Source organism: Pongo pygmaeus, chromosome 1 (assembly GCF_028885625.2).
Source record: "Pongo pygmaeus isolate AG05252 chromosome 1, NHGRI_mPonPyg2-v2.0_pri, whole genome shotgun sequence".
Taxonomy (NCBI): Eukaryota; Metazoa; Chordata; class Mammalia; order Primates; family Hominidae; genus Pongo; species Pongo pygmaeus.
In genome coordinates, this window is record NC_072373.2 from 129,715,026 (window position 1) to 129,826,324 (window position 111,299).

The following is a 111,299-nucleotide window of genomic DNA, read 5'->3' on the forward strand; positions in this document are numbered from 1 at the left end:
GCACATTCCATTTGAAAGACACTCAGTTATTTGTTAATACCACAAGCCAAACAAAAACATATCTGGGGATGAATCTGCAAAACCCACTAGGGTTAAAATTTTACTTCTCTTAATTGTTTGGCTTCCAAAACATATTCAACAGATTCAAATTCAAAAAATATTTATGGCCGGGTGTGGTGGCTCATGCCTGTAATCCCAGCACTTTGGGAGGCCAAGGTGGGCAGATCACGAGGTCAGGAGATGGAGACCATCCTAGCCAACATGGTGAAACCCTGTCTCTACTAAAAATGCAAAAATTATCTGGGCATGGTGGTACGTGCCTGGAGTCCCAGCTACTCAGGAGGCTGAGGCTGGAGAATCACTTGAACCTGGAAGGCGGAGGTTGCAGTGAGCTGAGATTGTGCCACTGCACTCCAGCTTGGTGACAGAGTGAGACTGTCTCAAAAAAAAAGAATAAATAAAATAAAAAATAAATATGTACAAAGTGCCCGCTAGGTAGAAGGTATATATCATTAGAATGAGACAATGCCTATTAAATGTTATTGTTGCCGGGTGCGCCGGCTCATGCCTGTAATCCCACCACTTTGGGAGGCCGAGGCGGGCAGATCACGAGGTCAGGAGTTCGAAACCAGCCTGACCAATATGGTGAAACCTTGTCTCTACTAAAAATACAAAAATTAGCCGGGCATGGTGGTGTGCGCCTGTAATACCAACTACTCAGGAGGCTGAGGCAGTAGAATTGCTTGAACCCAGGAGGCAGAGGTTGCAGTGAGCCAAGATCACGCCACAGAACCCCAGCCTGGGTGACAGAGCGAGACTCTGTCTCAAAAAAAAGAAAAAAAAGGAAAATGTTATTGTTGTCACAGCAAGTACATTTGCATAAAGTTGCCTCATTATACTTTAGATGTGATTTCAGCAAAGAGATTAGTATTATACCCAAATTACAGATTAAATCTATATCCCTGATTTAATTAATTACATAAAAAAGAAAAATGTATTTACTTCAGGTGTAAAGAGTATTTTATTTCAATACTTCAATATTGAAATCAGCTATGACACATATCCACCAACTGATATTTCATTGTCCATCTCTCAGGAGATATTCAAAGTGAGATTAATTTGATGAAGCATTCTCAGCAAACCTAGAACACTGTACTTCATCTTCAAATTTAAGTCATAGGCTTTAGTAAGTTACTTCCTAGTCATTATTTTATAGTATTTATGAAATAGTGCAATATATCAATGAGGTATCATTTAAGAGGCAAATACTCTATAGATTTGGATTTGTCATCCCAATTCCTTGGCATTCAATAATATAAGTATCTTTAGCAGCGTCTTCTTCATCTTCTGATTTCTTCACAATAAATTTAGCCTGAAATCAGAAGAGGAGTATATAAGTAATACGAAGAGAGATGGAGGAAAGAGCCCACAACTCCAGCTTATGTAGGCAGAGAGTTAATGTCAAGCCTGTTTTATTGAAAAACCTACAGAGACACAAAGATCAAATGATTGATGAGAAAGAAACTTAATAGCCTAAAGATAACACATTTCATTGTACAACTATGATTCTTGTTCAGAGGTATACATACCTGTGAGTTTTGTCCAAATATATATGCCTGGGTCCCTTCCATGCACACTGAATCAGAAAGCTCAGATGTACAGCTTAGGCAAATAACAATTTTGAAACCTCAACTGGTAATTTTAACGCAACTGTATTCCCTACGCCCTAAAATTTTTCTAAAACATTTCTACTTTTATCTTGTCAAGTAACAAATTACCCTTTAATTTCTTTACATTTTTTCTTGCTAATTTAGCTCCCTAAATATATCGTTCAAAAAATCCAGTTCAGAAAAGGTATGTGGGGAGGAGGGGTGGTGGTGGTGATTAACATCTTCCTTCATCTTTAATGTACTGGGCTTAATATCACATTTTTCACTTAGTAACTAAAGTTGGCTTTGAAATATTTTATCTGTATCACTGTATTTTGCTTTTGTTTTTGTTCTGATTTGAGACAGAGTCTTGCTCTGTCACCCAGGCTGCAGTGCAGTGGCATGAACACGGCTCACCGCAGCCTCAACTTCCTGGGTTCAAGGGATCCTCCTGCCTCAGCCTCCAGTGTAGCTGGGACCACAGGCACATGCCACCATGCCTGGCTAATTTTTAATTCTGTTGTAGAGACAGGGTCTCACTTTGTTGCCCAGGCTCAAACTCCTAGGCTGAAGTGATCCTCCTGCGTCAGCTTCCTAAAGCGCTGGGATTACAGGCATGAGTCATTGTGCCTGGCCTATATCACTGTATTTTGAAAACATCATTATTTTTAAAGCAAATGTGATTCATTTTAACAAAACTAAATTTAGAATCAAAACAACTAGCCAGGTGCAGTGGTGCACACCTATAATCCCAGCTATTCTGAGGTGGAAGGATCATTTGAGTTCAGTTCAGGAGGCTGGCCTGGGCAACACAGGAAGACTCCTCACAATTCCCATCAACGTCTTAAAAAAAAAATCAAAACAATTAAATAGGTTAAGTCTGTGGCAAAAGGATTTCAAATATGCCTAAAATCTTAGGATTCTTGGAAGTACAATTTGAAAACCATCACTCTGGGGCCTTACTGAATGAATAGTAATGTTCAAAAATTCTTTCACTTTCAGCATTACATGGTAATGTACTGACACAGAGTGGACACTTGAAATTACTGTTGAATGAATAAATGCTGAATTCTGAGCTAGATAACCATATTAATTAATTAGTAATATATGTATGTGTTTATATATTTTTCAAATTACAAGCATTATGTAAATATGAAACACAAGTAGCAGCTATGAAAATCATTTCTAGCCTATACATAAACCTACTTAAAACTACAAATATGTAGACCTGAAAGGAGCATAGCAGGCCTATCTAGCTTAAGTCTGATTTTACAGATAACTATTTGCATTGAGACAAAGAAAGATAAGAAACTTGCCCCAAGTCACCCAGTTTATACACAACAAAGCTGAGCAAGATACGAGCTATACACAGGTTCATAGCACTTTCCATTATGTATACATTTCAAATAACAAGTAAGCGTCTACTATATGTAAAGTACTGTAAAAAGTAAAGAATATAATGAATAAAACCTGATCTCTGCTATTAAGGAGATCAATCTATAAGGAGAGACAGACAAATAATAGTTATAAATACAGCATAAGTAGAATAACAAAAAAAATAGAGTTAACACTCTTGACATCAAATACAACTTGCCTTTAATTCCCATCAGTCTTTCCTACAATTTAACAAAAATTTATCTATGTTTCTTAATAACAATTAAAAGTATACATAATCAAGAATCAAACTGGGCACAGTAGCTCACAGCTGTAATCACGGCATTTGGGAAGCTGAGGTGGGAGGATCACTTGAACCCAGGAGTTCAGGACCAGCCTGGGCAACACAGGGAGATCCCATCTCTCAAAAACAAAAAAACAAACAAACAAACAAAAAAATTAGCAGGGCGTGGTGGTGCACAGCTGCAGTCCTAGCTACTTGATAGGCTGAGGTGAAAGGATCACTTGAGCCCAGGAGTTCAGGGCTGCTGTGAGCTATGATACTGCCATTGCAATCCAGCCTGGGCAACAGAGCAAGCCCCTGTCTCTTAAAAGAAAAAAAAAAAAGGCCAGGCGCAGTGGCTCACGCCTGTAATCCCTGCACTTTGGGAGGCCAAGGCAGGCAGACCGCGTGAGGCCACGAGTTTGAGACCAGCCTAGCCAACACAGTGAAACTCTGTCTCTGCTAAAAAGTACAAAAATTAGCTGGACATGGTGGCACACGCCTGTAATCCCAGCTACTCTGGAGGCTGAGGCATGAGAATCGCTTGAACCTGGGAGGCAGAGGTTGCTGTCAGCCAAGATCGTGCCACTGCACTCCAACCTGGGCTAACAGAGCAAGACTCTATCTTAAGAAAAAAAAAGGAAAAGAAAAAGGATCATCATACAAATAGGAGTAGGGCAGCAACAGTGGTTTTGTGTTTGGGACACTTCTGTAATGATTAATTTTTTAAATTAATATATGTTACTTTTGTCACTTTAAAAAATGCTTAAGACTAGGGCTGGGCATGCTGGCTCACACCTGTAATCCTAGCACTTTGGGAGATTGAGGTCAGAGGACTGCTTGAGCCCAGGAGTTCAAGACCAGCCTGGGAATGTGGCAAGACTCCATCTCTACAAAACATCAAAAAATTAGCCAGGTGTGGTGGCACACTCCCGTAGCCCCAGCTACTTGGGAGGCTGCAGTGGGAGGATCATTTGAGAGCCCAGGAGGTTTGTGCCACTGCAATCCAGCCTGGGCAACAGTGTGAGACCCTGTCTCAAAAATAATAATAATAAAAATGCTTAAGATTAGCAACTTCCCTTATAAAATTGTTATAAATTTTATACTTCTTTATAAAAGTACTTTATAAAGAATAAGCAAAATGGGAAATATGCTACATGTTACTGAAAGAAGCAAGAAATGAAACTGTATGCATTAACTGCAAAAAATGCAAAGAGAAACAATTGAGGAGAAGAGGAAAACACCTAAATGTCAACTGTGGTTTTACCGGCAAGGGGAAATTATGAGAAGGCTTTTCCCCTCTATTTCCTATAAAGAAATTACATTAGTTTCATGATGAAATATACCTATTGTTTCTTTAAATTAACAATCCAGACCAGGCACGGTGGCTCACACCTATAATCACAACACTTTGGGAGGCCAAGGTGGACAGATCACCTGAGCTACGAAGTTTGAGATCAGCATAAGCAACATGGCAAAACCCCATCTCTACAAAAAATAGAAAAATTAGCCGGGTGTGGTGGCATGTGCCTGTAATCCCAGCTACTTGGGAGGCTGAGGCAGGAGAATCACTTGAGCCTGGGAGGCAGAAGTTGCAGTGAGCCAAGATCATGCCATTGCACTCCAGCCTGGGCAACAGTGCGAGACCCTGTCTCAAAAAAAGAAAAAAAAAAAAAGAATCCTGTAGGAAAGGTATGAATACGAGTTCATACAATGATAAATCCTTCTTCATTAAAAACTCTATGTCAACTCTACTAAATTTCAGAGGACGGTGAATATTAGTTTCAACAAATATTCTATTTTACAAATAGAATCAACAAAATAAAATGTCTAAAATTTTATATAAATTTTTTTTATAGCCAACTATGAATCCCTTGTGATTTGATATCACAGTTCACAACAAAACATCTTTACTTACTCTGTAAGGCAGTACCACACAGTGATTATAACATGGGTTTTGAAGTATGCTTTCCCAGGTTTGCTCAAAGCTCAGCTCTGCCACTAAAAATCCATGTGGCCTTGAACAATTTAATGAATCTCTCTGCCTCACTTTACTCATATTTATAATGGGAATAATAATAAATAGCCACCTACAATAGTTATGCTGAGTAGACAGTTTAGATAAATTGCTAAATTAGCTCAGTGCCTGTCACACAGGAAACAGTGACAGCAATTATGATTACTATTAAGTTTCCTATTAAAATTTAACCCAAAATTGGCTAAAATAAAAATCAAAATATCAATTTCCCTTTCTGATAGAATACTCACCTTTGCTATTTGTTCAGCAAAATGTATCGCGGTTTGCGTATGGAGTGTAACTGGTCCTGTTTTTATTCTGGAAACTCCATTGGCTAATGCCATGAAAACAATCAGCTATTTAAAAAAGAACAAAGAAAAATCTCACACATTTATTAATATTTGGTGTTATAATTCCACTGCTGCCCATAATAAAAATACTACTAGAAATAAAAATTGCTAAAAAAGAATTTCTATTTCTTTAGGTTTCCAGAAGTACTCAGAAGATGACAGAAAACCTATGTTACCCTAAGTCTGTGAGTAGTACAAAAAGCCTTGGTAGCAGCTCTCAACATAGAATTTTTTAAATTAATATTTACAAGTAAAATACAGAACAGTAATATATTTAGACCAACTATCTCTACAAGTTGGTATATATAATATGATGTTTATTCTACTCTCTTAAATCACATTTTAACAGCTGAATAGACAGACTAATACTGAGACTTTACTGGGAGTTTAAAGTAGACCTGGGCAAGAAGGAAGAGACTAGAAATAACAGAAACTCTCTTAAGAAACAGGTCAAGAAATCTCGAGGACTATATTTCTAAATGTGGACACTACTGATTTGGGATTAAGGAGACAAAAGTATGGTAGAAAGGAAAATCTATAAAGATAATAGACCATAAAAACGATATTTGGAAATATTCAGTATCACTTCTCACTGTGAGTGAACATGCTAAGTTTTTTTTGTTTGTTTGTTTGTTTGTTTGGTTTTTTGAAACGGAGTCTTGCTCTGCCGCCCAGGCTGGAGTGCAGTGGTGCATTCTCAGCTCACTGCAAGCTCCGCCTCCCAGGTTCACACCATTCTCCTGCCTCAGCCTCCCGAGTAGCTAGGACTACAGGCAACCGCTACCACGCCTGGCTAATTTTTTGTATTTTTTCAGTAGAGACGGGGTTTCACCGTGTTAGCCAGGATGGTCTCGATCTCTTGACCTCGTGATCCACCCACCTCGGCCTCCCAAAGTGCTGGGATTACAGGCTTCAGACACCGCGCCCTGCAACGTGCTAAGTTTGAGAGGTCTGTGACACGTCCAAGTGGAGGTGTTGACAGGCATAGGGGATATTATGAGTAAGGAGTTAAAGACAAAGGCCTGGGCTTCGGATATAAATTTGGGAGTTGTTAGCATAAAGACGGTACTTAAGCCATGAGACTGGACAAACTAAGAGAGGGAGCAACTACAGAAAAAGAAAACAAGTATAAGCCTAAGTCCAGGGGCTCATCAAAATTTAGAAGTTGGCCAGGCACAGTGGCTCCTGGCCCTTAATCTCAAAACTCTGGGAGGCCAAAGTGGGAGGATCACTTGGGTGCCAGAGTTTAGGATTATCCTGGTCAACATACTGAGACCTCGTCTCTATAAAAATTAAAACCAAAAAAAGTTTTAATTTAGCTAGGCATGACAGCATGCGCCTGTAGGCCTAGCTACTCAGGAAGCTGAAGCAGGAGGATCACTTGAGACCAGGAGTTCGAGATCAGCCTGGGCAACATAGCAAGACTCTGTCTCCACCAAAAAAAAAAAAAAAAAAAAGTTGTTGAGAAGATGAAAACCACAATAAACTAGCAAAGGAGACTAGAATGTATGGCCAGTGAGATAGGAAGATAACAGTATTTCAGAAACCAAGGAAAGAAAATACTTCAAGAAGGAAGGAGTGATCAACTGCGCCAAACACTGTAGACAGGTAAAGTAAAATGAGGGGTGAAATTTGAGGAATGCAAATCCCAGAATATTTTTTTAAATTATTGAAGTAGGACTTGCTAATTAGTGTCTGAAAGTCAATTATTTAAATTGATATTCAATCTAATTACCACATATTCAAATCTAACAGGTTAGAGGGTTTTTAACCTAAATGTGTCATTACCTGGTCTTGCAGATACTCATCCACAGTACCACCATGTCTAAGATTTGCTAATAGCATTTCGGCAGCTTCAATTCCAACTTTGTCTGCATTTACACCTTAAGATAAGCACAACATTTAAACAAAACAAAACTAATTACTAAGAGACAAAAAGTTTGGTATATCCCAATTAGCACTGTTATACAATTTTTAGGCCTCAAAAACCCACTCAATGTACCTTTTAGAACAAGATCTTTAGTTATTTAATATTCTGAGTGTTTGGGATACACAAAAGTCTTATACCTTTAAATGTACTAGTAGTGGAGGAAAATATAGGCTTCATTAGTCCTATTTAAAATGTACTAATTTATAAAGCCAGTTTATAAGTTAAGTTATGACCCTATAATGCTATGCCTCTATTTCAAAAATTAAAACTTGCAGCCAGGCATGGTGGCTCATGCCTGTAATCCCAGGACTTTGAGAAGCTAAGGTGGAAGAATTGCTTGAGGCCAGGAATTCAAGGCTGGCCTGGGCAACATAGCAAGATGTCATCTACCAAACAAACTCCCCTCCCAAATCCCAGAAAAGCATGCGTGTTATAATTAGTCTGCAGGTAATTCCATCAGAATTAAAGAATTTGGCCCAGCGCCGTGGCTCACGCCTGTAATCCCAGTGCTTTGGGAGTCTGAGGCGGATGGATCACTTGAGGTCAGGAGTTTGAGGCCAGCCTGGCCAAAATGGCAAAACCCCATCTCTACTAAAAATACAAAATTTATCTGGGCATGGTGGTGCATGCCTGTAATCCCAGCTGCTCAGGAGGCTGAAGCAAGAGAATCACTTGAACCTGGGAGGTGGAGGTTGCAGTGAGCTGAGATTGTGCCACTGTACTCCATCCTGGCTGACAGAGCAAGACTCTGCCTAAAAAAAAAAAAAAAAAAAAAAAAAAAAAAAAAATTAAAGAATTTTTTTAAAGTCAGGAAATTACATTTTATGTAAAAAAAGGGCATATAACATTATCAGATAAAATATTTCAGTTTTATTTCCTCTAAGATTTGAACAGGTATTAGCTTATTTTAAATATGTCAGAATATTTACCCTCTTGCCCTACTCCCTATCTCTCCATACATATCCCAAATCTTTGGTACAACACTGAATACAAAGTAAGTCTGTCACAAGTAGTAGAATGCCACATTATTATTTTAAGGTATTTACTCTCAACTAAAAAATTCTTGGCTGCAAACGAAAATGTCTTATGAAAAATGAAAATGTGGTTAGTTTTGTTTCTATTTTATATTTGCAAATTTACTTTATTATATATGATAAAATTTTCCCCAAAGTGGAAATTGTAGAATTTTAACTCTATTTTTCTTTGTTTTTCTTGTTTTTTCTTTTTTTTTTTTTTTTTTTTTAGCGACTAGGTCTCACTATGTTGCCTGGACTGGTCTCGAACTCCTGAACTCAAGTGATCCTCCCGCTTCAGCCTCCCAAAGTGTTAGAATTCCAGGCATGAGCCATCATGCCCAGCAACTCTATTTTTCTTTATAGTAGTCATAATAATATAATAAATTACCCTCTTTATATTATCAATTGGCCAAGTATTTACGTGACTGAATGAAATGGTTTGAAACATGTTTTGTGAATCTTGACTTCTTGTTAGCCACTGCCATTTCCTCTTCTAGAAGATGGAGATGATAATAGCTATGCTGCAAAGTTGTTATAGAAATTAGAGATAATATTTATAAAGCATCTATTACCCAGACTAGTACATAAAAAGCTATTAATAATAACACAGGTTGAGTACCCCTTATCCGAAATGCTTGGGACTAAAAGGTTTCAGATTTTGGATTTTTAAAAAATTTTGGAATATTTGAGCCAGTCATGGTGGCTCATGCCTATAATCCCAGCACTTTGGGAGGCCGAGGTGGGCAGATCACTTGAGATGAGGAATTCGAGACCAGACTGGCCAACACGGTGAAATACTAAAAATATAAAAATTAGCCAGGCATGGTTGTGTGTGATTGTAGTTTTAGCTACTCAGGAGGCTGAGGGACAACAATCTCTTGAACCCAGGAGGCGGAGGTTATGGTGAGCTGAGATCGTGCCACTGCACTCCAGCCTGGGTGACACATGAGATTCTGTCTCAAAATTTAAAAAAAAAAAAAAAGGAATATTTGGATATACATAATGCGATAGCTTGGGGATGGGACCCAAGTCTACACATGAAATTCAGCTAAGCACGGTGGCTCATGCCTGTAATCCCAGCACTTTGGGAGGTGGAGGCAGGCAGATAGTTTGAGTACAGGAGTTCAAGACTAGCCTGGCCAACATGGTGAGACTCTGTCTCTACTAAAATAGCCAGGCATGGTGGCGCACACTAATAATTCCAGCTACTCGGGAGTCTGTGGTGGGAAGCTCTCTAGAGCTCAGGAGGCAGAGGGTGCAGTGAGCCAAGATCATAACATTCCACTCTAGACTGGGCAAGAGAGTAAGACTCCCATCTCAATAAATAAACAAACCTGAAATTCATTAATGTTCATACATACCTTACACACATAGCTTGAAGGCAACCTTATACAATGTTTTAAATGATTTTTGTGCATAAAACAAAGTTTTGTGGCATATTGCCACTTGAAAAGCTTCTGATTTTGGAATATTTCAGATTTTAGATTTTTGGATTAGGAATGCTCAACCTGTAGGAGTATTGCATACCCACTATTTATCTACCATGCTAAGTAATAGAAACCAGACCCTTTGCTAAGGAGGCATTTAAAATACACATATATGAGAAAATTAGAGGATAATTAAGTGCTAACTCTGTGATATAAACTATATACCCGACAGGAGTTCAGAAAAGTAAGAGATTATATAGGTTCTAGAATAATTTGAGGTTTCATAAAGCATGAAGGACTTAAGTGAGTCCTTGAAAAACGCTAAAATAGGGATGGAGGATGTAAAGGAAAAGGAAAGAACTTCTGGCTTTGTAGTACTAGAAAACAGCAGGTACACTAAAGTTTTCTGCCATGTAGCAAAGAATTCCTCAGAGCCATTCACATTCCTTTCCACCCAGCCACCTTGATAGTAACAGTATGAATGGTTCTACATTACTAACTGCCATTACTAGCAGTCTGTAGCAACTGAACATAATAAGCAAAATATGAGAATCTTGCTTATTAGTATTATACACCCCAAAAGCAAAATCTCAATTTCTTCTGAAATCTTAATGCTTTTCTAACTAATTGCCAATCTTCTCACATTTTGGGTGTTTTTAAACAAAGGTCTCAAGGACTTGTTTTAGGACATCAGAGAGATGCCATGAGGCCGGCACGGTGGCTCACGCCTGTAATCCCAGCACTCTGGGAGGCAGATCACTTGAGGTCAGGAGTTCAAGACCAGCCTGGCCAACACTGTGAAACCCCGTCTCTACCAAAAATACAAAAATTAGCCGGGTGTGGTGGCACACACTTGTAATCCCAGCTACCTGGGAGGCTGCGGTGGGAGGATTGCTTGAACTCAGGAGGCGGAGGTTGCAGTGAGCCGAGATTGCTCCACTGCACTCCAGCCTGGGCGACAAAGCAAGATTCCGTCTCAAAAAAAAAAAACAAAAACAAAAACAGAGAGATGCCCTGAATTACCACATACACTGAGGGAAGGAAGTAAGGTGCTTGCTATAAGTGAGGCAATTTCTATACAAAGGAAATAAAGATTGATTAACCAGAGGCACAATTCATTTCAGCAGATTATTTTGCTCCCATAGTAAAGAATATAACTAACTGTAAGATAAGAGTAATGAAAGATCACACAGATACGCAACAATGGAAAGACAAAACACATTCTGTCTATAATGCAATCACTTAAAGTTGGAAGGGATCCTTAAACATAGATCACGATCACGGTCCAATATCATTTTTCAGATAAGGAAAGCCCAGAGTCACTATGCATGATAATGACAGGACATGGGACTAAAATTTAGGTCTTCTCACTCTCTGTTTAGTGCTCTCTATCATAACACACTGCCTCAGTCTAAAACAGAGAGATTTTCTCAGACAAAACAAAATCTCACCCTTTTAAAATAAAATTGAAGAATGTTATAGTTAAAAGGATTTTGGAGATTCTCCAGGCTAATCTTCTTGCTCAACATATAAGGAAACTAAGATCAAAATGGTTTTAGTAACTGAGACAATGATAAAGACATCCCTAGTTACAACTTCCTGCCTCTACCACCTATGGTGGTATTGACAAGCAGCCAATGTTCCTTCTGGTGATAACCCTAAGAAATTAGGATTCAAGGTCTGGTAGTTTTGTTTTATTTTTTTGAGACAGGGTCTTGCTCTATCACCTAGGCTGGGGTGCAGTGGTGTGATCTCAGCTCACTGCAACCTACACCTCCTGGGCTCAAGTGATCCTCCCGCCTCCTGCCTCAGCCTTTGGAGTAGCTGGGACTACAAGCACACGCCACCATGCTCAAGCAATTTTTGTATTTTTTGTAGAGACAGGGTTTCGCCATGTTACCCAGATTGGTCTTGAACGCTAGGGCTCAAGTGATCTGCTCATCTTGGCCTCCCAAAGTGCTGGGATTACAGGCATGAGCCACCACACCCTGCCCCTAAATCCAGTTAATTTAAATCAGAAATGAAAGGGGATCTGGATAATAGAGGTCATGACATTCTCTCTGAGATCCTTAATATATAGACAAGCTAGATTGAGAAGACCACAAGTTACTTTTGCATTCGCTAACATCTCATTCGACTGACGTGCATGATAGGAAACAAGGAAGGATACCAGGAGGAGTCAGTCAATCTCAGCAGGCATGTTGCTCTCTCCTCTATTCTCTCCTAACACCCTAAGTCTAAAAATAAGTACTGTGTACTCTACAAGTGTTTTATCCAAAAACAACTTCAAAGTACAAGTTGTTTCATGTGACAAAGTGAGAAAAAAATGCTGACAGAACATTAGAAAATTTTTTTCAGTCCTGGTAAAAAAATTCCATGTATTACTGATAAAGTAATGATCCCTTTACAATCAATCTCAACGCAGCATATTGAAAATTATCATCTACCCTGGCAAACTAACTCTACCCCCTATATTCACAAGAGGTAAATATATCCAGTTACCCAAGCCAGACATCTAGAAGGTCATACTTTACACTGCCTTCCTCACTTCCCATACCCAACTGGCCACCAAGTATTGTCCACTCACCTTTGCAAATACCCTTTTATCAGTATTCACCTCTCTAGCCCAGCATTCCTTGGCATAGGCCCTTACCATTCTGACCTGAATTGTAATAAACTCTTATCTTCCTGCCTCCAATATGGCTTTCTTCTACTTCTCTGAATTATCTTTCAAAAACTCTCATATCACATCCCTCATTAAATGCTCTATATTTCAGGATGAAATGTAAATTCCTAGATATAACCTATAGCCTTTCAGAATCTGGCCTGTCGATCTTTCTGTTGTCATCCCTCTCCATTCCCTTACCCAGATCTATTATCCACTTGCAGTTGCTTGCTCAAACACAGAACACTATTTTTTTGGTGACAGGGTCTCACTGTGTCACCCAGGCTGGAATGCAGTGGTGCAATCATAGCTCATTGCAGCCTTGAACATCTTAGGATCAAGCAATCCTCCCGCTTCAGCCTCCTGAGCAGCTGGGACTATAGGTGTGAGCCACCATGTGGGGCTAATTAAAAAAAAAATTTTTAAGAGATGGGATCTTGCCATGTTGGCCAGGCTGTTGTCAAACTCCTGGCTCAAGCAATCATCCTGCTTCAGCCTCCCGAGTAGCTTGGACTAAAGCTGCATGCCACCTCACCCAGAATACTTTTGTATGTCAAATTTCTTTGTCCTTCCTCCTTAGCTCTCACTTTTCTATCCAGCTAACTATTTACCCACAGAACCCACTGGAGGACCATTAAATGGCAGAAGGCAGATTTGGCATCAGTCAGTCCCCAGAAGGATTCACTTTGCTTCCCCTGTATCCCTATGGTACCCTGGGGATACCACTGTCATAGAACTGGTCTATTTCCTCTGCCAGAATAACCCAGGAGGCAGGAATCATAGCTGTCACTTCTGAATCCCTAGTACACAGTACCTGGCACATTTGGTAACCAGTAATACAAACAAACTCACACTTCTCCCTAAGTACTTATTACTTGTAATATGTCTGCTCCTAGTCTCCGTTTTATATTTGTATTCTCTTTGCTTCTAAAGACTCTTGTAGATAGTGCATGGAGTGGCTCAATATCCCCACTGATTCCTCACTGCACCTAATATGTAATTAGTATATGCCAAATACATATTTTAGATCACTATTTCTCAAACTTCAGTATACATTAAAAGTACCTGGGAAGTTTGTTAAAATGGATTCCTGGGCCCCACTCCCACGGATTCTAATTCAATACGTCCGAGGTAGGTCCCAAAATCTGTATTTCTAACAAACTCCCAGTTGATGCTGACAAGTTTGCCTGTCTGCCAACCACATTTTGAATAGCACAGTTTTAGACAGAATTCATTTATGTGAGTTCAACTGGAAATGGTGATTTTATTTATTCTCTTGATCAGATTTGATGCCCAACTAGTTCTAGATTTACCAACTGAGCAAACTGAAGAATTCCTAATTTTTTTTTGTATTCAGTAGTAATAGTGTGGCTTAACGGCATAGCTAGGGTAAACATTTTTATATGTTTATTTATTTTGCAAAGACAAAGTCTCACTACATTGCCCAGGATAGTCTTGAACCACTGGTCTCAGTGATCCTCCCACCTCAGCCTCCCAAAGTGCTAGTATTACAGTCGTGTACCACTGTGCCCAGCTTGGTAAGCATTTTTAAAGATGCTACAAAGTAGGAATAAAGCAATCAATGACCATGCAAACAACTAGAAGTTCACCTAAAAGTTGCCTGGTTGGTAAAAGTAACTTTAAATATTAACAAACACATGCATGTATGTATCTTCTCTCTCTAATATACCAAACCTTAAACAAATTTCCCTTCACAAAAACATTCAGAATTTTGAAATCACCAGTGTAATAACTGATGCAGAGAAAAATCATCAATAGATGTTAAAACCACTGGATGAAAGCTGTTATGGGAGCAGGATAATCAGATGGCCTCAAAATATTTTCTTGGATCACTAGTTAATTATAAAGGTAAAAGGAACTTTCATAGCAGACAGATCTGCAGGACACACCTCCTTAACCAAGTGATCACACTCAACCTCACCAATAAAGGAGAAACTAACATCATGTGCCCCCTGCCGTGATACAGTGGAATGTACACAAAATCATCTATGTCATATTCTTAATAAAAATATTTAATCTGAATATATCATGAGACAATCAGACAAATTTAAATTGTGGGAAACCGTGAGAAAATGGCCTGGACTCTTAAAAATGTATCAGGAAAAGAACAACAACAAAAAAAAGGTAATGGGAGGATTCTGTATTAAAAGAGGGACTAAAGAGACTTGAGAAACAAATGCTATGTGCCCCCCCCCCAAAAAAAAAATCCCACATCGCTCTAAATAATATTTTGGAAACAATTCATTATGTATGAAGCTATCTGGTGTGTCAGAATAAAACAGACAAATTCTTCAGGTGTAAAAATGGTATTATAATTATGTAGTTATTGCTCTTTGGACATACATGCTGCAGTATTCAGGGGTGAGACATGGCACCTGCAACTTATATTGAAATGGCTCAGAAATATACACAACAAACTAAATGTTCATAACTAGTGAATCTAAGAGAAGGTTGTATGGATGACTAGTTGAACTAGTCATTCAACTTTTCCATAGGTTTGAAATTTTCCGAAGTATAAAGGTGGGAGAAAGACTGAAAGTCTGAAAGTGTAATTGACTCTAAAAGAGAATCAATTAACTACATCCTTTTAAACTTTCATCCATCATTCTATAACATTCCAATCCTGATGGATTAAAGAATTCTGCAGTAGCACTGGGAACTATGGACCCCCTTCATTTATCTTACCTCGTTTACCAAGCGATGATCCAGCAAACAAACAGCCAGTGGAGGTCTCAGCAATAATTCTATGCAAGAAAAAAAGTTATTACTACCTTTGCTATAAATGTTCTAAATGTATGCAAATACAACACAAGAGAACAATGACTATTAAATAGGCAGAACTAAATCTGGGCAACAAATTGCAAAAGTAAAAATTCTTCATCCAGAGTGGCATGATTAACATTGTCTATCTTAATCAGACCAGTAGTATCCTTTACCACTTGACCAGGAGAAGTCACACCAGATTCTAATTCACAGGTTAAGAAATGTCTACCATGCCCCGCAACAAGTTACCATGTCATTAGCACTAAGTGGTACCATTTCACAGGCATACAGTATTATAAAGTGTTTCAGAATTATCTTAAATAAAAAGGTCATTATGCAGAGACTTTGGTATTGTTCTATGGTTTTTAGATAGTATTATCATAAGTAGAGCAAGCATTTACTTTAAACCTTTTAACGGAAATTCTGAATGAGAGGATTTGGAACTTAAATATTCACAAATGGTACTTTTATACTTCAAAAACATCAGTTAAAGAATTTGTACTGATACTTAAATCTATAACTCCTAACTGAATTAACATAATAGTTCTAGTCTGGATTTTTTTGGTTTTTTTTTTTGAGATGGAGTCTCGCTTTATCGCCAGGCTAGAGTGCAGTGGTGCGATCTCAGCTCACTGCAACCTCCGCCTCCCAGGTTCAAGTGATTCTCCTGCCTCAGCCTCCCAAGTAGCTGGGACTACAGGTGCGCACCACCGCGCCCAGCTAATTTTTGTATTTTTAGTAGAGACGGGGTTTCACCATGTTGGCCAGGATGATCTTGATCTCTTGACCTTGTGATCTGCCCGCCTCAGCCTCCCAAAGTGCTGGGATTACAGGCGTAAGCCACCGCGCCTGGCCTCTAGTCTGGTTTTAAAAAGCTCTTTGCTATATTTATTTGTGAATTGATTTCACATTTGAAGTATTTTATGCACTGGAAATATTCTCATAGGACTAGCTTTAAAGCCTAACTTCTGATTAAACATTTAAGTTCACTATATAAGGGAAAGGGATCTTACAAGGTAACAAAAGGCAAGCCATCCTCAGAAACAATTCAGAATAATTGTCTTAATTTATTGTACTGGTGTTTTAGGTAGGAATGTCCTTAAAAATATAAATTGAGGCTGGGCGTGGTGGCTCATGCCTGTAATCCCAGCACTTTGGGAGGCCGAGGCAGGCGGATCATGAGGTCAGGAGATCAAGACCATCCTGGCTAACACGGTGAAACCCCGTCTCTACTAAAAATACAAAAAATTAGCCGGGCATGGTGGTGGGCGCCTGTAGTCTCAGCAACTCGGGAGGCTCAGGCAGAAGAATGGCATGAACCCAGGAGGCGGAGCTTGCAGTGAGCCAAGACCACGCCACGGCACTCCAGCCTGGATGACAGAGCGGGACTCCGCCTCAGTAAATAAATAAATAAATAAATAAATACTTCTTAAAACTATAAACTTAACCAAGAAACCCTACAAATCTTTAATTTAATTACATAACTATTTTAGGGCTCTCAACTAATGTGTAGGAAAAAGTATTGTCTCACATTATTCCATTTCCATTGCCAAATGCTTGGTCTTTAGGTTCTTGAACAGGCTGGATGTTAACATACAAATCCCGGATCTCCTTTCTGATGCATCTAACTGCTGCCGCTGCCATATCTTTTGCTACCTATTTTAGCAAAACAGAAAAATAGAATAAAACAATTACTGATTATTTGGAAAATTGTTTTCAAGACTTCAAAGACACATAAAATAATTGATAGCTTTTACATGCATCATTTAATAACTTGATTTTCAAGACAGCACTGAATTTTTAAAAATGCTTACACAAATTAACTTTATTTTTGTTAATTAATGTATCCATTAATATATATATTTCATCTTTTATTTTAGGTTCAGGAGGTACATGTGCAGGTTTGTTACATGGGTAAATTACATGTCGCTGAGATATGGTATATGAATGATCCCATCACCTAGGTAGTGAACACAGTACCTAATAGTGTTTCAACCCTCAGCCCCCTTCCACCCTCCTCCCATTAGCAGTCCCCAGTGTTCCCATCTTTATGTCCATGTGTATTCAATGTGTAGCTTCCACTTATGAGAACATGTGGTATTTGGTTTTCTGTTCCTACATTAATTTGCTTAGGATAATGGCCTCCAGCTGCAGCCATATTGCCACAAAGGACATTATTTCTTTCCTTAAAAAAATGTTAAGTTCTCTCAATTATTTCAAAATTTAGTTGACATAATACTTATCAAGACACACATATATTTTATTTCTAAGAACATCTAGACAACTTACTTTAAATGGCAAAACACCAGCAACGAAAGCTCTTCCATAAATCTTAGTCACACAGCCACGGTCAGTTAAATTTACAGGGTTCAATTGTTTAACTGGTGACATTCGAACAATCACTTCACCACCCCCTTTTGGGTAATATCCCCTATGAAAAGTATAACAAATGCCCACATAAACTGATTGCATGACAAAAACAAAGCTCTATATTACAATAAAATGACATGTCAATGATATTCAAACGTAATCCATGGAAAGGTCTAAATATTTTGGGTCTGTATTTTGTAAAATTTTACACATTAAAAAACAAAATTTTGTCTGTACTATACAATGTGGTAGCCTTGAGATATGTGAAACTATTAAAATTAAATAAAATTTTAAAATCAGCTCCCTAGCTGCACTAGCCACATTTTAAGTGCTCAATAGTCACATTTGGCTAGTGACTACCATATTAGACAGCATAGATATGGAACATTTACCCCAATGCAGAAAGTTCTATTTGACAGTGCTGTTGTAGAATATAAGCTCCTTGAGGGCTAGACTTACCTATATTGTTCCTGCTATTTTCCTGTGCCTAAAACAATGTCTGGCACATGGTAGGTCCTCAAATAAATATAAGATGAATATTTAAGTAGCAAAACACTTAAAAAGTTTTAATTCAATTAATTGGTGTCATTTATTCTACAGCAGACGGTGAGAAGACAGTACTCCTCCCCTCAAAGAGCTCACTATCTGGTAGGGAGATGGCTCCACACACTATCTACTAGAATACAGGTCAGGCTATAAGAAAGGCTACAACATAGGTGCAAATATGAATTCTGATTGAGGCACAATCACAGTTCATAAAGAATTATAAGTTTCATGTTGAAAAAAACATAGGATTTCTAACTTTTGGGAGAGCAGGGGAAGAACAACATGAACAAAGACACAAAAGTCCAAAGGCACGAAGCATATTTAAGGAATAACAAGCTAACATATTGTTAGAATACATAACACGTTGAAAGGAGGAAAGGGACGAAGAAGTTAGAAAAGTTAGGGCAAGACTTCAAAGCACTTAAATGCCATACCAAGAAATATGGCCTAGTGATTGTGTGGCAGAAGGGAAACCTTAAAGAGAAATAACTTGAATGCCCAAAGTGTTTCTTAGGAAAACAATTCTGATCACATTGTGGAAGATAATTCCTTTTATGACCCCTTAGTGTCTAGTCCAGTTGTCTACACACAGTGAGCACTTAAGCTGTGCTGGGGCATGAAATAACACTAGATATGAGGGTACCTCAGTGTGAAAATTCCCTTGAAAGTATTTTCCCTAGAAATAAATAACCATGATGTGTAGCTGCTCTCAAGTCCCCATGCCCCTGCTGTTCATTATTTTTAAGCCACAAAGTACAATTACTTCTTACAAGAGATGCAGTGTATTAAGTGGGTACCAGAAAGACAGTTCTTTAAGGGTCTAACTTTTCCACTACTTCTAGCATAAGTAGTAGATCCTAACATTTAAGAAATAAGCAACTTACCTTGTTTTAATGTCACAATTAAATACGAAACCAAATTTTTCAACAATTGGCTTGAAGACCTGAAAAAAATCAGTTTTTATCATTAGGTTAATCAGCAATATTCACTAATTTAATAAGTGTATTTATTAAACAAAAGTGCTTTGCTGGCTAGTAACTGGGTGCTATAGGTAAACGGTGTTATAAGAATATGCAGGCTGGTTCCATTTTTTCAAATAAAAAAAACTGATATGTAGCTAAATTTAAAAGTTTGACATTTATTTAATCAGAGCTATGCAAGTCTATCTAACGAAAAAAATTGGAACTTAGGATACTTGATATCAGTGGTTATTCTACTCCAAAGGCCAATACTTCCTCATGCATCTCAATATAGTACATTTAAGAAATGAGGGGGTATTGGTGAAGAGCATTCCATTCTGTCATCTCAATTTTTTATACAGTTGAAATCTCATTCCACAGACAATGCTTTAACATTATAAACATAAGCATTTTCCTGACATAATAAAATTATTCCTAAACAAAATCTGAATGACTCCATGGCATCCTAGACTAATTGACTTAACGGTTCTCCAAGTTTTCATTATTAGATAATGATATATCTTATATAATGATAATTACAGTATACAATGCTCTGTTCAAATACCTTTAACATTTATCTTTAGCTGCATTTTGCAATATTGAATTAGAGTAGTTTCCTTGAAGTCAAATTACTAGGTGAGGGGAGATTAATTTTTATTATACATCCCATCGAACTGACTTTAAAAAGATTATACCATCTATTAGAATTGGCAGTATTTCAGAGAAAGATGGTGTTTAAGCCTGATGTCTAAGGCAACTCTTTGAGATCTACTCTAGAGATTTACTTATTTCTCTGGGTTGTTTCCTATGTATCCAGGAGGTATCCACGTTATTAACCTTGTTTTGTGTTTTTTTTTAAAGGCAGAAAAAGCTTAACAAATAAAAACCTGAAAATATCAAGTGCTAGGATGGATACAGAACAGCTGGAACCCTCTATTTGATATTTATTTTTATTTTAGAGATGGGGTCTCGCTTATTACCCAGGCTAGACTCCAGCTTAAGCTCAAGAGATCCTCCCACCTCAGCCTACCAAGTATGAAGCAGCTGGGACTACAGGCACACACCACGGTGCCCACTTCAGCTGGAACTCTCATATAGTACTGGTAATAATGCAAAATGTAGCCACTTTGGAAGCTAAAATAACCTGGCTATGTATTATAAAGTTAGACATTTGCTTATTATAACAACCCAGCAAGTATTTTCCCAAGAGAAATGAAAATGTACAATCACACAAAAACTTGTATATGAATGTTAACAGTAACTTAATTTATAATTGCCAAAATCTGGAAACACCCAAATGCCCTTCAATAGATGAATGGATATACAAACTGGTACATCCATATATGAGAACACAACTCAAGTTTTCATTGCAGATACAAGCAACATGGATGAATCTCAAATGTATTATGGAGAGCAAAAAACCCAGACTCAAAGCCTACGTACAGTATTATTCCTTATATGACATTCTGAACAAAAGGCAAAACTATGACGGAAAACAGATCAGCAGTTGCCAGGGGCTGAGGCTCAGAACTGATGACAAAAACGTATAAGGGAATTTTTTAGAGTAATGGAACTATTCTATGTCTTGATTGTGGTAGATGGTTCATAACTGTGAATCACATCACTATCAAAAAATCACAGAACTGCATGTTAAAAAGGGTGGATTCAATTGAAAATTACACTTTAATAAATCTGGAAAAAAAAGATTATACCACTTTTCTCTCCCACTAGTTATATGAGCATGCCAGTATTTTTTAAATCATTTTTTAAATGTTTGATCCTAGAATGGAAGGGGCTTAATGGAAAAAAAAAGTTTGAGTTTTCCTCCAAATCATAATCCTTGTATTTATAAAATAACACATCACAATTGATATAATTTATATCACATTCGAGGTGTTTTTTGTTTTTTTAAAGACAGCATCTTGCTTTACCACCCAGGATGGAGTGCCAACATAGCTCACTGCAAACTCAACCTCCCAGGCTCAAGTGATCCTCCCACCTCAGCCTCCTGAGTAGCTTGGACAGGTGTGCACCACCATGCCTGGCTAATTTTTCTGTGTGTGTAGTGTTTTTTGTTTTTTATTTATATTTTTTTTTGTAGAGATGGGATTTCACCATGTTGCCCAGGCTGGTCTTGAACTTCTGAGCTCAAGTGATCTGCCTACCTCAGCCTCCCAGAGTGCTAGGATTACAGGTGTGAGCCACCACACCGGGCCCTACACTTGAGTTTTTTTTTTTAATTCACTATAAACACTGTTATAAGATATAACAACAAACTTAAAGTAAACATAATTCCCCACCCCCTACTGCAATAGACACATTTGGGAGGCTGAGGTGGGAGGATCCTTAGAGCTCAGGAGTTCAAGACCAGCCTAGGCAACATAGTGAGGCATCGACTCTACAAAAAAAAAAAAATTGGCTGGGTGTGTGCCTGTAGTCCCAGCTGCTCAGGAGGCCAAGACAGGAGGATTGCTTGAGCTCAGGAGGTTGAGTATGCAGTAAGCTGTGATCATGCAACTGTACTCCAGTCTTGGCAACAGCACTGTCTCAAAAAAAAAAAAAAAGAAAGAAAGAAAGAAAAGACACCATGAAGAGATAAACAAGAAAGTCACAAAAAAACACTCAGGATATATTCAGAGAATGGAGGCTCAGAAGCATGTATGAGATCATCTTAGTTTGTCAACAACAAAAGCCCTTACCATCACTGTATAATCGATCTGTGGTGCCATTTCGGCATTAGTTCCACCTTTCAAATGAAGTTCTGATGGAGAAGCAGCAAAGAGAACACATGGCATTGAGACCTGCATCAAGAGGCACACACTCCTAAGAAGAAGGCAGAAGGGGCTTATTTTCATTTTCTTTTCTGCATTTTCTTTTCAAACTCTTAAATAAGCTATATTCTTGTTCATCACTACCAACTAAAGCACAGACAACTGTGAAGGCAGGTATACGCCATTGAGTTTCTAGTTAAAAAACATTTTAGTGTCTGAATAGTAAAATCCTGAATTTTAAAGAAAAACAGTATTTCACCATAGAAAAAAATAGCTTTAAATGATAACCAAACCTGGGTCTGAATCTTCAACTAAACACATTAGCTGTGTGACCTTGGCTAAGTTCTGATACTTTTCTTTATATTACAAAAAAGTAAAAAAGAAAAAAATTAAAAATAAAACCTTCTTCAAAAGTTTTACAAAAGAATTCTTGAAACTAGCAGTTTATGAAAATGCTTTCAAAACAGTCAAGGTCTGGATATGAGTAGTTACTATATAACAAGGTACTGTTCCAGATATAAAGTTAAGATATAGTTCCTGTCATTGTGGAGTTCATGATATGACAGAATAATATTTTATGCAGCCATAAAAGAGAATGAGTTCATGTCCTTTGCAGGGACATGGATGAAGCTGGAAACCATCATTCTCAGTAAACTAACACAGGAACAGAAAAGCAAACGCTGCATGTTCTCACTCATAAGTGGCAGCTGAACAAGGAGAACACATGGGCACAGGGAGGGGAACATCACACACCGGGGCTTGTTGGGGGGTGGGTGGTAAGGGGAGGGAGAGCACTAGGACAAATACCTAATGCATGCAGGGCTTAAAACCTAGATGACCAGTTGATGGGTGAAGCAAACCACTATGGCACATGTGTACATATGTGACAAACCTGCACATTCTGCACATGTATCCGGAACTTAAAGTATAATAAATAAAATATTTTAATAATTTTAATAATTATTAATTTTAATAATAACAAACACTCACAGCTTGGCCGGGCGTGGTGGCTCATGCCTGTATCCCAGCACTTTGGGAGACAGAGGTGGGATGATCACTTGAGCCCAGGAGTTCAAAACCAATCTGGGCAACATAGTGAGACTCCATCTCTACAAAAAATTTAAAAATTAACCAGGCATTGTGGTGCACACCTGTAATCTCAGCACTTTAGGAGGACTGCCTGAGCCCAAGAGGTCAAGGCTACAGTGAGCCATGATCATGCCACTGTACTCCAGCCTAGCAGACAAAAAAAAAAAAAAAAAGACTGATAGCTAAATATTTCACATGGGAAGTTTTAGTGAAGTAATCCTTGCTTTATTTGCCTGTTTGGTCCTTATAGTCAAATAATGTGAGAAATCACAAGAAATAGTTATGTAACATGATGAATTTCATAAAGTGAAACGTTTGGTCATTATCTTTTCTTTTTTTGAGACAGGGGCTCCTTCCATCACCCAGGCTGGAGTGCAGTGGCACAATCTCGGTTCACTGCACCTTCCACCTCCGAGGCTCAAGCCTCAGCTTCTCGAGCAGATGGTACTACCGGCATGGACCATCACTCCCAGCTAATTTTTATTTATATATATAAATATACATAAATATATAAATATATATATATGACGGGGTTTTGCCATGTTGCCCAGGCTGGTCTCAAATTTGTGAGCTCAAGCGATCCACCCACCTCGGCCTCCCAAAGTGCTGGGACTACAGGCGTGAGCCACCGCACCTGGCCTGGTTGTTTTCTAAATGAGCCATTATCTCCCTTCTCCAAAGTTAAGTGAAAGCAATCATATTCATAAGTAGTTTGAAAGGGAATTCAACATAGCCTCCTAGCTACTAAAAAACAGATCTTTATTTAACTCACTTACACAAGGATGCTTAAGTATTGAACTGGGAAGCCTCTATCAGTAATAATGAATTTCATTAATTCAATAAATATTTATTGGACAGGTGTGGTGGCTCACACTTATAATCCCAAAACTTTGGGAGGCCAACATGGATGGATTGCTTGAGCTCAGGAATTCGAGACCAGCTGAAAAACATGGCGAAACCTTCTCTCTTCAAAAAATACAAAAATTAGCTGGGCATGGTGGTGTGTGCCTATGGTTCCAGCTACTCAGGAGGCTGAGGTGGGAGGACCTGTTGGGCCCAGGAGTTACAGCTTACAGTGAGCAGTGATTGCACCACTGCACCCCCGCCTGGGCAAGAGGGATACCTTGTCTCAAAAAAATAAAACATAAAAGTAAGGAAACAAGCTCATAGACGTTAAGCAACTTGCCCAGAAAGTGGCAAAACCTGGACTTAAATCCAGGTTACTTAAATGGAATGTTAAGTGATACATACCCTGCTGTCTTGGTATCTGCTGTGTGGATTCCACCTTTGATCTTCTCTGGTGTAAAGGTTATTTCTGTTGAGCCAATTTCTGCCCCCTCCAGTTGCCCATCACACAAATCTCGAATCATTTCCAGTCCAGATAAATGTTGAGGCCTTCAGGTCATAATACTGCATCAAAACGTGTGCATTCAGACTGCCTACATCCCCACATTTTATGACAAATTTATAAAACTGCAATGGCAAGAAAACAGCAAGGTCTAACCACAGTAAGTGCCACATCTTCAGTGTCAGCTTCCTTTTGGATTTTTATGCACCTAGACTACCTGCTAGTATGTATCATTTTAACGCTTCCTTGCAGACCAGTTATTTCTGACTATAAATACATACCCTGATATACTGCTGCAAATTAGAAGTGTGCAAAAGAAGAAAACTAATAGTTATTTCAGTGCCACCAGTCTCGCCTGCACTTGACTGAACAATCTATGGTGCCTGTATGGGCTGAACTATGTTCCCCCTAAATTCATATGCTGAGACTATAACCCTCCGTATCTCAGAATGTGACTATATTTGGAGATAGAGCCTTTAAAGAGATAATTAAGTTAAAACGGGGCCACCATACAATCTTACTGGTGTCCTTATTAAAAAAAAAACAAAAAACTAGAACATACAGAGACGCTAGGGGCAAGGTGCACAGAGGAACCTCCATGTGAAGAGGCAAAAAGAGAGGCCTGGAGCAGATCCTTTTCTCATGGCTCTCAGAGGAAACCAACCTTGTCAGGACCTTGATCTTGGACTTCCAGCCTCCAGAACTGTGAGGAAATAAATTTCTGTTGTTTAAGCTCCACTCCGTGTGTGGCATTTTGTTATGGCAGCCCTAGCAAACTAATACAATACCTACAGCCTAATGAATTGGATTCCCCTGTTGGTGAACTGGAGGGCTGCAAACAACTATGACAAAGGCAATTAACATTAACATATATCAGTAATTGCCTTTTGGTAATTTCAAAACTGTAGGCAAAAGACTGAGACCGCTGATTTATTAAAATGTAATAAATACAGAATACATACAAAGCAATCAGTGTGGCTTCAAACCTGGGTCCTCTTCTAACAGGTGCATGTACCTGAAACTCAACTATTGGCATGCCCAGCTACCCAGACAGAAGAAATAAGGTCAAATGTCAAGGTGTTTCCCTCTCCACAACAGATAATTCGGGTCATAACAGATCTCTGGAGGTATGAATGAAAGCTGGGATAACACATCTCAGGATCCTTTCCTGTTTTATGATTCTAAAACTGACAGCAGCACCAGAATGCACTGGTTAAAAAACAGGGTTTCCTCTGGCCTCACAAGCATTTCTGCCCTATCTATCTTGCCAGCTCATACGTGCTATTTGGATATTTGGAATGCCCGGTGAGGTGGGAAAACATTTTAAAAGCTAGCTCTTTAGCAAATGAGACCATTTCTAAATTCACCCCTCCACGCTTTCAAGACTTTACAACACAGGCCACCGCCCAGGCAGAGTGTCCCCGCCCTGGATCGCCCATATCTGCGTCTGGGACCTTCTGGGTTCCACCACTCGGACTCCCGATGCCCCAGCCCGGCAGCCCGACCCCCCGATCCCCCAGCTTCACGGCCCAACTCCCCCTCCAGCCAGATTTACCTCAGGCCTGGCGTGCTCCGGCCGGCTCGGATCTTCTGCACCCGCAAGGGAAGGCCTAGGAGACAGCTCAAGGCCGTAGAGACTCTCAGGATCTGGCCGCCCTGCAAAGGGTGGGGTACAGGGAGAAGAGACGTAAGCACACCGATGGTGAGAGCTCCCCTCCCTGGTTTGGCTGCAGCCCCGGCCGCTTCGCTCTGTACTCACCCCTTCCATGATGCTGCCATCGACCTCCACCCGCGGCCCCGCCATGGGGGGCACACTGGGGCCCAACCCGCAGCGACAAAGCCTCCGCCGGAGCGGGAGAAAGAAGAGACGTTGGCTCCCGCCCAGTAGTTCAGAAACCTCGGTTCACGCCTGGGGCTGCAGGAGCCTGGCGAGAAAGCGGGAGAAGCGTCGCCTTTCGGGACACTGGAGTCAGCAGAAACGAACCTCCGGGTTCGCCCAGGTCCGCAGCCAGCGCGCATGCGCATAGCTCGGCTTAGAGGAGCCGCGCTGGGAACATTGCTGTCCCGGCGAGGAAGCTGCCGGAGAAATGAGATGACGGTCGCGGGGGTGTCCAGGAGCCCTGAAAGATTTGTGCCCTGGACACGGTAAAATCTGCAGGTTGCAGAAAGTCTCAACTGTAAGATAACTCTTCCAGTTATCCTGCAGGCTTGTGCTTTATCTCTGTTTTGTGGGTAAATATGTGTTTATATCTGTTTTCTCGAGGATCCTGGCATACCCCGAGGTGCCGACTTTTAGAGCTGAAGATGCAAGAAAGATCGGGACCCTGCGATGCACCGAAGCTGTGTCTCGAAGTGTATGCGCCCTGGTGCATTGATACCCTTGGCCTTTCGTTCCTCGCGGTGTGCGTGTTTGTGTATGTGGAGTGTGTTATCTTTGTTTCTAGGGTGACACACCATTTATTTGAGGGGCGGGCAAGGCTGAATCGCTCGTTTAATATTCTGAAAAGCCAAAGTTATGCCATTTTGCTTGAGAGTGAGTGCAAGCTCTTGACTGCAAGGAACAGTGCAGCTAACAATTCACCTCAGGCGAGGGCAGAAGCAATAGCCAGCTTCTTGGTTCTGCCTGTGGCTCAGTTCCTACATAATTGAGTACCAAATAATATGTAAACCTCTAGGGAAGCAAAAAAGAGTAATTCAGCTTCTACCCCCGAAGTTATTGGAGGTATAATGGAGAGACTGAGACGTAATCAATTACAATGTCATCCTCAATAATAATTAACATGTACTATATTTACAGTTTATTATGGGGACAATTACAATATATTAATAATATACTGTAACAATAACAGGCAACACTTATTGAGCACTTAGGTGTTGTGCACTGCATGCATTCATAACATGATAAAGTACTTACTGTTTTTACTGTTTTACAGCTTCCTGTGTTAAACAATTTGCTACAAAGTCACACAATTTTAACTAGAAGCCTGAGATGTGAACCTGGGTGGTCTGATGTGAACACCACTGTCTGGTAATCCCAACGCTCTGCTGCTTTGTGACAGAGAATGTTTTAGGGAACACACAGACTATGTACTTAACCAAATCTGGAATTTGCCATAAGATATTAATCAGAGAAGTAATCATACTTGCATTTTAAAATGAAGGCTTTGGCAGTAGGAGGAGGGTGAATAAGAGGCTTAAGAGCCTGAAGGGAGAAATGCCAATGATACAATTATCCAGCAAGAAATAATGAGAAGTTGAAGTAAGGCAATGATGGTAGGGATGGAATATAAAAAGGCTGTACCCCTATCTGACATCTTTATTGGGGGAACCTGCCCCCAATATTTCAACGTAGGTTCTTTCTATTTTCCATAAGTGTTGGCCAGCTGAGAAATAAAGAGAGACACTATAAAGAGAGGAATTTTACAGCTGAGCTGCCGGGCGTGACATCACATATCGGTAGGACCATGATGCCCGCCTGAGTCTCAGACCAGCAAGTTTTTATTAAGGGTTTCAAAAGGAGAGGGGGTGTAAGAACAGGGAGTAGGTACAAAGGTACAAAGATCACATGCTTCAAAAGGCAAAAAGCAGAACTACTAGTAAGGGTCTAACAAAGATCACATGCTTCTGAGGGAACAGGACAAAGGGCAAAAGCAGAACTACTTATAAGAGTCCAACAAAGATCACAAGGCAAAGGGCAAAAACAGAACTACTGATAAGGGTCTATGTTCAGCTGTGCACATATTGTCTTAATAAACATCTTAAATAACATAAAACAGGGTTCAAGAGCCGAGAACTGGTCTGACCACAAATTTACCAGGGCGGAGTTTTTCCCCACCCTAGTAAGCCTGAGGGTACTGCAGGAGACCAGGGTGTATCTCAGTCCTTATCTCAACCGTGTAAGACAGACATTCCCAGAGCAGCTGTTTATAGACCTCCCCACAGGAATGCATTCCTTTCCCAGGGTATTAATATTAATATTCCTTGCTAGGAAAAGAATTTAGCGATATCTCTCCTACTTGCACATCCATTTATAGGCTCTCTGCAAGAAGAAAAATATGGCTGTTTTTGCCCAACCCCGCAGGCAGTCAGACCTTATGGTTGTCTTCCCTTGTTCCCTAAAAATTGCTGTTATTCTGTTCTTTTTCAAGGTGCACTGATTTCATATTGTTCAAACACAGATGTTTTACAATCAACTCGTACAGTTAACACAGTTATCACAGTGGTCCTGAGGTGATGTACATCCTCAGCTTACGAAGATAACAGGATTAAGAGATTAAAGTAAAGACAGGCATAAGAAATTATCAAAGTATTATTTGGGAGCTGATAAATGTCCATGAAATCTTCACAATTTATGTTCCTCTGCCGTGGCTCCAGCCGGTCCCTCCGTTCAGGGTCCCTGACTTCCCCCAACACATCTTAGATTCTTATTACAGAAACTTAACATTCCCAGAAGAAGCCTCGCCTTTTTATTTCTAATTTTGGCTATAAATTCCTTGCTATGACCCATTTGCCCCATTCTAACTACTTCCAGTGGTAGGGGGAAAAGAACAAGACAGTAATATAATGTAGGGATGAGCTAATTGTGGTAATAAAAGCACTTGTGTAGTGCTTTCATATATATGATCTGTCTTAATGTTCATAACAAAGCTGTGAGGTTGGTGCTCTTATCTCTCTTTGGTCAAGAGGACTGAGGCCTAGGGAATTGGAAGTGACCTGCCAAGATGACAGAACAATAAAGTGGCAGAGTTGGGTTAAATCCTGGGTTATTTTAATGACAAATGACAGACCAATAATCGATTCCTCAATAAAACAATGGAAGTTAGAAAGAGTAGAATTGTACATTCAGAATGCTGAAAGAAAATAACCATCAACCTAGAATTGGGCACTCAGCAAAATTATCTTTCAAGAATTAAAGTATAGAAATAAAATAATTTCCAGATACATGGAAACTGAATTTAACATCTACCTACACTTTCTAAAGGAAGCTCTAAAAGATGTACTTCAGAAAGAAAAATTACTTCAGAAGGAGAGTCTGAGATAGAAGTGATGGGCAAAGAAATTGTAAACACATAGTTGAATCTGAGCAAACATTACATGAAATAACACCAGACAACAAAAGTATGTAAGACGAGAGGTGGATGACAAAGTTAAAGAATTCTAAGGTCTCTCTTTGTAGTTAAGATATCAATTAATAGAGTTGACATAATTCAAGACTTTAAGTACGCAAGGTAAAGTTTCAAGGATAACCATGAAAGTGTATAACCTCTAATCCAGCCAAAGGAAAAAAAGGACTAACAGGAAAATACAGATTAAATGAACAAAAACCTAATATCATAATGAGCATTAAAAAAAAAAAACCAGGATGAAAAGAAAGCACTAAAGTAACAAAATAGAAATAAATTCATATATATCAATAGTAACAATGAAAGTAAATAAACTTTCTGATGAAAAGCCAGAGATTGTTGGATGACACATACCCAGAAATTTAAAAAATAAAAAAGCCAGAGACTGGTTGAAAAAAAAAAAGTGCCATTTACAAGAGATGCACCAAAAACATTAAGGATCGTAAGGAGTTGAAAATAAAAAGATGGAAAAGATACACCGTATAAATGCCAACAAAAAGAAAGGTGGTATACCTATATTCGTGGTATACTTATATTTTGTATTAAATTAGACTTTAATACAAAAAGCATTATCATTGACCAAAAAGAGTCACTACAAAATAATAAAAATTGTGTTCCCCAGGAAAATAGTTATTCAAACCTTTGTGTGTAATAAATAGCTTCAAAGTATGTAAGTCAGAAATTGAAGAAACCAGTGAATCCACTACCACATTGTGAAATTTTAGCTCAATTAATTATAGATCAAGCAAATTAAAATTTAGGAAAGACAAGACAACAGATAAAACAACTAATAAACTTGATTTAAGGGCAATTATATACATACATAATTGGCCATGTATATATATATACATATATATATATATACAGATATACATACATATATATACAGATATATATATACAGATATATATATACAGATATAGAGAGATTTTATATATATATATATAACCTTCAGTTATTACACATTACGTATTTTCCTCCAGAACTCATGAAACTTTTATAAAGAATGACAAGGCTAAGTGGGCCTGTAATCCTAATACTTTGGGAGGCCAAGGCAGGAGGATCACTTGAGCCCAGGAATTCAACACCAGCCTGAGCAACATAGTGAGACCCCATCTCTACAAAAATCACAAAAAAATTAGCGAGATGTGGTGGCATGCACCTGTGGTTGCAGCTACTTGGGAGGCTGAGGTGGGAGGATCACAAGCCCAGGAGGTTGAGGTTGAGGCTGCAGTGAACCATGATCATGCCACTGCAGTACAGCCTGGGTGACAGAGTGACACCCTGTCTCAAAAAAAAAAAAAAAAAAAAGGACAAAGGTATAAAGCAAGTTTAAAAAAATAAACCCAAAGATTTTGTATCATACAGTTGATATTCCCTGACCAAAATGGCAATTATGTTAGAAATTAATTCTAAAAAAGACAACTAAAACAACTAAAAAAACAAAATGTATAACACTTCTATATAATATGTGGATAAAAGAATAAATAATAGAAAATTATAAAAATATTTAAACAAGAGTGAAAGTTCTATGAATCAAAATCTATGAATGTAATGAAACTAGTACATAATTAACAGAAGTTTATGTCACTAAATATTACTATTAGAAAAAGAGAGAGGGCCAAGTGCCGTGGCTCATGCCTGTAATCCTAGCACTTTGGGAGGCCGAGGTGGGCAGATCACTTGAGGTCAGGAGTTTGAGACCAGCCTGGCCAATGTGGGAAAACCCCGTGTCTACTAAAAATACAAAAATTAGCTGGGTGTGGTGGTGCACACCTGTAGTCCCAGCTACTCAGGAGGCTGAGGCAGGAGGATCGCTTGAACCTGGGAGGTGGAGGTTGCAGTGAGCCAAGGTTGTACTAGTGCACTCCAGCCTGGGTAAAAAAGCAAGACTCCATCTCAAAAACAAAAATGAAAAAAAAGAAAAGAGAAAGGCTGAAAATTAATGAGCAAAATGTATAACTTTAAGAAGTTAAAAGAACTGGAGCCGGGCGCAGTGGCTCATGTTTATAATCCCAGCACTTTGGGAGGCCAAGGCAGGCAGATCACGAGGTCATGAGTTCAAGACCAGCCTGGCCAATATGGTGAAACCCCATCTCTACTAAAAATACAAAAATTATCCAGGTGTGGTGCCAGGTGCCTGTAATCCCAGCTACTCAGGAGGCTGAGGCAGGAGAATCACTTGAAGCTGGGAGGCAGAGGTTGTGATGAGGCGAGACCATGCCACTGTACTCCAGCCTGGGCAACAGAGCGAGACTCCGTCTCAAAAAAAAAAAAAAAGAAGTTAAAAAAACTGGAAAATAAATCCAAAGAAAGATTAAATATTAAATATTAAAGCAGAAATTTAAAAATTATAAAACAGAGTTGGCTCCTTATTTTAAAAACTGATAAAATGACAAGACTGATCAAGAAAAAAAGGTGCAAATAAACAATATTAGAAAACAGAGAACATAAGTATAGACACAACAGGGATTTGTTTTAAAGCAGGGGAATACCCTGAACAACTTTCTGCCTATTAACTAGAAAACTTAGATGACATATATGAATTTATTGAAAAATACCGCTTAGCAAAACTGACTCTAGAAGAAATAAACCCATTATCTTCAACAAATAGAGTGCATGAAAAAAAAAAAAACGATGGTAGTTATCTGGATCTTGGTTGAAACAAACTGTAAAAACTAAAGACTTTATGACATAAATGAGACAATTAAAAATGTATGATTAAAAGAGCTGGGAGGAGAAGTATAATATTAATAGAAAGCCCTATTTGTACTATCACCATTAAATTTAACTGAACTAATAGTTAAGAGGACAGTGAGGCAGGAAGGTGGTCCAGAGGGTGTTACTGGATGAATATACCAAATTTTCTAGGAGCAGACCATTCTGAATTCATATAAACTCTCCCAGGTAATATGAAAAAGACATAGACCTCCCCAGTTCATTTTATAAGGCTAGTATGATCTTGATGCCAAAACCAAAGACAACTTGGGGAAGAAAAATTATAGGTCAACTTTATTTATAATTTAGATGCACCAGTCTCAGTCAAAATATTTACAACCAAATTCAACAATGTTTGTAAAATACAACACATTATAACCAAGTTGGGATTGAAGATCAATTTAAAATTGGAAAAATATGCTGATGTGTCAAAAACCTAAGATCACACCAATAGATGCAGAAAAAGGATTGGAAAAAAAAAAGATCCGTTTATGATGAAACAAAATCAAGCAAACCTAGGGATAAAACCCCCTTAGTGTTATTAATGGTGTATTAGTCCATTTCACATGGCTATAAAGAACTACCTGAAACTGGGTAATTTATAAAGAAAAGAGATTTAATTCACTCACAGTTCTGCATGGCTGGGGAGGCCTCAGAAAACTTATAATCATAGAAGAAGGCAAAGGGGAAGCAAGGCATGTACTTACATGGTGGCAGGAGAGAAAGAGAGAGGAGATGGGGGCGAGGTACACACTTTTAAGTGCCACACACTTTTCAACAACCAGATCTTGTGAGAACACACTATCACAAGAACAGCAAGGGATTTCCCCATGATCCAATCACCTCCTACCAGGTCCCTCCCCTGACACTTGGGGATTACAACTTGACATGAGATTTGGGTGGGGACACACAGCCAAACCATAACAAATGGCATCTAAAAAATTCAACATCAAACTTCATTTTCTTTCTCGGCCCTACTGGGAGTCAAGCAAACATCATGTTTAGTAGTAAAATATTAGGCTCCTTCCTTTTAAGATTATTAACAAGATAAGAATGCCCACTATTATGGCTTTTTTTAAACAGATGGTAGAAGTCCTAGACAGATTTTATAAGAAAGAAAAAAGACATAAGATAGGACAGGCAAAAACAACACCTTAATTTTGATATCATCTTAATGATGTGACTGTCTACATAGAAAACCCAAAAGGAATCTAGAAGAAATGGATAAATTCCTCGACACATACACTCTCCCAAGACTAAACCAGGAAGAAGTTGAATCTCTGAATAGACCAATAACAGGCTCTGAAATTGAGGCAATGATTAATAGCTTACCAACCAAAAAAAGTCCAGGACCAGATGGATTCACAGCCGAATTCTACCAGAGGTACAAGGAGGAGCTGGTACCATTCCTTCTGAAACTATTCCAATCAATAGAAAAAGAGGGAATCCTCCCTAACTCATTTTATGAGGCCAGCATCATCCTGATACCAAAGCCTGGCAGAGACACAGCAAAAAAAGAGAACTTTACACCAATATCCTTGATGAACATCGACGCAAAAATCCTCAATAAAATACTGGCAAACTGAATCCAGCAGCACATCCAAAAGCTTATCCACCATGATCAAGTGGGCTTCATCCCTGGGATACAAGGCTGGTTCAACATACAAAAATCAATAGACGTAATCCAGCATATAAACAGAACCAAAGACAAAAACCACATGATTATCTCAATAGATGCAGAAAAGGCCTTTGACAAAATTCAACAACGCTTCATGCTAAAAACTCTCAATAAATTAGGTATTGATGGGACGTATCTCAAAATAATAAGAGCTATCTGCGACAAACCCACAGCCTATATCATACTGAATAGGCAAAAACTGGAAGCATTCCATTTGAAAACTGGCACAAGACAGGGATGCCCTCTCTCACCACTCCTATTCAACATAGTGTTGGCAGTTGTGGCCAGGGCGATCAGGCAGGAGAAGGAAATAAAGGGTATTCAATTAGGAAAAGAGGAAGTCAAATTGTCCCTGTTTGCAGATGACATGATTGTATATCTAGAAAACCCCATTGTCTCAGCCCAAAATCTCCTTAAGCTGATAAGCAACTTCAACAAAGTCTCAGGATACAAAATCAGTGTGCAAACACCACAAGCATTCTTATACACCAATAACAGACAGCCAAATCATGAGTGAACTCCCATTCACAATTGCTTCAAAGAGAATAAAATACCTAGGAATCCAACTTACAAGGGATGTGAAGGACCTCTTCAAAAAGAACTACAAACCACTGCTCAATGAAATAAAAGGATACAAACAAATGGAAGAACATTCCATGCTTATGGGTAGGAAGAATCAATATCGTGAAAATGGCCATACTGCCCAAGGTAATTTATAGATTCAATGCCATCCCCATCAAGCTACCAATGACTTTCTTCACAGAATTGGAAAAAAATACTTTAAAGTTCATATGGAACCAAAAAAGAGCCCACATTGCCAAGTCAACCCTAAACCAAAAGAACAAAGATGGAGGCATCACGCTACCTGACTTCAAACTATACTACAAGGCTACAGTAACCAAAACAGCATGGTACTGGTACCAAAACAGAGATATAGACCAATGGAACAGAACAGAGCCCTCAGAAATAAAGCTGCATATCTACAACTATCTGACAAAAACAAGCAATGGGGAAAGGATTCCCTATTTAATAAATGGTGCTGGGAAAAGTGGCTAGCCATATGTAGAAAGATGAAACTGGATCCCTTCCTTATACCTTATACAAAAATTAATTCAAATGGATTAAAGGCTTACATGTTAGACCTAAAACCATAAAAAGCTAGAAGAAAACCTAGGCGATACCATTCAGGACATAGGCATGGGCAAGGACTTCATGTCTAAAACACCAAAAGCAATGGCAACAAAAGCCAAAATTGACAAATGGGATCTAATTAAACTAAAGAGCTTCTGCACAGCAAAAGAACTACCATCAGAGTGAACAGGCAACCTAGAGAATGGGAGAAAATTTTTGCAACCTACTCATCTGACAAAGGGCTAATATCCAGAATCTACAATGAACTCCAACAAATTCAGAAGAAAGAAACAAACAACCCCATCAAAAAGTGGGCGAAGGATATGAACAGACACTTCTCAAAAGAAGACATTTATGCAGCCAAAAAACACATGAAAAAATGCTCATCATCACTGGCCATCAGAGAAATGCAAATCAAAACCACAATGAGATACCATCTCACACCAGTTAGAATGGCGATCATTAAAAAGTCAGGAAACAACAGGTGCTGGAGAGGATGTGGAGAAATAGGAACACTTTTACACTGCTGGTGGGACTGTAAACTAGTTCAACCATTGTGGAAGTCAGTGTGGCGATTCCTCAGGGATCTAGAACTAGAAATACCATTTGACCCAGACATCCCATTACTGGGTATATACCCAAAGGACTATAAATCATGCTGCTATAAAGACACATGCACACGTATGTTTATTGCAGCACTATTCACAAAAGCAAAGACTTGGAACCAACCCAAATGTCCAACAATGATAGACTGGATTAAGAAAATGTGGCACATATACACCATGGAATACTATGCAGTCATAAAAAATGATGAGTTCATGTCCTTTGCAGGGACATGGATGAAGCTGGAAACCATCATTCTCAGCAAACTATCGCAAGGACAAAAAACCAAACACTGCATGTTCTCACTCATAGGTGGGAATTGAACAATGAGAACACATGGACACAGGAAGGGGAACATCACACACCGGGGACTGTTGTGGGGTGGGGGGAGTGGGGAGGGACAGCATTAGGTGATATACCTAATGCTAAATGACGAGTTAATGGGTGCAGCACACCAACATGACACATGTATACATATGTAACAAACCTGCATGGTGTGCACATGTATCCTAAAGCTTAAAGTATAACAATAATAAAAAAATTCAAAAAACTCTTAGAATAAAACTTAGATGTATTTTGTCATGACTTTGGATTAGCCCTTTTTTTTCTGTGTTATGATACCAAAAGCCCAAGAAGCTAAAGAAAAAGTTAGATAAATTGAAGTCCAATTTAATTAAAATTAAAAACTTTTGTGCTTCGGAGACTATTTTATTTTATTTTTGTTTACACCCAATTTATTTTATTTTTGTTTACACCAAATTCATACACCACTATGAAGAAAGTGGGCGGACAAACCACAGAATGGGAGAAAATATTTAAAAATCATGTATGTGGGTCAGGTGTGGTAGCTCATCCCTGTATTCCCGGCACTTTGGGAGGCCAGGGCAGGAGAATCTCTTGGGGTCAAGAGTTTGAGACCAGCCTGAGCACCATAGAGAGACCCCGTCTCTACAAAAAATTTTAAACAATCAATCAATCAATCAATAAATAAATCATTTATTTGGTAAGAGTCTAGGATCCAGAATATATAAAGAACTCTTCCAAGTTAAGCAAAAGCCTGGGCACGCGGGTCATTTGAGCCCAGAAGTTCAAGACCAGCCTGAGCAACATAGTGAGACCCTGCCTCTACAAAAAATAATAAATTAGCCAGGCATGTTAGCATGTGCCTATCATCCCAGCTACTTGAGAGGCTGAGGCAGGAGGATTGCTTGAGCATGCGCCCACAAGCTGGAAGCTGCAGTGAGCTATGATTCCAACACTGCACTCCAGCCTGGATGACAGAGCAAGACCACCCTGTCTCAAAAAAAAAAAAAAGTTATAAACAAAAAGACATAAGCAAAGGATTTGAATAGGCATTTCTGCAAAGAAGATATACAAATGGCCAATAAGCACATGAAAAGTTGCTCAGTGTCATTAATTATTAAGGGAATGCAAATCAAAACCACCATGAAATACTACTTCTCACCCACTAGGATGGCTGTAATCAAAAAGACAGGCAGTAACCACTGTTGGTAAGGATGTGAAGAAACCAGAAACTTCATACGCTGTGCTAGTACAAATGTAACGTTGTTGGAGCCCCTTTTGAAAATATTCTGGCAGTTCCTCAAAAAGTTAAACATAATATTACCATGTAACCTATAAATAGCAATTCTACTCCTAGATATTCACAGAAGAGAAATGAAAACATGTCCACACACAAGCTTGTACATGAATGTTCATGGCAGCATGATTCATGATCCAAAAAGTGGAAACAACACAAATGTCAAAATTAAATCAGGTTATAACTTTAAGAGTTCATTGTTCATACAAAACAGTTTGCAAACTGGAAAGACCTCAAATTGGAAAACAGCATGAAGTCTCAATTTAAAACAATTATGTTTTTTAATTTATGTGAATAGAAACAGGGTCTTGCTATGTGGCCCAGGCTGGTCTTGAACTCCTGGACTCAAGTAATATTCTTGTTTTGGCCTCCAAAATTGCTGAGATTACAGGCGTGAACCACCTAGCCCAGCCAGGTCTCATTTTATAGCAATTACAGCAGAGTTTATAGAGCATACAGGAAGCAACATTGTAACTTTTTTCATGACTGGCTGTCATTTAAAGACATATTGAGCTATTTAAGCTGATTTATCAATAGCTGATTAGTTTAATTTCATGAAATCATATTGATAAAGACAAAAAGCTTACTTTTATGTTTTGTTTATCTTTAGGGTTAGGGGAAATCAGGATGGATTAAGTCTTAGTTACATTGCTATGGGCAGTTTGGCCTTGAGAGATCTAAACTGTGGCTCTATTTTTATTTGTTTATTGAGACAGGGTCTCACTGTGTTACCCAGGCTGGAGTGCAGTGATGTGATCACGGCTCACTGCAACCTTGACCTCCTGGGGCTCACGCAATCCTCCCACCTCTGCCTCCCGAGTAGCTGGGACTACAGGCACATGCCACCATGCCTTGCTAATTTTTAAATTTTTGGTAGAGACAGGGTTTCGCCATGTTGCTCAGGCTGGTCTCCAACTCCTGGGATCAAGTGATTCTCCCGCCTCAGCCTCCCAAACTGCTGAGATTACAGGTGTGAGCCACCACACCTCGCCCATTTTTATTTTTATTTTAACAATGTCTATCAACTGATGTGTATATAAACAAAAAGTAAAGTATATCCATACAATGAAGTATTGTTCAGCCATGAAAAAGAATGAAGTACTGATACCATACATGCTGTAATATAGATGAACCTTGAGAACATAAGTGAAAGAAGCTAACTGAAGAAGCCAGTCACAAGAGACCACATATTGTATAATTCCAGGTATATGAATGTCTAGAATAGACAGATTTATGGAGATAGTTTAGATTAGTGGTTGTCAAGGGCTGTGGGGGTACATTTAGAATGCGGAGTGATTGCTAACGGGTGTGAGGGTTATTCTGGTGAGGGGTGATGTAAATGTTCTGGAATTAGATAGTGGTAATAGTTGCAGAACTTTGAATATACCAAAAATCACTAAATTTTACACTTTAAAAGGGTGAATTTAAGGTATGTGATTGCTATCTCAATTTTTTAAATTGCAAAAGACAAGACATATGTAGGAAATATAGCAGACTACCTTTAGGACCTTTGGATTGTAAAGTATTTCTTTTTTCTTTTTTTCTTTTTGGAGACAGGGTCTTGCTCTGTCACATAGGCTGGAGTGCAGTAGCGCAATCATGGCTCAGTGTAGCTTCAACCACCCAAGCTCAAGCGATCCTCCCACCTCAGCCTCCAGAGCAGCTGAGACTACAGTCATGTGCCACCACACCTAGCTAATTTTTGTACTTTTTGTAGAGATGGGGTCTTGCCATGCTGCCCAGGCTGGTCTTGAACTCCTGGGCTCAAGCAATCCCCCTGCTTCAGCCTCCCAGAGTGTTGGGATTACAGGCATCAGCTACTGTGCCAGGTGGGATGTATTTCTCAAGACACAAAAATCACTAATTATAAACAAAAGATAAATACTGTTGGCCTGTGAACGGTGGCTCAAGCCTGAAATTCCAGCATTTTGGGAAGCCAAGGTGAAAGGATCGCTTGAGCCCTCAAGTTTGAGACCAGCCTGGGCAGCATGGTGAGACCCCGTCTCTACAAAAGGATTAAAAAAAAACTTAGCTGCATGTGGTGGTGTGCACCTGTAGTCTCAGATACTAGGAAGGCAGAGGTGAGAGGACTGTTGGAGCCCACGAGTTCAAGGCTGCAGTGAGCTATAATTGCGACTCTGCATTCCAGTCTAGGTGACAAAGTGAAGCCTTGCCTCAAAAAAAGAAAAGATTAATATATTTTAACTACACTAAAATTAAGATCTCTGCACATCAAAGGACTCCTTCAAAAAAGCAAGCAAAGACATGTCACAAACTGGAAGAAAGTATTAGCAACACATGTAAATTAAAGGGATTAGAAGAATCCAGAATATATAAGGAACTCCTAAAATAATCAACTAGAAAAAGATACACTATAGAGGGAAAATGGGCAAAAAGCATGGACAGGCATTTTATTTTATTTTAAATTTTTTTTGTTTTTACATAAACAACACTTTTTTTGTTGATGCATTCATCAATAGACACAGGTTGTTTGCATATCTTAGCTGTTGTGAATAATGCTACAGATATCTTTACAAGATATTGATTTCATTTCCCTTGGGTTTATGCTCACAGAGAAATTGCTGAATCATATGGTAGTTCTACTTTTAATTTCTTGAGGAACTTCTATTTTCACAAAAATAAAGTATATCCATACAACGAAGTATTGTTCGGCCATAAAACTGTACCAATTTACAAATATTGCCACCAACAGTTTACAAGGGTTTCATTTTCCCTACACCCTTGCCAACATTTGTTATTCGTCTTCTTGATGAGTCATCCAATATATTAATACTACATTTATATAGACTCTTTCATCATATAAAGTAGTATCAAGATACTAGAATTCCTTTGATCTTCAAAATATCCCTGAAGGTATATTGAAGATGGTAGGGAAGGTATCATCAATGTCAATCTCATCTTGTACACAAGAAAACTGAAACTTGGCCATGATAGGCAAAAAAGAGGCAGGTCTATATATAAATCAAACTCTTAATGAATCACTACAAATACAAACTATCCATATTAAACAAAATATATATCTGTATTATATACAATACATACAACTCTATATTAACATAGTTGACTAAGCATATATTGAAACAGTTTCTAAATAAGTAATGATATTTAAATACTTAAGCTATTAAAAGTCCTCAAAATTCATAAATAGTTAAACTACAGTAGCTCAGGCAAGCACGTGTTGGTATATTTTGGGGTAATGGTCAATGCAGGGGCTGACTCTAGGCTACATTTATCTCCTGACCACTTAGAATTCAGAGCAGAATTCAGAAGGTCATCCTCAGATTTTTCTACACCAGTCAGGTCACATCAAGGAGCCAAACAAGTAATTTAAGACCTTCATTAATTAGCATCTTGCATTTTGGTAAACTTCACTCTTTCTGAGAAATCCATTGAATAGAGCAGAGTGTCAATTTAATGAAGCCACAGTTATGTTCCTTTTTTTTTTTTTTTTTAGACAGGGTCTTGCCCTGTTGTCTAGGCTGGAGTGTAGTGATGCAATCACAACTCACTGCAGCCTCAAGCTCCAGAGCTCAAGTGATCCTCTCGCCTCAGTCTCTAGGACTACAGGCACACGCCACTACCCCCAGCTAATTTTTTGTAGAGATGGGGTTTTGCCATGTTGCCCAAGCTGGTCACAAACTCCTGAGCTCACGCAATCCTCCCGCCTTGGCCTTCCAAAGTGCTGGGATTACAGAGCCACCGTACCTGTCCCACAGTCATTTTCTTAAGGATAAATTGTTTCATCTTATTCCGTCCCACATTTATAGAAAGTAACATAGACAACCATCTTAGAAATATCAACCATTGAGCAGGCACTCTAAGAATGGCTAATAAACATGTAGAAACATGCTCAACTTTATTAATAATCAGGGAAATTCAAATTAAGATTATAACACCATTTCATAATTACTAAATTGGGGGAAAATTTTAAATCTGACAATATCAAACGAGGAACAATAAACATACAGCAGCTAGGCATGTAGTTTGTACAATCACATTGGAAAACAATCTCATATTATCTAGAGTAAACTTGAAGATAAACATAACCCCTGTTTCAACAATTCAATTTTTAGGTATTTATCCTGAGCCTACTAATCAAAGTGTAGTTGGCTAACCAATAGCATTTGTATCACCCGGAGCTTGTTAGAAATGCAGAATGGCAGGTCTACCCACATTTACTGAATTAGAATCTGCTTGTTAACAAGATCCCCAGTTGCTATGAATGCTCATTAATGTCTGAGAAGCACTGTGCTAAAGAAACCCTAGAACATGCACCAGGAGAAATGATCAAGAATGTTCATAACAGCACTGATGGTAATAGCAAAGAACTAGAAATAGCACAAATAACCACTCAGTAGAGAATGGATAAATAAATCATGTCAGAAAAACTAGTTGCAGAAAGATACATACAGTTTAATACCATTTTATGAGACTCAAAAACAAGCAAAAGTAAATAATATGTTACTAGGCATCCATCCATATACGTATATGTGGTCAGTTCTAAAATAAACAAAGGAATGATAAACACAATTCAAGATAACGTTTATGAAGGGGAGAGGTAAAGGAAGGAGCAGACAGTGATCTTCACTAACGGGAAAGATTCTATTTCTTTTTTTTTAGTTTAAAATGTATTTTATTTTTAGACAACCTACATAATGTGTTTTTCCATAGGTTCTATTTCTTAAAGTTGAGTGGTAGGTTCAAGGGTTTTTGTTATATTATTATGTGACGTATGTATTTGTTTTGTTTTGAGATGGAGTCTTGCTCTGTTGCCCAGGCTGGAGTGCAATGGCACAATCTTGGCTCACCACAACCTCCGCCTCCCAGATTCAAGCAATTCTCCTGCCTCAGCCTCCCGAGTATCTGGGACTACAGGCGCATGCCACCATGCCCGGCTAATTTTTGTATTTTTAGTAGAGATGGAGTTTCACTATGTTGGCCAGGCTGGTCTCGAACTCCTGACCTCGTGATCTACCCGCCTTCGCCTCCCAATGTGCTGGGATTACAGGCATGAGCCACCACGTCCAGCCTTATGTATTTGTTTTTATTCATATGTTCATTATTCTCTCATATAACACAGTTTTAACAGCTTTATTATGGTATACTTTACATACCATAAAATTCACCTGTCTTAAAAGTGTATAATTCAAAGATTTTTAGTAAATGTACAGAATTATGCAATCATTGCCACAAAGTGGCAAAAGAAAATTTTCATCACCACGAAAAACATCTCTCTTGCCTCTGCAATCACCGCCCCTTCCACCTCTAGCCCTAGGCTAATTTGTTTTCTAATGCTAACCTTATTAATTAATAATATGAATATAATCTTATTATATAACTAATATAACTAAAACTAAACTGTTTTTCATCTCTATAAATCAACATTTTCTGGACATTTAATTTAAATGGAATCATGTAATATGTGATCTTTTGTGCTTGTATTCTTTTACTTAGCATAATATTTTTTTGACATTCATCCATGTCATAGCAATTATCGCTAATTCAGTCATTTTTAAGGATGAATAATATTTCAGAATATGGATGTACCACATTTTGTTTATTCACCTGTTAATGGACATCTGGGCTGTTTCTAGATTTTGGCTGTTATGCTGTTACGATTATTCCTATACAAGTCTTTGTGTGAACACTGTTGTCATTTCTCTTACGTAGCTATCCAGGAGTGGAATTGGTGGGTCATAACTGGCCATTTTTAAATCTAAAAAAAGAGAAGAAATGGGGTCTTTGTTTCTTTCAAACTCGAATAAAAGAATTAACTAGGGAATAGATGGTGTATTTCTTTCCAGATGCTGGAATGAAAGATAAGGACACATATTATACTGAATATAGAAGCAAGAATCCATTGACATAAAAAGACGGTAAAGGAAAATAAACTAGTTATCTTCTGAGGAGCAGGTACAGTTAAAAACGAAATTAGGACAAAGAAAGTTGTATAGCAGCAGCTTGGAAGGAAGATGATCCACTTCAAAGGTACAATTGCCACTGCTTTTTATACAAACACATGCTTGTGGGATTATCAAATATATTAATAATGTCTATAAACATTTTTAAGGAAATGTAAAAACTTGAAATTCTTTTGACTAGTCTAGATTTTCTGAGAAAGATAGCTATTTAGGCCCGACCCAGTGGCTCATGCTTGTAATCCTAGGACTTTGGGAGGCTGAGATGGGAAGATCGCGGCTTGAGACCAGGACTTTGAGACCAGCCTGGGCAATATAGAGAGATCCCATCTTGAACTTCTGAGCTCAAGCCATTTGCCTGCCTCAGCCTCCCAAAGTGCTAGAATTATGGGCAGGAGCCACCACGCCTGGCCCAAGAGACCCTATCTCTACCAAACAAACAAACAAACAAAAAAGATAATAAGATTTATTGTTTGCATTAATTTTTTTTTGTGTATGTGTGTAGGTGTGTAATACATAAAATGGCAAATGAGGGGAAAAAGTGTTTGGGTCATATTAAACAATGAAGTTGTGAAATACCTGAGATTTTGTTTCGTAACCACTAATCTTCAATGTTGAGCATTTAAAATGTATTTGTTCCAGTTTTTTTTCTCTGTAATTCCTTAGACATCTGTGCAGATTTTCATTCCCACGTAAGAAGCAATAACAGACTAATGTCATCCTGGACATTTCCAGGAATTGGTTTCCTAGTTGCTCTGAGGAAGATTGCCTTTTAAAAGAAAGCTGTAATCTGTTCTTTACCAGTTCCGCTTGACCTGAATTTGACATTTCTTTAAGAGACAACTAAATCAAGATCATGTGTCTGTGACATGTATTGCATATGCTAGTTAGCTGCATCTGATAGCAGTCTGCAAAAAGAAAGATGATGACATGTTTATTTTAGACATTAGGTAATGTTCATCTTTCATGAAAAAAATTGGCCAATTTTGGTAATCAAAAACATAAATGGGAGAAAAAAAGGCAGTCATTGGGAAGTAATGCTGTATGGACTTGTGAAACAACTAGTTGTCCAGAGCCTTGCTACAACGTATAGAAATATTCTATTTTCTGTATTTGGGGCGGTTACACTACAAGATGAAGAAGGGGAAACGTTTTCCAACTCATCCCTCAGGTCCTACTGCAACATAACTTTCTTGAGGTAAGTACCCTTCTTTGTGTTTCCTTAACACTCTCTATTTTCCCCATCACATACACTAAAAAGATTATCTTTGGTGCATCTGTATTTACACAGCAGTGTTAAATTTGGGCTGCCCTCTGCCCCGCCTCCGTTCCCCAGGTTCTTTTCACTCGCCGCTGGGACCCAGATCCTAGGGTTTAGCTCAGGCTCCGCCCTACTCCCTGGTTGGCTGTTGGGTGGGAGGCTCTTTTCTTCCCTCCCTATTGGTCGCCCAGGGGGAGGCGCGTTTCCCATCTCCTGATAGGCCGCGCCGCGCAGAGTCTCTCCAGTCGGCGGCACTGTTGTCATTTCCGGGGTAAGATGGCTGCAGTCCGTATGCTGAGAACCTGGAGCAGGAATGCGGGGAAGCTGGTAAGCACGTTTGGGCAGATCTGAGGCCGGGAAGGAGTGATTTGTCCGGAGTCATCCAGGAGTGATGTGTTACTTTCTCCCCCGGTGCCAGGCGTCCAGGGCACGCGTGATGGAGAGGTGAAGGGATGCATGCAAAATAAAGGGCAGAGAACGGAGCAAGTCGACCAGTCTGGAGTGGAAACCCACTCCCTCCCCTTACCTGGAAGCGCTTCTGCAGCGACTCAGCCGTCCTCCTGCTCCATCTGTACCCCGAGGCCCAGCTAGCGTTTCATTCAGCGCCTTCCAGGTGCCAGGCATTGTGATAGGCGCTGTGGATCCAGAGATATATTCGTTTAGCATTTATTGCGTACCCACAGTATGCCAAACACTGGTAACACGACCCCTACCCTCAAGGAATCTACAGGTTGTAGAGGAAGAGGCCGTTCAAGTTATAGAATATCACCAGGGGTCCCTGCTTCCGAAGAACTGAGCAGCTCGGCGTCACTCTTTTGGCTTGTACTTCTATGTCCGCACCACATATCATTCCTACCCTTTTGTCACCAAGGCTGTGACCCACCACCATCTCGCCTGCATTTCCTTCTCTTTCTCCCAGTCTTAGCACCAAGCACTGACACATACCGGTAATGACACTGTTACACCCTATTTGCTTAGTGTTTCTTCTTCCTGCCTCCTCTCTCTTTCCCTAGTTGCTCCTATCTTGGTGACCCCGATCTTACAAAAACTTTCAAGAGCCTGCTATGTTCTAGGTACTGTGTTAGGCATTGGAGATACAAATATGAAATAGACATCATATCTTCCTTCTCAAGAGATTACAACCTTGTGGTGGAGGACAAAAGAGAGGGAGACAGGTAGAAATTACAACCCAGCATAAGAGGTAGGTACTGTGATGGGACAAGTGCCTAGAACTACAGGAACACACAGGAGTGGACACCTATGGTGGACTTGGGGGTCAGAGGAGTTCCCAGAGGATACTGTATGACTTGAGATTTAAGAAGGTTAAGTAAGAGATAACCAGGAGAAGAGAGCTCTTCTCAGCAACACTTACACATATTGGTCTCTCTTCTTTCTAGAGCTTTCCATTCTTGTTTTCTGTGACACCAGTTTCCCAATATTATTCTTTCTTCATCTTTGGCCACTTCATCCCAATATCCTCTTTCCCTTCCCACCTTTTAAATATTGCTTTTTCTAAAGGGCTCTGACTTTGGCCCTCTGCACTTTTCCCAATTTCTTCGTTATCCCATCCACTCTTTGGATTTAGTTACCATCTATGCTGATGAGTCCTAAAGTTCCCCAGTCTTCCAACCAGGTCTACTCCAAACCCATATATCCTACTGTCCTGGAAATCTCCAGTTTCATATGTATGTGGTGTTTTCCAGCTGCAATTAAAAACCCAACCAATAAATAGGAAATTAAGTATCCATGCATACAGAGCATCCCCAATTAGATGTCAGCTCGCATGAAGTGGCTTATGATTATCAATGTCGTCATTTCCCTAGTAGTTCATTTGTCCTTTTCCTACTGTTTACAAGAGGGCTGCTACAACTTCTTATTTTATGTTGAAGGCAGGAAGGAGGAAGAGGAGGAGGTTCCAATCTCACTGGCCAGAACTGTGTTACATGGCCCCTGCTAGCACAAGGGAGCTTAGAAAAACTTCTTCTTTTTTTTTTTTTTTAAATGGAGTCTCTCTCTGTCACCCAGGCTGGAGTACAGTGGTGCCATCTTGGCTCACTGCAACCTCTGCCTCCCAGGTTCAAGTGATTCTTCTGCCTCAGCCTCCCAAATATCTGGGACTACAGGCACACGCCACCATGCCCAGCTAATTTTTGTATTTTTAGTAGAGACGGGGTTTCACCATGATGACCAGGCTGGTCTTGAACTCCTGACCTCAAGTGATCCGCCCGCCTTGGCCTCCCAAAGTGCTGGGATTACAGGGTGAGCCACCATGCCCAGCAGAAAAGCTTGTCTTTGGTCTTCTCACAGTGTCTGCCATAAAGCTTCAAAGCAGGTCAGACTCTCCAGCCTCTAGAACTGAACCCTCAAACCAGTTTCTCTTAATTTTTTTTTTTTTTTTTTTTTTTTTTTAAGAGGAGTCTTGATCTGTTGCCCAGGCTGGAGTGCAGTGGTGCAATCTCGGCTTACTGCAACCTCCACCTCCTGGGTTCAAGTGATTTTCCTGCCTCAGCCTCCCAAGTAGCTGGCACTACAGGTGCACACCACCATGCCCGGCTAATTTTTGTATTTTTAGTAGAGACGGGGTTTTGCCATGTTGGCCAGGCTGGTCTTGAATTCCTGACCTCAGGTGATCCTCCTGCCTTGGCCTCCCAAAGTGCTGGGATTACAGGCATGAGCCACTGCCCCTGGCCCAGTTTCTCTTGATTTGAGCCTGTAATTCTCTCCGAAGAAATCTAGTCATGATTTTTCTACCCTGCCCTCAACTGGAGGTATCTTGTCCCTTCTTAACTGGATTATATGCCTCCAGTGGTCTTATAGTTTTTCCAACCCATTCTCCATAGTGTAGCCAGAGTGATCTTATAAAGTAAGAGACATTTGATAATGTCATTTTCTTGCTTAAAACTGCCTTCAGCAAAATATCCAAAATTCAAATGACTATGAGACAATTTATGATCTGGACCTTTCCAGTCTCTTAGACCTCATTCTTTACCAAAACCTACTCATCCCAACCCCAACTCTGACACTTCCCCACCCTTGTTCCACACTAAACTACACTAGAAGTTTGTTGAACAACTTGAGTTAATTGCACACACACTGTGCTTTCTCTCTCAACTCCAGACCTTTGCACATGTATTTCCTCTGCTTTAAAGACTCTTGCCTTACTCCCCTGTGGCCTTATATGCAACATACCTCATCCCCTGGGTTACACCTACTCATCCGTCAGGTCTTACTTCAACATAACTTTCTCCAGCTAGGTTCCCTTAACACACTCTATTTCCTTCATTATAGCACGTGTTATAATCACTGGTTTACTTGTCTTTACCTTTCACTGTACTGTGCATTCTATAAGGGAAGAAATTGCATCTGTTTTGTTCTCTGTATAATCCCAAGTGCCTGGCACATTGTAGGTGTGCATAAATATTTTTTAAATGACTCAGTAAAAAAAAAAGTCAGGTTTGTAAACTTTTGTAAAAAGTTGTAAGCAAAAACAGCTCTTACCCCCACAGTAAATTATTAAAATAGCCTTATAATGTTGTGTTTTACATTTCCCTAGGACATAATGCATTTGACTCTTGATTAATCATGCCATTTGGAATTTTTCTGTTGTGTCTGTCTTCCTGTAGTAAAGTGTAAGTAATTTGAATTCAGGAACTATATACTGCATCTTATTTAGCTTTGCATTTCCAAGTCCAGTACAATGTCTGACTTTAGGAGTGCTCAACAGCTGCCTATTGAATTATTATTAAATATTTCCTTAATATGCTACTTTGGTGAACAGTTTCATTTCCCTTTATGTTCTTCTGTCCTGGTTGTGATATTGAATTATTAATTTATTTTTATTTTTATTTTTTTGAGACAGAGTCTCACTCTGTCGCCAGGCTGGAGTGCAGTGGTGCAATCTCAGCTCACTGCAACCTCCACCTCCCGGGTTCAAGCGATTCTCCTGCCTCAGCCTCCCAAGTAGCTGGGCAGGCACACGTCACCATGCCCAGCTAATTTTTGTATTTTTAATAGAGACGGGGTTTCACTGTGTTGGCCAGGATGGTCTTGATCTCTTGACCTCGTGATCCGCCTGCCTCAGTCTCCCAAAGTGCTGGGATTACAGGTGTGAGCCACTGCACCTGGCCTAATTTTTTATTTTATTTATTATTATTTTTGAGACAGGTTCTTGCTCTGTTGCCCAGGCTGGAGTGTGGTGGCATGATCTTGGCTCACTGCAGCCTTGACCTCCTGGGCTCAAGTGGTCCTCCTTCCTCAGCCTCCCAAGTAGCTGGGACTACAGGCATTCACCACCACAGCCAGCTAATTATTTTGATTTTTAGTAGACAAAGTCTCACTACGTTGCCCGATATGGTCTTGAACTCCTGGGCTCCAGTGATCCTTCTGCTTTGGACTCCCAAAATGTTGGGATTACGGGCATGAGTCACTGCACCTGGCTGAATTATTTTTTAAAATAAAGGAAAGACCTATTTTAGTCAAATAATTACATTAAGAGTTAGACTACATGTATAGTTGTTCAACCAGGATGTATTTGAGAATGAAAATGGTATTATTAATAATTGCCTTGAATCACTAGGGGTGAACTGAGTGTCACCTCAGGCAAATTGGTACAGATGGTCCCCATAGAATTAGGTGTCTTTAGTATTGTTCATAGATGAATTTAGAATTGCTTCAAATATAAAATATATAAAACTGATAATTCCATAAGCATGCCTTTTTAAAATTGGAGGTTTAAAGCCTTATGCTTAATTTACTAGTCTAGCTGGGTGTGGTGGCTCACACCTGTAATCCTAGCATTCTGGGAGACTGAGACAGGAGGATCACTTCAGCCCAGGAGTTTAAGACCATCCTGGGCAAAAAAGTGAGACCCTGTCTTTATTTTATTATTATTATTATTTTTTGAGATGGGATTACAAGCGTGAGCCACTGCACCCAGCCGACCCTGTCTTTGAAGAAAATTAAAAAATTAATTTACTAGTCTAATAGTCTGTTTCTAGAAAAAAAAAATTTAGAATTCTAGCTTGAAAAATTATTTCTTCTCCTCTTTCCTGTTGCCTGTTAATCCATCAGCAGCTTCACAGTGTTTTTAGCCTTCTCCTCATAGCCATTCAATTACTATTATATTAATCATATACTGCCTATGGTACTTTTGTTGCTTTTTTTCTTTTTCTACTGTTAATTACCTCAGTCAGGAGCCTGTTGCTTTGCGTCTCAAATACTATACAGTACTCTCCCCTTCTTATCTGAGGTCTTAGTTACCCATGATCTACTGTAGTCTGAAAATAGATGAGCACAGTACAGTAAGATATCTTGAGAGAGAGACCACATTCACAAAACCTTTATTACAGTATATTATTATAATTTTTCTATTTTATCAGTTATTATTACTGTCTTACTGTGTCTGATTTATAAATTAAACTTTATCATAGGTATGTATGTATAGGAAAAACATGGTATATGTAGAATATGTAGGATTCAGTACTGTCCATGGTTTTAGGCACCCACCGGGGGGTCTTGAACGTGTCCACTGCACATAAGGAGATAAGAGATGAATACGGTAATAGTTTCTTTTTTTAAAAAAATCCTTTTTTGATAATTTTGGTATGTAATAGTTTCTTCTCCCTTTCTCTCCAGATTTTATCTGTTGTAATCTATTCAATAAACCACTACTAATTTCCTAATCCTTTTTCTTCAATAACCCATAATGTATGAGTTCAGACTCCTTATACTGACATTATAGTCATCAACCGTTTCCTCCTTGAGCTGTCTCCATTGCTCTCTTTTATACCTTTGGTCAAGCCAATCAAGCTGCTCAGTGTCCCAGCAGATATGCTAAGTCAATTTCTGCTGTAGTTTATTTATGCTGTTTCCTCTGCCTTAAAAGTGCCCTTCTGCTCTTTTATTATGTATGCTTATTATGCACAGTGCAGCTTAAATCTTCCTCCAAGAAGCCTTCCTGGGTCACACTAACGTGAAAAAAACCCACCAGACACCTCTACTTAAACTCCTTTTTTTTTTTTTTTTGAGATGGAGTTTTGCTCTTGTTGCCTAGGCTAGAGTGCAATGAGATTACAGGCATGAACCACTGTGCCTGGCCTGCTTAAACTCCTTTATCACTTACTGCCTGTGCCTCTTTTTTTTTTTCTTGAACCTATGGATTATATTGAAGAAGCCTATGCCTCTTATTACAAAAAGTTAGAGCATGCATGTCCATGCTTTAGTGTGTTTGTGTGTGTGTTTATTTTCTCACATACGTTGTAAACTCTTTGAAATTAGGGATTATTTCTCCTATTTCTAGGGTCTTTGACATCAAATTTACTTGGCTTCAGAGCTCGATTGTTCCACTTATTTGCTGTGTGACCTTGGACAAATTACTTCACCTTTCCCATCAGTTTCCTGTGTGTTGAAGAGGGCTAACGTGTATGTTCCACAGGGAAATTGTAAGATATAAAGATGATGTCTGGGCTGGGCACCATGGCTCATGCCTGTAATCCTAGTACTTTGAGAGGCCAAGGTGGGCGGATTGCCTGAGCTGAGGAGTTTGAGACCACCCTGGGCAACATAATGAAACCCCATTTCTACTAAAATACAAAAAAAAAAGTTTAGCTGGACGTGATGGCACATGCCTGTAATCCCAGCTACTTGGGAGGCTGAGGCACGAGAACCGCTTGAACCTGGGAGGCGGAGGTTGCAGTAAGCTGAGATCGTGCCACTGCACTCCAGCCTGGATGACAGAGTGAAACTCCATCCCAAAAAAAAACAACAAAAAAAGATGATGTCTGAAAAGACTATTTTTCTTTTTTTCTTTCTTTCTTTTTTTTTTTTCTTTTGGAGACAAGGTCTCTCTGTCACCTAGGCTGAAGTGCAGTGGTGTGATCTTGGCTCATTGCAGCCTCCACCTCCCAGGTTCAAGTGATTCTTGTGCCTCAGCCTCCCAAGTAGCTGGGACTACGTGTACCACCATGTCCAGCTAATTTTTTGTATTTTTAGTAGAGAGGGGGTCTCGTCATGTTGGCCAGGCTGGTCTCAGTCTCTTGACCTCAAGCGATCCACTCACCTCAGCCTCCCAAAGTGCTGGGATTACAGGCCAGAGCCATCATGCCTGGCCTATCTGAAAAGAAAGTACTCAGCACATGGGAGGCAATAAATGTTAAGCTTGGTGGTTTATGCTGCCCCGACCCATGAATAGTTCAATAGGAGTTGTGTTGTTGTTGAAGGTAAGACCTTCTAGTAGTTTAATTTTCTTTCAAATATTTTAAAAATATGAACAATTTTATTTAAATTAAGGTGAATCTATATACTTCAAAACTTTCCTTTATTGTCCCTAAGTTTTATGTCTGATGAAACAGAGGTTGATTCACTCCTTTGATTTTATTGTTGACCAAGAGTCAGGATTATGGGAGCTGAAGGAGAAAGCAAGGACAAACAAAATGGAAATGTTTGGGAAAGAGAATTATTTTATTATCTTCTGGTTTTAAGTTATCAATTTTAATTATTTTAGTTAGGCTTTATATTTCCTGAATATTAATGTTAATAAGAATAAAATGTTGATATTATAAAGACTAGTTGATTTAGGGTGATCTCTAAAGTTAAGATGAATGATTTAAGATTATTTATGTTTTAGGAAAGGGATCTTCAGTTTTTCTTTGCCTTCAGAAATCAGTAATAGCTTGAAATTTAAAGTAAAAAAATAAGAATTTAAATGTATTGTTCTTGTCAGCAAACCAAACTTTTACTTTTATATTTGCTATCAGAAAAAAACAAAAATTCTAGTTTATAAATATGTATTAAAACATGACTGTACTATATGATGTTTATTATAACATAGCCTTTAAAAGTTAAGAGTTAATCACCACTAATGTACATGATTTTTTTCTTTTAAAGTAAAAGTGACTGTGTTACATACATGAAAAAGTTTCACTTATCAGTGTTCTTATACTAAGAAGGTTAGAAATTTCTGCAGAGAAGTAAGCTCAGGGCTTTAAAATTAAGTAAATAAATTTCTGTAGTTTATGTTTACAGTATGATGTAGTTAAGTATTAATAGCATTGAATTTTTTTTTTTTTTTTTTTTGAGATGGAGTCTTGCTGTGTCGCCAGGCTGGAGTGCAGTGGCTCGATCTCTGCTCACTGCAACCTCTGCCTCCCGCATTCAAGCGATTCTCCTGCCTCAGCCTCCCAAGTAGCTGGGACTACAGGTGCATGCCACCATGCCCAGCTAATTTTTTTGTATTGTTAGTAGAGACAGGGTTTCACCATATCAGCCAGGCTGGTCTCTTTAACTCCTGACCTCATGATCTGCCTGCCTTGGCCTCCCAAAGTGTTGGGATTACAGGCGTGAGCCACTGCGCCTGGCCTAATAGCATTGAAATATTAACTTTCCAAATAAGATATTATGGCCTGGCATGGTGGCTTGCACCTGTAATTCTAGCACTTTGGGAGGCTGAGGCGGGAGGATTGCTTGAGCTCAGGACTTCAAGTCCAGCCTGGGCAACATACTGAGACCTTGTCTCTACAAATAATAAAATTAACTGGGTGGTGTGGCACGTGCCTGTGTTCCCAGATACTTGGAAGGCTGAGGCAGGAGGACCCCTTGAGCCAGAAGGTCAAGGCTTCAGTGAACTGTGATCGCACCACTGCACTCCAGCCTGGGCAACAGAGTGAGACCCTGTCTCAAATACACACACACATACACACACACACACAATACCTTTCAGACACTTAGGTTTTGATATATAGAGTTGAATACATTTGGGCCTACTTATTTCTGTAAGAGATTTTAAAATAATATTATACTAAGGTACTATGTAAAATAGTTAATTCTAAAGAGTCATCTATAAGTTACTATAAGTAAACTTTGGGGTATCATACTATACAAGTTTTTCATTGTTTTTAGATGCTAACTATTACTTTAGAATTCTTTAGTAGTTTTAGTTCAGGAAGTCCAATGACTTAAGCATACCTATAAGCTGAGGTATTTATACAGAATACACTGTTAAAATGTCTTTACTTTCAGAAGGAATTTTGGGCAAGGATCATAAATGTAACAAATCTAAATCTAAGGATATAATATTTCTATTGTGATAATGGTTCTACTTTTAGAATGGAATTGAAATTCAATTTATACTTAGAGATAAGCCAGTATGGTTGTTTATAAATGCTTTTACTTTTTGTTTTCTCATCTGTAGATTTGTGTTCGCTATTTTCAAACATGTGGTAATGTTCATGTTTTGAAGCCAAATTATATGTGTTTCTTTGGTTATCCTTCATTCAAGTATAGTCATCCACATCACTTCCTGAAAACAACTGCTGGTAAGTATGATTTCAAAATAACATGTATAAAATAATGTTTTGTACCTCATTCAGTAATATTTTTTAGTAGTTGATTGAGACTTTTTAAACAAAAAAAAGTTGACTCTGTATTTCTAGCCGGGCCCTTCCCATCTCCCCACATTTTTCCAATTCTCACTTTCTTTTTTCTCATCCCTCTCTTTTACATACTTTCCTTAACATTGGCACCCCTTTTTTAAAAAAATTTTTTTTAGAGACAGAATGTCACTCTGTTGCCCAGATTGGAGTGCAGTGGTGTAATCACAGCTCACTATAACCTGAACTCCTGGGCTCAAGTGATCCTCCTGCCTCAGCTTCTCAAAGAGCTAGGATTACAGGCATTAACTTATCTCGCCCAGCACTTGTGTCTTTATAATGTTGGGAATGGGTTGTGTTGGGCCATCTATTTATCATCTGGCTCATCTAAGTGCAATAGTCAGCATTGATGTGACTTTCTCAGTCAAGGTAAATTGTTGACTTAATAGAGGTATCTTTGTGTTGGCATACATATTGTGGTATTGTTAGTTGAAAGAAGCACTTAATCTGTCATGTGAACATGGTGTGATGAAACCAGCCTGATTTAGTACTAAATAGAAAGTTCCCTGACTTTTACCATTTACTGACTTTTTCCCCAGCTTTTTCTACCCTCTGTAAAGAACCTGAAGGATTCAGTATTAGATTTGGCAAGGGCACAAGAACTGTTTTTTTTCCTGATGTTCTATTTAGAACCCTGATAAAGAACCCTAGACTTTTGTTACACAATTAAGTTTTTGACAGATATATGGGAGCTTAGTTTGGGCTGGCAATGAAAAATGGGGGAATTCCAGGCAGACCCTAAGTCAGCCTTTCCATGCTTTTTTTTTTTTTTTTTTTTTTTTTTTTTTTTTTTTTTTTTTTTTTTTGAGACAGGGTCTCGCTCTGTTGCTCAGGCTGGAGTGCAGTGGCACAATCATAGCTCACTGTAACCTCAAACTCATGGGCTCAAATGATCCTCCTGCCTCAACCTCCTGAGTAGCTGGGACTACAGGTGTGCATCACTACACCTGGCTAATTTATTTATCAGGGTGTTGTCACAGTGCCCAGGCTGGTCTAAAACTCCTGGATTCAAGAGATTCTCCCGCCTCTGCCTCCCGAAGGGCTGGGATTACAGGCATGAGCCCTGCACCGGCCTTCCATGCCTTTTCTTTTGCTTTTTTTTTTTTTTTTTGAGACAGGGTCTCACCTCTCAACCTGATGGGATTACAGGTGTGAGCCACTGTTCCCAGCCATCTTCCATGTTTTTTCTATGTCATCCTCCACTATAGCCTAAGATATGTAAACTTTACCTTCACTACTTTTACAAAAATTTCTATTTTTAAAGTTGATCTTTTTTTGTTACTTCCCAGAGAAAATAGAAGTCATTCAAGTAAATACTTCAACTTCCTGGTCCAGTCTGTAAACACTTAGGAGCTTTGGGTTGCTGGATACACCAGTTCTAGGCTACTTGGATTCCTGGATTTTGTAATTCTACAAATTCCTGGATTGGAATTTGTAATTCTACAAATTACTAGCAGTGTAACTTTAAGCAAGTTTCACCATCTGGGAAATGGGAGTAATCATAGTATTTAGCTAACTGTATTCTTGTGAGAATTCATTCATTCAACAATTAATATTTATTGATTACCTGTGTTCCAAGGCACTGCTCTAGGTGCTTGGGATATATCAGTACACAAAACAAAGATCCTTATACTTGGGTAGATTAAATAAATTAGAATATATAAAGTACTTACATACTCTAATACTGCTTAGATATACTGCTTACATATACTAATACTGCTTTCTCTGGATACTTATTAAGGTTTCTCTTCTTCTGCTTCTCTTTTAAACTTCAGTTTTTCATAAGATCCCATCCTTTGCCCTCTCTTCTTGTACTACATCTACACACATGCCTTCAACTCTCACCTCATTGAACACTTCTGAATCTGTAGCTGTAGCTCACATCTCTCACCAACTAACAAAACATCTCCATTCCAATGTCCCCAAAACTCAGTCTTCTACAAATCTCTTTTCCTTCTGACATTTCCTAACTCAGTAAGTCATTAAGCTAGACTAGCCTAGCTTAACCATTGATATGAGACCCTGTCTCTACAAAAAATTTTAAAAAGTCAACTGAGCATGGTGGTCCACACCTGTAGTCCCAGCTACTCAGGAGTCTGAGGTAGGAGGATCACCTGAGCCCCAGAGGTTGAGGCTGCAGTGAGCTGTGATCATGCCACTGCCCTCCAGCCTGGGCAACAGAGTTAGACTGTGTCTAAGAAGAAAAGAAAAGAAGAGAAGAGAAGAAGGAGGAGGAGAAGGAGAAGGAAGGAAGGGGAGGGGAGGAGAAATAAAAGAAAAAAGAAGAGAAAGAGGAGGAGGAAGAGGAGGAAGGGACGGGACTGGAAGGGATGTGATAGGACAGGACGGGACGGGAAGGGATGGGGAGGGGAGGGGAGGGGAGGGAAGCTAGAAACCTAGAGTCATCGGGAGGGAGGGAAGAAGCGAGGAAAGGAAGGGAGGAAAGGAAGCGAGGGAAGGAAGGGAGGAAAGGAAGCGAGGGAGGAAGGAGGGAAGGAAGGAAGGAAACCTAGAGTCATCTTGAGGGAGGGAGGGAAGAAGGAAAGCTAGAAACCTGGAGTCATCCTGACTCTAGTCTCCCATCAAATTGATTATCAAAACCTATTAATTTTACATCTTACATTTTTCTTAAATCTGCCTTCTTTTCAAACAGCTTTGAAAAGTATATAAATATATAAATCACATACTTCTGTGCTGGGCAGAGTGGCTCACACCTGTAATCCGAGCACTTTGGGAAGCTGAGGCAGGAGGCCTGCTTGAGGCCAGGAGTTCAAGACCAGCCTGGGCCACAAAAAAGTGAGACCTCATCTCTACAAAAAATTTTTTTAAATTACTTGGGTGTGGTAGTATGTACTTGTAGTCAGCTGCTAGTCCTAGCTGAGGTGGGAGGATCACTTGAGCCCAGGAACTTGAAGTTATCATGAGCTGATTGTGCCACTGCACTCCAGCCTGGGCAACAGAGTGAGACCCTGTCTCTAAAAAAACAATAAATTAATAAATTATATACTTCTGCTTCTTACCTGAAGTAGCCTCCTGCTTCCCCTGCCTTGTTTTGCCTCTGCCACCCACTCCCTGACCCCATCTACCACACTCCTGCCAGAGAGATTTTTTCCTAAACTTACAGACTCAAAGTTGCAGATCTGATATTATAAATAGGATTCCATATCAGTTAATTACTGCTGAATAACAAACAATCCCACAACTTAGTGGCTTAAAGCAACAGGGACTGATCATTTCTCAGGATTCTGCAGGTTGGCTGGGTGATTTCCTTGCTGGTTACGCCCAGGCTCCCTAATATGGCTGTATTCAGCTAGAGGATCATATGGGCTGGAAAGTTCAAGATGGTCTCACTCATGTGTCTGACAATTCATGCTGGGTTTCCGATGGGGCACCTCATTTCTCCTTTTCCTGATGTCTCATCCTCCAGTAGACTAGATCAGCTTCCTTGCATGAGGATTTTAGGGCAGCATTCCAAAAGGGAGAAGAGAGAAGCTGTGCGGACTTTTGAGGCCTAGCCTCATGAACCTGCACGCTTCACTTCTGTTATATTCTATTTGTCAAAGCCAGTCACAGCTCAGCACAGATTTAAGAACTGGTGAAGTAGACTTGGCCTCCTGATGGAAACAGCTGCAAAGAATTTATGACCATGTTAATTTACCACTGGGTCCTGATCACCTTTAGGATGAAGTTCAAATATTTTAGCATGGTGCACAAAGTCTTTTAAATCTGGGCTGATTTCTTGCCACATACCGTATCTTCGGCTATAGAGAACTGTGTGTTCTTTAACCTTGCCATGAACCATCACATTTTCATGCTCTTGCTGTTCCCTGCATATTGCTTTGTATAGAGATGCCATAGTATATTTTCTTGTTTTTGTGTTACTTAGATTGATTTCCAGTTCTTCATTATGACCCTATAGTAACCATTTTTTAGCAGGTGGGATTACTTATGGAATCAAGAATGTTGATTTAAAAAAATTTTTTTTGAATGCTTTTGATTCTTAATGCTAAACCATTCAGAAAGTTGCCAGGTTATACTCCAATCAGCAAGCTGTAAGAGGACCCAACTTGCTAGAGAGGAAATAAGAGGTACCTAATACCTCCATAACCAAAACGTATTTTGTATTTTTTATTACTAATTCAGAGCCATTTGTTAACCTGGAAAAGTGGGAGGGTCCATACATACTTTCAAATGACCAGAAATACTTTTCTCTTTTAAAAATAATTACCATACAGTATCATTGGCATCTAAGTATTACAAAGAGTGTTTAGAAGCTGGGTGTGGTGGGTGGTCCCAGCTTCCTCAGGAGATGGAGGGAGGAGGATTGCTTGAGCCCAGGAGTTTGAGGCCATTGTACGCATTTATGCACCTGTGAAATGTCTACTGTATTCCAGCCTGGGGAACATAGTGAGACTCTGTCTCCAAAAAAAAAAGGAGGGATGGGTAGAAATTTGAAAAGGGGTAAAAAATGGAAAGAGGAAAGAGATGACTTAGGGATAAGGTGGCAGAACATAAGCTTGGACAAACAAGTTTCCATCAAGTTTGCTAGATATCGAACTGCCTGATTTTTAGCCATTAAGAATGAGAAAGAATAGTTATATAAATTCAAAAGAAATCTGTTCATGTTATTATAGTTTCATAACTTAAAACAAGGATATCTAGCTGGGTCTCTCTTTGTATATCTTTGTTCTATTTTCTATTCATTGCATTGTTTCAAAATTTAATTAATTTGTTAGTTGGGCCTTTTATAGCCTTATAACAGACCATTCTGGAAGTTAGAAAATGTAAGTTCTGTGGCAGTGCCAGTAAGTCTGTGTTGTAAAATAATTTATTTAAATCTCTGATGGTTATGAATAATGGTTATGCTCTTAAAAATTATAAAATGCTGTTTTTCTGTCTGTAAGATGGAAGAATTTCTGCCTCTGCCTGAGAACATTCTCTAATTTTAGATGTGAAAGTATATATTAGTACTATGTTACATACTTAATGAGATCGTTTCTCATTTGTCTTTGAAGCTCTCCGTGGACAGGTTGTTCAGTTCAAGCTCTCAGACATTGGAGAAGGGATTAGAGAAGTAACTGTTAAAGAATGGTAAGTGAATCTGAAAAAAGCTCTTAAGTAAATTTAAAAATAATTTGAGTAAAAATAACTTTTTATTTTTATTTAATGGATAGTGGGAATCCATTTAAATTGAGAAACGTCTTTATAAACACATAATGCATTTTTAAAAACAATAAGGTAGAATTACCTTGTGTTGATGATATAGTGGTGAAGGAATTTGTCATACATCAAGGTACTTTATTCAGTGTGATTTAAACTGTCAGGTAGTCTAAGCTCTCTTCACTGTACTGAAAATGACTTTAGTAAGAATGTAAGTATGTTTGACTTACCATTACCTGATATAGTTTACTTGTATGTTTAGAAGAGATGAAAATATTTTACCAAAAGTCATGAATCAAAAAATAAATTTTGAAACATTAAAAAATTATCCAAAAAAGGGCCTGACACAAACAAAAGCCTTTCATCCTCTACCCCATTTCTTTCTTTCACCTTCTGGAAAAATAGAAACACCTCTGGGTACCAAACTCAGTTTTAGAGGTTTTTAGAAGTGGCAGTTAAGATGAGTAAATAGATTACTTCCCACCTTAGATTTATACCATTAAAGATCCTTTTAAGAATCTGGTTCAACCACCTGAACATTCTTTTCTTGTACTTATTATTATTGCTTTGTAAGTTAGAAGAGAACTGTAATAACATAAACATACCTTATGGTTATGTCTCTGGTGGCACTGTGGGATTATGGAAAGAGCAATGGACTTCAAATCAGAAGAGTCCAACCTGGAAACTTATTAGCTGTCCTACCTGTGACTCACTTGGTCTCTTAATGTGTCATATGAGGATAATAGTACTTGCTCTGCCAACCTCTGGAGTGTTGAAAGGATCAAAATAATGCCATGTATAAGAAATGCATTTGATAATACCTTCTTTTCAAGACCAAGACAGTAGTAAAAAATCTGTATAGATTTTTGACTTTTTTTTTTTTTTGGTAGAGATGAGGTCTTACTATGTTGACCATACTGGTCTTGAACTCTTGGCCTCAAGTGATCTTCCCACCTGGGCCTTCCAAAGTGTTGGGATTACAGGCATGAGCCACTGCACCCAGCTTTTTTTGATTGTTTTAAAAAACCATTTCTTAATTTCTACCTCTTATTCTCTAGACCCATATTCTTAGTACAGGGCTTACGGCTCTTGGAAGGGGAAATCATTTTATTCCTAATAAAATTCTAAAAGCTCTTTTAATGAGAAACTAATCATTTGATTAGTTTTTCAGAAGTTCTTTAAGAAATATTAAGAGCTTTCTTGAATTCTGTTTTTTTTTCCCTAACTTAATATTGTAAAAAGTAAAGTAGAGGTTCCTCTTCAAAGACTTTCTTCCTCATTTAATTAGGAATAAATAGTAACTTCTCTTAGAAGCAAAATTTATTCAAAGACCTGTGCTAACATTCTTAAATATCTGCTAGCCGTGATAAAGAAATCAATGTACTTTATGTTCTTAGCTCCTACAATTTAGCCTAAAAATTTGCCCTGGCATGCTTATACTGGTCCAAGCAAGCATTAGGTCGTAGGCTGTTCCTCTTCCTTATTTGAAGGTGTTCTCACCTTTCTCAGCATTCCACAAGTTACTTCCTCCTTCCTTTGTTCTCCTCTACCTTTGCCTCTTTTAAAAAGTGCTAAGTTGCTAGCCAATCAGGACAAATACAGAGTGTGAGGTCCCATTCCAGCCAATGGAAACTGGACACAGCAGTAGGTTGGTTGCGTCAGGTTATAAATGACCCTGTCTCCTTTGTTCGATATACTCTTGTGGCAAAACTGCTGGTGAGTGTACTTTTTCTGCAGGAAGTAAAAATGGCCTTGCTGAGTAAATTAAATTTATGTTTAACTGCTATTTCTTTACGGCACTGAGGAACAAGCATTTCAAACAATATCCATAAATAAGGAAAAAATATGTATTGTGTTGCACTTGGTAAAATGCTAAAGGGCAGAATTCTGTTCTATAAAATGAAGCCTGAGAATAGAAATTTGAATATGTAAGGAAGCATAATTTAACAGAAGGTAGTGTGGTTTTGGGTAAGGGTAAATAAAACCTCATTCTTAGAATTTGTGGGTGCGTATGTATGGAAAAAGAAAAAAATACTTAAATTTCACAAATCCTTTGACAAACTTCTAAAACAAGTTTAGATGTTATGTGTGCTTTTGTCTTAAAGTCTATTTTGTCTGATAGTATAGCCACTCTAGCTTGCTTGCTTTCTTTTTTTTTTCTTTTTTTGAGAGACAGGGTCATGCTTTGTAGCCCAGGCTGGTCTCAAACTCCTGAGATTACAGGCCTGAGATCACACCTGGCCTTGTGTGACATATCTTTTTCAATCCTTTTACTTTTTACCATTTGTGGTGTTGAATTTAAATTGTATTTCTTAGCATATAGTTGGAACATTTTTTTAGAATCTATTCTGCCAATCTTTGCCTTTTTATTGGAGTATGTAAACTTTTTACTGTATATTTTAAAGTTATTTTCTTTGTGGTTGCCCTGAGGATTACAATTAACATGTTAATTTAAAACACTATAATTTGGATTAGTAGAAACTTAATATCAATAGAATACAAAGACTTTGCTCCAATATAGCTCTATCGCCTCTTCCTTCCTTTTGCTATTTCTGTCATATGTATTCCTGTTTTTCTTTTTTAGAATTATCATTCCATTAGCCTGGCATGGTGGCACAGGCCTGTAGTGTCAGCTACTTGGAAGGCTGAGGTGAGAGGATGGCTTGAGCCCAGGATGCAGAGGTTGCAGTGAGCCGAGATTGCACCATGCACTCCAGTCTGGGCAACCAGAGCAAGACCCTGTCTCAAAAAACAAAACAAAACAAATAATTATCATTCCACATTGAAAGTATTCCATTTTTAAACATCATAAAGCACATCAACACAGTTTTATAAGTATTGCTTTAATGTGGTTGTCTTGTAAATCAGATAGGCTTTTTTTAAAGTTACAAACAAAAAGTTACAAATAAAACAAAATACAGATGTGGCCAGGTGTGGTGGCTCATGCCTGTTATGGAGGCCAAGATGGGAGGACTGCTTGAGGCCAGGAGTTCCAGACTAGCCTGGGCAACATAGCAAGACCCTGTCTCTGCCAACAACAACCCAGATGCTCCTTGACTTATGATGAGGATAAGTCATAAACCCATCAAAACTAAAATGTCTTAAGTTGAAAATGCATTTAATATACCCAATCTATCAAACATCATAGTTTAGCCTAGCCTACATTAAACATGCTCGGAACGCTTACCTTAGCCCACATTTGGGCAAAGTCATCTAATACAAAGTCTATTTTATAAAGAACTGTTGAATATCTTATGCAGTTTATTGAATACTGAAAGTGAAAAACAGAAGGGTTGTTGCTTTTACACCATCATAAAGTTGAAAAATTATAAAAGTCAGAGACCATCTGTAGTGCCAGTTCTCCAGGGATTTTGCTTTTTGTGGTGATCCAAACCTAGTATTCCCCTTACAGAGGCTGCGAGGCTGCTGATTTGGCTCCTGCTGCACTAGGGAAAGGAGGATGGAAATTGAGCAAGTTAAAATACTACAAAACTCAGCCATTTTTCCTGAATACATCCTTCTCAGTTGTTGCAAGCCTTTTTTTGATTTCCAAAATTCTGAAAAAATTGATTTTTAACAACTTTTGTCACTGTACTTGTTGCTCATATGGAAGAGCAGATTTTCAGATGTCTTTAATCCATCATTCTGGAAATGAAAGTATGTGCTTTTAAAGCTGGTTTCTATGTCATGGGTGCTGTTTTATCATAGGCTGAGGACTGGTTAGGACAGGAAGACAAGAAGCAAGAATGACAACAATTATCTGTTGCTGGCAATAAGTCAGAAATAAGGGCTAGAGACATTAAGAATGCCATTAAAATGAAAATTAGATGTATTATTTCAGGTTTGGTCCCATTCCTCCTGTTTTGCTTGCCAAAACTATCTAGAAAAGCCTGTAAAGTATACCTAAAATGATTATGGGGTTAGAAGGACTTTATATAAGAACAGGCTAAAATAATTTTAGGAAGAAAGACGAGGAGAACTCCCATCTAAAATTCATGAAATTACAAAGGATATGTATTGAGGACATCAATTTTTAAACTTACTTCTGGAAGTACTGGGCATCCCTTAAAGTTTGGAAAAGGGTAATGTAAGACAATAGAAGGAAATACCACTTTAAAAATGTATTTTTAGAACTTGTTTTTCTGATAAATGGGTCAGACAGAAAACCTGAGAGTTTAATTAAATTTTTAGATTATAGACTATGAATTGCTTAAAATTTTTTTGAGTATTTCTTGCAGATACATTGAAGAGACTCTGGAAGTCATTATAGTCATCTCTGAAACATTTCTTAGTACACCATCTGAAAGTAAATGCTGGGCTAGATGAATACTTATCTAACTCAGCATGGCATTTACATCCTTAATATGATCTGTACTTATGACTGTTTCTGTAAAAGTGTCTCATTTCTTTTTCTTTTAGGTATGTAAAAGAAGGAGATACAGTGTCTCAGTTTGATAGCATCTGTGAAGTTCAAAGTGATAAAGCTTCTGTTACCATCACTAGTCGTTATGATGGAGTCATTAAAAAACTCTATTATAATCTAGATGATATTGCCTATGTGGGGAAGCCATTAGTAGACATAGAAACGGAAGCTTTAAAAGGTATTGTAAGTCTGTTAATCTATTTTACCGAATTGATTATTGGTCTCTTTTTGTCATTGGGTCCCAATTAAAAGTGATCTTTGTTTTGTTTTTTTGTTTTTTTGTTTTTCTATTCCTATTTATTTTTGGCTCTTGGGGAAATGTAATCTTTTCAATGTGAAAAAAGGCAGCAAGTTCAACACAAAATAGAAATCTGAATTGTAGGATAAGACAAAACCAAAGGTGGGGGGGAAAAGGCAACAGCAAAAGGAAGAGATGAAATGTTGCAAAAAAGATGGAGGATGTCCCATCCTTTCTCCTCTGGGGAATGACTCAAACATTCAGGTGGCATTATACACTGTTCCACATAAGTCAGTGATGTTATTCCTTTTGGAGGGGTAAGAAGGGGTGGGAATGGGCTTTTAATAACTTACAGGATTTGAGTTGGAGTTTTAGAAGCCGAAATCAGGAAAATTGAAAAGGTTCTCTGTGAGTCATGATTATCTTTTGGCCAGTTGCCATGTTAAAAATGTGTACAGTAACACTTCATTTACCTGAAGTCCTGCCTTCTGGAGATCTTAGTGTTCAAAGAGGCAACAAGCTCTCTCAGTAATTAAAGATTCAGACTATAAATACTGGCCACAAAGAACAAAAATTGGAGTATCTAAAGATGAAATCTAATATAATGGATTGCTGTGTTTGCCACTGATACAAAAAAAAAAAAGCACTCTTGTTGGGGATGGCTATAAACATTTTCAAGAGAAGTTGAAGAGAAAAGAAGGAAAATTAAAATGAAAGCAAAGATACCAGCATTTAGAAGCAGCAGCAACCATGGGACTTACAAGTGATAGATGTCCTGTCAAAAGGGAATTCATCATGAGAATGTTACAGAGGAAAGCTAAAACAGTTGGCAGTCCCAGTGGTGGCAGGCAGCTGGCTGGCTAACTCAGAAGTTCCTTACAGCACTGTTGTGGTATACCAAAGTTTTGTCATCTAGGAATCAGTTTTGATACTAGGGGCTGCAAGAGCAATAGGTTCTGTGGCAGAACTCCTAGGCCAGCATTCCCACCTTGGAAGTGCTGAGATAAAGATATCTCACTGTAATTCAGAAGTCTAGCAGGAGTAATTGAATTACAGTGTCTGGCTGACACTTAGTTCTGCAGTCGGTAGAACAATAACTAATATTACAATCTTTTTTTTCCAGAATCACATCATATAATTTATAAAATTTTTTACACTTATTATTCTGTGAAATATTCCAGTTTAGCAGATGAAGAAACTAAACCCAACTAGAAAGGTTGGACAGGCCGGGCGCAGTGGCTCACGCCTGTAATCCCAGCACTTTGGGAGGCCGAGGTAGGTGGATCACGAGGTCAAGAGATCGAGACCATCCTGGCCAACATGGTGAAACCCCATCTCTACTAAAAATACAAAAATTAGCCAGGCGTGGTGGTGCGTGCCTGTAGTCCCAGCTACTCGGGAGGCTGAGGCAGGAGAATCGCTTGAACCCGGGAGTCGGAGGTTGCAGTGAGCCGAGATCGCACCACTGCACTCCAGCCTAGGTGACAGAGTGAGACTCCATCTCTTAAAAAAAAAAAAAAAAAAAAGAAAAGAAAAAAAAGAAAGGTTGGACAATTTGCTCAATGGTTGGTGACAGGACCAAAGTTAGAACTTAGATGTCCTGAGTCTTTGTCCAGAATATTTTCTACTATGATATGTTGCCTCTAAAAGCTAGAAGGTGATTTATTGAAGGCTTCCTACTACTTTTTATTATTATGAAAGCAGGAGGGGTGCATTGCAGAAAGTTCTAAAATACAGAAAGCCAAAACAACAACAAAAACCCTAATGTTCACAAATCACACTCAATGCATTCGTGTATATCATTCCAGATATTTTTCTAGGTCTTATGTGTACATGTAGGTATTTTTTTAACCAAAATAATATATTGTATATGCTGTAGTCCAATCTGTTTGCTTTGTTCATCTATGTTTTCATGACAGTACATTTCAATTTTATTTTTTTGTTTGTTTGAGACGGAGTCTTGCTCTGTCACCCAGGCTGGAGTGCAGTGGTGCGATCTCAGCTCACTGCAACCTCCACCTCCTAGGTTCAAGCGACTCTCCCATCTCAGCCTCCTGAGTAGCTGGGACTACAGGTGTGCGCCTCTGTGCCTGGCTAATATTTGTATTTTTTTATAGAGATGGGGTTTCACCATATTGGCCAGGCTGGTCTTGAACTCCTGACCTCAAGTGATCTGCTGGCCCCATCCTCCTTAAGTGGTGGAATTACAGGCATGAGCCACCACGCCTGGCCTATTTCCATTTTATATGATCGAGAGACCATATTTAGATTTCCTGAATTATCCCCAAAATGTCCTTGATATTTCAATTGATTTTTTTTTTAACTAGGATCCAATATAGGACCATACATTGCACCTAGTTGTTATATCTCTTAAGTCTCTTTTAGTCTAGTTTATCCTCCTCTACTTTTGTTTCATGACACTGATTTGAAGAGATTGCTTTTGTTTTGCAGAATGTCAAACTTTTTGGATTTGTCTTGTTGCATTGTGGTGTTATTTAACTTGTTCCTCTAGTCCTTATATTTCCTGTAAGCTGGAAGTAAGTTTTAAAGGCTGAATTCAGGCTGGGCTCAGTGGCTCACACCTGTAATTCCAGCACTTTGGGAGGCCAGGGTGGGTGAATCACTTGACGTCAGGAGTTTGAGACCAGCCTGGCTGGCCAACATGGTGAAACCCCATGTCTACTAAAAATACAAAAATTAGCCGGGTGTGGTGGCACATGCCTTAATCTCACCTACTCGGGAGGCTGAGACAGAATTGCTTGAACCCTAGAGGCAGAGGTTGTGGTGAGCCAAGATTGCGCCCCTGCACTCCAGCCTGGGAGACAGAGCAAGACTTTATCTTAAAAACAAACAAACAAACAAAATAAAAAACAAACAAAAAAAATTAAAAAATAAAGGCTGAATTCAAGTCAAATATTTTGGGTGGAATACATCATAGATTGTGTTGTGTACTTCATGTTGCTTCACATCAGGATACACTTAACATCTGATGACTGCCATAGTGATGCTAAGTTTAAACACTGAACTAGGATAATGATACCCTTACCCCTCTATTGTGGAGTTGTGTTTTACCCTTTTGTAACCAGAAAATTATGTATGTAGTGTTAGCTTTGACACTAAATAAGTAGGTTCTAATATCATCTGAGAGCCTTCCTAGATCAATAATTGCTTTAGTGGTTGTGGAATGATGATTTTTGGATTTTGTCATTCCTTTAACATTATTAGCTGGCATTCTTCTGTAAAGTGGACCTTTCTCCTCTCATCAGTTGGGGCTATCTGTATGCTACCTGTATGAAATACAGTTCTTACTGGAAAGAAAATAATGCTTAATTCTTTCCCTTTGCCAGTTCTCGAAGTAAGGAGTTCCTTTAGTAGTCACTTCAAATGCTGATAGTAATTTTTCCAGCATTCTCAGTGTATGTATGAGTGTATAGTCATATGTCGCATAACGACGTTATGGTCAACAACAGACTGCATATACAACAGTGGTCCCATAAGATTATAACACATCTTTACTATACTTCATGTTTATATATGTTTAAATACACAAATATTTACCATTGTGTTATAGTCACCTACAATGTTCAGGACAATAACATGCTCCACAGGTTTGTGACCTAGGAGCAATAGGCTATTTCATATAGCCTAGGTGCATAGTAGGCTATACCATCTAGATTTGTGTAAGTGCACACTTAAGTTTGGATAATTGTGAAATCACCTAGCAATGCATTTCTCAGAACATGCTCCCATCATTAAGCAATGCATGACAGTATTTCAATTGATTTCATGTGTTTAATTGATTACAATCATTATTCTTCTCGATGCTCAAATCATTATAGTGGTGACCCCTTCAACCTGGCTCCTATGCGTTCTATTAACATTGTCCTGTTAACTTTTAAAAGCTTCCTTGCACAAAAGATGTTCTCGGATTCACTTCATACTTTTCCCACCCCATACCTGGAATCATTCATTTCTTCAGGGGCTCTTGTTTCTTTAAGTATTAGTGTAGAATGAATAAGAGGCTATAATCTGGGCATTAGGGGTGCTTCCTATTACTTTGATTCTAAATTTCTTTTGAAAGACATTATTGGCTAGGCACAGTAGCTCACGCCAATAATCCTAACATTTTGGGAGGCTAAGGTGGGAGGATCACTTGAGCCTGGGAGCTCGAGACTAGCCTGGGCAACATAACGAGACCCCATCTCTACAAAAAATAAAAAAAAATTAGCCAGGTGTGGTGGCGTGCAACTGTGGTCCCAGCTAATTGGGAGGCTGAAGTGAGAGGATCACTTGAGCCCAGGAGGTAGAGGCTGCAGTGAACTGTGTTAATGCCACTGCACTCTAGCCTGGGTAACAACAGGACCCTGTCTCAACAAAAAAAAAAAAAAAAAAAAAAAGAGGCATGATTTAGAAAAATTTAAAGAAAAACAAAACAAAAATTCACCTTTAGAATTACCTGAAATAAACAGTTTTTTGTTTGTTTTTTTTTTTGGATTCAGATTTAGAAAGGAAAGAGTGTTTCATTCTTGGCATAAACTGACAAGTAAGGATTCTGAACATTGCTATGGATGTCATTAAATTAGAATGTCCAAGCTGGAAACCAGATTAGATACCAATTTAAGTCATCTAAAAAAGCCAGTTATTTATATGAACAAGTAAACAATTGGAGTTTGTTATTTGTTTTGTTCTGTTTTGTTTTTTGACATGGGGTCTTGCTCTGTTGTACAAGCTAGAGTGCAGTGGCACGATCATAGCTCATTATAGCCTTGAATTCCTGGGCACAAGCAGTGCTCCTGCCTTAGCTTCCCAAGTAGTTAGGATTCCATCATGCCCAGCTAATTGGCCTTTTGGTTTTTTTTTTCTTTTTTTTTTTGTGAGATGGAGTCTTGCTCTGTCTTCTAGGCTGGAGTGCAGTGGCACGATCCCAGCTCACTGCAACCTCCGCCTCCTGCGTTCAAGCAATTCTCTTGCCTCAGCCACCCTAGAAGCTGGGATTCCAGGCATGTGCCACCACATCTGGCTAATTTTTGTATTTTTAGTAGAGGTGAGGTTTCACCATGTTGGCCAGGCTGGTCTTGAACTCCTGGCCTCAATTGATCTGCCTGCCTCCGCCTCCCAAAGTGCTGGGATTATAGGTGTGAGCCACCACACCTGGTGCTGGTTTTGTTTTTAGAGTTCATTTTGACATCTCAAGTAAGATCCAACTTAATAAGTCTGGTTATAGCAAATTATAAAATCACAGTGCATTTTGTGGGGGCCTGTGTTTTTTCTGGAGAATTTTTTTTCACAAAAATTAATATTCTCTATAACATGATAAATCTTAAAGAAATTATGCTGAGTGAAAGAAGCCAGACCCCACCACTCAAAAGAAAACATGCTATATGATTCCATGTACATAAAATTTTAGAAAATCCAAACTAATCTCTAATGACAGAAAACCAATGAGTGGTTGCCTGGTGATGGAGTATGCAGGGTAGGGAGGGTTGGGAAGGAGGCATTACCAAGGAGTACGAGGAAACTTCTGGAACTGATAGACATGTTCATTATCTTGATTATGGTGATGGTTTATGTGTATATACATATTTCAAAGCCTATCAGATTATATATGTGTGTGTGTATATATATATATATATATATATTTTTTTTTTTTTTTTTTTTTTTTTTGAGACGGAGTCTCACTCTGTCGCCAGGCTGGAGTGCAGTGGCATGATGTCGGCTCACTGCAACCTCCGACTCCCTGGTTTAAGCGAAACTCCTGCCTCAGCCTCCTACGAGTAGCTGGGATTACAGGCAGGCACGCACCACCACACCCAGCTAATTTTTGTATTTTTAGTAGAGACGGGGTTTCACCATGTTGGCCAGGATGGTCTTGATCTCCTGACCTTATGATCTGCCCACCTCAGCCTCCCAAAGTGCTGGGATTACAGGTGTGAGCTACCGTGCCCAGCCTCAGATTTTATATTTTGTGTATGTGCAGTTTATTGTGTGTCAGCTGTATCTCAGTAAAGCTTAGAACAAAATTAATGGCATTGGATAGGTTATATTTACAGTAAAAATTATCTGACAGTATTCTTCATAGAGAACTGATAATTTGCTAGCCATTCTATTTCATTTGCCATTCATAATATGTTTTAAACAATTATCTTGCATGCTAGTTTTATTTCACATCTGTACCTTTTTGCTTTTATATTTGGACTTGTTTTTTATATTTTTTATTGTAAGAATAAACTGTGAAGCATAAGTCCATGTATCAAATAAGCAGGCCTATAGAAATTAAATTCAGCTTAATGAGAGAAATTTATATATGCTTCGTTTTAATTGTGGAAATAAGAAAGATTTCTAAATATTTTATGTATCTTTTCTTAAGCAAGAATTTGTAGTAATACTGAATTTATGTTTTTCCTGTCTTAATGCTAGTAAAACCAATTACATAAAAGACGAACACAGAGTCTTCTAGAAGTATAAATTATATTATTAACATTTTACAGGTGGAAAATTATAGCATAGAGCCATGAAGGGTAGACGAGATCAAGACTAGACATCTTAATAGTAGTATTGGAAATTAAGTCCTATCTTGTAATACTAATTATATTCTACAGTACTGTCTTTTGTAACATAGTAGTAGTCTGTTTTTCAAAGCTAGAGGGTCATGATAATTTTGGTGAGGGAAACTGTATTTGTGACCTCCAAGTCCTATCTATGAGTCCTTTGACTGTAACAGACCTCTACTTCAAAACAGTTTATTGGACTCACTTATGCCAACTTGTATCTGTGACATATAAGAAGGCATATACTATCAAAAAAAATTACAAGTTGAAATCCAGTTACTTAATTTTTTTTTTTACTTAACATTATCACCATTATATCAAAGCTATTCCATGTTTCAGTGCCTTGTCTACTGTAAACTTGGTTTAGACCATGTGCAGTCACTCATGCCTGTAGTCCCAGCACTTTGGGAGGCCCAAGTAGGAGGATCATTTGAAGCCAGGAGTTTGAGACTAGCCTGGGCAACACAGCAAGACCTCATCTCTACAAAAAATTTTAAAAATTAGCCAAGTGTGGTGGAGCACACCTGTAGTCCCAGCTATGCAGGAGACTGAGGTGGGAGGATCACTTGAGCCCAGGAGTTTGAGGCTGCATTGAGCTATGATTGTGCCACTGCATTCTAGCCCAGGTGACAGAGCAAGACCCAGTTTCTTAAAAACATGCGCACACAAAACAAACATAAAAGTTAGACGGGTGTGGTAGTACACCCCTGTAGTCCTGGCTACTCAGACAGAGAAAACCCTGTCTCAAAACCAAAACAAAACTAAAACCAACTCAGTTTAAATTGTGTTACCTCGAGTTGTCTTTACAGCTGATGTGGTAACAGATGCTTTCTCTAGCCTCTATTTATTTAATGCAGTAAAATGATTCCTCACTTTTCTAAACAACTAAGGCTCTTTGTACCAAAACTTTTCAAAAACTTTTTTTTAGAGAAATCATTAATTTTGTTTTTAAAATTTCATATATGTTAATTCTTAAAGTGAGGATATTGAGTAAGCTTTTTTGATTATGCAAAGACATGTTATAAACTTCACCACTGTACTAGAAACAATACAATTCTGCGTTTGATTTTTAGTTTTTCGGCCCATTTAGATTGTCCTTGTGCCAGGTCATCACCCACCTTCCTAACTTTCTGAGAAGACATATAACCAAGTTTGTTAAGAAATATTTGCTAACAAAGGCAAATAGGAGCTGATTGAGAGTGTAAATACCTTTCCTCTGGGTCAAGTGCACAGTTTTAATGCTGAGGCTGTGTGGCACCTATTTTAGGTACTCTGGGCCATGAAGCTATGTTAAGATGAAGTTGCCAGGATGCTCCACCACCAGATAAGTGGAGAGTTACTGAACCTAATTGAGAGGTACCATGGGGCAGTGAAAGGAGGAGAAAGAGGGACGTGAGCTTTAGCAGAATACTTTATAAAACTAATATTATTCTGCCATTATATTGCATTTACCCCTTAACATCAACTTGTATTGTTGATTGGTTCTCTGTGCTAATACTATATATACATCTCATTTAACAAATGTAATATCTGCTTTTGACACATGGACCATTGAGACTCTGAGAGGTTAAATAACCTGCCTATGATTACATAGCTACTAAGTGGTGGAGTTAGGATTTGACCTCAGCTCTGCTTAATGTGAAAGCCCATGCTCCTAACCACTTTGTTACACTGATAATTTAGTTCAGAGAGGATGGATATCAGCTTCATTTTGCATCTAGAGTAATGGGACTTACATTCTAACACTTTACATATGCATATTTACAAAATTCTGCTACAACAACACAATTTAGTTTACAAATACATAGATTTTATAATATTGAAATGTTTACCAGGATTAGTATAAAATGTTTTAAAGAAAAGCTCTTTGACATAAAACCATTCCAATAATGTAGTGTATCATCTAACTAAATTACATTCAGTAACATAAATTGCATGGTTCAATGCTAGGCATAGTAGGTGCTCTTCGTAGCTACAACTGTTCATTTTGTATAGCCTATTGTAGATTAAATTGATTGATTCGCTGTTTTAATAATTTGAAGTGAAAAAGAAAATGCAATGAAATCTTTTCAGTTTGGATGTCCTTAATTTTCAATTTATGAACATTCGGACAGGAACTAAAGTTTATTTTTGTGCTATGAAGAAAGGTCTTCCAAACGCACTTGAATACTTTAGTATTTCAAAGCATTTTTCTTAAAAGAATTTCTCCTAGCTGAGTGAATTAATTGGATTACTTAATGTTATTCTTAGAAATACCTAAGAATATTGCAGTTTCACAGTTTTATCAATTCATATTATTCTTTTATTTAGTTAACCTGAAATAATGTGGTTTTATTATAAATTTGCTTTCTACGAGGAATTACCTTAACACAAAATTGACAGGCTTCATAAGAAAAAGTGCTTACTTAGCAGAGTTCGTTTGCTTTTTCTTAAAATTAGTTAAAGCTTTTAAAACTGTACTCTAATTCCCTAACTGAAGATCAATCATCAAAGGCTAAAATCTCACATATTAGACTGTGATGCTAGAAACACTAAAGTCATATCAACTGGGGAGACTTGTGAAATTCAAGTTTGGTCAACTTCATCCCCCTTAGAGTTCGTTTCTACATTGGTAACATTGAGAAATCTGTCCTACATACTCATAACATTTTTGTAATCAGAGGAGAAAATATGTGTAAAAACACTGAAGGAGACCAAGGCAGGAGATCACTTGAAGTTAGGAGTTCAAGATCAGCCTGGGCAACGTAGTGAAATACTGTCTGTATTAAAAAAAAAAAAAAAACAGCAAAAAATAAACATTTTGAAGATTATTTAAAATCTTCTGCTGTGTATTAAGGTGGTATTTTATTACTTGGTTAAGAGACAGCTTTCTTCCAACAACTACATGACTATTAGAAACAATATATGAGTGACTTCTCACAAGTAAGTTTGTCATTCATATTTACACCCAAGTTACTCTAAAAGGGTAGTACTATGTAGGTAATATATCACAAAATGTTTTCCAGAAAGGTGAGTAGCAATAAATTACTTGGTCTTTTGGAAATAATGTAATAATTTTTGTATGTTATATATTTGGATATTTATACATTCTCTTCAGCAAATATGCATTATCCAAGTTAGCATTGGAGTTCCTACCATATTGCGGTTCCTACCATTGAATCCCCTGATTTTCCTTTGGATCTTGGTTCCACATGCTAATCTTTCTTTCTCATTTCTCCAATGACTTTAACAGATGCAGAGAATATACAGGGATTCTGAAAATTCAACAAAATTATGCCTTGATCTATAGGAGTTGTATTCTAGCTACTTTGACCAGAAAGAAAATTTACTAGGGCTATGAACTAATGGAAACAGCACAGATTGAGTCAGCCCTAGGACTGAATTCAGCTCTTAGATTTATTAGGTGTCTGACCTTGAGCCAATCTGTTCAGTCAAACCTCACTTTTTAAACTGTCTGTAAAATGGGGATAATAACACCTATCTTAAACAGTTGTAATGAAAAGTAAGATACTACATATGCAGGACAGTATTTGACACATAATAGGTGCTCAATACAAGTTTTGGGGTTTTTTCTCTTCCCTTCCTCACCTTTAGGAGAATTTCTTTGTAGCTCCACTGGGCCAATTCATAGACTAGTAAAGAGGAATGAATAGACTATCTTATCATAGTTGCAGTAGTAGAAGATTTTTATTTACCTAGAAATGAATGTCAAAACTGTCAAAGCAGATTCAGTTGTCTGTTCATTTTCAGAAGTTCTGTCAGTCTTTAATCTACCAATTCAGGCAGATTATGCTATACATATACATCACTGGTGATTTCCTAACAGCAGAATTTGACAATTAAATGCTCTCAAAAACATTTTTTTTTTTGCTTGCAGAAATATATGCTAGTAGCCTGAGATAGTTTTTCTAATAACAGGAATCCAGAACTAGAGAATAAAACAACCAAATTAGCATTAGCCACAGCAGTTCTTTTTTCTTTTCCTTTTTTCTTTTTCTTTTTGAGGCAGCCTTGCTCTGTCACCCAGGCTGGAGTGCAGTTGTGCAACCATGACTCATTGCAGCCTTGACTTCTTGGCCCCAAGTGATCCTCCCACTTCAGCCTCCTGAGTAGCTGGAACTACAGGCACACACCACCACACCTGGCTAATTTATAAATTTTTTATAGAGAGAGGCTCTCCCTATGTTGCCCTGGCTGATCTCAAACTCCTGGCCTCAAGCAATTCTCCCGCCTTTACCTCCCATGGCCTCAAGCAATTCTCCCGCCTTTACCTCCCAAAGTGTTGGGATTACAGGTGTGAGTAACCATGCCCAGCCACCACAGCATTTTTTAAACTATTCAAAGCAGAGCAAACTTTTAAGTACTATATCATCTCAGGAAAGTGTTTAAGATTGTCATAGATTTTATATGATTCTTGTGCGGTTTTTTTTGAGACTGGGTCTCACTTTTTCACCCAACCTAGAGTGCTGTGGCGCCAACATGGGTCACTGCAGGCTTGACTTCCTGGGCTTAAGTGATTCTCCCCTGTCAGCTTCCTGTGTAGCTTGGACCACAGATGTGTGCTATCGTACCTAGCTAATTTTTAAAATTCACTTGTAGAGATGGGGAATCTCACTTTATTGCCCAGGCTGGTCTTAAACTCCTAGGCTCAAGTAAGTGATCCACCCACCTTGGCCTGTTAGAGTGTTGGGATTACAGGCGTGAGCCATTGTGCCCAGCCCATTCTTTCATATAATTTATCTTACATTTGATCCTTATTCCATGCTGTTTATAAATATAAATGAGAATTTTATTAGAAAAATGTTTAAAATACAAATTTTTTTTTTGAGACAGGGTCTCACTGTCATCCAGGCTGGAGTGCAGTGATGCAATTACAGCTCACTGCAGCCTCGACCTCCTGGGCTCAAGCAATCCTCCCACCTCGGTCTCCCAAGTAGCTGGGACCACAGGTGTGTGCTAACAAGCTCAGCTAATTTTTAAATTTTTTGTGCAGATGGGGTCTCCCTATATTGCCTCAGCTAGTCTTGAATGCCTGGGCTCAGCTGATCCTCCTGCCTTGACCTCCCAAATTGCTGGGATTGCAGGCGTGAGCCACTGTACCTAACCACAACACATTTTAAAATTTCTTGAGGAAAACTCTCATTTTTAAACTTGTATCTGCCGTATGATTTCAACAGGAGTGACGTATCCACCAGGTACTAATAATTAAAAAGTACCAGGTACCAGCACACACACACCCCCACTCTACCCATACCATTAGGATAGTTGTGTTTTCTATTCTGAAGTTCAACTTTTATACATTTAGACTATAAACTTTAGTTTATTTAGATATTATAGGCCACTAAGATGTAAAAAAAAAAAAAAAAAAAAAAAAAAAAATTTCAACTGAAGTTAAGTTTTACCTTGTTACCAGATTCAGAAGAAGATGTTGTTGAAACTCCTGCAGTGTCCCATGATGAACATACACACCAAGAGATAAAGGGCCGAAAAACACTGGCAACTCCTGCAGTTCGCCGTCTGGCAATGGAAAACAATGTAAGTTCTCTTAATATTTAAGTCTGAGATTGTATAGGAAGTGTACATTTGTATCTCTGAAAAATTAGCCAACTATCCCATGATGAAATAGCTCAATGAAATTAAGGAAACATGAAAATATTTGCTACTGAAAAGTGATAGTTGCATAAAAATACATGGGAGAAATGAGAAGTTGTAAACTTATTACTATCAATTGAGCAGTATGATTTTATTATTCTTTCTTAGAGCCTAATAACAGTAAGAGCTACCATTTATTGAGCACTTGTAAATACCAGGTCTTAGGTCAGGTGCTCTAGAGGCACAGCATGGGATAGGAATTTGAAGGAGGGAAAACCTGTAAAGGGAATGAAGGAAGCAGGATAAGAAAGGGAAGAGAAGGGAAATTGGCCAGACACGGTTATGGTATCAAGCATCTGGCCTGTCCCAAAGCTTGCCATGGTCCTAAGGAAAAAAAGAAAGACTCTGGCCTGATCTGAGGGTGCAAGGGACAACCACAGAATTACTGCTTTGAGGCAAGGAGGCTGGCCTTTTTGTATTTCTTCTGCCAGTCATTGACTGAATGGAAGGTGGAATGCCAGGCAGGGTGGCTCCCTGGCACTGGGATAGGTATTTACATATTCTCATTTAACCCTGTAAGATAAGGAGCTATTTTAAGACTTGGAGGGTTTAAGTAACTAAAGTCACACAGCTAACATAGCAAGAGCCAGAATTCAAAAGTGAGTCTATATCACTCCAAAACCTGTGCTCTTAGACGTTATATACAACCTCAACAATCATTGCCTCCATTATTTGAGCACATATGTGCCAGACACTATAGACACATTATCTGTAATCCTCACAAGGACCCTGCAGGAAGGTTGATTAACTTACCTAAAACCAAGTAAGCTGAACTAGGGATTTGAACACAAATCTGTCTGGTTCTGAAACCTGAATACTTTCCACTGTCCCCCACAATGAGACTTTTTGTTTGTCTCTTTTTGAGAAAAGTAAGGTTGCTGTGGGGAAAAAATAAAAAGTTTATATTTTGTGAAATATGTAATAGAGTCATTAAAATGTTCATATTCTTTCAGCCAGTTGTCCTGCCACTGGGGAACTATCCCAAGAAAATAATCTAGGAATCATTCTTCCTTGTATTTTATATAGCCAAAAATTAGAAGATGCATACGTGTTCAAATTATGTTATGTATCCTTGATGAAATGTTATGTAACCCTTAAATGTGTTTAAGTATGAAGACCATTTAGCATAACAGAAAATAGGTACAGTAACGTGGAACACTAGGTTATTAAGGGCATCAGATGAAATAATGATTTAACATTTTGCTTTGAAATCTATAAAGCATTTTAATAATTTTTTTCTTAATAATATAGAAAGAAATATATAGAAGAAATGTATGATTTGGCTTTCCTAAGACACTCCCTAAAGATGTGTATAGAATACTTGGGTAGAGTGCTTGTATGATTACTAAAAATTAAATATTGGATTTAGTTTTCAGAAATCATCTTTTTTCTTTGAATTTGCATATTTATGAATTGAGTTTGTTTAAAATTAAGAACCAGTGGCATTTACAGTTGTTTGTAACTGCCTAAAAATTATTTGTTTAAATTTTCATAGTCCATTTGTTACAAACTTAGTGTTTGCCTTAGTAAAGTCCTTTATTATTTTGGTCATCGTTAGCGATGCACTAATACAAATGAAATGGGGCCTATCCCTAAGAAATTAATACATACTATATATGAGATCATTCCAAGCTTTTATGTTTATTTGTATTTAAATAGAATTAAATGTTTTGTACTGATCTTTCCAAAGCAACTACCAGAAAAATAACTAATTTGAGAGAGCTTTTGTATTACGATTATTTAAGTTGTTATGTTTTTAACTGGTAGCCAATGTCAGAAACATTGGTCTAAATTTGGTATAGCATTTAGTTTCTCTTAAATTCTCAGCTCTCCCTCTTCTTATGTAGTCCCCAAGAATAGAAAAGGTCGAGTAAGAATTATGCAAGAGATTTTAAAATACTTGAGTATAAAAATGTAAGTTTTTAGCTGGGCATAGTGGCTCACGCCTGTAATTCCAGCACTTTTGGGAGGCTGAGGTGAGAGTTGAACTCCTAGCTTAAGGCTAGGAGTTCAAGACCAGCCAGGGCAACAGAGTGAGACCCTGTCTCTACAAAAAATTTTTTTAAAAAGTAAGTTTTCATAAATAGCTCTAGATTATATATAATATAGATACCTGATGGTTACCACATGCATATGTGAACACTATATACAAAAGTTATGATTACTTAAGTAGAAAATGAAAAGGTTATTTCCTTTTACTAATTTATTGGACAGATATATTTTACCGTCAGTTGATCAAATTCCATTTTGAAACTTTAATGATGTTTTTAAGTAGTTGTATTTTTGGCATTAAAATATATCATTTTTTAGATTAAGCTGAGTGAAGTTGTTGGCTCAGGAAAAGATGGCAGAATACTTAAAGAAGATATCCTCAACTATTTGGAAAAGCAGACAGGAGCTATATTGCCTCCTTCACCCAAAGTTGAAATTATGCCACCTCCACCAAAGCCAAAAGACATGACTGTTCCTATACCAGTATCAAAACCTCCGATATTAACAGGCAAAGACAAAACAGAACCCATAAAAGGTAATGATAATAATAACAATAATATAAGGCAATAGTTCATTTATTTTGGGGGAAGCTACCTCAGTAGATAAACGTATATAATATGGTGTTTTCAAGTCTTACTGAAGGGAAAGTTCAACTTCAGTCAGCATATGATTTTTATTTTATTTTATTTTATTTTTTTTGAGATGGAATTTTGTTCTTGTTGTCCAGACTGTAGTGCAGTGGCACGATCTTGGCTCACTGCAGCCTCCGCCTCCCAGGTTCAAGCGATTCTCCTGCCTCAGCCTCCTGAGTATCTGGGATTACAGGTGCACGCCACCATGCTCAGCTAATTTTTTGTATTTTTAGTAGAGACAGGGTTTCATCATGTTGGCCAGGCTGGTCTCGAACTCTTGACCTCAGGTGATCCACCCTCCTCAGCCTCCCAAAGTGCAGGGATTACAGGCATAGGCCACTGCGCCTGGCCATAATTTTTAAATGGTGAAATAGCATAGCTTTTCCAGGAAACACTTTCAATTTATGTGTACCATTAACTTCTGAAGAGTAATACATTAGCAGGTTTCTTGAAATACAAACTTGTATACTGATAATTGCTCTGTTTGAAGACACACAGGATATTTTAAACATTCACTATTTGTAGTTAGCTTTCAAAATAACTAGTTCTGATTTGTTTTTTATAAACTCTTGAAATGATTAACTTCCAGAAGAGTGGCTTTGCAGGAGAGCTGTTAGGGAAATACATGGCTTGCATTCTTTTGAATTTTTTATATAACACAGCATTTAAAGCAGTTACCTGCTATGTTGTGGCATTTGCCACTGAGTGTCATGATGCAGTCAATGTTCCAGCTTTGAAATTAGTGACTTTCAGTGTAATGTAATGAAGAGAGTAGTAAGAGGAAGGGTTTAACTGAGAGAGTAAAAGACATTAGAGAACCTTCCATTTTAGTTTCTTTAAAAAAAAAAAAAGGATGAAGAGATTTGAGAATTTAAATAAATGAATAACAATTGAATGCTTTTCAGGCTTTCAAAAAGCAATGGTCAAGACTATGTCTGCAGCCCTGAAGATACCTCATTTTGGTTATTGTGATGAGATTGACCTTACTGAACTGGTTAAGCTCCGAGAAGAATTAAAACCCATTGCATTTGCTCGTGGAATTAAACTCTCCTTTATGCCTTTCTTCTTAAAGGTGAGATTTATTCATTTCAAACAAGGCTTGAGTAGGACATTTATTTGTTTGTTTGTTTGTCTTTTTGAGACAGAGTTTTGCTCTTGTCACACAGGCTGGAGTGCAATGGCATGATCTCGGCTCACTGCAACCTCCACCTCCCGGGTTCAAACAATTCTCTTGCTTTAGCCTCCCGAGTAGCTGGGAATACAGGCACCTGCCACCATGCCTGGCTAATTTTGTATTTTTAGTAGAGACGTGGTTTCACCATGTTGGTCAGGCTGGTCTTGAACTCCTGACCTCAGGTGATCCACCCCTGCCCTGGCCTTCCAAAGTGCTGGAATTCCAGGCGTGAGCCACCATACCCAGCCCCGAGTAGGACATTAAAATTTTGCTTTGCCAACATGCAATGTGTTGACTGTGGCCTTGAATAAAAATATACTTTTCGCAACATCAGATAGTTAGAAAATGTGCCATTTCTTTGTTCAATAGGAAATTATAAAATTGAAATTTCTATATTATATTTTTAGCCACTTATCTTTGAGCTAGGTAGAGACAATTCTGCCAGTTAAGTAAAGCCTTTAATCCTAAAAGGATCACTCCAACCAAGTCTTGATTTGAACTAAAATGAGACTTGATATTAATTTTGCAATATCACTGACATATATTTAATATTTATTTTCATTTACTCAACAAACTTATATTGAGGATCCTGGGAATCATTTCTAGTGCTAAGCCTTGGGACCAGTATAAAATGGAGTAAGACCATCAGCTGACCTTGAGCAGCGTACAGTCTAGCTCACATTAGTGACCGTGCAGCAGCTACCATGTGCCAGCCTCCATAGTAAGCATGCTGAATACATTATCTCTCTTTTTTTTTTTTTTTTTTGGTATGAATCTCATTTATTGAAAACATTATTTCTCACCTTTCTTAAATTGAAGACTGCAAAAAATAAAAGCAGTGCTTTATTGAGTTGTCATGAGCCTGGGGCAGGAGCAGCAGCGCTGCCTCTCCACGCTCCGGGAAACTGCAGCTGGCGTGTGCCACATCTGTCCCACCTCGCTTTACAAAACAGTCCTGAAGCTTAATCAAATAAAACTATTGTACACAACATTTACATTAGAAAAAGAGAGCTGGGTGTAGGAAAGCCGGGCCTGGTGTTCCCTTTAAGCGAAGGTGGCTCCACAGTTGGGGCATCTTCGCTTCCTCAAGGCAAAACAGCAGATGAACCCAAAGGGGAACAGGATGATGGCCAGGAAGATGCCCAGGAAAGTGAAGCAGTCCTGCAGCACCCCGACCCTGCAGACGGGACAGCCTCCCACGACCACGATAGAGTTGGTAGGATAGCGGGTGACGGTCCGGCTGTGGATGTTGTAGACCCTGGGATGGTGGGTGGGTGTCCCTGTGACGAGGTAGGAGTAGGGCGGCTGCGGGGGCGCGGCGGGGATGGCGCCGTGGCCGTGCGGGCCGCACGCGTAGTCGCCCTGGCCGGCCTCCAGGTTGTAGGCGGGCGGCCGCTCTTGCAGCAGTCTTGTGGTCCATGGCGGCCCGGCCGCGCCCGCCGCTCCGGCCCGGCTCGGCTCGGCTCTGTCGGCCCCGGCGGGGACGCGGCGCACCGGGTGGCTCGGGCCCCTCTGAGGCAGACGCGGGGCGGGGCCCATTATCTCTTAACTCTCAGAGTAACCCTGACGTGTAAATATTACTGTCTCCATTTTCCATTTAAGGAAATTGGGGCTCAGAGAGGTTGAGAAACTTGTTAGGAACTTATAGCTAACAGGTGGAGAAGCTCTTTCAGGTTCTGGTCTGTTTTACTCAGAAGGACATACTGATGTCTGTAATGCCAGCATGTTCAGTCCTTTCTCTACACTGCACCAAGACTGGTCTTCCGTAAATCAAATTATTGTAACATTCTCTGATTCTTTTCAGTGGTTCCCTTTCATTACCTTTAGGATAATTTGTATGCCATACTCCTTAGTGTGGCATACAAATGTGTTATAAGTCTCTGCTGCCTGCCTCTCCGTTCTTACCTCACTCCCTCATATTAAGCTACCCATAATTGCTGGAATACACAATTCCACCTGAAGTGCCCGTTCTTCTCCATCAAACACCTGCAAATCCCAAACTGTGGTCAGGTACAGACTCCTTCTGTGGCCGTCACTATTTGAATTAAATACTCTTGTTTCCCACTGTTACTTATCTCAGTGCATTGAGTGCTTACTCAGTTTTCTCTTCACTTACTCACTTACTGGGCGCTGAGCCTCATGAGGCAGAAACTATTCTTTATCTCCCTTTTCCTTTCTTTATTTTTTAATTTTTTAATTTTTATTTTTTTTTAGAAAGGGTTCGCTCTGTTGCCCAGGCTGCTGGAGTGCAGTGGCACAATCACAGCTCACTGCAACCTTGAACTCCTGGGCTCAAGTGATCCTCTGCCTCAGCCTCCCGAGAAGCTGGAACCACAGGTGTGCACCACCACACCTGGCTAATTTTTTTTTATTCTTAGTAGAGATGTATCTTGCAGTGTTGCCCAGGCTGGTCTTACAGGGATGAGCCACCATGCCTGGCTATTTTGTTTTAAAATAAAACATAAGTTTCAGAACATTCGAAAAAAATACTACACAGTATTGTAGAAGGGGAACAAATGACCTAATCCATTGACACATACCTTGTATTTTCTTGGACAAAATTTGGATTATACTCAAATATTTTTATGTGTAACAGTTTAGACTAACCTTAGGGGTTTTTAGATAAAGACTATTAAAATTACAGTTATTGAATCAAATGCTTACTAAAACTTTCAAGTTGGCTGGGCGCAGTGTCTCATGACTGTAATCTCAACACTTTAGGAGGCCAAGGCAGGCAGATTGCTTGAGCTCAGGAGTTCAAGACCAGCCTGGGCAACATGGTGAAACCCCATCTCTACAAAAAATACAAGTTACCTGGGCATGGTGGCGCACGCCTGTAGTTCCAGCTACTCGGGAGGCTGAGGCAGGAGGGTCACTCGAGCCAAGGATGTTGAGGCTACAGTGAGCTGAGATCACGCCACTGCACTCCAGCCTGGGTGACAAAGCAAGACCCTGTCTCAAAAACAAGAAAAACTTCCAAGTCATAAAAATTAAGGAACTCGTAGAAGTTCTTTTAATTATATTTTTCTTCAGTTGGTCTACTCTCTTAACCTGTCCTAACTAAACTAATGAAAATGAAATGTCTCTATATATTTAAACTTTTTTCTTAACTCTCTAGTTCAAGAATTTGATTTTTTTTCCATCAAGACCCCGACACACTGAGAAGAATAACACAATGCATGTAAAGAACTTTAACAGGGACCAGACAAGGGCAGTGGGGGAGGGAATTGTTTTTAAGAATGATCTTAAGCATTTTTATTTTGCTATCTTTTAAATTCAATACAATGCATGGCCACCACATGTAAGGTATGAAACTTGATTATTAGATCCCGAAAACAGATTATCAAGAACATTTTGGGTACAGTTAGGGAAATCTGAATATGGACAGGAAAGAAATGGTATTAAGTGACAAAAGGGAAAAAGAAAGGGAGAAGGCAGCAGAGAGGGAAAGTATAAATGCTATTCAGTGAGACTTGAGCTGTAAAGTAAATGTTCAGGCCATCTCTGCCCTTCAGCTGGCCAAGGACACCAAGTAGCAAACTGGCATCTACCGGTCAGTGCACTTTGAAATCCTCATTACATGTTCTTTCCACACAGAGAAATAGCTTACCTGCTTTTTTGTGTTTTGATTCCTAGTTTTGAACTACAGGTTTACTTCTCATGAAAATCTTAAGATCAACATGTCAGTGAGGAAATCACCTAGAATTTAGACATTTTCTTTGGAACTTTGGCTGGTCTGTATCATTATTTTGAAAATCTCCTTGATGTTTACAAGCTACCTGACTACTTTATCTTTTATTCTTTAATGATTAGGGTGACCTAGTTCTACATTGCTTGAAGGTAACATTGGCAGTAATGTGACTAGGTACATGTAGACTTGAAATTAAACTCAGCATAAATAAGAGTTCTGTCTCTCCCTCCTTTTATACCTCTTATTGTTTCAAATTCCCTATCCCTTCTGAGTTAAAAGTGCTAAAATTGCATTCTTTTTCTGTTAAACAGGCTGCTTCCTTGGGATTACTACAGTTTCCTATCCTTAATGCTTCTGTGGATGAAAACTGCCAGAATATAACATATAAGGTTGGCTATGCAGAGTGAAAATGTTATTATTATTAATAGAAGATGGGGCAAATGTGCTTGTAGATTAAAGAGACTTCTATTGTACCTCAAATAGTGATCTTTTTTAGACTAGAATTAAAGGTATGGGGTAAAACATTAAACTTAAGTCTAATTCATTGTTGTTGTTTTTGTGTTAATAATACTGTTTAGATATGGAGATTCTTAAAACCATTTTTAAGCTTTTTTTTGTTTGTTTTCTGCTTAAAATAATGGAAATACATAGCTGTATGGCAGATTATGTTACCCACTCTACTTACCCTCTCAAAAAGAAGCAGCTCTTTCAAAATTGAATTCCTGGAATTTTAATATTATTATTATTATTATTATTGGCAGAGTCTCACTCTGTCACCAGTTTGGAGTGCAGTGTTGTGATCATGGCTCACTGCAACCTCAACCTCTCAGGCCCAAGCAATCCTTCTGCCCCAGCCTCCTGTGTAGCTGGGACTATAGGCATGCACCACTATGCCCAACTAATTTTTAAATTTTTTATAGAGACGTGGTCTCATTATGTTGCCCAGGCTGGTCTTGAACTTCTGGTCTAAGCAATCCTCCTGCCTCAGCCTCCCAAAGTGCTGGGATTACAGGCATGAACCACTGCACCTGGCAAATTCCTGGAATTTTAAGATTAAGAATAATTTAAGTGAGAAAAGTAATAAAAGTTTGAATTCAATTTGAGTAAACTGTTCTGTGAGGAGTGAAAGTTTCTTAAGACCGAAAACTCTTTTTGAGATGCCTTTCTTTAAGTTTACTTATCATTAGAAGTGTACAACCAGAGGCTGGGCACGGTGGCTCACGCCTATAATCCCAGCACTTTGGGAGGCTGAGGCGGGTGGATCATGTGAGGTCAGGAGTTTGAGACCAGCCTGGCCAACATGGTGAAACCCTGTCTCTACTAAAAATACAAAAATTAGCCAGCCGTGGTGGCCAGCGCCTGTAGTCCCAACTACTCAGGAGGCTGAGGCGGGAGAATTGCTTGAACCCAGGAGGTGGAGGTTGCAGTGAGCCAAGATTGTGCCACTGCACTCCAGCATGGGCGACAAGAGCAAAACTCCATTTCAAAAACAGAATTAAAAAAAGAAAAAAAAGAAAAGACATGTAGAACCAGAAAGTGAGCTTAGATATTCTAGGAGGTCAGCTCCCATATGGTTAATACAGTCAGCTGTATTAGTTTTAATTTTAATATCTCCTGATTAAGTATATACTTATCACAAAAATTTCAGGCAAGAAAATAATGATGTTGGCCGGGTGTGGTGGCTTCTGCCTGTAATCCCAGCACTTTGGGGGACAGAGGTAGGAGGATGGCTTGAGCCTAGGAATTCAAGACCAGCATGGGCAACAAAGTTAGGAGGCCCCCATCTCTACAGAAAAAAAAAAAAATTAGCCAGGCATGGTGGTGCATGCCTATAGTCTTAGCTGCTTGGGAGGCTGAGGCAGGAGAATCATATGATACCTGGGAGATGGAGGTTGCAGTGAGTTGTGATCATGCCACTGCACTCCAGCCTAGGTGACAAAGTGAAACCCTGCCTTTGTCAAAAAAAAAAAAGAAAAGAAAAAAGAAAACAAAGATGTTTACCCTCAATTCCGTGACCCTAAGATAGCTCACTGTTTATGTTGAGATATACATCTTTCTAGGATTTCATTTTTACATACTTTTTACAAGATATAGAATTATTTATATTTTCTTTAACTTGCTTTTTTCTTTTCCTCTTTTTTTTTTTTTTTTTTAATACAGGGTCTCACTCTGTTGCCTATCTAAAGTATTCCCCATAGAGAATATCTATGCTGTGGTGTAATCATCGCCTCACTGCCGTGTCCACCTCCCACCTCAGCCTTCCGAGTAGCTGGGACTATAGGCACGTGCCACCATGCCCAGCTAATTTTTGTACTTTTTTTTTTTTTGTAGAAATGGGGTCTTGCCATGTTGCCCAGGCTGGTCTCTAACTCCTGGGCTCAAGTGATCCACCCACCTCAGCCTCCCAAAGTGCTGGGTTACAGGCATGAGCTACCGTGCCCAGCCTGTTCTTTTTCATTTACTATATTATAGACATCATTATATGTCAACAAATATAGCTTTGTTATTTATTTAGCCACTGACCTATTTATAAACATCATGATTATTTGCAGTTTCTCAAACTTATCAACAGTGTGTACTCAACATCCCTGTGTATCCCTACATACTTCTGCACTTAGTTCCTTAACACAAATTTTTATAAATGTTGGTACATGTTGTCATATGTTCTCCAGAAAGTCTATACAGGTTAAGTATCCATTACCTGAAATGCTTGGGACCAGAAGCGTTTTTGGATTTAAGATTTTTTTGGATTATGGAATATTTGCATATACAAAGGAGACATCTTGAGGATTGAGCCCAAGTCCAAACATGAAATTCACTTATGTTTCATTTACCCCTCATACACATAGCCTAAAGGTAATTTTATATAATATTTTTAACATTTGTGTGCATGAAACAAAGTTTTTTTTTTTTTTTTTTTGGAGACAGAGTCTTGCTCTGTGGCCCAGGCTGGAGTGCAGTGGTGCGATCTCGGCTCGCTGCAAGCTCTGCCTCCTGGGTTCATGCCATTCTCCTGCCTCAGCCTCCTGAGTAGCTGGGACTACAGGCGCCTGCCACTACGCCTGGCTAATTTCTTTTTGTATTTTTAGTAGAGACGGGGTTTCACTGTGTTAGCCAGGATGGTCTCGATCTCCTGACCTCGTGATCCTCCCGCCTCGGCCTTCCAAAGTGCTGGGATTACAGGCATGAGCCACCGTGCCCGGCCACAAAGTTTTTTTTTTTTCTTTTTTTGACACAGGGTTTTGCTCTGTCACCCATGCATAATCATAGCTTATTGTAACCTAAAACTCTTGGGGTCAAATGATCCTCCCACCTCAGCCTCCCAAGTAGCTGAGACTACAGGCATGTGCCATAATTAAAAAAAATTTCTTTGTAGCTAATTAAAAAAATTTTTTTGTAGAGATGGAGTCTTGCTATGTTGGCCAGGCTGGTCTCGAACTCCTGGCCTCAAGCAATCCTTCTGTGTCAGTCTCCCAAAGTATTGGGATTATAGGCATGAGCCACTATGCCCTGCCAGAACAATGGCTGCATTTTTCTGTTTTTTTTTTTTTTTTATTATTGATGGGCTCTGATATGATTAAATATTACAAAATGAGAACTATTTCAACAACTATGCAGCATAATGTTTAAGGACAAAATATTGAATATACTTTTTATTATATATGTATTTTATCACATAGTAAGGAATGCTGAGGTGCTTAATCCATCCAATAAATTGAGAATAAAAACTTTACATTTCTATATTTGTCAGTATACAGAATTCTGAGATGGATCTTGACTCAGGGTGATAAATCAGTTTTCAAGGAAATTGGCTACATCACATGACATCATTTCAGCCCCCAAAAGTTTCAGATGTTGGAGCATTTCAGATTTCAGATATTTGGACTAGGGATGCTCAGCCTGTACCAGTTACATTCCCACTAACAATGTTGGGAAATAGCCTATTGCCTACATTCTTATCAATAAAAAATTATCATCTTTTTTTGGGCAGAGTCTCACTCTGTCTCCCAGACTGGAGTGCAGTGGCACAATCTCGGCCCACTGCAACCTCCACCTCCCAGGTTCAAGCGATTCTCGTGCCTCAGCCTCCCGAGTAGCTGGGATCACAGGCCTGTGCCACCATGCTAATTTTTGTATTTTTAGTAAAGATGGGGTTTCACTATGTTGGCCAGGCTGGTCTTGAACTCATGACCTCAGGTAATCCAGCCACCTTAGCCTCCCAGAGTGCTGGGATTACAGGCGTGAGCCACTGTGCCTGGCCCAAAAAATCTTTTAAAAATTATTTTTAAATTATTTCTTTTAAATCACTACCAATCTGGTAAAAATGAGTTTTGGTAGTGGTTTCTAGATGGCAGTGAAGGTTGATCCTTTCTTTGCTGTTAGCTTATTCATTAAAAGCCCTACTGTACAATTTTTTATTTTTTAGGCTTCTCATAACATTGGGATAGCAATGGATACTGAGCAGGGTTTGATTGTCCCTAATGTGAAAAATGTTCAGATCTGCTCTATATTTGACATCGCCACTGAACTGAACCGCCTCCAGAAATTGGGCTCTGTAGGTCAGCTCAGCACCACTGATCTTACAGGAGGAACATTTACTCTTTCCAACATTGGATCAGTGAGTAATAATGTTGAAATACATAAACCATTACTTAAGGTTTCTGATCATATGCTTAATTAAAAATAGAAAATGTCACTTGGCATTTGTTCCCTGAAAAATCTTAACTTTTAATACTCTCCTTTTTTTTTTAATAGATTGGTGGTACCTATGCCAAACCAGTGATAATGCCACCTGAATTAGCCATTGGGGCCCTTGGATCAATTAAGGTACATGTATTAGATAACTGAAAAATGGAGTTTAAGCAAATTCAGGGACTAAACACAATGAAGAGTAACCATTTCTAAGGTTTCCCCCTCCTTTTGTAGGTTTTAAGTTTCTGAGTTTATCTTAGAAAGTCTATTATTTCTTTTTTTTTTTTTTAACTTTAAGTTCTGGGATACATGTGCAGAATGTGCAGGTTTGTTACATAAGTATACACATGCCATGGTGGTTTGCTGCACCCATCAACCCATCATCTACATTAGGTATTTCTCCTAATGATATTCCTCCCCTAGCCCCCGACCCCACGACAGGTCTCCAGTGTGTGTTGTTCCCCACCCTCTGTCCATGTGTTCTCATTGTTCAACTCCCACTTATGAGTGAGAACATGCAGTGTTTGGTTTTCTGGTTTCCAGCTTCATCCATGTCCCTGCAAAGGACATGAACTCACTCTTTTTTATGGCTGCGTAGTATTCCATGGTGTGTATGTGCCACATTTTCTTTATCCAGTCTAACATTGATGGGCATTTGGGTTGGTTCCAAGTCTTTGCTATTGTGAATAGTGCTGCAATAAACATACATGTGCATGTGTCTTTATAGTAGCATGATTTATAATCCTTTGGGTATATACTCAGTAATGGGATTGCTGGGTCAAATGGTATTTCTGGTTCTAGATCCTTGAGGAATTGCCACACTGTCTTCCACAATGGTTGAACTCATTTACACTCCCACCAACAGTGTAAAAGCGTTTCTATTTCTCCATATTCTCTCCAGAATCTGTTATTTCCTGCCTTTTTAATGATTGCCATTGTAACTGGCATGGTATCTCATTGTAGTTTTGATTTGCATTTCTCTAATGACCAGTGATCATGAGCTTTTTTTCATATGTTTGTTGGCCATATAAATGTCTTCTTTTTTAAAGTGTCTGTTCATATCCTTTGCCCACTTTATGATGGGTTGTTTGTTTTTTTCTTGTAAATTTGTTTAAGTTCCTTGTAGATTCTGGATATTAGCCCTTTGTCAGATGGATAGATTGCAAAAATGTTCTCCCATTCTGTAGGTTGCCTGTTCTCTCTGATGATAGTTTCTTTTGCTGGGCAGAAGCTCTTTAGTTTAATTAGATCTGATTTGTCAATTTTGGCTTTGTTGCAATTGCTTTTGGTGTTTTAGTCATGAAGTCTTCGCCTATGCCTATGTCCTGAATGGTATTGCCTAGGTTTTCTTCTAGGGTTTTTATGGTTTTAGGTCTTATGTTTCAGTCTTTAATCCATCTTGAGTTAATTTTTGTATAAGGTATAAGGAAGGGGTCCAGTTTCAGTTTTCTGCATATGGCTAGCCAGTTGCCCCAACACCATTTATTAAATAGGGAATCCTTTCCGCATTGCTTGTTTTTGTCAGATTTGTCAAAGATCAGATGAGTTGTAGGTGTGTGGTGTTATTTCTGAGGCCCCTGTTCGGTTCCATTGGTCTGTCTCTCTGTTTTGGTACCAGTACCATGCTGTTTTGGTTACTGTAGCCTTGTCGTATAGTTTGAGGTCAGGTAGCGTGATGCCTCCAGCTTCCTTCTTTTTGTTTAGGATTATCTTGGCTATGTGGGCTCTTTTTTGGTTCCATATGAAATTTAAAGTAGTTTTTTCTAATTCTGTGAGGAAAGTCAATGGTAGCTTGATGGGAATAGCATTGAATCTATAAATTACTTTGGGCAGTTTGGCCATTTTCACAATATTCATTCTTCCTATCCATGAGCATGGAATGTTTTTCCATTTGTTTGTGTCCCCTCGTATTTCCTTGAGCAGTGGTTTGTAATTCTCCTTGAAGAGGTCTGTCACATCCCTTTTAAGTTGGATTCCTAGGTATTTTATTCTCTTTATAGCAATTGCGAATGGGAGTTTCCTCATGATTTGGCTCTCTGTTTGTCTATTATTTGTGTATAGGAATGCTTGTGATTTTTGCACATTGATTTTGTATCCTGAGACTTTGCTGAAGTTCCTTATCAGCTTAAGGAGATTTTGGGCTGAGCCGATGGGGTTTTCTAAATATACAATCATGTCATCTGCAGACAGAGATAATTTGACTTCCTTTCTTCCTATAGAATATGCTTTATTTCCTTCTCTTGCCTGATTGCCCTGGCCAGAACTACCAATACTATGTTGAATAGGAGTGGTGAGAGAGAGGGCATCCTTGTCTTGTGCCGGTTTTCAAAGGGAATGCTTCCGGCTTTTGCCCATTCAGTATAATATTGGCTGTGGGTTTATCATAAATAGCTCTTATTATTTTGAGATATGTTCCATCAATACCAAGTTTATTGAGTGTTTTTAGCATGAAGGGGTGTTGAATTTTATCCAAGGCCTTTTCTGCATCAATTGAAATAATCATGTGGTTTTTGTCATTGGTTATGTTCATGTGATGGATTACGTTTATTGATTTGCATATGTTGAACCAGCCTTGCATCCCAGGGATGAAGCCGACTTGATTGTGATGGATAAGCTTTGTAATGCGCTGCTGGATTCGGTTTGCCAGTATTTTATTGAGGATTTTGGCATCGATGTTCATCAGGGATATTGGCCTGAAATTTTCTTTGTGTGTGTGTGTCTCTGCCAGGTTTTGGTATCAGGATGATGCTGGCCTCATAAAATGATTTAGGGAGGATTCCCTTTTTTTCTGTTGTTTGGAATAGTTTCAGAAGGAATGGTACCAGCTCCTCTTTGTACCTCTGATAGAATTTGGCTGTTAATCTGTCTGGTCCTGGGTTTTTTTGGTTGGTAGGCTATTAGTTACTACCTCAGTTTCAGAACTTGTTATTGGTCTATTCAGGGAGTCGACTTTTTCCTGATTTAGTCTTGGGAGGGTGTATGCGTCCAGCAATTTATCCATTTCTTCTAGATTTTCTAGTTTATATGTGAAGAGGTGTTTATAGTATTCTCTGATGGTAGTTTGTATTTCTGTGGGATCAGTGGTGATATCCCCTTTATCATTTTTTATTATGTCTATTTGATTCTTCCCTCTTTTCTTCTTTATTAGTCCAGCTAGCGGTGCATCAATTTTGTTAATCTTTTCAAAAAACCAGCTCCTGGATTCATTGATTTTTTTGAAGGGTTTTTTTTTGTGTCTCTATCTCCTTCAATTCTGCTCTGATCTTGTTTATTTCTTGTCTTCTGCTAGGTTTTGAACGTGTTTGCTCTTGCTTCTCTAGTTCTTTTAATTGTGATGTTAGGGTGTTGATTTTAGATCTTTCCTGCTTTCTTCTGTGGGCATTTAGTGCTATAAATTTCCCTCTACACATACTTTAGCTGTGTTCCAGAGATTCTGGTATGTTGTGTCTTTGTTCTCATTGGTTTCAAAGAACATCTTTATTTCTGCCTTCATTTCATTATTTACCCAGCAGTCATTCAAGAGCAAGTTATTTGGTTTCCATGTAGTTGTGTGGTTTTGAGTGAGTTTCTTAACCCTGAGTTCTAATTTGATTGCACTGTGGTCTGAGAGACTGCTTGTTATTGTTTCCATTCTTTTGCACTTGCTGAGGAGAGTTTTATTTCCAATTGTGTGTTCGATTTTAGAATTAGTGCTATGTGGTGCTGAAAAGAATGTATATTCTGTTGATTTGGGGTGGAGAGTTCTGTCGATGTCTATTAGGTCTGCTTGGTCCACAGCTGAGTTCAAGTCCTGAAGATGCTTGTTAATTTTCTGTCTCATTGTTCTGTCTAATGTTGACAGTGGGGTGTTAAAGTCTCCCATTATTATTGTGTGGGAATCTAAGTCTCTTTGCAAGTCTCTAAGAACTTGCTTTATGAATCTGGGTGCTCCTGTATTGGGTGCATATATGTTTAGGATAGTTAGCTATTCTTGTTGCATTGATCCCTTTACCATTATGTAATGCCCTTCTTTGTCTTTTTTTTATCTTTGTTGGTTTAAAGTCTGTTTTATCAGAGACTAGGATTGCAACCCCTGTTTTTTTGTTTTGTTTTGTTTTGTTTGTTTTGCTTTCCTCTTGCTTAGTAAATCTTCCTCCATCCCTTTATTTTGAGCCTATGTGTGTCTTTGCACATGAGATGGGTCTCCTGAATACAGCACATTGATGGGTCTTGACTCTTTATCCAGTTTGCCAATCTGTGTCTTTTAATTGAGGCATTTAGCCCATTTACATTTGAAGTTAATATTGTTATATGCAAATTTGATCCTGTCATTATGATGATAGCTAGTTATTTTGCCTGTTAGTTAATGCAGTTTCTTCATAGTGTCGATGGTCTTTACATTTTGGGTTGCTTTTGCAGTGGCTGCTACCAGTTGTTCCTTTCCATGTTTAGTGCTTCCTTCAGGAGCTCTTGTAAGGCAGACTTGGTGGTGACAAAATCTGTCAGCATTTGCTTGTCTGTAAAGGATTTTATTTCTCCTTCACTTATGAAGCTTATTTTAGCTGGATATGAAATTCTGGGTTGAAAATTCTTTTCTTTAAGAGTGTTGAATATTGGCCCCCACACTCTTCTGGCTTGTAGAGTTTCTGCCAAGAGATCCACTGTTAGTCTGATGGGCTTCCCTTTGTGGGTAACCCGACCTTTGTCTCTGGTTGCCCTTAACGTTTTTTTCCTTCATTTCAACCTTGGTGAATCTGACAATTATGGGTCTTGGGGTTGCTCTTCTCGAGGAGTATCTTTGTGGTGTTTTCTGTATTTCCTGAATTTGAATGTTGGCCTGTCTTGCTAGTTTGGGGAAGTTTTCCTGAATAGTATCCTGAAGTGTGTTTTCCAACTTGGTTCCATTCTCCCTGTTACTTTCAGGTACACCAATCAAACGTAGTTTTGGTCTTTTTCACATAGTCTCATATTTCTTGAGGCTTTGTTCGTTCCTTCTCATTCTTTTTTCTCTAATCTTGTCTTCATGCTTTATTTCATAAAGTTGATCTTCAATCTCTGATATCCTTTCTTCCGCTTGATCGATTCGGCTATTGATACTTGTGTATGCTTCACGAAGTTCTTATGCTGTGTTTTTCAGCTCCATCAGGTCATTTATGTTCTTCTCTAAACTGGTTATTCTAGTTAGCAATTCCTCTAACCTTTTATCAAGGTTCCTAGCTTCCTTGCATTGGGTTAGAACATGCTCCTTTAGCTTGGAGGAGTTTGTTATTACCTGAAGCCTACTTGTGTCAGTTCATCAAACTCATTCTCTGTCCAGTTTTGTTCCCTTGCTGGCGAGGAGTTGTGATCCTTTGGAGGAGAAGAGGCGTTCTGGTTTTTGGCATTTTCAGCCTTTTTGTGCTGGTTTTTCCTCATCTTTGTGGATTTATCTACCTTTGATCTTTGCTGTTGGTGACCTTTGGATGGAGTTTTTGCATGGTCGTCCTTTTTGTTGATGTTGATGCTATCGCTTTCTGTTTGTTAGTTTTCCTTCTAACAGTCAGGCCCCTCTTCTGCAGGTCTGCTGGAGTTTGCTGGGGGTCCACTCCAGACCCTGTTTGCCTGGGTATCACCAGTGGAGGCTGTAGAACAGCAAAGATTGCTGCCTGCTTCTTCCTCTGGAAGCTTCGTCCCAGAGGGGCACCTGCCAGATGCCAGCGAGAGCTCTCCTGTATGAGGTGTCTGTCAATCCCTGCTGGGAGGTGTCTCCCTGTCAGGAGGCATGGGGGTCAGGGACCCACTTGAGGAGGCAGTCTGTCCCTTAGCAGAGCTCAAGCGCTATGCTGGGAGATCCACTGCTCTTTTCAGGGCCGGCAGGCAGGAAGGTTTAATTCTGCTGAAGCTACGCCCATAGCCACCCCTTCCCCCAGGTGCTCTGTCCCAGGGAGATTGGGAGTTTTATCTATAAGCCCCTGACTGGTGCTGCTGCCTTTCTTTCAGAGATGCCTGCCCAGAGAGGAGGAATCTAGAGAGGCAGTCTGGATACAGTGGCTTTGCTGAGCTGCAGTGAGCTCTGCCCAGTTTGAACTTCCCTGTGGCTTTATTTACACTGTGAGGGGAAAACCGCCTACTCAAGCCTCAGTAGTGGCTGACACCCCTCCCCCCACCAACCTCCAGCATCCCAGGTCAACTTCAGACTGCTGTGCTGGCAGCGAGAATTTCAAGACAGTGGATCTTAGCTTGCTGGGTTCCGTGAGGTTGGAATCCACTGAGCAAGACCACTTGGCTTCTTGGCTTCAGCCGCCTTTCCAGGGGAGTGTACAGTTCTGTCTCACTGGTGTTCCAGGCACCACTGGGGTATGAAAAAAGAAAAAACTGCAGCTAGCTTGGTGTCTGCCCAAACAGCCTCCCGGTTTTGTGCTTGAAATTCAGAGCCCTTGTGGAGTAGGCATCCGAGGGAATATCCTGGTCTGTGGGATGCAAAGACCATGGGAAAAGCATAGTATCTGGGCTGGATAGCACCATCCCTCATAGCACGGTCCCTCATGGCTTCCCTTGGCTAAGGGAGGGAGTTCCCTGACCCCTTGCACCTCCCAGGTAAGGCGATGCCCCATCCTGCTTCTGCTGGCCCTCCATGGGCTGCACCCACTGTCTAACCAGTCCCAATGAGATGAACCGGGTACCTCAGTTGGAAATGCAGAAATCACCCACCTTCTGCCTTGGTCTCACTGGGAGCTGCAGACTAGAGCTGTTCCTGTTCTGCCATCTTGCCTGGGAATCCAAAAACCTATTATTTCTTCCTAAGAGCTAGGCTTGCACTTCTGGTGGCTGCCTCTGTGTGTAATAAATGGTGATGACCTGGGTTGTTTCTATATGGATCAACCATTGTGGATTATGCCAGGCACAGATACTGAGTCTTTATGAATAATCACAAATATAGCCAATCTACTTCTATCAAAATATCTTCATTTCATTATACCAAAGAATAATAGAAAAGCAATTGAAAATGTTATTTTAAACAAAGTGAGACTCATTTAGAACATTCTTTGCTCAGGAATCATTGGGAGTGTTAGTTAAAAGTGCAGATTTCTTTACCTTAGGGGCAGAACCCTCCGAACTTAGATTTTGAACAAGAACCCAAATGAGTGCAAAAAGGTGATCGGTGACCATGGTTTAGAAGACACTGACTTAGAATAAGGGTTGCAATGATTCTTAACCCTGGCTACATGTTAGAATCATACAGGAGCTTGAAAAAAAGTATGGCCAAGCTCCCCCTCTACCAGCTGAATTGGAATTTTGAGGGATGGGACTTGGGTACCCCCTATTAATTCAGGGTTGAGGACCACTGAGGCAAATAAGCTCCTGGATACCACTTCAATACCATGTTTATTAAATGTCATTGTCACTACATTAAGAAGAGTGTGTTTTAAGAAGAGCTTTTCTTTTCTACACTTATAATGCTTCCATGTTGAACATCTCTGGGACTTGTCCTCATGAGTTTATTCCTTGCGTGTTGGAACCCTCACAAATTCTTTCCTTCAGCCTTTGATTTGCTTTCTAGTAGATAGTAAATTAGCATCTAAGTCATTCCCCCTTCCTGACATCCACTTTCCCTTCTGGCAAGCAGAGGAGATAGGGAGAAAAAACAAAAAGACACAGTATGTCACTATTTCCAAATCAGGAGTTCTCTGAGTGATAACTTCTCTCTATCACTCATTCTCTTTTCCAACAAGAATTCAACATTTGATTCTCACAAAATTCTGGCTTCCTGCAGTTTCCAAACCATTATACCTGTTTGACAAAATTTTGTGTTCTCTTTCCTTCTGAATTATATGTGTATATGTATATAATTATGGTAAAATATATAAACATAAATTGACCATTTAAACCATTTTTAAGTATATTGTTCAGTGGCATTAAGTACATTTACATTGTTTGCCACCATCACCACCATCTGTCTCCAGAACTTTTTCATTATCCCAAACTGAAACTCTGCACTTACTGAATAATCTCTCCATTTCCCCAGCCTTTGGTAACCACCATTCTATTTTCTGTCTGTATGAATTAATTGGACTATTCTAGGTACCTCATGTAAGTGGAATCATACAGTATTTGTCCTTTTGTATCTGGCTGAAAGTTCATTCATGTAGCATGTATCAGAATTTCATTAGTTTTTAAGGGTAAATAGTATACTGTTGTATATACATGTATGCCATGTTTTGTTTATACATTCATCTGTCAATGAATATTTGGATTATTTCCATTTTTTGGCTCTTGTGAATAATGGTGCTATGAAAAAATGAATATTTGATTTATAAATATCTGTTCAATAGATATATTTTTACAGAATCATTTTATCCATGTTTTTTTCTAGCCATGAAGCGTAGTTCTTAGAGTAGAAATCTTATTCATCACTTAAAATAATATTTGTGGGGTAGGGACAAATAGTATTTAATTCCTTTCTCCCTTTGTGTCATCTTTCCTTTGCTATTTTGTTTTCATTATAGAATTTTAATTCCTTCTTGCTAAATTGTTTAAGTCATTAAGTCTTCCATGTTACTCAATTCTCAGTATTCGTTTTCTTTGACCCGCTAGTTGACCTTGAGATGACTGATCAATCCAACCTCTTTGGAAAACTTTCTTAATGTTGACTTGCAGAATACCTGGCCATTTTGGTTTTCCTCCTATGTCACTGCCTATTCCCTCTAAGTCTCCTTTACCCATACCTCCTAATGTTCCTAATCTCTACACATTGAAGCACCCCAGGATTCAGTTCTCACTGCTTTTCTTTATCTGATCTTTCAATACCATTTATACACTGATGACTCCCAGGTTTATATCTCTAGACTGGACCTCACTTTTGAACTTACTCTTATATCTTGCTTGGATGTATAAAGGCATCTTGAATTTTAACATGTCTAAAACTGAGCTCCTGCTCCTTTCCTCACTGCCCCCCACCATCAGACCTGCTCCTCCTAAAGTCATCCTCTTTCAGTGAATGGCCAGTCTGCTCAGATACTTCCAAGGGCTTCTCATCTCACTCAGAATCGAAGACAAGTAGTTGCAGTGGCCTACATGGCTTTACACAGATGCTACTCAGTGTCCTCAAGGATCCACATCTGGCTGTGACTGTTGTATCCCAGCCATGAGGAGATCAGTATGGAAAAACAGAGTAGAGCTTAGAAACTTTTATAGCAGTTTGACAGCATGATTTTATGTCTATTGAATCTAATAATAAGTTGGGGCTTATATTTTGTCTACCTTTTTTTTAATAGTGAAAATATATATATTTAGAATTAGCCAGCTGGGTTCATTTTAGGTGATCCCAATTTTGTTGGCAACATCCAAAGCATTGTAATCAGGAGCTAATGGAATATATGCCTTCCTCTCTCCATCAGGCCTGATCAAGGTGTTGACCTTGGCCGCATCAGTGTCATAGAGCTTCTTCACAGCCTGTTCGATGTGGTGCTTACTGGCTTTAACATCCACAAAGAACACAAGCATGTTGTTGTCCTCTGTCTTCCTCCTGGCCAACTCAGTGGTCAGGGGAACTTGATAATGGCTTATTTCCTCACTGCCTTCAGTGAGGAATCCTTATTTAATTGTCTGTCTCTCCCCAGAGCCTAGAAGAATACTTGGCACATAGTGGGTATACAGTATTGAAATCTGAGATGAAAGTTAATGAATGTAGGTATGGAAATTGTACAAGGGATAGGAAGTACCTTGGAGAACTTCTGTAAGCTCCAGGCATATACTCCAAGATGGGAAGAGTAGGAATCAGCATTTTCAAAAGTCATTGGGGTGCCCATTTTTTTCTCTACTGTAGGAAGAAGGGTTTGCCTGATCTTACACCATTGTTAGAGCTTGAGCTTTGAGCAAGTGAAGGTTTACTCTTTGTTCTTTTTTTTTTTTTTTTTTTTTTCATTTCCAGGCCATTCCCCGATTTAACCAGAAAGGAGAAGTATATAAGGCACAGATAATGAATGTGAGCTGGTCAGCTGATCACAGAGTTATTGATGGTGCTACAATGTCACGCTTCTCTAATTTGTGGAAATCCTACTTAGAAAACCCAGCTTTTATGCTACTAGATCTGAAATGAAGACCGATAAGACATTCTTGAACTTTTTGAGCTTCCAAAGCGTATGTAAACCCTAGCTGTGCCAGCACATGTTCATCTTTACAATTTATATTGTAAATGATTTGTATCGTATGATTAAGGATCTAAGGCACAATATTTGTCACTGTTCTATTAGACTTTTTACTGAAAATGAATAATGGTGTAATGGTTCTCCTTGGGGCTGTCACATTTTATAGGTCAGAGTGTGACTTCTTAACATGGTGCTGACGTTTTTGTGTCAATGGCTTGAAACTGGCAAGATTAACAAAATTAGGCCGGGCACTGTGGTTCACGCCTGTAATCCCAGCACTTTGGGAGGCCGAGGTGGGCGGATCACCTGAGGTTAGAAGTTTCAGACCAGCCTGGCCAACATGGTGAAACCCGGCCTCTACTAAAAATACAAAAATTAGCTGGGTGTGGTGGCGGGTACCTATAATCCCAGCTACTCGGGAGGCTGAGGCAGGAGAATCACTTGAACCTGGGAGGTGGAGGTTGCAGTGAGCTGAGATCGTGCCATTACACTTCAGCCTGGGCGACAGAGCAAGACTCCATCTCAAAAACAAAAAAAGACAAAATTCATGTTACTTAAAAGACAGGTAGCCATATACAGACAGTATGTGCCCTATTTTTTTTTAACTGACTCTTAATGAAACTTTTTAATTTTACTTAATTAAGAAACGGAATTTATATACAAAAATATTTTCCATTTCCCTGTTATCATGCTAATTGTTGTATAAAATAAGTGCAATTATACTTCTCTTTTGAGATATCCAAGAGTGTATTCTTGCTCTGTATAGAGAATATCATCTGATAATGTCTTATTTATATTAATTAATGTCTTTGAAAAGGGAAAAGTATAAACTGGCCTCAAAAATGTCCAATTATAGTTTTATAACCAGTCTATTAAAGGTGTTTGTTTAAAATGGATATACTTTTAGATTTGTGGTAATGCTTTGGTATTTTCTTGGGGAAGACCTTCACCTTTGCAAACTTGCCTCATGTAAGGAAGGTACTTTAAATGTAGCAGCCACTGACATTTCTTTTTTAAAAAAAAATTTCAGAAGTCTACTTCCTTTTAACTTTTTTGGTCTTCAGCTAAAAAATAGGATAAGAAATTAAGGTCTATTCATTCTCCATATCCTGGGTAAGAATGTAAATAAGAGGAGAAGGAAGAGTCTAATAGTAATTATGGATATAAAAAATAAGAAATTTTGTATAGAAATGAAGGTTTCATAATGATCATTTTGTTAAAGGTCTACTTTAATCAGAAATAGCAACGAGATGAATGTATCCAACATTTCAATTTGCATTCGGAAATCCATGTTGTTTCTAATATTGTCCAGTTGAAAACTGTATGCCAAAATTAGTTGTTTAAGTGAAGTTTTGTGACAGAAAAAAGGTTGTTTTAATATCTACTTGGTTTTTCTCAAAATGGAAATAATTTTAAAATCTGGAAACAATAAATCAGCCAGGTGTGACGACTTGTAACTGTAATCCGAATTATAGGGGAGGCTGAAGCAGGAGGATCACTTGAGGCCAGGAGTTTGAGACCAGCCTGGGGAACATAGTGAGATCCCATCTCAAAAAAAATTATTTTTAAAATTAGCCTGGTGGCTCACACCTGTAATCCCAGCACTTTGGGAGGCCGAGGCAGCCAAATCACCTGAGGTCAGGAGTTCGAGACCACCCTGGCCAACGTGGTGAAACCCCGTCTCTACAGTTTTGTAAAAATACAAAAAATTACCTGGGCCTGGTGGCACACATCTGTAGTCCCAGCTACTCGGGAGGCTGAGGCAGGAGAATTGCTTGAGCCTGAGAGGTGGAGGTTACAGTGAGCAGAGATCACACCACTGCACTCCAGCCTGGGTGACAGAGCAACACTTTGTCTCAAAAAAAAAAAAAACCCAAAAAGCCAAGTGTGGTGGTGTGCACCTATAGTCCCAGCTACTCAGGAAGCTGAGACAGGAGGATCAATTGAGCCCAGGAGTTCAAAGCTGTAGTGAGCTGTCATTGTGCCACTATCCTCCAGTATGGGTGACAGAGTGAGACCTGGTCTCTAAAAAAATAAAATAAAATAAAAAAATAGGTCAAATAAATACTGTTATTCTAAAATTTCAGATAATACAAAGAGTTAACCAATAAAATAAAAAGTCATTCATAATCTTACCACTATTAACATTTTGATGTATGTATCTGTATATATGGCTATTCTTTTTTATTAAAACATGATCATAGTATATCTACTATTTTATTATTTGATTTTTAAAATTTAACATTATATTATGGGTAACCTTACATGTCAATAAACAATTCCACATTGTCGTGCTTTAAATGGCTGCATAGGCTTGATGTGGTGGCTCACGCCTGTAATCCTACCACTTTGGGAGGCCAAGGCAGGTAGATCACAAGGTCAGGAGTTCGAGACCAGCCTGGCCAATATGGTGAAACCTCATCTCTATTGAAAATACAAAAATCAGCCAGGCACGGTGGCAGGTGCCTGAGACAGGAGAATTGCTTGAACCCAGCGGCAGAGGTTGCAGTGAGCCGAGATCCCGCCACTGCACTCCAGCCTGGTAATAGAGTGAGACTCTGTCTCAAAATAAATAAATAAATGAATAAATAAATAAATAAATAAATAAATGTCTGCATAGTATTGCATTGTATGCATTTATTATACATTCAAACATTAAACATCTACCATACCAATCATGGTTCTAAGCATACAATAGCCACCTTCATGCTTCCTTGATTGGGCTTACAGTCTAGTAAGGAGACAGATATTAAATAACTGCATAAAACACTGTTCTTGGTAGGTAATAACCCAGATGCTATGAGCCATCCAGTAAAGGTTACTGATCTTATCTGGAAGGATCAGAAGATGGATGTCCCATAATTTAACCAATTATCTATTGATAGGCATTTATTGAGTTTTAAATGAATAATGACATGATCAATAAAAATGTCCTCCTCACTTAAAGAATAGAAAAACCAGGAGAAGGGAGTTCTGAAATAAGTAAGTATGTAGGTCCAGCATCAGTGGCTCAAGATACTCTATTCCCAAATAACCCTTAAGTTATCTGGTTCTATTCCAACCCTTGGGTATTACCATCTTCTCTTTGGTCTCATGCATTGAGAATTCAGCAAAGGGTTTGTTGCCTACAGTGTGCATGGCCCTTAGGATAGCAGGATTCCCTGAAGGGGGCCAAAGGGGCAGGAGTGCAGCCTTAGTGGCAGTGCTGGTCCATGAGGCTCTACAAAGCAAGGGATGGGTGTTTGGGAGGAGGAAAAGGCTCTTGCTGTACTCCTAGAGGTTGGAATTACAGTGGAAAAGCCAGAAAATTCAAGTCCTTTACTAGCTTGTCTGGAGATTAGAAGGTATATGTACATGGGGAAGAAGCCAAAATTATTGCTGTGAGTGGTCAGCAAGAAAATCAAGGCTCTGTTCATTATGTAGAGCATTCCTCTGATATTTGAAAAAGAAGTACAACAGGAAAGGAAGCTGAGGATGGAAGCCAAAATTGGTATGAATTTATATTTTAGAGATCAAAATGTACCTTATGTTGAAACCTATGTAAGAAGTGATTATGTAGAAAGAGTGAAAGTGATAGCTGTTAGTCTGGAAAGCCCACTGGCTTGTTTGGGCGTTTCTTATGGCTTCCCACTGAAAGTGGATCCCCAAAATCACTTGATGGATTTCCTTGCTGATTTCTAAGTAAACTGTGGTTTAAGAAAGAAATGACGGAGCTCAGCACTGCCCTACAGTACCAAGAATACAAATGTTTCCGTGAAGTCTTCAAAGGTATTTGTAAAATTCAGGCTGTAAGTGATTAGGTAGTTAATTCTGCACTTATTTATTAATTGTATATTCAGTTCCAGGCTCTAGGGTAGAGATTATGGATAAAGGTGAATTAGGTGAAGTTTTTGCCCTCACAGCAAAAGCTTTAGCCAATAGTTAAAGCTATCACTGGAAGTGGGTCTGTGCCAATAACCTAGAGAAGAGCAGTGCTTTTAGAGTTGAGCTATATTCCCAATCAGTTCTTAATGGTGGTTTTGCCCCCTTCCCTCTACACTGTCTTTTCTTGAGATTGGATCATGTATGTGAACCCACATTTTTTCCAGTCAAAATCACCAAGAGAGGCCAGACACAGTAGCTCATGCCTATAATCCCAGCACTTTGGGAGGCCTAAATGGGTGGGCCTCTTGAGTCCAGAGTTTAAGACCAGCCTGGGCGACCCCATCTCTACCAAAAAAAAACAAAAAACAAAAAACACCAAAAAAAAAAAAAAATTAGGCCGATGAAGTGACATGCACCTGTGTGCCACCTACTCAGGAGGCTGAGGTGGCAGGATCACTTGCATCTGGGGGGCAAAGGCTGCCGTGAGCTGAGATTGTGCCATTGCACTCCAGCCTGGGTGACAGAGCAAGACTCTGTGTGTGTGTGTGTGTGTATATATATACACACATATATACACACGTGTATGTGTGTATATATATACACACATATATACACACGTGTATATGTGTATATACACGTGTGTATATGTATATATACACACGTGTATATGTGTGTATATACACATATATACATATATACACATACACATGTATATATACATATATACACATACACATGTATATATACATATATACACATACACATGTATATATATACACATACACATGTATATATATACACATACACATGTATATATATACACATGTATATATACATATATACACATACACATGTATATACGTATATACACGTATGTGTATATACGTATATACACGTGTGTGTATATAATATGTGTATAATGTGTGTATATATGTGTATATACACACATGTGTGTGTATATATGTGTGTATATACACCCGTGTGTATATATGTGTGTATACACACACGTGTGTATATATACGTGTATATATACACATATGTGTGTGTATATACACATATATACACATACACACACATATATATACACGCACACACCCCCAGGAGAGCTTTTGTCTTTCTTGGTTCATGTGCCCGTCAGTGTGCGCAGGAGAAGAGAATACTCTGTCACCTTTGGAGCCTAGGAATCAGCCATCCTCATTCAACTACATGGATCAAGAATGGGAATCTGGGAGAATTTTTTTATGGGCAGATTAAAAAGGAAGTCAACTATGTAAAGTAAGGCATTACCCTCCCACCCCATCCCACCTCAGTTCATGTTAAATTATGAATTTTTCTAAGAGAGTTCTTTAATGACATGGGTAGAGAGGAAGCTGAGGTGGCAGTAGAGTAGGGAGTGGAAGGCAAATACATAAGATGCTATTAAACTGTGAGGCTGTTTGTTGCAATTCCAAGATTTTATAATTTCTCCAACAAAAAACATTTGTATTTTCTTCCCAGTTTAAGTTCAATGTTAATCTGAGAAATAATTCTACTCTCAAACTTCATGTTATGCTGACAGTTCAACTGATGCTGTCAAAATGTGAATTACTAACTTCAATATTCTCTATTCATCTGATTTTTCTTAAAATGTTTGCATTGTTAATATACTCACTAGCTTTAATGCTCTACTCTTATACTGGCACCTTAATTATGGTAAAAGGTAAAAGGTTAAGTTAAAATTTCCAAGCCTAGTTATTTGGTCAAACAGAAGATTAACAGAACTCCATGGCTTACCATAGGGATATTTATCAAGAGAAAAAGAAGATACATATTTGAATTTACATGACACTTTCTGTGAAATATCTGGATTACCAGATTAGTCTGAAACAAATGCCTTCCAAATTTTACAGCGCATGCCTAAGGCACTCTTTACAGTACCTGTTCGGGTCTTTTCTTCTAATTTTAAGCACCTACCCAAATATCTTCCCAGGCTTGTCATAATAAGCAAATAACCTCAGAGCAGACAAAGTGATTCAATCTAAAAACCTCAAATTTCTCTCCTTGTCACCTCAAAATTTCTATTCTCACACTTTCTTTTTGTTTCTCTTTCCGAGAAGTGGTTCTCCCTCAGCAAATACCAACTTTTTTCTGTCCTGTTATTTATTCCATCTCTTCCTCCTGATCCCTGCCCCATGTTGAACCCCCATTGCCCCACTTTGATCCTTCAGTCTCTTCCTCACATTCAGAACTGTACCAGATTTACTCCCTTAGCACACTGATTAAAATTTATTTCCATTTCCTTATGGAGGAGGTATTAGAGACTGATCCCAGAACTCTACAGATTTCATTGTGGCAGGGTAATATTATGTGTCCATAAACTTCGTTCCTTTTCTTTCAGCTTGCAGTTAGGTAGGGCCATGTCATTTATTTGTAACTATTAGAATATGGGTATATGGGTTGAAGTAATGTAGGCCATTTCCAGACATGGCCCATAACACTTCTCAAGAGATTCTTCATATTCTATCTCTTCCCCTCCAACATGCACCCTTCAAGGTTGAAGATGGCACCACACAAGATAGAACGAGCCAGTGTTCCAAATGACTAGACAGGGCAGAATGCTCCCCTCCCTACACCCTAGCACCAATTGGTTTGGATGTGATACAGCTGAATAATACACTTTTATTGTTTTAAGACATTAATATTTTGAGATTAATCTGCTAGTCTAGTTAGTAAAACTCGAACTCTGAGCTGTCTAATGCGGTAGCCTCTAGCCACATGTAGCTATTTAAATTTAAATTTTAATTTTAATTAATCAAAATTCAACTCAGATATACTAGCCACATTTCAATTGCTCAGTAGCCACACTAATTAATTTAAATTTAAATAGCTACATGTGGCGTATAGCTCCGTACTGGATAGCACAGATGTAGACGATTTCCATCATCACAGAAAATTCTATTGGACAGTGCTGCCTTAACTAATAAGACAGAAATGTTCTTATTTTTAAAATAGTCCCTAAAACAAACAAAAAACAAAGAACTCCCTTCTTCTCTAATGGCAAATTTCAGTTTGCCTAAAAGAAGACTCAGAATGCTTTTCTTATCTTGTTACCTCTGACTGCCACTAAATGAATAAATTTCCTGTCTTGCTCCTTCTGCTAAACTTCTTGAATGGGTGATCTTTAACTGCTTGCAATCCTGGCTTTTTTCCCCAGTGCTCACCTGTAATCAGTGTTGGCCACAATTCCCACCCAAATGTCTCCTAAATAGTTCTCTGAACCCACCTCTGTCCTGATCTATAGACATTCATTCCAATGCTTTAGCATCTCAAGGTCATCAAATGACTCAGTGACATCTCAGACAGTCAGACAGACCAGGTCAACTATAAACTATTTATGCCAAACCTTACATGGTTCATGTTATCCTTGCTATCCCATCAAAATAACCACAGGCTTTTTTTTTTTTTTTAATTTTTGAGATGGAGTCTCACTCTGTCACCCCGACTACAGTGCAGTGGCGCGATCTCGGCTCCACTCACTGCAACCTCTGTCTCCTGGGTTCAAACAATGCTCATTCCTCAGACTCCCGAGTAGCTGAGATTACAGGCATGCACCATCACGCCTGGCTAATTTTTCTATTTTTAGCAGAGATGGGGTTTCGCCATGTTGGCCAGGCCGGTCTTGAACTCCTGGCCTCAAGTGATCTGCCCGCCTCCACCTCACAAAGCATTGGGATTACAGGCATGAGTCACGGTGCCTGGCCTGCAGTCTCCTTTATTTTACAAAAGGCGTTACCATTTAAACACTGAAGATAGCATGAATCTCTGATGTTTGCAAGTTCAGAATAAAATGGAAATGAAAATTCATTGTGTGGCAGTCTCAGTACTGAGCACAAAGGCTTTTAACCACAAGCAAATTACTGTGCTAGCCAGACCCTGTGAGAGAACTCCAGGCCGGCTTGCTAAAACTGAGCAGGAGAATTTGGAGACAGTCCAGAGGAGAGCCACAGAAACAACTAAAGCATGACAAGAATAATTGCAGTTCTGTTATAGAGAGGTCATCTATATCAGGCTTTTATGGAGTACCATGTGGAATGTTACCACGCAGAGCATGGGGAACAGCTGTTGTGAGTCTTAACAAGAGACAGGACAGAAGAAATGAGAACAGGTGGAAGATCAAGAATTTAGGTTTGATATGGGGAAAGATGGAACAGTCAAAGGGATTCACACTGATTTTTGGCTGAGCAGAAGGCAGAGTCTCCTCCAACAGGGAATGCAAGTGCCCCCACCCATCTACACCCTGAGAAGAGCCATTAAACTGTATTAAACTTGGAAAAAGCTATTTAACTTCAAGTGTGCTGTGAGAAAACTTCATAATAGTTCCCAAAATGTGCTAAAAAGTAAAGTCCAAAAAGACCATAAAGTCTGTAGAGAAGTTCTAACAGTGCAGTCAGCTATAAAAACCTAGCAATTTAATTTCTTAGAAAAATGTAGCTGGAGTTCAAACTGTAGTAACAAAGGCAAGTAAATTAAGTTGTGGGCAGGTGTAATTAAGTTAATAGGAATGGCAGGGATGAATATAAATCAGAACAGGACTAACAGTTTGAAACATTAGATATTCGAATGCTCAGAACCGATGAGCCGAGCCACTACACTAACAACTCTGCAAACCAAAGGTTTCACAAATTGCACAAGAACTTGGCCTCGATCCCATTGTGTTGCTGGCATAAGATTAGAAGGGCCTGTTGGTTCAATTGTTGCTTTGGACAGAGGAGGACAAACTTGCCACAGTGAAGAAATCATTTTTAAAAACCACCACTGTCCTTTAGTGCACTAATTTCTCTAATAACTAGGTGTATATTAGAAATAATGATATATAAGTGCAGTATACTCCAGTTTCAACAGAATGGTGTCACTTCTGTAAAATGTTGATTTTCAGATTGTCATACTTTCTAAATACAAAAATTTGTCACAGCTTCCACATTTACAAGATATTAAACATTCCGTACAATATTTGTAGAAATATGAAAAACCAATTTTTGTAGTTGCCTTTTGAAATGTATACAAAATATCCCACGTGGGCAACATGGTAAAACCTCGTCTCTACCAAAAAAAAAAATGCAAATAGTTAGCCAGGCACGGTGGTGCACGCCTGTGGTCCCAGCTACCCTGGAAGCTGAAGTGAGATCACCTGTGCCCAGGAAGTCGAAGCTGCAGTGAGCTGTGATTGCGCCACTGCACTCCAGCCTGGGTGACAGAGTGAGACTTTGTCTCAAACAAACAAAAAGAGACATATACAAAATATATTAGAAAGTTGGGTTAATATCCTACAAACAAAGTATTACATAATTTGCACAGGATTATGTGTGTAAAAAGTTGTAAATTCGGTATAGCTTTTATTTCTGCAGAACCAAAAGTAGTGCATAAAAATAAAAGTGGGATGAGCATATCTTTTTAATTTGCTATGCAGTAAAAAGTATCTCAGTCAACATATAGGAAACCAGTGCCATTTCTGTATCATTTGACACTGAAGGGGTATTGTTTTTTGTTTTGTTTTGTTTTTCTTTTGAAGAAAGACTTTTATGTCTTTTATTATATTCTTCTGATTTGGGGTTTAAATTATCCCCAATAAGTTTGCATAATATTCTGATTACTACTGCTTAGGTGGTATATTTCATATGAGAACTATCTTTACATAATGGGAAAAATTATGGCAACCACTTCATTCATCAGAGAAATTGTGTTTTGTTCACTTGTATTTTGTTTGCTAAATGACATTGGTTATTTAGACTCATGTCATGCTTTTTCTCAAATGAAGATTTAAAAGTCATTTCCAATGTCCTTCTAACTTCTGGCCATTTCCCAGTAGGCTATAGAATAAATGGTTTTCATATAATAGTCTCTAGTGTCTCCACTGTTGATTGATTTACAGAAATGATGGTGGTGGTGATGGTGGGGTGTGTGCATGTGTGTGTGTGCGCATGAAAAATGACAACTGGCACAAAACAAGCCTAAAAATCAGAAGTACATTTTAATTCCTAGTTAAAAACGTTAACTTTTTATTCATAAAATACATATTTAATAATAGAAAAAAGAAAAGGGAATAATTAGCACTTAAAATGAACAATTTTTCTTAGCTATTTTAGTAACTTAAATATTTAAGGTATTAAAAGATTGAAACTGTGGGCCGGGCTCATGCCTGTAATCCCAGCACTTTGGGAGGCTGAGGTGGGCGGATCACTTGGGGTCAGGAGTTTGAGACCAGCCTGGCCAACATAGTGAAACCCCATCTCTACTAAAAAAATACAAAAATTAGCTGGGCGTGGTGGTGGGTGCCTGTAGTCCCAGCTACTTGGGAGACTGAGGCAGGAGAATTGCTTGAACCCGGGAGGTGAAGGTTGCAGTGAGCCCAGATCACGCCACTATGCTCCAGCCTGGGCAACAGAGCAAGACTCTGTCTCAAAAAAAAAAAAGATTGAAACTGTAGGGAAACGCAGCAGAAGTCGTATGAGACTGACTGGAATCAGAGTTTAAGGTCCAGGGGAAAGACATTTGGTGTCCACCAACATTTCCCACCTCTCCTTAGAAATAGTCTCTGTTTCGTGAGACCAAGTGGTGCAAGTTAGGATGTAGCCATAACTTTCTAATATAAATCTCAAAATATGGAGAAGAATGACCCATTAACTTTTGGCAAGTGTACAGTCTGTTATTTAAGAGTTTTCCTTGCATAGACACACAGACACACACACATCCATCCACCCAACCTTACCTGGAAGATTTCCACATAAAGGAGTATCGGTGTTCACAACAGTGTAGTACTGGCATAAAGACAGACATAAAGACCAATGGAATAGAATAGAGGCCCGGAAATAAACCCTCACATATATGGTCAAATGTTTTTCTGACAAGGGTGCCAAGACAATTCACACTCTTGTGAAAGGGGAAAGAACAGTCTTTTCAGCAAGTGCTACTGGGAACACTAGAATGAAGAATATGAAAGAATGAAGTTGGACCCTGCTATGGTCTGAATGTTGTGTCCCCCCAATTAATTCATACATTGAAACCTAATCCCCAAGGTGATGGTGTTAAGAAGTGGGGCTTCTGGGAGATAATTAGATCATAAAGGACATTGCCTTCATAAATGGGATTAGTGCCCTTATAAAAGAGGCCCTGAAGGAGCTTGTTTCACCTGTGAGGATACAGGGAGAAAGTAGTACCTATGAGGAATACACCCTCGCCAAACACCAAATCTGCTGGTGCCTTGATCTTGGACTTCCCAGCCTCCAGAACTATGAGCAATAAATTCCATCATTTAGAAATTGTCCAGTCTCAGCTGGGTGCAGTGGCTTATGCCTGTAACCCCAGCATTTTGGAGGCTGAGGCTGGTGGACTGCTTAAGCTCAGGAGTTTGAGACCAGCCTAGGCAACATAGTGAAACCCCAACTCTATCAAAAATAAAAAAAAAAATTAGTTGGGCATGGTGGTGCATGCCTGCCATCCCAGCTACTCAGGAGGCTGAGGTCAGAGGACCACTTGAGTCCAGGAGGTGGAGGTTGCAGTGTGTGATCACACCACTGCACTCCAGCCTGGGTGACAGAGACAAAAAACAAAACAAACAAACAAACAAAAAACCTAGGAATTACTCATTCTATCTCAGATGTAAGGATGGATCAACATACACAAATCTATAAATGCGATACACCACATTGACAGACTAAAAGACACAAACCATTTGATCATTTCAGTAGATGTAAAAAAAGCATTTGACACAATTCAGCATCCTTTCATTTAAAAAACTCAGCAAATTAGGTATAGAAGGAATGTACCTCAACACAACAAAGACCAGATGTGACAAACCCACAGCCAACATTATACTCAATGGTGAAAAGTTGAAAGCTTTTTCTATAAGATCAGGAACAAGACAAGGATGCTGTATTTATCTGTTCTCTCACTGCTATAAAGATACTATCAAAAGAGGCTTAATTGACTCACAGTTCTGCATGGCTGGAGAGGCCTCAGGAAACTTACAATCATAGCAGAAGACAAAGGGGAAGCAAAGCTTGTCTTACATGGCAGCAGACAAGAGAGAGAGCAAGAAGGGGGAAGCACCAGACACTTATCAAACAACCAGATCTTGTGAGAACTCACTATCACAAGAACAGCATGGGGGACACCGCCCCCATGATCCAATCACCTCCCTCCAAGTCCCTCCCTTGACATGTGGGGACTACAATTCGAATTACAATTTGATATGAGATTTGGATGGGGACACAGCCAAACCGTATCAGGTGCCCACACCTGTCACTTCTACTCAATATAGTACTGTTAAGTTTTAGCCAGAGCAATTAGGCAAGATAAAGAAATGAAAGGCATACAAATTGGAAAGGAAAATGTTAAATTGTCCCTGTTTACAGATGACATGATCTTATATATTAAAAAAAACTCTAAAGATTCCACCAAAAAAAAAAAAAAACTGTTAGGACTAATAAACAAAGTCAGTAAAGTTGCAAGATATAAAATTAACATACAAAAATCAGTTGTGTTTCTATACACTAACAACAAACTATCCAAAAAGGAAATAAAAAAATCTTTTACGATAGCTAGAAAGAAAAAAAATACTTAGAAATAAATTCAACTACAGATGAAAGATCTGTCCACTGCAAACTATAAAACATTGATGAAAAAAATTGAAGACATAAATAAATGAAAAGATATCCCATGTTCATAGATTGGAAGAATTAATATTGTTCAAGTGTCCATACTACCCAAAGTGATCTACAGATTCAATGCAATCTCTATCAAAATCCTAATGACAGTTTTCACAGAAATAGAATAAACAATCCTAAAGTTTGTGTGGAACCACAAAAGACTTCAGATAGCCAAAGCAATCTTGAGCAAAAAGAACAAAGCTGGGGTGTTGACACTACCTGACTTCAAAATATACCACACCACTACAGTAATCAAAACAGCATGATAAAGCTGGACACAGTGACCCACGCCTATAATCACAACACTTTGGGAGGCTGAGGCAGGAGGATTGCTTGAGCCCAGGAGTTCAAGACCAGCCTGGGCAACACAGGCAGAACCTGTCTCTG

The 111,299-nt window shown here is 38.9% G+C and overlaps 2 protein-coding genes across 9 annotated transcripts; one reads left to right on the forward strand and one right to left on the reverse strand.

Moving 5' to 3' along the window:
* Window positions 1–1,002: 1,002 nt before the first annotated feature.
* On the reverse strand, window positions 1,003–26,599 carry RTCA (RNA 3'-terminal phosphate cyclase). Of its 3 annotated transcripts, XM_054447184.2 has the most exons (11): window positions 26,338–26,599; window positions 26,134–26,234; window positions 24,482–24,625; window positions 22,070–22,193; window positions 19,296–19,354; window positions 17,785–17,926; window positions 17,027–17,151; window positions 15,418–15,476; window positions 7,462–7,556; window positions 5,575–5,679; window positions 1,003–1,372 (listed from the first exon to the last, which is right to left on the reverse strand). In XM_054447184.2, the coding sequence occupies exons 1-11, from the start codon at window positions 26,380–26,382 to the stop codon at window positions 1,271–1,273; spliced, it is 1,101 nt and encodes a 366-aa protein (XP_054303159.1). In that variant the 5' UTR covers window positions 26,383–26,599; the 3' UTR covers window positions 1,003–1,270. The 3 variants fall into 3 exon arrangements, with proteins under 3 accessions (XP_054303159.1, XP_063508628.1, XP_054303170.1); XM_063652558.1 differs by lacking the exon at window positions 26,338–26,599 and having other exon boundaries at window positions 24,482–24,703; XM_054447195.2 differs by lacking the exon at window positions 26,338–26,599 and having other exon boundaries at window positions 24,482–24,640; window positions 26,134–26,230.
* An 18,228-nt stretch (window positions 26,600–44,827) lies between these two features.
* On the forward strand, window positions 44,828–100,244 carry DBT (dihydrolipoamide branched chain transacylase E2). 6 transcript variants are annotated; one of them, XM_063652573.1, is made up of 12 exons: window positions 44,860–44,958; window positions 53,819–53,942; window positions 59,072–59,147; window positions 63,636–63,817; window positions 75,839–75,960; window positions 78,388–78,604; window positions 79,607–79,773; window positions 80,966–81,091; window positions 83,878–83,955; window positions 87,993–88,184; window positions 88,322–88,393; window positions 98,148–100,244. In XM_063652573.1, the coding sequence occupies exons 1-12, from the start codon at window positions 44,908–44,910 to the stop codon at window positions 98,313–98,315; spliced, it is 1,575 nt and encodes a 524-aa protein (XP_063508643.1). In that variant the 5' UTR covers window positions 44,860–44,907; the 3' UTR covers window positions 98,316–100,244. The 6 variants fall into 6 exon arrangements, 4 of the variants coding, with proteins under 4 accessions (XP_054330856.1, XP_063508643.1, XP_063508644.1 ...); XM_054474881.2 differs by lacking the exon at window positions 80,966–81,091 and having other exon boundaries at window positions 44,828–44,958; XM_063652574.1 differs by lacking the exon at window positions 87,993–88,184.
* Window positions 100,245–111,299: the final 11,055 nt, after the last annotated feature.

Excerpts from the sequence above, each read along its gene's own strand:
- DBT (XM_063652573.1), top strand. The coding sequence starts at position 44,908 with ATGGCTGCAGTCCGTATGCTGAGAACCTGGAGCAGGAATGCGGGGAAG. Across the intron at positions 88,185-88,321 it reads CTCTTTCCAACATTGGATCA|ATTGGTGGTACCTATGCCAA; the intron begins GTGAGTAATAAT and ends TTTTTTTAATAG. Across the intron at positions 88,394-98,147 it reads GGGCCCTTGGATCAATTAAG|GCCATTCCCCGATTTAACCA; the intron begins GTACATGTATTA and ends TTTCATTTCCAG.
- RTCA (XM_054447184.2), bottom strand. The coding sequence starts at position 26,382 with ATGGCGGGGCCGCGGGTGGAGGTCGATGGCAGCATCATGGAAGGG. Across the intron at positions 19,355-22,069 it reads AGATCGATTATACAGTGATG|GTCTTCAAGCCAATTGTTGA; the intron begins GTAAGGGCTTTT and ends GATTTTTTTCAG. Across the intron at positions 7,557-15,417 it reads ATCATCGCTTGGTAAACGAG|GTGTAAATGCAGACAAAGTT; the intron begins GTAAGATAAATG and ends GCTTATCTTAAG.